General features: G+C 42.9%; 3 protein-coding genes across 4 annotated transcripts in view; 1 reads left to right on the top strand and 2 right to left on the bottom strand.

Annotated features, from left to right (window-relative positions):
- Window positions 1-19,229: 19,229 nt before the first annotated feature.
- Window positions 19,230-29,671, bottom strand: SDR42E1 (short chain dehydrogenase/reductase family 42E, member 1). 2 transcript variants are annotated; one of them, XM_004280105.3, is made up of 3 exons: window positions 29,533-29,671; window positions 21,312-21,404; window positions 19,230-20,741 (listed from the first exon to the last, which is right to left on the bottom strand). In XM_004280105.3, exons 2-3 carry the CDS (start codon window positions 21,377-21,379, stop codon window positions 19,628-19,630), a joined length of 1,182 nt encoding a protein of 393 aa, XP_004280153.2. In that variant the 5' UTR covers window positions 21,380-21,404; window positions 29,533-29,671; the 3' UTR covers window positions 19,230-19,627. The 2 variants fall into 2 exon arrangements, with proteins under 2 accessions (XP_004280153.2, XP_049559824.1); XM_049703867.1 differs by lacking the exon at window positions 29,533-29,671 and adding an exon at window positions 25,590-28,987.
- Window positions 29,672-51,530: 21,859 nt separating this feature from the next.
- HSD17B2 (hydroxysteroid 17-beta dehydrogenase 2) lies at window positions 51,531-113,782 on the top strand. The gene is made up of 5 exons (XM_004280104.3): window positions 51,531-52,000; window positions 88,171-88,383; window positions 93,852-94,037; window positions 108,483-108,620; window positions 113,338-113,782. The coding sequence occupies exons 1-5, from the start codon at window positions 51,589-51,591 to the stop codon at window positions 113,697-113,699; spliced, it is 1,311 nt and encodes a 436-aa protein (XP_004280152.1). The 5' UTR covers window positions 51,531-51,588; the 3' UTR covers window positions 113,700-113,782.
- A 25,444-nt stretch (window positions 113,783-139,226) lies between these two features.
- The window catches only part of MPHOSPH6 (M-phase phosphoprotein 6), a 13,838-nt gene continuing 8,885 nt past the window's right edge, over window positions 139,227-144,179 (bottom strand). Inside the window, exons 3-5 of the mRNA XM_004280103.3 lie at window positions 142,558-142,648; window positions 140,378-140,472; window positions 139,227-139,928 (exon numbers count right to left, since the gene is read on the bottom strand). Of these exons, the coding sequence (XP_004280151.1) occupies window positions 139,796-139,928; window positions 140,378-140,472; window positions 142,558-142,648 (319 nt within the window). The 3' untranslated portion in view covers window positions 139,227-139,795. The remainder of the gene's footprint in view (window positions 139,929-140,377; window positions 140,473-142,557; window positions 142,649-144,179) is intronic.

The raw sequence follows: 144,179 nt of genomic DNA, 5'->3' as shown, positions 1-144,179 counted from the left end.
CTACCTCAAGAAACAAGAAACATCTCAAATAAACAACCTAACCTTACACCTAAAGCAATTAGAGAAAGAAGAACAAAAAAAACCCCAAAGTTAGGAGAAGGAAAGAAATCATAAAGATCAGATCACAAATAAATGAAAAAGAAATGAAGGAAACGACAGCAAAGATCAATAAAACTAAAAGCTGGTTCTTTGAGAAGATAAACAAAATTGATAGACCATTAGCCAGACTCACCAAGAAAAAATGGGAGAAGACTCAAATCAATACAATTAGAAATGAAAAAGGAGAAGTAACAACTGACACTGCAGAAATACAAAGGATCACGACAGATTACTACAAGCAACTATATGCCAATAAAATAAACTGGAAGAAATGCACAAATTCTTAGAAAAGCACAACCTTCTGACTCTGAACCAGGAAGAAACAGAAAATATAAACAGGCCAGTCACAAGCATTGACATTGAGACTGTGATTAAAAATCTCCCAACAAACAAAAGCCCAGGACCAGATGGCTTCACAGGCAAATTCTATCAAACATTTAGAGAAGAGCTAACACCTATCCTTCTCACACTCTTCCAAAATATAGCAGAGGGAGGAACACTCCCAAACTCATTCTATGAGGCCACCATCACCCTGATACCAAAACCAGACAAAGATGTCACAAAGAAAGAAAACTACAGGCCAATATCACTGACGAACATAGATACCAAAATCCTCAACAAAATACTAGCAAACAGAATCCAACAGCACATTAAAAGGATCATCCACCATGATCAAGTGGGGTTTATCCCAGGAATGCAAGAATTCTTCAATATACACAAATCAATCCATGTGACAAAACATATTAATAAATTGAAGGAGAAAAACCATATGATCATCTCAATAGATGCAGAAAAAGCTTTTGACAAAATTCAACACCCATTTATGATAAAAACCCTTCAGAAAGTAGACATAGAGGGAACTTACCTCAACATAATAAAGGCCATATATGAAAAAGCCACAGCCAACATCGTTCTCAATGGTGGAAAACTGAAACCATTTCCACTAAGATCAGGAACAAGGCAAGGTTGCCCACTCTCACCACTATTATTCAACAAAGTTTTGGAAGATTTTGCCACAGCAATCAGAGAAGAAAAAGAAATAAAAGGAATCCAAATTGGAAAAGAAGTAGTAAAGCTGTCACTGTTAGCAGATGACATGATACTATACACAGAGAATCCTAAAGATGTTACCAGAAAACTACTAGAGCTAATCAATGAATTTGGAAAAGTAGCAGGGATACAAAATTAATGCACAGAAATCTCTTGCATTCCTATACACTAATGATGAAAAATCTGAAAGAGAAATTAAGGAAACACTCCCATTTACCACTGCAACACAAAGAATAAAATACCTAGGAATAAACCCACCTAAGGAGACAAGACACCTGTATGCAGAAAAGTATAAGAGACTGATGAAAGAAATTAAAGATGATACCAACAGATGGAGACATATACCATGTTCTTGGATTGGAAGAATCAACATTGTCAAAATGAATATACTACCCAAAGCAATCTACAGATTCAATGCAATCCCTATCAAACTATCAATGGCATTTTTCACAGAAGTGGATCAAAAAATTTCACAATTTGTATGGAAGTACAAAAGACCCTGAATAGCCAAAGCAATCTTGAGAATAAAAACAGAGCTGGAGGAATCAGGCTCCCTGACTTCAGACTATACTACAAAGCTACAGTAATCAAGATAGTATGGTTCTGGCACAAAAAGAGAAATATAGATCAATGGAACCGGATAGAAAGCCCAGAGATAAACCCACACACACATGGTCACCTTATTATTGATAAAGGACGCAAGAATATACAACAGAGAAGAGACAGCCTCTTCAGTAAGTGGTGCTGGGAAAACTGGATAGCTACATGTAAAAGAATGAAATTAGAACACTCCCTAACACCATACACAAAAATAAACTCAAAATGGATTAAAGACCTAAATGTAAGCCCAGACACTATAAAACTCTTAGAGGAAAACATAGGAAGAACACTCTTTGACATAAATCACAGCAAGATCCTTTTTGACCCACCCCCTAGAGAAATGGAAATAAAAACAAAAGTAAACAAATGGGACCTAATGAAACTTAAAAGCTTTTGCACAGCAAAGGAAACCATAACCAAGACGAAAAGCCAACCTCAGAATGGGAGAAAATATTTGCAAATGAAGCAACGGACAAAGGATTAATCTCCAAAATTTTCAAGCAGCTCATGCAGCTCAATATCAAAAAAACAAACCCAATCCAAAAATGGGCAAAAGACCTAAACAGACATTTCTCCAAAGAAGATGCACAGATAGCCAACAAACACATGGAAGAATTCTCGACATCAGTAATCATTAGAGAAATGCCAATCAAAACTACAATGAGGTATCACCTCACAGCAGTCTGAATGGCCATCATCAAAAAATCTACAAACAACAAATGCTGGAGAGAGTGTGGAGAAAAGGGAACCCTCTTGCACTGTTGGTGGGAATGTAAATTGGTACAGCCACTATGGAGAACAGTATGGAGGTTCCTTAAAAAGCTAAAAATAGAACTACCATATGACCCAGCAATCCCACTACAGGGCATCCACCCTGAGAAAACCATAATTCAAAAAGAGTCATGTACCACAATGTTCACTGCAGCTCTGTTTACAATAGCCAGGATATGGAAGCAACCTGAGTGTCCATCGACAGATGAATGGGTAAAGAAGATGTGGCATATATATACAATGGAATATTATTCAGCCATAAAAAGAAATGAAATTGAGGTGTTTGTAGTGAGATGGATGGACCTAGAGTCTGTCATACAGAGTGAATTAAGTCAGAAAGAGAAAAACAAATACTGTATGCTGACACATATATATGCAATCTAAAAAAAAAAAAGGTTATGAAGAACCTAGGGGCAGGACAGGAATAAAGATGCAGACGTAGAGAATGGACTTGAGGACACGGGGAGGGGGCAGGGTAAGCTGGGACGAAGTGAGAGAGTGGCATGGACTTATATAATCACTACCAAATGTAAAATAGATAGCTAGTGGGAAGCAGTCACATAGCACAGGGAGATCAGCTCGGTGCTCTGTGACCACCTAGAGGAGTGGGATAGGGAGGATGCGAGGGAGACGCAATAGGGAGGAGATATGGGGATATATGTATATGTATGGCTGATTCACTTTGTTACACAGCAGAAAGCAACACAACATGGTGAAGCAATTATACGCCAATAAAGATGTTTAAATAAATAAATAAAAATAAAATTATCCGTCACACACTCACACACACACACACACACACACACACACACACACACAAGCAGCGCTGCTCTACCAAAAGTGTATACAGGCATGCTCACTCTCTCTCGTCCACAGGTGACCACCAAAACTGAAGAATATTTAACAATGGAAAATAAAGGCAGGAGAAGGAAAGGTTCGGCGCGGGGGCGGGGTGGGGCAGGGGTGGAGATCAGAGGGAGGAAGAGAGACTGAGGGAGGCAGACTAAAAGAAACAGTTATTATTAGCAGCTAATAATTCTGGGGATTGAGAAGATGCCGTTATATTATCTTTTCATTTTTCCTATTTTTAAAGTTTTATTTTCAAAAAGAATAGAAAGAGAGGAAGAAAAAAGTTATATAAAAAGGTGAACCCGTCAAAGTTGAATAAAAACTAAGCTGGTGTAGCACTGTTAAATCAGACAAATTACAATGCAAGGTAGGTACCACTAAGGGCAACATTTTACATTGACAACAAGAACACTGCCCCAAACTGTTATCGGCACAAACGTTTATGCTTTTCACAGCATAGCTTTGAAGAGCATAAAGCAGACTGGGAGAGAAAATCAACAAGTTGCTCATTACAGTGAGGGACAGAGTTCTCTCTCAGAAATCTATAGCTTAAGGAGACAAAATAAGGACAGAACCTCTGAGTAATGCAAGTCACAGTTTGATCAAGTGCACACATATGCTTCTACAAACACACTGAACTTTGTACACAGACGATACTTGTTTCGTCCAAGCACCGCACATTTATAAATGTTCACTAGACACCAAGCCACAGGGGCTGGGGATTGGGAGAGGAAGAACTCTTTTAATAGCTCCAATACAAGTCCAAATTCACTGCCACAAGAAGTAACAAAGTAAAGATATCCCCCCAAAGTCCTTACACTTGAAAACTTTAAAACCTATTTCTAAAATATTTTTAGGTTAAAGGGAAAGGACAAAACTTCTGCTCAAAAAAAATTAAACCTTTAAGTGTGTTTATTCCAAAACAAGAGTAAGTGAAAATAAATGAGCTAAACTTTTAACTTAGAAGCTAGGAAAAAACCTCAAAAGTAAAAAATGAAATTAATATAAAAGAAATTCATGATGCAGAGAAACTACAATCTAATAAAACTGATAAAACGGACCTTTTAAAAAGACTAAAATAATAAATAAAATAGATAAATTAAGGAAAAAAGCAAAGAAAGTGCAAATGAACAGTACTAGGAGAGAAAAAAGAGCATGCATAACTATACAGATTAAAAACGAAAGGAAAAGCCTATACTCAACTCTATTAATATAATAAACATTTGGGAGCCTAGACAAACTAGACAATATTATATTAAAATAAAAATGATTAGATGTCCAAGAATCACTAGAAGCTAGACCAATCCAGTTACAATCAAAGAAAAAACAGTGGCCAAAGACCTGCCCTCCAGGGGTCATCAATTCCATATGATTTTTATGGACAACTTCTACCGAACTTTAACGCAAAAGAATATTTGAAAAACCATGTTAAACAATAGATACCATGAGGTGTACCTACTTAAATTTCTAAGTGTACACTATGTTAACAATGAGCACAGTGTTGTGCAGCACGTCCTTAGAAATTTTGCAACTTGCATGACCAACTTTTTTTTTTTTTAATTTTTTTTTGGCTGGGGTGGGTCTTTGTCCCTGCACGTGGGCCTTTTCTAGTTGTGGCTACTGGGAGCTACTCTTCGTTGTGGCGCACGGGCTTCTCATTGCGGTGGCTTCTCTTGTTGTGGAGCACAGGCTCTAGGTGCGTGGGCTTCAGTAGTTGTGGCACACAGGCTCAGTAGTTGTGGCTCACAGGCTCTAGACTGCAGGCTCAGTAGTTATGGCTCACGGGCTTAGGTGCTCCACAGCATGGGGGATCTTCCCGGACCAGGGCTCGAACCCGTGTCCCCTGCATTGGCAGGCAGATTCTTAACCACTGTGCCACCAGGGAAGCCCTGCATGACTAAAACTTTAAATCCAGTGAACAACAACTCCCCATTTTCCCCTCCTCTCAGCCCCGGGCAACCACCATTTTAATATTTTCTGTTTCAATGAGTCTGACTACCTTAGATGCTTCATGTAAGTGGAATCATGCAGTATTTGTCCTCTGTGATTGGTTTATTTAACTTAGCATAATGTCCTCAAGATTCATGCATGTTGTAACATATGACAGGATTTCCTTTTTTATGGTTGAATAATATTCCACTGTATGTATATACCATTATTTTCTTTATCCATTCATCTGTCTATGGACATTTAGGCTGTTTCCACATCTTGGCTATTGGGCATAAAGCTGCAATGAACATAGGACTGCAGATATCACTTCAAGATTGATTTTGGTTTTTGTATAAACACACACAAGTGGGAGGAAGAGGGAGAAGGAGGGGGAGGGGGGAGGAAGGGAGACATAAAGGAGGAGGTAGGGAAGGGAGAGAGAGGAGGAGAGAGGGAAGGAAGAAGGGAAGGGGATGAGGGAGAAGGGGAGGGAGACAGAGAGGAGAAGGGAGGGAGAGAGGGAAGGAGGGGAGGGGGGGAGGAGAGGGAGACAGAGGAAGGGAGGGGGGTGAGAGACAGAGAAGGGGAGGGAGAGAACAAATTTGAATTTAGTAGAAGGATGAGTAATCCAATTATACTGAGCCAGGTGACTGTTCATTTAGAAGACACCAAGTTAGGAACTTACTTCCCATTGTCTATACAACTAAATACAAGATAAAGGTAACAGGGTAAAAAAACAGAACTTTAAAATTATTATAAGAAATATTCGATATTTTTTCTTCTGAATGGGAAAGACTTTCACAAATAAATATCAAAAGAAAAACAGGGGGCTTCCCTGGAGGCGCAGTGGTTGAGAACCTGCCTGCCAATGCAGGGGACACGGGTTCGAGCCCTGGTCTGGGACGATCCCACATGCCGTGGAGCAACTAAGCCCGTGAGCCACAACTACTGAGCCTGCGCGTCTGGAGCCTGGGCTCCACAACAAGAGAGGACGCGATAGTGAGAGGTCCGCGTGCCGTGATGAAGAGTGGCCCCTGCTTGCCACAACTAGAGAAAGCTCTCACACAGAAAACGAAGACCCAACACAGCAAAAATAAATTAATTAATTAATAAACTCCTACCCCCAACATCTTCTTAAAAAAAAAAAAGAAAACCCAAAAAGATGCATTAATTTGATGTCAAAATTAGAAGTACTATATAATTTAAAAGACAACTGAAACAAGGTTAAAAGGCAAGTGGAGATAGATACTGTCCATGCTTTCTTTTTCTTCCAATTTTACGGAGATACGGTTAACATACAGCATAATGATGTGATTTACATACACCATGAAGTGATTATCACTAGTTTAGTGAACATTTATCATGTCATATAGGTACAAAATTAAAGAAACAGAAAAAAATTTCCTCTGGGATGAGAACTCTTAGGGTTTGCTCACTTAACAACTGTCGTATACAACGTCCAGCAGCGTGAATTCTATGTATCATGCTGTACATTACATCCCTAGTAATTCTTTACCTTATAACTGGACGTTTGTATGTTTTGACCACGTTCATCCAATTAGTCCTCCCCTGACCCTATCCATGTCTTATGTGATAAAAGACATGACCCTGAATATATCCTACAAACCCATACAAAGAGGATGAGAGAAAAATGTGACCATGCAATTCAAAAGAGAGAAAACCCAAAGGTCTCCCAAGTATTTGACGAGGTACTATCTTCAGTAGTAATCACAGAAGTGTAAATTGTTTAAAATGACAAATCATTTTTTACTCATCAGATTGGCAAAAATTTAAATGTGAGAAAACTAGGGTGAGGGACTAGCAGGTCTGGGGGGAGGGTAAACTTGTGCAGTCACTTCAGAGGCAGACGAACACTGTGGCCAACCCAATCCAACCCAAGCCCCACCCAGACCCCATCTCCCTCACTACCTTCCAGTGCTGGTCTAGGGGTCGCTTTGTGTCTCAGTTCTGGACAATGGGTGTGAGAAGAAACCACTGATACTAAGCAGCTGTTAAAAGAATTAGGTATGACTACCTTATGGTGGTCATAAATATGACATGTTCTATAACATCATCATATCACAAAGTGTCACACATGTTGTGGTCCAGTATCACAAAGGCAAGATCTACACTGGGGGCCACCAAACTCACACTCCTAGTCTACTCCTTCAAGCCAAGTTGCAGCCCAGCATCGTGCCCAGGGTGGGAAGCAGAAAAGCACCCTAGGAGTTGGACCTCCCTGCACTCAGACTTCACCCTTGAGGGCAGGTGAGTCACGCTGATGACGCTGGGAGACCAGCAGGGAGGTGGGAGATTAGATGGAGCACAACCAGAGGTACGTGGCGACACGAGTTAGGGAAGTCCTGGTGTGCACATAGAACAGGAGCTTTTCCCACACGTGGGGAGCCACAGGCTGGCAGCTCCACCTGAGCACCTGTTCCCATAGGGCTGGCCCAGGCTTTCCCAAGTTTGATGCAGCAATGTGATTACTAGAATAGTAACCATAATATTGAGAATGACAATGCATTGTTTGAGGCTATTATTGACTCAACTACTAGCACGGTGATGGCCAATCATAAGGAGAATTACTGGTGCTCAGGCAGTGCAGATGGCTTTTAAAATTTTGCAAAAATGAAAAGTAAAACATTTATAATGCATTTTACAAATACTTTTGGACTCAGGTTGCTGTATTTACTGAAATAGCAAGCTCTACTTGAATTGAAGTGTTTTTCTTGTTGCTTGAATACTATGGTATCCTGAGAAATAGTTTATTTTACTTCAATCAAAAGGTTGGTATTGGAATTCTTTCAAGTGTATTCATTGTCCTGCATAATTTGTACCAATACTGACTGAAATACTTTTTTACATGCACAATGGCTACTGGCAGAGGAATTTATTCAAATGTACTATAGTTTGATACATGGCTTTGTCCATTTTTATTTGCTTTATTCTGCACGCATGGTAGAAGCATTCCTTCAAATATGTTTTACATCATGACTTTTTCTAGTTACCAGCATTCAGTGTAGTACAGTGCCAGTGTCTGCTCTCACACTCTCGGATGTGAGATTACCTTCTCTTCCACCAGTAAATTTGTTTTGCTGCCAGTTACATTAAAGGATTGCCGATAAACACATACATAAAATTCTGTTTAGCTAGGTAATTTTATAACGATATTTCAGTGTGGGTAGAATATTGCTGCATACTCAGAATTTAGCATTTCCTACTAGATTCTACTGTACACATTCAAAGTGATTATTTTTCCCTCAAAACCACTTCACTACAACTTGTAATACAGATATTATGGGAAAATATGTAATCTTTTCTATTATAACTGTAGTATCTTATATAGAGAGTGACCATGTAATTCCTTATACAAAATGGGACACGTTTGAGAGTGAAAAGGGGCAGTATTAAAAATTCGGATGGGACTACAGGCATAAAATCACAACTGTCCTGGGCATACAGTCAGACCTGGGGCATACAGTCACCATATTCATATACCTGCACACCTCCTACATCAGCGAACAAGGTATATATACTATTATCAGTAGATCATCAAGATGCACAATTCAGTGAGAAACACAAGTAGCAGAAGAAAATGTGAGGTAGAATACAATAGGATGGAAATGGTAATGAACACTACAGCCTAATTTGCTATACAATACCTACATGTACATAATTTGGGACACATTGGTAAAAGGGTTCTTCAGCCTCGCCTGCAGTGTTTTAACTTCTTATAAGGAAAATTCATTTATGAATTATTTATAGTTACTTTAAAACTGAAAAGAAGTATTCTGCATACAGAATTAAGAGCTTGACCCTTTCAGCTTTAAAACCAAGACACAGTGATAGGGATAGAGTATGATAGTTACACAGGTAGTTTTAGAAATCCCACTGGAGGATTATAGATAGAGAAGGAGCTTTAGGGAATTTTGGGAGACCACTGTGAGCTAATGATAGCTCAGGAAAACTATCAGAACACCGCGAAAAGCAGCAGGCTTGCTGAACTATAAGACCCTAAATAAAAAGACAAGATATGCCCTAGGTCATTAAGCGAGAAAAACGAGGCCTGCATCCTGCTGGTCGACTTCAGCAAGATGATCCTTCGGACCAAGGACAGGAATATAAGGGAAAGGTGACATCCCGAAGCAGAAGACCCTCGTTATACTGAGACCTGAGATGATTTAACATATGTTAGTGTATGTTACCACCCTTCTGCTGATTTGAATAGCGCCATGACAGTCCTATTTGGCCTTACAGGGTCAAACACCCTCCTGCCTGATGTGAAGGAGGAGCTAGTGATGTAAGCCTGACATCTACTCAAAGAATGAGGAAGAAGGTGGTCTTCTCTCCTTCCCCGCTTTCCTTTAATTATAAAAATGTAGCCCACTTAATTCTCGGGGCAGAGCCCTTTCACCTGCCCTTTTGTATCCCTCACAAACGTCCTATATTAATAATCTACTTGCCTATCACTTTTCCTCTCACTGAATTCCTTCTGCACTGAGAGATAAAGAACCTGAGCTTCATTAAGTCCTGTGACCAGGTGTGCAGTTTTTGCTGGGAGATTGTGAGTTCAAGTCGCACCTGAAGTGTGGCTGGGTTCCAGTCCCATGCAAAGGAGTGTGGTTCAGAGATTGTGGGTTCGAGTCCCAATCTGAACTGTGCAGTTTCAACAACAATTGTAAGTGTTTAAATATACCAAAATTTAAAGCAAAGAGGCATAGGTTACCATTTTTTCTCTAGCATGGTATCATCTATCTGAAACTTAAAAAATACCATCTCATTAATCTCCAAAATATACAAACAGCTCATGCAGCTCAACATCAAAAAACAAACAACCCAATCAAAAAAATGGGCAGAAGACCCACATAGACATTTCTCCAAAGATGACATACAGATGGCCAAGAGGCACATGAAAAGATGCTCAGCATCACTAATTATCAGAGAAATGCAAATCAAAATTACCATGAGGTATCACCTCACATGGTCAGAATGGCCATCATCAAAAAAATCTACAAACAATAGATGCTGGAGGGGGTGTAGAGAAAAGGGAACCCTCTTGCACTGTTGGTGGGAATGTAAACTGATACAGCCACTATGGAGAACAGTATGGAGGTTCCTTAAAAAAATAAAAATAGAATTACCATATGATCCAGCAGTCCCGCTACCGGGCATATACCCCGAGAAAACCATAATTCAAAAAGACACATGCACCCCAATGTTCACTGCAGCACTATTTACAATAGCCAGGACATGGAAGCATCTGTCCACTGACAGATGAATGGATAAAGATGTGGTACATATACACAGTGGAATATTACTCAGCTGTGAAAAAGAATGAAATAATGCCATTGGCAGCAACATGGATCATACTGAGTGAAGTCAGAGAGACAAATACCATATGATATCACATATCTAAAACATGACACAAATGAACTTATCTATGAAACAGACTCACAGACAGAGAAACTTGTGGTTGCCAAGGGGAAGGGGAGTTGGGGGAGGGATAGAGTGGGAGTTTGGGGTTAGCAGATGCAAACTATTAATATACAACATGGATAAACAACAACGTCCTACTGTATAGCACAGGGAACTATATTCAATATCCTGTGATAAACTATAATGGAAAAGAATATGAAAAAGAATGTATATATATGTATAACTCAATCACTTTGCTGTACAGCAGAAATTAACACAACATTGTAAATCAACTATATTGCAATTAAAACAAAAAGAGTTGGTGTCTGGATTAAGCTTTGCCACTTCCCAGCCAAGTGACTTTGGGTGACCTTGGGCAAGAACACTCCAACTCCCTAGAGCTCCATTTCCTCACATGTACACTGGAGATGATAAAAAGTGCCCACTTTTAAAGCATTGAGAGAATTAAATGAGCTTAAGAAATATAGAGTCTTACACATAGTCATAGCTCAACAAATAGTAGCAATTAACTAGTAAGGATGACCTTCTTTGAATAATTTCGTTAATGAGAGTGATGGATTACATCCATCATTATCCCAGTGATAAACATGCCCAGAGGCAAAAATCCCCTGAAGAAGTTGCATGACCCCAACTCAATGAGAGTGTTGTAACTGCCCTAGCAACACAGCAAATAATTTCTCTTCAAAGCTGGGCAGCATTTCATACTAGCTATTCAGGACACTAGCTCCTAGAGGTGGTTAGGAGCGCATGGCAACTCATTCTAATAACAAAATCTAAAAATATGTATTGGTAAGAAAGTATTTTACTTTTAGATCTGTAATAAGGCTCCCCTGGAGGACCGGAGAAAAACAATACATCTAGAATATTTGCCAGGATTAAAATTCGACATATTAGTAATGAAGAATTTTTTAATTACTTGCATGCTTCAACCAGCTGTTAAAAATAAACATTGCAAATTTCTGCAGATCAACCCCTGTTGGCTGAAAGACACTTGCCCAGGTCGTTTTGTTATACGTGATTTCTTGGTAGTAAGCTAGATTTTGCCTCCGTCATAATTACTTGAGTTCAATAGCAGAAGTATCTTCCCTGGTGTGCATGGAGTTCTAAAATACAGAAGGGTAACGTCGTATGGATTTGCATAGCTTAGAGATGCTGTGGTCTGGTTGACTCCATTTCGTGTTAGATTTTCAATAGCAAATGGCTCCTTTGTGCCCAAAAGATCAGGTAACCAGGCCCAACCGGATGGGTTGCTAAAGGAGCCTTTTGGCCAAGGGAAGCAGGTTCCAGGTGGCCTGGAGGAGTCAGCACTGAGAAGTAGCGTGCTTGTCAGTCAACAAACAACTGGGCCTACTGTTGAAAAGAGGACGCAGGAGGCCACCTGAGTCTAAGGTCCTTTGGTGAGCCCCATCTCCCCCTCCATTCATTCAGCAAAGGTGTGCTGAGCACTTGCTGTAGCAAAGCACTGGAAGGGGAAGAGCAATGAGAATTCAGGAGCCGCTCACTTGGCGTCTTGCAAAGGGAGCACGTGTTTGTTATCCGGCAGCATTTTCCACCTCCTTGTTGGAAGATAAGAAACACCTGGAGTGCAGATTCCCAACACACACAGACCTGAACCAGAACCGCCAGGGGAAGAGTTCAGACTTTGCATATATTTACGCATATATATATTTTCTTGTGTGTGTTAAAGTATACATAAGCGTTCTGCAATTGTTGGTTCAATTTCCTCCCAGTTTAGTGGTTGTTTTGGCAAAGGACTGACCCTAGAGCTTCCCGCTCTCCTATTCTGCATGACATCACTCCTCTGGAACCTGTATTTTCTTTTCTTTTTTTTAATCAAAACTGTATATATTTAAGGTGCAAAACATGATGACTTGATATACATAGACAAAGTGAAATGATTACTACAGTCAAGCTAATTAACATTTCTCCTGGCATAGTTAGCTTTTTTTGTCACGAGAGCCTCAGAAATAAATCTAGAGACTTATATTTAATATACAGCATGATGACTGTGGTTAATAATACTGTATGGAATACTGTCTTTTTAAATACTATATTTTTAAACTCGGGCCTCCAGTGTTCTCTTTTTCAGGTAGGGGTGGGAGCTACAGGTTTAAAGGAAGGAATAACTGGGATATCAGAGTCGTAATCTCAGGTGAGGTCACTTGGCTGATAAATGCATTCAGCCAATCAACAAGCATTTATTGGATCGATGAAGGAACATGTTCTCTGAATAAAGAACTCAACAAAACAGACATGGTCCCTGCGCTCACAGGACGCCAAAATTCCGAGGAACAAACTACTTGGTCAAATAATTTTCTTATCATAGAACAAGAGAGGTTGAACAAGACTGCTTCAACACGGGCCCAGCCCAAACATACACGACTCTAGAAAAGGAAATTAGTCCATTCTGGAAGAACTCCAGCAAATGTTCAGTTCCCCAGGAGCTAAAAGAGGCCCCCTTTTTAAGGAAGAGGGCACACAGGAGAATGGAGTGTCTTTGGAAACCACAGAGTATGTTCACCTGTGCCCAGGAGTGGGCTGTGGAGACTATAAGCCAAGACCTTTGCCAATTCATGGAGAAAAACCCAACTCAAAAGACTAAGCAGAAAATAAAATATACCGAGACTCACATGACAGCATGATCCAGGATGAAGTTAGCCGTGGGCACGGGTGGGTGGCAGAGCCGCAGTGAGGTCTTCAAGGAACTCCTCTCTCCATTTCTTGGTCCGGCTGTACTTAATTCACAGCTGGGAGCCAGGAGCCCAAACATTATCGGAATTCAGTCTCTCCTTCGGGGTAGGCCAGTCCACGGTAGCCCCAAAGCCTATCCACCCCACAGAAGCAACCTCCGCAAAAAGACGTTCCCTCCAGGGCTTTCGGAGAAAAGTTGAGAGGAGGACGCTCATTGGCTCACTTTGGCCCAATGACTGCGGTCAGAAGGATGACAGCCTTCTGATTGGTCAGGCCTTGCAAGTGGAGGTCAGCCCTACCGAAGGGCTGGGAATGGGTTTCTGGCTTCGAAAAGGGGAGTGGAGTGTCATCTGCCACAGCAAGGGATGCTAGCAAACAGTGGCAGTTTTAATAAGCCACGAACTGCTGGTGTGAGCTGCCACTGCCGGCTAACGGGGGCCGTTAGCTCCAGGGTGCACAGCTGGGTTGAGAGTGGGTGCAAGGAGGGGGGTAGAATTCTGCAGGCTCTTTCTTCTAACGTGTCTGTAAGGCTAGGGGAACTGCTGGAGATTTGGAAGGAATACAAGGTAGAAGTTGCCCCAAGAATTGTTAGTAAACCAATTAAATCTATGACAAAGCAATACTGGCTTTCTTACAGTCACCATGTTAAGTGATTTAGGAAAATTAAACCTCTTGAAAAGAATCCCTGGGCCTACTCTGTAGGCTTGAGAAATACTATAGCCTAGGTAATTTGGTGTCAGAATTAGTCATTTGGCCCTCGGGTAACTGCTACAATTCGTAACAGGGCACCCTCTGCCACCCATGACGGGAGCAGCACGAAGGACATCAGGGACTTGAACAGGCGTACTAGGCCCCTCTTCCTTTTTGCAGACATGGGCAGCTTTGGCATTACCTTTGGGTTCCATGACAGGAGTCTTTGTCACATGGTGTGATCCCCCAACAGGCTTACGATAACTGCCCACCTACTCCTTGGAAGCAGAGGTTGGGGTGGCAGTACTGGGTGGCTTATGCCCAGGCATCTAGGAGAGCCTCCATACCCACAGTGTGGCCATCATTTCATGGCTCTGTGCAAGTTTAGGGATTCCACCCACGGCTGAGGAAAGGGGAGGAAAGTTGGGAACCGTAGAATAATGGAATTCCTCAACTGCAGTATCTCCTGACCTTAGAAAGGAAAGCAGTTGCCTTTCAGATAATAGATTGAGTTCTTTAAAGTGGTCAGTTTCGGCTCAGATATGGAGGGAGTGCCACCACATCATATGGAGAATAACATTACTTATTTATTAGACTTCATCTAGTCTTGACTTAGTCAACACACAATTCTAATAGGTTGGATATTTTCCCACTCTTCAAGAGATTAGAAACAGTAAGTTATATACGCGACAGAAAGGGGTAGTCACCCTTAGAAAGAAAAATAGCATTAATTCAACAAATACTTACTGAATTCCTGTATTGTACTAGGCATTAGGGGTACAATAGCAAGCAATATGAAGTTCCTGCCCTCGTGGAGTTTACAGGCATTCCACAAATGATTACTCAAACTATTACAGTTGTGATAAAGGCTATAAAAGCAGGGCGTTATGAGGGCTTGTAGCAGGAGGACCAAGCCTAAATTGTTAGGATCATAGAATGCCTCTGGATGAAAATTAAGCTGAGATATGAAATAAACATTATAAGGTCAATAAGTGGGGCAGGAGGTGTGAGAAGCTTGGAACTTAGGAACCTGCAAGACGCCAGTGTAGCTGGGCAGAGAAGGCAGCATAGTGTGAGATGAGCAGGGAGCAGTAGGTGGGGCTCAGATCAGGCAGAGTCTCGGGTTACAGTGAGGATTCTCAACCTAAACCTACAGAATTTCGAGCAGGGAAGTGAGGTAGATTTACATCTTTATAGGACCACTCTGCTTGGTATGTGGAGAATGGATCCAGGGATGGAGGGATGCAGAAGTGGATGCAGATGGAAGAGAAAAGAGGCTATTGTTGGAGCCTAAGGGGAGAGAAGTAACACCTGTACACTGGGCGTGAGCAGAAGGTAAGATCAAGGGCTAAAGGTGGATTAGGTGTGTCAAGTTAACGGGAGGCAGGGGTCAAAGATTATCCCAGATTTCTGGCATGAGAAATTCAACCCTGGTGACATCTGTTAAGGAAAGGAACCCTGTAAGAATTTGGAGGGATTGTGAATTCCATTTTGGATACGTTGACTGAAAGGTGCTTGTGAAATATCCAGGCGGAGATGCAGAGGTGGCTGGCTGGGTGGGTCTGGAGCTGAGAAGAATGGTCTGGGCCGGAACTATAAACGTAGTAGTACGTATTCAGAATAGAGATGGAAATTAACACCAGGGGCTTGAACTAGATCACTTAGGGAGAAACTTTGGTGTTAGCAGAGGGCCTAGCACTGAGCACTGAAGAAATCTACCATGTAAAACTGGTGTGGAGGAGATGGGAAAACTGGTGAGATGCAGAAATGTGGTAGCAGTCTCCCACATGGCCTCCAACAATCCCCACCTCCCGGTATTCATGTCCTTGAGTCTCCTCCCATGTGGAGTAGGGCTAACCTGTGTAGCCCATATATCATGGAAATGACAGTGCACGACCAAGGTTGTAGCTAAAATCTTTTAAGACCCAGGAGAGACCTAAAGGGGTGCCTCAGAGGGCTGTTCAAACAGCAAGGCTTCTAGGAAGCTTAAGGGCACTTGTCCCTCAGCAGTCTGAGCAGAAACCCCAAGTAGAGAAGAATGTATCTCAAAGAAATTTGTGGGTGTGGCTTTTGCCTAATGGAGTGAACTGCAGTGAAGACTCAGAGGAGACACATAGTGTTCAGAATAATTAGGACTGACAGGGATACGGTACAAAAGGCAAAGAGGCTTTGGACACCCCAAATTCTACTGGGTGGAAGCAGGCTGAGAAAACTGTGTAGCTGTATATGAGCTACCTTTCCTGGAAAAGGAAGGATGAGTCAGAGGGTGCAGGCCAGCCTCCAAGATGGCCCCCAACACTCCCCTTCCTTCTGGTACTCATACCTTCGGGTAGCTCCCTCCCACACTGAAGAGGATTGACCTGTGGGAACTGTGTATATTGTGGAGTGCAGTGTGTGACTTCTGAGGGTAAGTCATGAAAGACACTGCAGCTTCCACCTTGCATTCTTGAGTCACCTGCTCTGGGGGAAGACAGCTGCTGTGTCGTGAGGACATTCAAGCAGTCCAACAGAGATGCTCACGTGGTGAGGAACTGAGGTCTCCTGCCCACAGTCACGGGGATGATCCTGGAAGTGGATCCTCTAGCTTCAGTCAAGCACCAGCTGACATCATGAGATGACCCTCATGAGACCATAAGGAAAAGCTTACCCAGGTAGGCCACACGCAAATACCTGACCCACAGAAACTACAAGGTAATGTTTGTTATTTTAAGATATGTCTTGAGGTGACTTGTTATGGAGCAATAAATAATTAACACAAGGAGAAAGACCAAAAGAGTTCAAGTGCATGAAAAGTAAAGGAACTGTGTTTCAAGGAGAGGGCGGACAACTGTGTCAAATGTTGCAGAAAGGCCAAATGTCTCATACCTGGATAACAATAAGGCCCACTCATCAATCCTGAATTTCATTTAGACACCTTGATTGTGTAAAACAAGAACAAAACAAGAAACACACCCCCCTCCCCGTGCTCAGTATACCTAGTTTAAGAAAACTGAGAAATGTCTATCATTCTTTTGAAGGACTTCATTAAAAACATGTTTTGAAAGTCTGTGAGACCTCTCAGTAACAACGGATCAATGTTTTCCTGTACTTACCTGGTTTCTCAGTCACCTTTGCGTACGGACACACCATGCCATTACTGGACTGTAAGTCTGTAAAGGGCAGAGAAACCTGCCCTTTAGCACCTGGAGTGTTACATATGCTGTAGGTACTCAGACAACTTCACTTCAGACTAAAAAGCAAAAGCATCTCATGATATAAAAGACTCACAGTTACTTTACTAAAAACAATCACTACCACCACCTCATATTCACATTGCAATTTATATATTAGAAGTACTTTCGCTGCGTCTTATTTTACGCACACAACCAACCCTGTGTAGAAAGGGCAAATACAGTCATTCCTATTTCCCAAAGGAGGCAAATGAGGCCCTACAGAGGCTTCAGCTACTTGGTTAGGGCCACACAAGATATTCATGGTTACAGGTCTTCTGGTATCAAGATGAGCGCTTTTCCCAAAACAGCCAGGTGGCAGGTGCCAGGGCCTATTTCTCCAGCATCCTCCTCCTACAAATACTCTCAGGACAACTCTAACATGACTTTCCACAGCCATCTGTCCTTCTTAAGATGTGTGAATACTGTCCTTTCTATAGCTGGAAACATGGATTGGGTAAAGACTCTGGGTCTTCTTTCCACTTTCGTTCCCATGCAACAGTGCAACCTGAACGTGTGCCACAGCAGTCACCGGGGTGGCCAGACGATGCTGCCATCGTTCAGAACATTCCTCACTGGAAGTGGCCTTCAGAGAACCGAAATTCTTCCCAGTAAGAAAACCAGTCTATCGCTTGAGAGTTATGCTTTATTTTTTAATTGCAAATGGCATCATTAGCTTGAACATCCTCATGAATCATCAGCTTTTTAGCTGTTTCCTAGACTTCGATCTCTCCTCAGAGACCACAACTTTACAAACACTGAATATATTTAAACACGCTCGTTACAGACTCTGAGGACACACCACAAAGGCATTCCAGAAAGGTCAGTCACATCAGCACCCTCTAAACAGAATACCCTGAGGAAGAAAACCCTCATAAGGAATGCATAATAACAATATTGATAAAAATAATGGCTTAGGGCTTCCCTGGTGGTGCAGTGGTTGAGCGCCCTCCTGCCGATGCGGGGGACGCGGGTTCGTGCCCCGGTCCGGGAGGATCCCACATGCCGCAGAGTGGCTGGGCCCGTGAGCCGTGGCCGCTGAGCCTGCGCGTCCGGAGCCTGTGCTCCGCAACGGGAGAGGCCACGGCAGTGAGAGGCCCGTGTACACCAAAAAACAAAAAAAATGGCTTAAGCGTGTTGAGTGGCACTTTATATGCCTTGTCTAATTTAACCCTCAAAAGAATCCTGCGAGGCAAGAGAAAGGTCTATTTGTGATTTGTGTCAACATCAACATTACCATGTGGTCACACAGGCATAACACCCTTATATCACAAAGGGCAAAAGCTAATTCCCAAAACGCACGCCGTGAACAGCAAATACCTCCTCTGTGACGGCCACCATCTCCTCAGAGGCTTGGGCTGTAGCCCAGTTGGTGTTTTTCACACATTTTCAAGCCTGTTAGCATCCTGCCGTTCCCGTATCAGTGTGTGTTTTAGCCCGCGTGAAGCAGATACCGAGTGTACGGAATGGAAGTAAGTATATTTTTGGCTTCTGAGAAATTCAAGCAAGACATTTCCCATCTAAGCAAGTTTAGCTCTATGGCTCCAGAGTGACTTGTACTGTACTGATCGAAAGAAGGACCCAAGGAACCAAATCTCAAACTTATCTTTTTTTTTTAAACATCTTTATTGGAGTATAATTGCTTTACAATGGTGTGTTAGTTTCTGCTTTATAACAAAGTGAATCAGTTATACATATACATATATCCCCATATCTCTTCCCTCTTTCCCTTCTATTTCTCCCTTCATGATTTGTGCAAGGAGGTAGGAAATGAAGACTTAATCCAAGAATCTATTCTTAAGCAGCGATTTGGAGATCCAAAATCTGACACCAGGTCTATCTGTCTGTCTATCTGTCTGTCTATCTATTTTTCAAACCTGTGTGGGTTTTTTTTCCTATAAATTTATTTATTTATTTTTGCTGCGTTGGGTCTTCATTGCTGTGCACAGGCTTTCTCTAGTTGCGGCGAGCGGGGGCTGCTCTTTGTTGCAGTGTGTGGGCTTCTCACTGTGGTGGCTTCTCTTGATGCGGAGCATGGGCTCTAGGCGCACGGGCTTCAGTAGTTGTGGCATGCGGGCTCAGCAGTTGTGGCTCGAGGGCTCTAGAGCGAAGGCTCAGTAGTTGTGGCGCACGGGCTTAGTTGCTCCGCGGCACGTGGGATATTCCTGGACCAGGGCTTGAACCCATGTCCCCTGCATTGGAAGGCGGATTCTTTACCACTGTGCCACCAAGTCCAAAACCTGTGTTTCTTGAAAACCATCTCAGCAAGTGTGATCAGCTCCTTATTTCTAGCTCCTCCTTCACACTGACAGAATCACAGAAGGCGGCAGCCATGCGAGAACCGCTATAACCAAGAGTACGACCAACAGCCCATCCCAAACAAGACACTCAGAGTCACGACTTCCAGGACTTCTGCCATGACCATGGGCTTTAAACCATTCTACTACTTCCTGGAGGTCAAATGGCTGAGCCTCATAACCTAGCTCCTTCTTGGCTTTCTCTAGGCTAAAGTAATGCGTGACGCCGGTTTTGTAAACTTCAGTGCGGGTGAGGAAGGGCTGGAAGTTGTACAGTCGACCCAGAATGAAGTGGGCCGTCTCGGTTAGGAAAGCAAAGTAGTAGATGAGAGTCAAGGGCAGGCGGATGGATGGGAACTTGTAGCCCAGGCCCTCAACCAAAGGCCGGAAGAACTCAAAGTTGTTCACAGGTCTGCCATCTGAGATGAAGTAGGGCTGCCCAGAGGCAATGTGGCCCTTGTCAGCTTTCAGGGCCACTGAAGCCAGAATGTGAGCCTGCACCAAGTTATCCACATGGACAAATTCAACCAGACTCTTGGGGTCTCCGTACACAAACTTGAACAGGCCCTTCTCAATGTAGCTTACTATCCTGGGGAGGTGCCTCTGTTCTCCAGGCCCATAGATGCCAGCCGGCCTCAGAGCACAGGTTCTCAAGACCCCATCACTCCTTTCCAGGGCTGTACCATTGGCCTCCAGCACCTTCTTCTCTGCAACAGATTTGGTCCGAGAGTAGTGATCAGGATGGAGGTGAAGAGGTAGGTAAGGCAGAGATTCATCTCCATTTCTGATAACTTGACCTCCGAAGATGACATTGAAGGTGCTCGTATAAACTAACCTTGGCACCCCTCGCCTCCTGCAAGCCTGGAGGATGTTGTCTGTGCCCCCCACGTTCACTTCTTCAATCAGGTTTCGATTCAGTTGCTCGCGCCCTGACATACCGTAAGAGGCAATATGGAACACACAAGCGACATCCACATCCTGGAAGGCTTTCTCTATGTCAGAGAGGTGGCGGATGTCTCCGTGGATAAACTTGATTCCTTCTGGAATGGTTTGAGCAGGGCTGCTGATGTCAAACAGAATCACACGGACTCCCCTCTGGTTCAGAGCACAGCCTAGGCTGAAACAAGCAAGAGTAAAAGTCAGATCAAATCACTTTTAAGCTGTGCCTAGGAGAAGTGTGTAAAATAATTTTCCCAGTCTTCTTGGCTTATCCTGAGCTCCTCACTTTACATGTTCACTGGTACAAGTCTTACTTATGCAAATATTCAAAAATGAGAATCTTCACATTCACCTAAATTAAAATGAGAGAGGCTTTATCTTCAAAGACGGTGATGTCTACATGTTACATTCCCCCACCCCCCATTCTAGGACCCACCATCTATTCTTCAGAATATTTATGAATGATAAGGTAATTGTGAAAAAACAGCGATTATGTTAAATTGTTTTCAGTGGTGTGCATATCTCCCCTCCCGCATTCAATGGCTTTATAAAGAATTTTTCTTAAAGCAGCATGTACCTGTAGTTCTCCATTTCAGTATCTGAGCCGTGGGCAACACGGTTCATTCCTGGTTTAACACTATATAAACAAGTAAAAGTCTACACTGCATTAGTGTGAGCTGAAAGCTATACTTTTCCCAGCAACTACCAATAAAATAATTCCATGGACATATTTTGCAGATGCACTGACCGGAAGCCAAAATAGCCACCTCCTCCCGTAACGAGGACTGTTTCCATCAGAGAGTTTTGGGAATCCATATATGGCAGTCAAGGATAACTGGACCTATAAGAAAGTAGTACGCATCACTGTTACTGATCCAGACGCAAATGTGATTGTCCCTCATTTGGAGTTAACAAAAACAAAAAGGCAATACGCTCGAGTAGAAAGAAAAGCTAAGACCTGGGTTCCCGTCATGGCTTTGTGACATTAACCAACTCTTCCCCACACCCCTCCTTTCTCTTCTTGGGCTTCACATTTCTACCTATGAATCATGGGAACAGTAATATCTGCCCTGACTGCCTGGCAAGGTCAATGTGAAGGTTAAATAAGATAATGTACATGGGAGTGCTTTGAAAACCACAAAGCACTCTCCAAATGTAAGGCATTTATTCTGAATCCTCAGAAAATTAGAGCCTTTTGGAAAAGAAGTCGTTCACATTTGGTAGAGAGAGGCATCTTCCCCACACACCAGAAGAAACTCCAGGACAGAACTTTAAAGCAATTTCCGACATCTTTGTTTTTAAACAGCACACTACAGCACAGTTTAATACTGGTGTTTTGGGACTTCCCTTGTGGTGCCATGGTTAAGAATCCTCCTGCCAATGCAGGGGACACGGGTTCAAGCCCTGGCCCGGGAAGATTGCACATGCCACGGAGCAACTAAGCCCGTGCGCCACAACTACTGAGCCCGTGTGCCACAACAACTGAGCCCATGAGCCACAACTACTGAGCCTGCGAGCCACAACTACTGAAGCCCGTGCGCCTAGAGCCCGTGCTCTGCAACAAGAGAAGCCACCGCAATGAGAAGCCCGCGCACCGCAAGAGTAGCCCCCGCTTGCCGCAACTAGAGAAAGCCTGCGTGCAGCAACGAAGACCCAATGCAGCCAAAAATAAATAAATAAATTTATTTATTTATTTTTTTTAAAAAATACTGGTGTTTTATTAACCCTATATGTAAAAAAAAAAAAAAAGGTGGGGGGGGACAAAAACATCCTTTGGGTAGCAAACCATGTTTCCCCACCCAGGAAATCTTCTAAGTACAGCATGTGCTCAATACCTATGGGGATCTTGCTTCTCCCTCCCTCCGCTTCTATGCTAAAATAATAATTATTTTTATATTTTTATTATTTTCTCAAGGCTCCAAGAGCCCTTTCTCTCAAAAACAAGACAGAACAAGCAAAAAGTGGGCCACTCAACTCTTTCCACTTAAGAAGAAATGGAACAGGAGGCATGCGGGTCCTCAAATGTGTTGGGAATACACACATACACACACACACACACACACACACACACACTCACTCACTCAAGTCACTGGAGACACTCAGCGGTGCGGTTAGACAGGGAGACTGCAAGCAACCAAGAGCCCTATCACTTGGACAAGCTCGTCCCTCTGTGCCTGTTGCTGCATCTAAAAAGCGGAGCTAACGATAAGCTCACAGGCTTATGGAGACCGAATGGGACAGTGTATGAAAAATGCCTGACATAGTGCAGGTGCTCCACGGATGTCACTTCTTGAATTTCCTTTTCTTCAGGCTCTAGAGTCTGGGGATTTGATTTTTCTCTTACATTCCCACATACCATGATTAGGTCTCTCAAAAGCACAGGGTTACAAAAAGTTTGTTGGGTTCTTCTAGAAAACTCTACTAAGGAGATGTGAGTGCCGGGAAAGCCAATCAGATCATTCATGCAGAAAGCAGTTGGTGTGACAGCTGAAGACAAGATTCAGCAAGTGACTGTCTCAGTGGCTTGAGGGTATGCAGAAGACTGAGAAATATTAGGAAAACTGAGCAAAATGATGTGGAGGATGGCTGATGGAGTCCCAAGGTTTGACAAAGCAATTGCCGCTGCCACTGTGCTTACAAGAAAATCCGTAAAGAATGAACATCCCGGCGTCCCTTTAATATACCCAACAGTGACCTTATGTTTCTATTATTTTCGGAGTGCAGAACACTCCCACTTGGATTTGGAGTAGGCATAAAACTTGCTGTAGCCAATTCTATCATTTAACGTAATCACGTGACTTTGTTAACAGATGCTGCTTCCAAACACAAAAGATGTCAGTCACTGACATTTCAACCCAGACTTCTTACTGTCACCATCACGACCTGGTGGCAACCTCCTTCTCTGACTTCAGCTCACTCTTCCACCACTGGTACTCTACCCTCCAGCCACCTGAACTTTTCCCCTTTTTTGAAGATGCCAAGCTCATCTGTGCCCTGAGGTCTACACACACTTCTTCTTCTTTTTTTTTTTTTTTTTGTGGTGCGTGGGCCTCTCACTGCTGTGGCCTCTCCCGTTGTGGAGCACAGGCTCCGGACGCGCAGGCTCAGCAGCCATGGCTCACGGGCCCAGCCGCTCCGCGGCATGTGGGATCTTCCCGGACCGGGGCACGAACCCATGTCCCCTGCATCGGCAGGCGGACTCTCAACCACTAAGCCACCAGGGAAGTCCCTACACACACTTCTTGCTTCACCTCTGGTGAACCACCTCTGCACCAGATCTTCGCCTGGCTGCATCCTTCTCAATATTTAGGTCTGCTCAAGGGCCACTTACTCAACGCAAAGAGGTGTTTCTGATCACCCCTTCTCGAAGAGCTCTCCCTTATCTAAACGCTGCTCTGTTTTCTCCATCGCACATTTCACTATCTAAATTTATGTTTCCTTTTTGACTCCCGATCTCCTTCCAACAGAACGTAGGTGCCATGAGAACCGAAACCTTCAGCCTTTCTCACTGGCGTGTTCCCACCAGAACCTCAGAGACAGTAGATACTCACAAGCATTTGTTGCTTACGGATGATTTTGAACACTGTGAAATAATACATGCAATTTAGTAAAATGATGATGGGCACAAATTATGCAGGGCACTGCAGTGTCTAAGAGTCGTTATTATGTATGCCAATCAATGTTGCCATTTTAATTTAACATCTCTTAAAAATAAAAGTTCTGGCGTGAAAATGACATAAAGCAAAATGAGACAGAATTCCTGCATTCTGGAGCTTATGCTGGAGGAGAGAAGCGTCTACAAATACCTAAAGTACATGGCAAAAAGGAGAAACCAAGATTACTGCAATGTTGGTATAAACCAGGTGCCGTGGGGGCACCGAGGTCGAAGGGAGATGGGATAAGTTGATTCTGAAGGGCAGGTCCGAGAAGACCTCACTGAAGAGTAAGCACTAGAGCGGACCGGGGACAATGGGAGGACGGAGGCAGGCTGAGGCTAGGCAGAGGGCTACTACAGGCTGAGGGGGCAAAACACATGAACAGAAGAGCAACAGGGTGGGCTTGTGTTGGGCAGCCGATACGGGGCGTGCAAACTGAAGCCGAAGTGTGTGGCTGGTGATTTAGGGCGGAAAGATGGCTGGAGTCGGCTTGGAGACAGCTTGGCATCCCCTTTGGGGGAGCCTGAACTCTATTCTATAGACCAGGGGTTCCCAACCCCTGGACTGCCGACCAGTACCGGTCCATGGCCTGTTAGGAACCGGGCCGCACTGCAGGAGGTGAGCGGCGGGTGGGAGGGCGAAGCTTCATCTGCAGTTCCCTGTCGCTCGCGTTACTGCCTGAACCATCGCCCCCGCCCCCGGCCCCCAGTCCGCGGAAGAATGGTCTTCCACGAAACCGGTCCCTGGTGCCAAAAAGGTTGAGGACCGCTGCTCTAGACAACAGAGGGTCTTTGTACGTTTACGGAACATCGGGCTCACTTTGGTCCTTGTGAAAGATTAAGCTTTCCCTGGAGGAGGAAAGAGTCTAGGCAAGGGCCGATGAGGGTGAAATGCCAGGGTGCTCAACTGAAATTAGGATGAGGTGGCGGCAACAGGCGGGGCCCGGGTGAAGTGTGAGGAAGGTGATGTCATTAACTGAAACAGCCCACACGGGTTTTAAAAGTGCTCTGTTTGGTTAACAGGGTTTTCATTAAGAGGATGCCAGATAAAAAAGGTTAACATATTCTTAGCATCTCCACAAGAATTCCTCTGTAAGGAAATCAGAAAATGGACAAGGCCTCAAAGGTCCAGTTAAAAATTTTCCAACAGAAATTCTTCCTAATCTTTCATTGTCCTTTGTTTTTTAAAACTGCACATTCCAGTCCAGTCATAAGACCACAGGTCAGTCATGGCTCATGTGCACATTAATCACGCCAGGAATGTACAAGTTCAAATTATCAATGCTTCAGGGTACCTGTCAGGCCTATTCATGCTACTCCTCATTACCTTCCAACTCGTCCAGAATGATCTGGGGCAAGAACTGGTGTAACTGACCTGGCAGGGTCAGACGCGTGGTGACGAGTAAGGAAAACGTAATCATTTCACAAGATAAACAGTAATGAAGGAAGCCTGCAACCTTCGCAGATGACCAGCCATTAACAAACGGTATCACCCAGAGGCCACCTCCTCCTTTCCTGGTTCCCTGCGTCAACGAGCACAGAAAAATCGCTGCAAACACATTTTGCAGGCAACCAAAAGAAATTCCCACGAACACTAAGCCAGCGGGGAGAAAGAGTGTACACAGTTTTCTCTCAATCAGCTGCCTGATTTTTCATATTTCATGGCTTCTGTTTTATTAGTTTCCACCTGATTCCTTCTAGGGCTGGGTACTCAGACCAGTGTTTATAATCTCAGTTTCTTTAAGGCTCTTCCAAAACGTGGCTTTGTTCAGTAGTTGCTTCCCTCTGGGTGGGGAGGAGGGTCACATGTGATCTGAGCCATCATTTTAGCAGATACAGGTTAAGGTTAAGTACACGATCCAAAAAAAGGAATCTTAATTACAAACAAGAAAAAATGAAATTTAAAATCTGCCTGACCCCCTGATAATACTAAGATAGAACGAGGGTAATAAAATTGACATCTCACAGGGAAATTATGAGAAGAAACTCATAAAAATGACTGGGAGTACTTTAGATTTACAAAGACCTAATTAACTGCGAAGGATCAGTAATAAGAACCTTAACTTATGCACACAGTTCCTTCATCTCCAGGGTTCAACAGGACGATGCCAGTAACTCTCTGGTATTATAATGCAATATACAAACCTAGGTGCCACTAGAGTACGGAACAGAGAGCAGAATTGAAGATGGCTTTCATAAAAACAAAAATTTACCGTATTTACTTTAAGGGAGATAAAAATATCTCCAGGTAGTTTAACCCTTTGATGGTGTGTTTTAAATTACTGCCCAAGTACTGACCAGAGGCAAAAGGTAACTGTGTTCTTACTGTATTGAGACCAGGAAAGTATATTGAGACTAGAGGGCTTAGAAATGGTGCTGTTGAAATTCCATATGTGACCTGAAAGTTATTGGTGTTCAATACAAAGCAGTCAAGGCCATAAAGATGAAGAAGTTAGAAACAATAAGGAGAGTCACCCTGATACAGGTAAAAGGATGTGAGGTGCAAAACCTAAAAGGCCAAACGCATTTGGGAAGAAAACTAAGGGCACAGCATTAAGTGGAAAGTTGATATACTCATGACAAACAGTGGTATTTGCACACACAGTTTTGAATACAACTGACGGTGGGCAGGGAAGCTAATTCTCATCACCTTATCTTCTCATCCAGCTACCCACTCAAACTCCTTTTGCCTAGATATTTGTTGCACAAAATATCCTTGCAGTTATTCATGATGCTTATGATAAAAGTAATTACATAATTTTATAATCGGTATTGCCCACCTGCTTCCCAAACTACCACATAAACTCCATACAGGCCTAGGCCACTTCCCCAGGAACGTCTGCAGGAACGAGGAGTATTTGGTGGATCACACACCTGGTAAATCCAAATGCAGGGAATGCTCTGCAAACTTTTCAAATGCCCTTTTCTACTGTACCTGCAAGTACTAACTACACTTGTGCTTCCTCCCCTCTAGGTCAGCATGCCTGCCACTTCAACATATCAAAGTACTGTCATCTGGCATTTATTAAGCACTGACTGTGTGCCAGGCATCATGCTAGGCCTTCTCCACAAATCATTTCCCTTGACGCTCCTAACAACCCTCTGAGGCGAGTACTAATTGCTTAATCCCATTTACTGCAGCTAGTAGATGGGGGAGCAGGGAGCTGTACCTACTGGAACCCAGGTGCGTCTGACTCCACAGCTTACGCCTCAACCACAACAAGCTCTCGGGGCTGTGCAGAGTCCCTGACCTGAAGCAGCCAAGTCAGTGCTGACCAGAGTCCTGTAGGGGCTTTAACAGCTAACATATTCTGCAACCTGATAGGAGTCCTTCCAATTTCCAGCGGGGAGGCAGGAGGCGCCCCATCCCCTCCCATGAGGTAGAGTTTGGAGGCAGGGTTAAGCTTCCAAGGTTAGATATCAGAAAATCTGGGTCCTAGACTTGGTTCTCCCACCAATGCCCTGTGTGACCCTGGCAAAGTCACTGAACCTCTCTGATCCTGTTTCCTCCTTGCTAAAATGAAAATAACAACTATGGCTATATTTATTAGTTATTATGGGCTAGGTGCTTTAAGGTTTACCACTGAAGCCTCAGGACAATCTTTTGAGGTAGTTATTATCCTCAGCTTTTCAGATATGAGGAAAAGGCTTAGAGGTTAAGAACCTTGCCTACGCATAAATATATCCAAAGTAAATGAAATCACTATCTGGAAAAGGTACCTGCACCCCCATATTCATTGCAGCATTATTCACAATTGCTAAGTCACAGAAACAACCTAAGTGCCCATTAATGGATGAATGGATAAAGGAAATGTGGGGTGTGTGTGTGTGTGTGTGTGTGTATATATATATATATATATATACACACACACACACACAATGAAATATTATTCAGCCATTGAAAAGGGAAGGAAATCCTACCATTAGTGACAACACAAATGGACCTTGAGGGCACTGTGCTAAGTGAAATAAGTCAAAGACAAACACTGCATGATATCATTTATACAAAGAACCTTAAAAAAGCTGAACTCTAGAGACAGAGAGCAGCCAGGGGCTTCGGGATGGGGGAAATGAGGAAATGTTGGTCAAAGGGTCTAAGAATTAAGTTCTGGGGATCTAACATACAGCATGGGGACCATATTTAATGATACTGTATTACATGCTTGAAAGTTGCTAAAGGAGTACATCTTTAAAGTTTTCACCATACACACAAAAAAACTGTAATTCTGTGAGGTGATGGAGATGTTAACTAACCTTATTGTGGTTATTATTTCACGATATATAGGCGTAACAAGTCATCACACTGTACACCTTAAAATTACACAATGTTATACGTCAATTATATCCTAGTAAAGTTGGAAAAAAATCTTTTAAAAACAAACAAACAAACAAAGTGGTCCACAAATTATGCAGGTGTCAGTGGCTGAGCTGGACCTAGGACTTGAAGCCAGGTCTGTAGAAGTCCCCAGCTGGCTTGGGACAATGCAGTGTTGTGCACTTCCCACGTTCATAATTTGTCACACCTGGTATCTCTGGTACTATGTCTTCCCTATTGTGTTTCATTTAAAACTACTTATCTTTTAACAATAAATACGTTCATTTTAAATGGTAACCTTACATGGCCACTTAAATGGAAAACCAGAATCATTTGTCATCAAGAGAAGGTAATCTTTACCCCCAAAGTGCGATGAAAATTAAAAATGTGAATCAAGTCTAGCTCGATACAGATGCTTGTTGAAAGCTCTGAGCTTGGGGCCCAGATATCTTTAAAAAAAAAAAAAAAGAAAGAAAGAAAGAAAACGAGGGCTTCCTTGGTGGCGCAGTGGTTGAGAGTCCGTCTGCCGATGCAGAGGACACGGGTTCGTGCCCCGGTCCGGGAAGATCCCACATGCCGCGGAGCGGCTGGGCCCGTGAGCCATGTCCGCTGAGCCTGCGCGTCCGGAGCCTGTGCTCCGCAACGGGAGAGGCCACAACAGTGAGAGGCCCGCGTACCGCAAAAAAAAAAAAAAAAAAGAAAGAAAAAGAAAACGAGAAAAAGAAGCTAGCCTGTGCTTGAGACCTTTGCGACATTCTAGAAAGCCACGCTGAGCCCCACTCCTTGGAATCCAAGAGAAGTAAAAAGGGGAGGACTTCGGTCATCATCACTCACGACCGCGCCCCGTACCAGAAGCCAGTGGGCTCGTCCCACCTGGGCTGCCACCCGGCGCAGGTACGGGCTGGGTCGCCCTCCGCGGGCCCTGACGCCCGTGCGAGCCCCCGCCAGCCGAGCCCAGGTCCCCGCGGAGGAGCGGCCCCCCTTCCCAGGCCCACTCACAGTAGCAGAAAACGACAGCGACGCCGGGTCTGCTCGAGAACTTGCAAGCCAGGCCTATCACGATCGCCACCGCCCGCGCTCGGCGCCGGAGCCGTCAGACCGGCCACCTGGCTCCACTTCCGGGCCTCTCTAGGAAGCGCGGAGGTCTTGGCATCTCTATGATGTGCAGGTTGCTCGTCCACCGTCACCTATGCATCATGCTCACTACATGAGTCTCCCCGACGTGTCCAACCCATGTGTTCCAGCTTCGCGGGAGCCCTTTCAGGGCACATCTACTGCTGTAACTACCTCCAATTTCTGCCTTTAGACTTGCACCTCCGTCTTTGTGCACCCCCAACGCTGAGCACAGGCAGTGCCTGATAAATAGGAGGGGCTCAGCTCAATCAGTTATTGCTTGTATGGATGAATGGATGGGTGGATGGATGAGGCTCTCCAGACTCCTGAATATTCACTCTGCATGTATCTTTTAAAATCTCTATCTCTGAGTTTCCATGTTTTCCCTATTTTTACAGTTCCATTTCTGATCACTGAGCAGGCAATGATGCTAAGACTAACCTTTGCTGCTGAAGGAACCAAAGACTTAAAAACCATGTAAAGGAACGTTGGCATCCACCTTCAGAGGTCTCCCGGACAGGCCAATATTTTGTCTCCTCGTCAGGAGTCTGGTTCTATGGAAAGTTGCAGGTGCTGTGTACACACACACACACACACACACACACACACACACACACACACACACACATGAATTGACCCCTGGCTGGGAAGGATTTCATTTTGGTGGCTCAAAGGATGGGAGTTTGACTTCATACGCTTCTCTTGCCACATGCAGGCTCAAAGAAGCTCATATGAAGTAAGTCATTTACTGCTAAATATTCACTGGGACCACAAAGTCACAAGGAAAACCTCAAGCCCTGGAACATAAAAACTGATGAAGGCCATGTGAAGAAAGCTAAGTCCCCAGCATCGGCATCTCTAATCTTTCCTCTCTGATCTTGTCTGTCTGTCTGTCTTGTCCTCAACTGGGGTTCAGCCATAAGTCTTAGGAGACTGAGATATGGTTGTACCAAGTAGTCCTAAGGAACAGCTTTTCTCTGGCTGCCCTGGATGTACAAAGATTAGAAGAGGAGAAGAGGAAGGCTAGTGAGGGGGCTAGGTGACCAGCAACATGCTCTTCAGACCAGTAGCCAAGGAAGAAAAGATTCCTCCAAGGATGCAGTATGTAAGACAGATTTCCTTTGGGGAATTTCAGGGTCCTCTAAGGGTTGCCCAGATTTACTGCATGTTGATGGCCCATAAGAAGAATTGTGGCAAATTTAAATGTTAATATTATTATGCCACCAAGGACTCTTTTAAAATCTAAGCACTTATGTTTTAAGGGAAAATTATAAACTTTATAATTACTTCCTTAGTTTCCACTGCAATTTAGTGAGTTGATTTTGTAAAGGTCTGAATAAGAACTCTAAGATAGAAATGACCAGAGAAAGAAACTGACCTCAGTATGAGTTTATATGTCAATGCTTTTTTAGTTTTTTCCCCTAATAATATATCCAGAAAGTGGATACATTTCAGAAACATCAGTTTACTGTTATAATTCCTCACAGATGGCCAACACTTTATACTTTACTATACCTATTAGCTCATCAGGTTCTCGCAGAAAGTGTATCCATTAAGGTTCTTTGGGTTTCAAGTAGTAGCGAATAGCTCTAGCTAATTTAAGTGAAAAAGGGCAACTTTTAGAATCTCAGAAAGAGTTTAACAATTTGTGTATTCATGGTAAACAGTTCTAGTTTTTGTAATAAATAAACCCTGAAATCTCAGTGGTTTAATGAAAAAACGTTTATTTCTCACTCTCATCACAGTCCAATTAGCCTTCAGAGAAGGGGTGAGTGGCTCCCCTGCACACAATCACAAGGGACCCAGCCTTCTTTCATTTGTTACGCCATTGTATTCAACATGTGGTCTCCAGGGTCACTGTAGAAAGGGAAGGCAGAGCTTGGCTTTCCCCAACACACCTGTTTAAAGTAGGTCTCCTGCAGCCCTTGAAATTCGCCAATCACGTCAAAGCACTTAGCTTATCTGAAATTATCTTGTATGTTACTAGAGTGAATGCTCTATGAGGACAGAGACCCACTTGATTGACTGGTATATCCCCACTGCTCATTATAGTATCTGGAACAGAGAGAATTTGAAAAGAACTGCCGAATGAACGAGCAAGTGAATGAATGTCCCAGCTCTGGTTGTCTCTGTTCAAAACCGGATTTGCAGGTGAGAACTTCTTTTGGCCGAGGTTGGGTCAGAAATCACCTCTACTGTAGTCAGCTTTGGCAAGGGGGTACAAGAACAACTATTAATAGCCCACCACTAAAAGCTGAGGCAGTTTCTAGAGAAGGAAAATCATTGTGAGGCTGGAAGGCACCCTAAACCTTGTTACCCCAAAGTGTGAAGCAGCAACATCAACATCACCTGGGAGCTTATTCAAAATGCAGATCTTGGGTCCCACTCCAAATGTAACAAGAATCCACAAAAGTCTTTCAAAATTTGGAAGCCCCCAGGGAATTCCTATGCACAGTAAAGACTGAGAGATACTGCTCTAAAAGGTGTTTATCACTACAACTCTCAGATATGCGTAAGAGATTCCTGACAGTAGTCTCATGCTACACCTGGAACCCAAGTGAGATTCAGCAACTTACCCAAGGTCACAGATCTGGTAATTGGCAAAGCTGGGGTTAAAAGCCAAGGCTTCGGACCCCAAATCCCTCTCCACTCCATGCTCATTCTACTATGCTGCTCTATCTCCTGGATAAACCTATTTTCTTCCACTAATGAAAAAGATTCAAAAGGGAGAAATAAATAGGAAAAAAAAGAGTTACATTTAAATGGTGGTTAATGGTTTCAAGAATTGATGAAAAGGAAACAAGCATTTATCACTTGCAGGGCATTTCATACACTGTTTTTCCCCATTACATATTAAAGAACTCTCCAAGTAACAAAATGAATGTTTATATTTCATTTATTCAGCAATTAGGCATCTTAACCTTCTCTTATAAGCATTTACAGCACTTATTCAGAATTATCAAGCATCCTATTTGGGTCAATGGTTTTTCTTTCTCCTTCTCTGATTAAACTAAGAGTTTAAATAGTGCTAATTAAAACTACATGTTATTTTGAGCATCTTGGCCAAGGGTTCTCTGCTCAGGGCTCAGGTATTTGGAGCTTTCTTAGTAGGTCACAAAAGACCCCCGGAGATAGCAAAGCTTACCTCTGCCACTTTTGTTCTTTACTGTTTTCAGAGATTGAAGAATGTAGATACCAACCATGTTAATCAGGTCTATTTGGGTTGCAAATCACAGAAATCCATCCCAGTATAGGTAAATCAAAGGCAGAAATGATTGGCTCCTATAACTGGAAGCTCAAAAGTTGGATCTAGCTTCAGGGCCTCAAACATCATCAGAGTTCTATCTCCCCATCTCTCAGCTCCCCTTGTTACTGTTTGAGTGGTTCTCTTCCTAGGGCAACAAGATGGGATTTATTGGCAACCAAAGCCAACAACTTCCTTATCCTTGGATCCTTGAGAAAGACGATTTCTTCTGTTACATTTAGCAAAAGTCCCAGGGAAGACTGTGATTGGACAGTCATGGGTCATGTGATTATCTCTTAACCAAACACTGGAGATAATATATTCTGATTGACTGAAACTGGATTATCATCTGCCTTGAGATAGTATATTTGTTTCCTATGGCTACTGTAACAAATTACCATGAACTTGGTGACTTAAAACTGTACACATTTATTCCCTTACAGTTCTGGAGGCTGTAAATCTGAAATTAATTTCACTGGGCTAAAGTCAAGGTGTTGGCAGTTCTGACTCCTTCTGGAGGGTCTAGAGGAGAATTTGTTGCCTTGTCTTTTGCAGTTTACAGAGCCATATTCTTTGCATTCCTTGGCTCCTGGCACCTTCCTCCATCTTCAAAGTCAGGAACATAGGGCTTCAAATCTCTCTTTGCTCCCCTTGTTGTCACATGGCCTTCTCTCTCTTCTATAGTTTAGTCTTCCTTTGCCTTGCTCTTATAAAGATACTTATAATTACATTTAGGGTCCACCAAGAAAATCTAGGATAATCTCTCCGTCTCAAAATCCTTAACTCAAGCACACCTTTTGCCATGGAAGGTAATATTCACAGGTTCCAGGGATTAGGACTTGGATATGTGTAGGAGCCTTTATTCTGCCTACCACAGATGGGAATCAGTCCCACCCAAGCACTGGACAGAGAAAGATTATTATAGAACATGTCAGACGTGGCTTTCTAAAGAGAAGGGATTCTTGGCATATAACCAAAGAACATACTACACCAACCAACAAAACCAACGTGTGCTTTGTGGAAGACTGCTAGTTGTTACCCAAAATATACCTTTCCCTTCTTCTGTAATAATAGGGTTTTGTTAGCACATGATAATCCAGAATAAAGACAACATTTACCAGCCTCCCCTGAAGCTAGATGTGTGCATGTGGCTAAGTTTTTGCCAATACAATGTGAGTGGAAGTTATGTGTGCAATTTCTACATCGCACGCTTAAAAAAGAAATTGCTTGCCCTCTTTCTTCCCTTCTTGTGGACTGGAACTCAGCTTGGTCTGCAAAGAATATCTTTATTAAATGAGAGCATGTGTTGGGCACCTGCTGTGTTCTACGCATCATGCCAAGCATGGGACAATGCAGTGAGAGGTAAGACAATCCTAGGGATGGCAACCACAGCAGTTAGGTTTGCCATTCAGCTGCCCATTCCCCACTGCTGTGCAATAAGCCGGTTATACAAGACGCTCATCCCCACAATGACCAGGGATTGTCCTCCAGGAGACATCTGCTCCAGACCTGCTTCTTTTGAATTCCTTTCAGGAAATGAAGAACAAACCCCATCAATATTTCCTTCTTGTATATGGGGAGTCCTCTTAGGAGGGGGTGATGTATCTCAGGCTTTGCAAGGAATTCTGGCAATTGGATTGTGGGAGAAAACCACCGTGTCCTAGTTTGAGCTTCCCCAGAAGCAGACCTTGAGGCAAGGATTCAAGTGCAAGTAGTTTATTTGGAAACTGATCCCAGGAAATACCAGTACGTATTTCGGGGGTGATGAAATGTGGTGATGGTTGCATAACTCTGGGAATACTAAAAACCACTGATTTGTATACTTTAAATGGGTGAATTGTGTGATTTGTGGATTATAGCTCAATAAAACTGTTACTTAAAAAAGATTACAACTATAATAATGCCAGTTTCATAATTTCAACGTTGTTTGAGTGGGAGAGGACAGGATGGCCTGTTACCCCAGATATGCCCATGAAAGTGTGTCATGGGTGGCAAAATCAATACATGTAAAAGTTTAGGAGCCATTGCCGTAGAAAAAAAAAAACATAATTCTCCTGCTCCACCATCTAGATAGGATGGCTTTTCCACTGGGACGTTCCTGTCCCCTCCTTTCTTCTTAGGGCAAGGAGAAAAAAGCACAAAGCAGGAGGGAAAGTGAGGTTTGAATAGTAAGGGGTTTTCATTTAGCTGCATTGAAAACCAAGGGTTGACATGTATTAATTTTCATGATCAAATTACTTCATTTTGTCTCTCCTCCAACCATGAGGGTAATTTTGTGCCAGGATTATTTTAGTCATTTTAATTATGCATGCATCAATATTTAGCGAGTGTTTACCTAACCCACAGCACACCCGAATGTTTTCCTCCCTCAGAGACCATGGCAGTACAATATAATGTAACTAGGTGGTGCACAGTACAGAGATGAAGTTCCTTTTACTTTTCCATCTTTGTTTGTAAGGAACATTCAGGTGGCATTTCTTGAAAATCAACATATGTACTATTCAGATGCATCCGTAAAACCAAAGGCGGTGTTGTGAATGCTATGAGTTCACTACATGATACTAAATGTAATTCTTGCACAGATGTTTCATTAGGGATTCAGTTATGTAAGACAAATTAAAATTTACCATTTGTTTAGATTTTCCTTCTTTGCAAAGAACCTTCCCTCCCTTTTTGTCATGCATTGTCACAGACGATATTGCTTATCCTAAACTTTTCCTATAGAATCCCTTCTCCTTTAACTATTTATGTTCTTCTCTGTTCTTCTCTGTCTCCTCCCCCTCCCCTCCTCCTCCTTCATCCTGTCCTCTCCATTTTCTTTCTTTGGCTCCTTTGTATTTTCTTCCCAGCTCCTAACTGTGTAAAACCTAAGACTGAACCTTGAGCCTTTTATTCTTTTATGTTTACATCCTTCACTTAAAGGAACATTGCATTTCTCTTCGTCTCAACTCTGAACCCCAAGCTGATGAATCCCAAATACGTAAGAATTTGGCACTAGGATGTATTTATGGGGATGGTCCATTTATCTTCACCTGATGTCCAGAAGTGGATCGCTTATCTCCAGCAATAGCTGTCATTGGCCGTACCGTTTTTTTCTTTTTTTTTGGCCGTGCCATGCAGCACGCGGGATCTTAGCTCTCCAACCAGGGGTCGAACTTGTGCCCCCTTCAGTGGAAGCACAGAGTCTTAACCACTGGACCACCAGGGAAGTCCTGGGCCGTACCATTTTGATACCTCCCTTCTTTTCCTTCATTTGCATATTAGTTTAATTTTGCCTCGCACAGTCTCTTGGAGTCATTCTGTCTTTCCATCCCTTCTGCTTCCACTGTGTTTTCCTGATGGTTTCCTAACTAGAGGAACACCCCAGAGTGTCAGGAAGTTAATCTTGGTGGTCTGCAAGGTTTGATCATCTCTTAGACAATCCAACCTGAAGCTGGACCACAGAGTTGCCTTCTTTCTCTATTCTTCCACTACCAGGATCGAAAGACACCTGGCCCCTGCACCATTCCCCAAAGTCCTGTGGAACAAGATAAAGCTGAGAGAGAGCCTTAGGTAAGAGAGTAGGATGAAATGGGGCAACACAGGGGAGGGTGTTGGGGACCAAAGGCACAACATGGACCACAGGGTGTTGAGAATGTGGAAGGAGAGAGAAAATACCAGGGGAAAGGCTTCCTGCCTATTAGTGGGATATCCCTGTGGAATGGATGTTATTCTTCCATTCAAAAGAATCTTGTTTAACTAGGTGTCCTCACAATTGGGTAAATCAAAACAGTGTTCATTTCAACACAAATGCAATCTTGTGAACACAATATTTTTGATGAAATACTTTAACCTTATCATGTGTCTTAAACATATTTTAAAGCAACTCTGTAATTCAAGATTTACCTCATTCAATTTAGAAAATATTCATCATATAGTTGGCAAAGCCATTCCACATTGTGCAGTCAATTAGGCACATCAAAGTATTTGAATTCTTTTTGAGTTGTATGCCCCAAATTATATTTAATGATCATGTTAGAAAAAATGACTTCATATTTCAGTTTGAATGAACATAACAACATTCTCATGACAACTGTTTCATTTTTGGCAGATAGATAGATAGACTGTAGCCTTTGTTGTTGCCATGAGTTTGTTACTTAGGTTGAGGGGAAGGCTGTGGGGGCAGGGTGCCTTGAGCAGAAGGCCTTGAAGAAGGAATCAGAGAAGGTGAGAGAATTAAGCAAGTAGACAGGAGTATTCCAGGCAGAGGGAAGAGCTGGAGGGAGACTCCAAGGCAGAAGGTCCTGCCCGTGTGTTTGAGGAGCGGCAAGGAGGACCTTGTGACTAGGATGGAATGAATAACAGGATAGAAGTCATAGATCGAGAGCAACAGGGGCCAGATTATCTAGCCCTGGAGCCACTTGAGGATTTTGGCTTTTACTCTGGGTGAGATGGGGAGACCTTGCCAGGTTTTTAGCAGATGAGTGATGCGATAGCACTAAGGTTATGAAAGGATTTCTCCAGTGCTGGGTTGAGAATGGACTGGAGGGAGACAAGGATGGAATCAGAGGGACCCACTGGGAGGCTGTCGCTGTCATCCAGGCAGGAGGTGATGGTAGCCTGGACCAGGTTAGTAGCAGTGGAGTCGTCAGGTAGTGGATATGTTCTGAAGGTAGAACCAGCAAGATTTCTTGATGGATTAGTTGGGGGTTGAGTCCAAGATCAGAGTCAAGGGGAGTCCAGTGCTTGTATGCTGTGCTACTAGAAGGATGACCTTGCCTTCACTGAGGTGGGGAAGGATGCAGGTGAAGCAAGATTGGAACATATAAATTGGGGCATTAGAGTGAGCTGTGAGCTGAGAAATCTGCAGGATAGAAGGAGAAGTTAAAGTCCATGGGATAATAAGGGAAGGAGGAAGGGGAGGGGGTTAAAAAGACAGTGAGAGAAGCACAAAGAAGCATCTATGAGGTCGGTGACACTCCACAGTGCTGATGGTGGGAGGACACGTAGGCCCTTGTTAAAGCTCCCGGTACTATTACGTGCACTTCGGTGATTGTGTTAGTTTCCTAGGATTGCCATAACAAACTACCACAAACTTGGTGGCTTAACCAACGGAAACTTGCTCTGACAGTTCAGAAGACTAGAAGTCCAAAGTCAAGGTGTCGGCAGGGCCATCCTCCTTCTGAAGGCTCTAAGATACTTCCTTGTCTCTCCCAGCTTCTGGTGGCTCCAGGTGTTCCTTGGTTGTGGCACCATAATTCCAACTTCTCCCTCCATCTTCACGGGGTCTTCACCCCGTCTCCCTCTGTTCATGGGAATTAGGGTCCATCCTAATCCAAGATGATCTTATCTAGAGAGCCTTATGTTAATTACATCTGCAAAGATCCCTTCTCCCCCAGATAGTGTCACCTTCACAATTTCATGGATTTAGGACCTGCACATATCCTAGTGGGGCCACTGCATGCAACTACAGTGATGCTCCCGCATCCCCTCCATCCCTCCCACCTGAACTTCCAAGCCTCTAAAAGTAGGAGGAACTTCAGTAAAGTTGACTTTACTGCTTTAAGTTTTGTTTTACAAATAAAAAAGAGAGGTTGGGTTTCACACTGAGCTCAGAATGGTAGTGAGAAGCAGTGACTTACAAGAAGCAGAAGGAGCTGTGAGAAGGTAGATCCCTAGGATCTTGAAGAAATCTTAGTAAGGCTTTGACACCCCCAGCCTGTGGGATTGGGAATTTGAGCCAGTCTTACCTGGATCCCAGAGTTTAGGAAGTTCCTACTGATATCTGGGTTATGAGGACATAAAATATGATCATATTATATATTCTACTTTAGAATCTGCTCTCCTTGCTCAAAAAATATTGCAAAAGTTTTCTCAAGTCATTAAATATTCTCCAACAACATGATTTTTAACGGCTGCATAGCAGTCCATCATATGAAAGTACTGTAATTTATACAACAAATCCTTTATGGTAAGCCATTTAGGATGTTTCTGTGTTTAACATATGAAAAATAACACTGAAATGAACAACTTTCTCTATAAATCATTGTGTACATCTTTGATTATTTTCAAATGGTCTCATTTTAAATAACCATGAACAATTTTGTGATAGCAATTTCTGCTCATTGTTTTCATTATGAACTAAAACTTTTCCTTCAGGCAAAAAAAAAAAAAATGGAAAAGAAGTTCCTGGAACATCTGTCTTATGGTATAATTTACTTTTGGTATTCAGCTGTGTTTCCAAATTTTGAAATGCCTTCTTTCTAATAGATTCATCCTAGATTTAGTCTCCCTTCTGGAGATACAGATGCCAGCACGTTTCTTTCTGTGGACCTTCAGCCTGGGAGCCATGGCCGCAGGAGAGAAGCCACGTCAAACTGTGCATTGGTTGCCTGCAGCTCCTATTTCTCAATTTGTAAATCCCAAGAAGGGACGGAAACTGACAGAATTATACTGCTGGAGTTTTTGTTGAGGCTGAAAAGATTCCTGTGATAATGGCTGCCATGGAAAACGCTGATATGCCAGGCCGTTTACATAGATTATCTTTATAACCAATACGAGGTACAAATTATTATCCCACCATTGGTGAACAGCCTGCAGCTCAGAGAAGAGAGGGCAGTTCATACAGTCAAGTAAGTAGCAGAGTTGGATTTCTACCCAAGATTTATCTTACTCAGATCCACCATGTTGTATGTTAGAGGGACTCCCACGTTTTTGAATTTTGAACACTGGTAAGATTTCAGATCAAAATCTGGGAGACACACAGTTTCGCCAACTTTTAGTTTTGCCAAGTAAGGGCATCAAAACAGAAACAACAACCAAACTGTGATATCCTATCACCACCATTTCATACACGAAAAGATAGTTTAATGCCTAAAAGAGAGGAAGGCTATACTCTCCAAAGATAATCCTTTAAACTAAATGAATTCAATCGTATGCAGACTCAATACACTGTCCGTACTGATGACCTTCATGTCGCCATGGATCAGTGAAAGGCGAGTGCTATCTCTAGACCCCATTCAAGAACTGCTTTCAGAGGTTCTGTTGTCATCACTGCCTCGATGGATTGGTTTCTCTGCCTTGGCTGCCCAACATGGAAGGGGACGCATGGCCTCCCTTCTGCTGCAGGAAGGAGCCGGCAAAGCATTCAGACTAGTGAGAGTGGGGCATTCATGTCATCACCATCCCCCACTTTCAGGGGAGAATTCTTACACTCCAGTCCTTTCCAAGAGTGAGGAAAGGAAGTGGAGACCGGGGTGTAGACTAATTTCAAGACATTTAAGAGGGAGAATAAGAAGAGAGAGAGAGGGCTTCCCTGGTGGCGCAGTGGTTGAGAGTCTGCCTACCGACGCAGGGGACACGGGTTCGTGCCCCGGTCCGGGAAGATCCCACATGCCGCGGAACGGCTGGGCCCGTGAGCCATGGCCGCTGAGCCTGCGAGTCCGGAGCCTGTGCTCCACAACGGGAGAGGCCACAACAGTGAGAGGCCCGGGTACTGCAAAAAAAAAAAAAAAAAAAAAAGAAGAGAGAAATATTTGGATACATGGGCAGAAATATTTGGGGGCTGATTCCTTAATGTATTCATAAGAAGTAGAGCTATGTGGATGGAGAACCCCTGTCAGTCTCCAAGTGGATAAATCAAAACAGAACTCATGGATCTTTAAAGCTGGCCCTTTACTAATATGGTTGTTCTGATATACAATGTACAGGAGGGAAGGACGATGGATCACGAGCCCAGCTTTCCACTCCTTTGCTCACACTGGGTCCCTCAAGGACTACGAGGGGTCTTGGCACTGAATGGACACTAGGTAAGTAATTGATGAACCATGAAATAAGCAAAAACCAGTTATTACGTCAATCTCTTACTGTTTAATTTTAGTAGCTCACTCCACCCCATCCACCCTCATTGCTTCATTATTGGATTTATGGTCATAAGTGGCTAATAAAGGCAAAGTTGGCTTGTGGATGGTCTCCACGGTTGGAAATGTCAGCAAAAAGGTCACGAAAATGAAGGTCAGGATGGTCTCCTGACTCAGGAGTAAGGTCGGCGTTCCTGAAGTCAGCCGTTATTGAATGATCACCTTGAACCTGACATCGTACTAACCGCTTAACTGGCCCTGAGCTCACAAGATCCTGCTAAGAACACAGTGAGGGAAATGCTATTATCTCCAGTTTACAGACTGCAGAGACCACGGAGGTGCTTAGTGGCTGGGCTAGAGAGCTGTAATGGAACAAGGATGGAAGCCACATCAGCCTTGCACACACACAACGCAGGCACACATACATACACTCACACACAGACACACCCCCACCCACACACATACACACTCCCACAAATACCCACACACCCACACAAATGTGAACATACACATAATCGCACACCTACACATATATGCACACACATACCCGCAGACACCCACACACATACACAGTCATATATATTCACAACTACACACATATAGTCATATAGACACACGCACACGCACACACACACACACACACACACATACACACACGGCCCTGGTTATATAACAAATTCTGATGCTCATTGTATGACTCTAGTTGAATGTTATCCCCTCTCTGTTCCTCAGGTTCCTCACTGCAAGTCTAGATTAAATCAGAGATCATCTGGTCATGTGTCCAGGAGCCCTTGGGTCCTGTGGCGGGGCCTTGGGGCTGCCTCAGGGGTGAGAGAAAAGCCCAGCAGGACAGCTGCCTGTACCTCACCTCGGCTTCAACCAGGACAGCTAAACTTTCCTTTGTTTCACCCGTTGCTATTCCACTTAATTATTTCATTAGCACAAAAGTACTGGAAGCAAGCAGGGTAGAGTCCCGGGGAGAGGATCAGCCTGAGAAAATGCTCCAGGCCAGGCAGGGCCAAGGGGTTTCACTGAGCAGTGATGGTAAGCAATTAATGCTCGGGTAGTCCTCGTGCAGCCCCCTAGTGGCCATCTCCCACCCTGCAGCTTCCAGGGAAAGTCTGTCAGACAGGAGAGCCTTGTCCTACTGACGCCGCAGGAGATTGTGTGAAAGGGTATTGAACAGAAGTGCAGCCTGTCTCAACTCACCCTTATGCTGAGGACAAACACGGTGATCATTCTGCCGTGTGAAGAGAAGGCTCTGGGCTCGGAGTCCCACGCAGCCGCCTGAAGGGAATCACTGGGGTCCAAGGGAACTGAATTGCTGGTAGGAGCCAGACCCGGACCTGGACCTGCTGGTGGCAGGAAATGCTTTATGAGAAATGTAACTCCCCCCAAATCCTCAGGGATAATGTCGAGTTCTGTATGAGGCATTAGGACTCCAGCCTTATGAGAGAGAAGGAAGGTCCCAGAAAGCCAAAGACTTCGGAATATTCAGGTTTTATATCTATGTGTACCTAAAGCCAAAATTACCATCAGGTTGGCAGAGGAATGTTTAAATCTTTTTTTAAAATCGAGATTACAAACCTACTTGGCAGGAGGAGGACTATCTTGTAATCCGTGCTTACACATACTTATTGAACTTAAAGGGTGTGTGTTTGTGATCCTGTGTGTGCGTTTGTACTTGGCTTTTCCATTTTGGTGCTTGTTGTTTATTACCCCTTGCTGTGGTCAGTGCTAAGAGTCAAGAAGGGGATGGGCCCCCAAACAAGAGCAGAGATAAAAGTATTGGGATTTCACATGCTGCTTCCTATCCACAGAATCCATAACTTGTTCCCTACGCCTCTTGAGCATGAAATTCTGTCGTCTTAAGAACAAGACCTTTTCCATTCTTACACCTCACATTTTGGTTCCCAAGTGGCAATCCATTGCCTGCTGCCAGTTTGGTGACAAAGTTTTTCTTTTCTGGGGTGATACCTGGAAAAGGAGGACAACATAGAAAGTTTCTTATAAAGTTAAAATTAATCAGTATGAGACCACATTTTATTCTGAGACTGTGTCCATCTTTTCAGTTTTAAAATATCTTTTCTTGTGTAGACTGTCGGTAGTTGATTTCTTAATGCATTTTCATTTGGCAAAGCTAAATATTTGTGACTCCATGTGCATCTGTCTCATTTTGAAAATAGTTTACTGGTCTGTGAAGCGAAAAATTTGGGAACTACTGATCTAGGCAATTTTTTTATTAAGTTGTAGTTCAATTATTTAGTTACAGTCCCAGGAAAATTATCAGCCAGAATCACAGCAAAGATTTTCTAAGAAAATTACACAGGAAGAGTTTTGCAGCCTACAAACTAAAAATATAAAATGTTACTACACTTAAAGATAGGATACCTTCCTCTGTGAAGCTGAGATCCAGATTTGGATTTTACCTACAAACAACCATGATGCAATGGGCATAGTCATAGATTAAAATTTTTTCTTCCAGTTTTATTGAGATATAATTGACATACAGCACTATATAAGTTTAAGGTACACAGCATAATGATTTGACTTACAGAAAGAGAAAGACAAATACCATATGATATCACTTCTATGTGGAATCTAAAATATGACACAAATGAACCTATCTATGAAACAGAAACAGACTCATGGACATAGAGAACAGACTTGTGGTGAGGGGGCTGGGGGAGGGATGGAGTAGGAGGTTGGGGTGAGCAGATGTGAGCTTTTATATACAGAATGGATAAACAACAAGGTCCTACTGTACAGCACAGATAACTATATTCAATATCCTATGATAAACCATACTGGAAAAGAATATTAAAAAAAGTATACATATATATATATAACTGAATCACTTTGCTGTACAGCAGAATTTAGCACATTGTAAATCAACTATGCTTCAATAAAAAATAATAAATTGACTTACATACCTCATGAAATGATTATCACAATAAGTTTAGTGAACATCCGTCATCTTGTATAGATCAAAATTAAAGAAACAGAAAAGAATTTTTTGTGTGTGATGAGAACTATTAGGACTTAGTCTCTTAACAATCTTCACATATAACATACACAACAGTGTTAATTATATTTACTATGTTGTACTAGTACTTATTTATCTTGTAACTGGAAGTTTTTACCTTTTGACTGCCTTCATCTAATTTGCCCTCCCCTCCACAACCCACCTCTGGAAACCACAAATCTGATCTCTTTTTCTATGAGTTTTTTTGTTTTTGAAGTATAATTGGCCCATAACACTATGTTCGTTCCTGTTATACATAATGATTTGGTCTATCCATGTTCTTTTTTTTAATAAATTTATTTATTTATTTATTGGCTGCATTGGGTCTTCGTTGCTGCACGTGGGCTTCCTCTAGTTGCGGCGAGCGGGGTCTACTCTTTGTTGCGGTGCATAGGCTTCTCATTGCAGTGGCTTCTCTTGTTGCAGAGATGGGCTCTAGGTGTGCAGGCTTCAGTAGTTGTGGCACACGGGCTCAGTAGTTGTGGCTCACAGGCTCTAGAGCGCAGGCTCAGTAGTTGTGGCACACGGGCTTAGTTGCTCTGCAGCATGTGGGATCTTCCCAGACCAGGGCTCGAACCCGTGTCCCCTGCATTGGCAGGCGGATTCTTAACCACTGCGCCATCAGGGAAGTCCCATGACAATGTTCTTCTTGACCAAGAAGGTGTTATAATTTATTTTCATTTGTTGGAATATATATATATATATAATATAATGTGTAAAATTATATATTATCTCAAATACATAAAACTATATATTATATAATACTTGTTATATTTATATATAATATATAATAGATCACTATGTATGCATATATATGTACCATACATGTATATGTATATATAAATAAAATTCTGTACTATCTTCATAATTCCCTATAAATTTATTAAGATAAAAACTTACTTAGATATATTTATATCTATTGCTTCATTTATGATTTATTATAATATATTGTATATAATATGTACCATTATATTTATTATAAAATTAATAGTTTTATATTTATATATTACTATATATTGAAGTAAACTTTTTATTTTAGAATAGTTTTAGATTTATAGAAACATGTGAAGGTAGTATGGAGTTCTGTATACTCACACCCACTTTCCCCTACTGTCAACATCTTCTGTTACTGTGGGGCATCTGTCCCAACTAATGAGCCAGTAGTAATACATTATTATTAACTAATGTCCATACTTTTTACCTGATGTCCTTGTTGTGTTTCTGTTCCAGGATCCCATCTAAGATGCCACATTACATTTACTCATCATGTGTCCTTAGGCTCCTCTAAGCTGTGACCATTTCTCAGAAGTTCCTTGTTTTTGAGGACCTTGACAGCTTTGAAGAGTGCTGGTCAGGTGTTTTGTAGAATGTCCTGCAATGATAATGGCGGCATTTTCATCACATGACTTATCACTGGTCATGTTGACCTTGATCACCTGGCTGAGATGGAGTTTGTCGAGTTTCTCCATGTCAGGTTCCTCTCTTTCTCAGTTTCCAGGCTGTGTGTTTTGGAAGGAAGTCACTATGTGCAGCCCACACTCAAGTGTGAGGTCTGTTTCACCTCCTTGAGTGGGTATATCTACATAAATTATTTGGGAATTTTCTGCATGGGAGATTTGTCTTTTCTCCATTTATTTACTTTTTCAATCATTTATCTATATCAGTATGGACTAATGGATATTTACTTACATTTATATTTTGGGTAGTTTCTCCACATTTTATTTTACAACAAAGTAATTTTAATGACAAGAAAACTACAAAGATTGGAATCTTACTTGATAGCAAACACAATGGAAGTAAATCATAGGGCACTACTGTCAAAAAAGCAAACAAGTCTTTGGACATATAAGTAAAGATATAACTTCAGGGATAGGGGAGGTGATAATCTTGCTCTATTCTGTGCTGCTTGCACTGTACTGAAAGTATTGTACAGTTGTATTCGTATCTTCTGGGCTTAACCTTTTGGAGGAGAAGTAAATACTTGGATTCCATTCTAAGAAAGGCCCCGCTGCTAAGGATCCTTGAAACCCTATACAATAAATTGAGATCTGACCTATTTGGAATTAATGATTTAGACATCTTCACCATAGTTCAGTGACAGGAAAAAGACTCGATCCAACACCACCATCTGGTTGTCTTTTCCGCCTCCCAATGTGAAATAGAGAATAGATATATATTTGCACAATTACTGCTCAACACTTAAAATGTTAGTTATCATCCAAACGCTTGAAAATCATAACAAAACTTGTGCTACCAGCAAGACCACCTTGATGTCCATGAGATGATCTGTTATGACGTGTACCACCACATCTATATCTTGACGTTTGGGTCATGGTGACATCAACACATGGTCATTCTCTGCTTGGTGAATCACGTTGTCACCATGCTACATTCATCATAACAACATATTCTTCAATTATTGCAACAACATGATTTTTTAAATGTTTGAACTCTTAAAAATGTGGCTGCTTCAGGCACTAAGCACCAGATAAAACATTTTCTACCATATATAAGGGGCAATTGAGAGAACTGAGCACCATCCACCTGGAGAAGGTAAGACACGATAGTAGTCTCCAAATATCTGAACGAAACAGGGACTGAATTGGCCTGTGTGACTCCAAGTGGAAAGGAAGGACAAGTGACATGATCAAGCTCAGTCTAGAGGAGATCTTTTTTTTTTTTAACATCTTTATTGGAGTATAATTGCTTTACAACGTTGTGTTAGTTTCTGCTTTATAACAAAGTGAATCAGCTATACATATACATATATCCCCATATCTCCTCCCTCATGCATCTCCCTACCACCATCCCTAACCCACCCCTCTAAATGGTCACAAAGCACCAAGCTGATCACCCTGTGCTATGCGGTTGCTTCCCACTAGCTATCTATTTTACATTTGGTAGTATATATAAGTCCACATCACTCTCTCACTTCGTCCCAGGTTACCCTTCCCCTTCACCCTGTCCTCAAGTCCATTCTTTACATCTGCATCTTTATTCCTGTCCTGCCCCTAGGTTCCTCAGAACCTTTTTTTTTTTAAGATTCCATATATATGTGTTAGCATACGGTATTTATTTTTCTCTTTCTGACTTACCTCACTCCGTATGACAGTCTCTAAGTCCCTCCACCTCACTACAAATAACTCAATTTCGTTTCTTTTGGTGGCTGAGTAATATTCCATTGGCTATATGTGCCACAGCTTCTTTATCCATTCATCTATCGATGGACACTTAGGTTGCTTCCATGTCCTGGCTATTGTAAACAGAGCTGCAATGAACATTGCTGTACATGACTCCTTTTGAATTATGGTTTTCTCAGGGTATATGTCCAGTAGTGGGACTGCTGGGTCATATGATAGTTCTATTTTTAGTCTTTTAAGGAACCTCCATACTGTTCTCCATAGTGGCTGTATCAATTTACATTCCCACCAACAGTGCAAGAGGGTTCCCTTTCCTCCACACCCGCTCCAGCATTTATTGTTTGTAGATTTTTGATGATGGCCATTCTGACTGGTGTGAGGTAATACCTCATTGTAGTTTTGATTGGCATTTCTCTAATGATTAGTGATGTTGAGCATCCTTTTGTGTGTTTGTTGGCAATCTGTATATGCTCTTTGGAGAAATGTCTATTTAGGTCTTCTGCCCATTTTTGGATTGGGTTGTTGGTTTTTTTGATATTGAGCTGCATGAGCTGCTTGAAAATTTTGGAAATTAATCCTTTCCCAGTTGCTTCATTTGCAAATATTTTCTCCCATTCTGAGGGTTGGCTTTTCGTCTTGGTTATGGTTTCCTTTGTTATGCAAAAGCTTTTAAGTTTCATTAGGTCACATTTACTTACTTTTGTTTTTATTTCCATTTCTCTAGGAGGTGGGTCAAAAAGGATCTTACTGTGATTTATGTCATAGAGTGTTCTGCCTATGTTTTCCTCTAAGAGTTTTAGAGTGTCTGGGCTTACATTTAGGTCTTTAATCCATTTTGAGTTTATTTTTGTGTATGGTGTTAAGGAGTGTTCTAATTTCATTCTTTTATATGTAGCTGTCCAGTTTTCCCAGCACCACTTATTGAAGAGGCTGTCTTTTCTCCACTGTATATTCTTGCCTCCTTTATCAAAAATAAGGTGACCATATGTGCGTGGGTTTATCTCTGGGCTTTCTATCCTGTTCCATTTATCTATATTTCTGTTTTTGTACCAGTACCATACTGTCTTGATTACTGTAGCATTGTAGTATAGTCTGAAGTCAGGGAGCCTGATTCCTCCAGCTCCGTTTTTCGTTCTCAAGATTGCTTTGGCTATTCGGGGTCTTTTGTATTTCCATACAAATTTTGAAATTTTTTGTTCTAGTTCTGTGAAAAATGTCACTGGTATTTTGATAGGGATTGCATTGAACCTGTAGATTGTTTTGGGTAGTACAGTCATTTTCACAATGTTGATTCTTCCAATCCAAGAACGTGGTATATGTCTCCATCTGTTGGTATCATCTTTAATTTCTTTCATCAGTGTCTCATAGTTTTCTGCATACAGGTGTCTTGTCTCCTTAGGTAGGTTTATTCCTAGGTATTTTATTCCTTTTGTTGCAGTGATAAATGGGAGTGTTTCCTTAATTTCTCTTTCATATTTTTCATCATTAGTGTATAGGAATGCAAGAGATTTCTGTGCATTAACTTTGTATCCTGCTACTTTACCAAATTCATTGATTAGCTCTAGTAGTTTTCTGGTGGCATCTTTAGGATTCTCTATGTCTAGTATCATGTCATCTGCAAACAGTGACAGCTTTACGTCTTCTTTTCCAAATGGATTCCTTTTATTTCTTTTTCTTCTCTGATTGCTGTGGCTAAAACTTCCAAAACTATGTTAAATAATAGTGGTGAGAGTGGACAACCTTGTCTTGTTTCTGATCTTAGAGGAAATGGTTTCAGTTTTTCACCATTTAGGACGATGTTGGCTGTGGGTTTGTCATATATGGCCTTTATTATGTGAAGTAAGGTCCCTCTATGCCTACTTTCTGGAGGGTTTTTATCATAAATGGGTGTTGAATTTTGTCAAAGGCTTTTTTTGCATCTTTTGAGATAATCATATGGTTTTTCTCCTTCAATTTGTTAATATGGTGTATCACATTGATTGATTTGCATATATTGAAGAATCCTTGCATTCCTGGAATAAACCGCACTTGATCATGGTGTGTGATCCTTTTAATGTGCTGTTGGATTTTGTTTGCTAGTATTTTGTTGAGGATTTTTGCATCTATGCTCATCAGTGATATTGGCCTGTAATTTTCTTTCTTTGTGACATCTTTGTCTGGTTTTGGTATCAGGGTGATGGTGGCCTCATAGAATGAGTTTGGGAGTGTTCCTCCCTCTGCTATATTGTGGAAGAGTTTGAGAAGGATAGGTGTTAGCTCTTCTCTAAATGCTTTATAGAATTCGCCTGCGAAGCCATCTGGTCCTGGGCTTTTGTTTGTTGGAAGATTTTTAATCACAGTCTCAGTGTCAGTGCTTGTGATTGGTCTGTTTATATTTTCTATTTCTTCCTGGTTCAGTCTCGGAAGGTTGTACTTTTCTAAGAATTTGTCCATTTCTTCCAGGTTGTCCATTTTATTGGTATATAGTTACCTGTATTAATCTCTCATGATCCTTTGTATTTCTGTAGTGTCAGTTGTTACTTCTCAAGAGGAGATCTTTCTAATACTCCAAGCTGTCCTGAACTGGAAAGTCACCTTTAAAGGCTTTGCAGTGCCTGTTATGAGAGACGTACTGGCAGTAGACAAAATGACCACTTGGTGGGGATGTTACAGAGAGAATCCCTTTTTTAGATGGGACGTTACTTCTTCAAATTCCCGTTTCATCTCAAGAGCCATAGATTCTAAGAAAATATACATTCCAGGATTCTCAGCATTCCCCCCGCCCCCCGCCTCCCCGGGTTGAGAAATCCTCCATTTTGGGTAAGATACGTTGTCTTCAGAAGGCGCCTTCAAAAAGGCACCTCCACTGGCAGAAGGAAGCAACACATTGACTCATTTGGCATCATTAATAAGAATGAGTTGATCCAATTGGCTCCTTCCCCCTGTAAAACTAAGTGCAAGTTTGCCAGAAATGGAACATTGGCCAAGCAAGGATGATCTCAAGGAAAGCTCTAAGACAGAATGATGGGGATGAAAAGGAGACCCAATTCAACTCAATCAGATGGAAGTAAGTCAGAAAAAGAAAGACAAATACCATATGATATCACTTATATGTGGAATCTAAAATATGACACAAATGAACATATTTATGAAACTGACTTACGGACATAGAGAACAAACTTGTGGTTGACAAGGGGGAGAGGGTTAGGGGAGGGATGGAGTGGGAAGCTAGGGTTAGCAGATGTAAGCTATTATATATAGAATGGATAAACAATAGGTCCTACTGTAGAGCACAGAGTACTGTATTCAATAACCTATGATAAACCATAACGGAAAATAATATTTAAAAAGAATGTATATGTATGTATGTATAACTAAATCACTTTGCTGAACAGCAGAAATTAACACAGCATTGTAAATCAACTATATTCAATGAAAAGATAAATTAAAAAAATAAAGCTCATATTCTTAATGTAGCATACCACCTTCCCCGTCAGAAGGCAAGGAGAATTCTTACCTAGACTTCTACATCACGGCAGGGTTTGCCTTCTCCGTGGGAGCCCCAGGACTGAGCAGCTGGGAAGCCACATAGGCTGCCACCAGGAGATTTGCTTCATCCTTGGTGGGCGTGCACCATCAGGAAACCCACATGGGTGTTTGGCCCCAGCCCCAGCATGGGAGCCACTGACAAAGTGCTGAGGCACCCAGCAAAGAGCCATAACTATCCCGCATCCAGTTAAGTCATGGGTGTGGGTCTGGACCCACTACTGTCACTTAAGTAACTTATCCTCTTCCAGCCTCAGTTTTCCTCTCTGTAAAATGTGCATAATAACATCCACCTTGAAATATTTCGTGGTTCAACTGAGGCTAAAGGGAAGAAGGGCGAGTACATAATGTACAAACTGTCTTTTGCCTTTTTCCTAAGGCAGGCCGTAGAGTGGTTAGAGCATAAAGCTCTGAAACAAGGCTGCTTGTTTCCACTTCTGTGTGATCTTGGGCAAGTCTCTTAACCTCTCTGTGCCTCAGGGTGCTCACCCATAAAATTACTACAGTAATAGAACTTACTTCATAGAGACATAGCGTTCAAAGAGACTGAGCGTATTGACTGTTGAGTGCCAGTGCCTGGAGCAGAGCCTGGCAGAGAATAGGGTCTCAGCTGAACATGGCCCCTGGCGCAAATAAGTACCAATAGGTATTGACCATTATTTATATTGTTATTATTGTGTTATCTCTCCCTGGCCTATCTTTCCTCTGGTGAGACCAAAGCACTTGTCATCTGCCAAGAATCTCTTCCTCTACTTCTCTATTCTCTTTCCATCTAACCCTTCAGTCTGACTCTAGTGGGGGATGGCAGGAGTCCTGCTGATGTGGGCAAAATCACTGATGCACACACGCACCCTTGAGTCAGGAAAAGGGCTCCACAGACGGACCCACCACAGGCTCCTAAAGCAGAAGAGACTTCCTGCGAGCTAGAGGTTTTGTTATTCACTGTTCAGACAGATTGAATTCTGTCAATTATTACCCAACTGGTTATCTCTCCAGGGGTCATTAAAAAAAATGCGTGTGTTTGTTGTGGGTGAGTATGCATCTGTGTTGTGTGTGAAGTGGGCGTGCGGGGAACAGTCAAATAGGAAGTGCTCTAGTATTTACATTAAACTGCAGACTGGTTTAAATTACCCACCAGGAAATATGTGGCCGTATGAGTATGCTTAATTCATGCTCATTCAAGGTGTTCCGGGGCTGTTTTCTCCCCCTCCCTTCTTGCCTCTCCGTTCAAATAACCCAGGCTGCCTGCAGCCTGTCTTTGCCCATTTGACTCAACAGGCCCTGAGCACGGAAAGGAGAAGAGAGTCTCTGAGAATGGGCACTTTCTTCTCTGAGCCAGGATGGCTTTGCCTGACTGTCACCGCAGTGCTGGGAGGAACAATTTTTTGCAAACTCAAGAAGAACCAAGGGCAGGTGGGGAGAAAGGTGGTCTGCCTGGCGGGCCTCTGGGGAGGGGCTTGCCTGCTCAGCCTGTCCCTCTTCTGGGGCTTGATCCTCTTCTCCCTGTCATGTTTCCTCGTATATACTTACTTTTCTGGCCAAGAGTTGTTACCTGCGGATCAAAAGGCGGTGCTGATCACAGGTAAGCGGAAGGCACTGCGATTCCCCCTCAGGGCGGGAACTGACACTTGCTTTGCCTTAGGGGGACTCTTTCGGATTTGTTTTAAAAAGAAAATACTTGGCATGGAGTAAATGAAAGCACATCCCCAGTGTCTTTCACTACACTGTTTCGGTTTGCTTTCTTTAGGAGGTGCACTTGAGGGGCTGATGGTGAGAGGGACTGGGAAAGGGAGGTGCACCTAAGCCACGAGTTTGTTAATTTCCCAGCATATGTAAGAGTAAGCAAACGCCGTTTGTTTGTTTCATTGTAGCCAGGATTGTCGCCTCGGTTTTTTGAAGCTTAAACCAAATTTCGTTCTGAGATGAATGTTCAGCTGCGTTCTAGACTTGGCCTCTTATTCCCTAGGTGCGCAAAAAAGCTGTCAAATTTAGGTTATCCTTGTACTTTGCTTCGTTTTTTAAAGATCGAAGAGACTTACCTGGGCTGGAAATTTTGCGGTTTTCCCCGACTGCTGTCAAGAACCTTGTGTCTCATCTGAACCTTTGTCTTCAGATCTGTCATTGGACCGCTAATATTTACTAATTGGATCAAGCCGGCAGCGTGTCCAGGAGGCGGCTGCTTGTTGGCTGAGCTGCCAGCTTTTTCCTTCTTTTGTGTTTCTTTTTCCGCTGCAAGTGTGAGGCCAGATTAAATTCCTGGGTGTTGTAAAACTGGTTTGTTTGGTTGTGAAGTTTGATTTTGGATTGGGCTTTAATTAGGATCACCACAGTGTTATCCTAACCTAGAAAGCCCAGCCAAGGTGAGGATACCAGCTGCAGAATCATTTGCCGGGAGGTCATCACCCCACCCCACCCCGCCCCGCCCCCCACCCCCAGGCTGTGACCTGCGGGAGTGAAGGCAAACGGAGTGTGAACAGAAGCAAATCAGGCAGGTTGCCCAGTTCAATGAGAAATGGACTAGAAAGTGACTTGTCTATCTTGCCTTTGACTTTAACTCAATAGTGAAATTCTTTCTTAAAATGAGACACAAGTTGGCCCTTGCTGGAGTTGTGAAGCGCTGCAGAAATAAAGCTTCTGCGATGAAAAAAAAAATAACCAAAACAGTTCAAAGGCAGAAAATTCAGCTGATCCGTGGGATGCTTATCTCTGTGAATGTCTGGTATCACCTGGAATCATGCACCCAGAAGACTGGCTGTGTTTTCCACTCTTCCACTTGAATTCTCTGGGGCTGGCTGGGTGAAAAGCTATAATAGCAGTATAAATTTTTCTGTTCTGTGTGTAGTAGCAAGTACCCATGGTCTTCAGGGTAATTCTAGGTCAAATTTATTTTTTGTACTTTTCCACTTGTACGAAAGAAGACAGAACAATTAAGCATGTTAAAAAAAATGATAGCGATGCTGTGGTTGACACTAATGGAACATGATCTCCTGGAGGTCCAAATATTCCTGGGAAATCAATTTCAGGGAGCAGCGTTTCTAAGGCTCATAGATAAGAATACTAAAGCTTAGGATAAACAGAGGCAAACTTCAAGGTAACCGAGAAAATAGGAATTATCTCTGGCTTGTTTGTCTTGTCAATGTTCTTTATCCTCTGCTTTTGAAGATGTAGGCATGCAGAAACGCACCAAATACACACCCAGTTCAGTTAGTTCACATCATCCATTGAAATGTCCTGACTTGTGTTCAGTGTCATGGAAAATGACTGATTCAATTAGGCAATTTGAGCCCAATGACTAATCCCTCAATGAAATGCTTAACAATTAGAAAGCTTAGAATTAAGAAAGGAAAGACGTACATTAAGGCAAACTGAAATGTGCCTCTCAGGTTCTTTGTCATTTTCATGAAGAATGTCATAGATTCCACATAATTCTAGAGACCCTTTCAAGACCTTTGTACTAAGTAGGGAAATTTTAAATGACTTCATTTAGTTAGACCAAAACTCATTAAAAAATAAGTCATCGTGACTTGGAATAACCTTTGTTTCAGGTTGGCTTATGTTACAAATTGGTACACATTTTAGTGTCGGGGAATACAGAGAGAAATGTCTCAGTATATATCAAAACCATAAATATTATTCCTTTATCTGATAATTCAAGATTTGGACATTTCTCTTAAAGAAATAATCTGAAATGTAAAAAAAGGGTAGATGCAAACCAAAATGGCACATTCACAAAGTTGTTCAACACAACCTCATTTAAAATTGTGAAATATCAGAAGCAATCAAAATGGTGACAACATTGTAAAATTAGAAAGAAAACAATAAATGTCATTAAAAATGAAAAAAACAAACAAACCCGAAATGGTGACAAATTATGGTATATCCTCTGGATGTAACAATAGGCAACAATTAAAAATGACAACCACAGGACTGCGTTATAACATGGAAACTGAACTAAGAGAAAACACTCCGGGGATCTAGGTGTTTGGAAAAGACTGCCTCTATGTCACATGAAGAGGAAAAAGCACTGGAATGAAACAGTCTGTGAATGGTTGGATCAGAGTACCTGGATTTGTTTTTCCCTTAGAATTACTCTGATATAGTTATATTACTTATATAACAAAAATATTTAACAAAGAGGTTATGTTAAGAGGGTGAAGTCCATCTTAGTGCCTAGTTAATTATGGACCCAGGTGTAAGACAATGACAAGAACAATTTCAAAAAAATCTTTTTCTTTGAGTCCCCTGCTTCACTTTGCTGAGATAAAGGTCTTTCGTCTCCGAGACATATACTCATAGCAAGAAGAAGAAATAAGCAAGCACTGGGCATTTGAATGCACATTTGTCCTCAAGGCCCCTGAAGCCATAGCAGCCATTCAATTTTTTAAATAACTCTAAGATTAGTGAAGAGCAGGTCCACAAGATTGCAATAGCATCTCAAGCACAATACAGTGAAAAGAATGTTGAAGTGTGACAGGCTTGGCTTTGAATCTTGCATTTGCTTTGCCTTAGGGTAGGTTCTCCAGGGGCAGGGCTTGAGATGAAGATTTGTGTGAAAGGGATTTATTAGGAAGTTCTCCAAGGAACAGAGGTCCCAGAGTAAGGAAGATGGACAGGGAAGGGGAGGAGGCCAAGCCCGGGGTTCAGCATCAAGAGAAGCCTGCTGAGGGTCCCATGTTGGCTTAATCCCCCGGGGCAGATCTGGAGGCACTGGTGGGTCACAGGTGAGAGCCATCCCCATTGTGGGCCAGGGAGCTGTACTCCTTATACCCTCACACCTCAATCATTAGTTAAGGGCTGTCACCCTCATCCTCTTTGGTGGTAGGAGGGGAGGCTTAAACTCCAAGCACTTCTGGCTCTCCATGCTCACTGGCTAAAAGGACCCCAGCATCCTGGGCAGTGCTTGGACAAAGTCGCAGGTGGCTGGGAGTGAAGGTGGTAAGGATTAGAGCACCAAAAAAATGGTCAAGGGATCTGGGGCAGCATGACATCTGCTACATACCTCTTACTAGAAGTGTGATCCCTGAAAGTATCCAGTTTTAGGCTTTTGAACTTCTGTTTTCTCCTCTGTAAACTGGAAATGATACACACACACACACACACACACACACACACACACACACACACTGTCTCATAGATGGAGTTAGTAGATGAGAGGGAGAGGAAGGGAGGAAGATAGGAGATTCTGTGTGTTGACCAGGTGGGGTTGGGGTTAGGGAGAATAAGAAGAGAACAAAATGAAAAAAGAATAGCTGACAAAGAAATAGAAAGAAGAAACATCCATTTATTCATTCAACTATTGATTGAGTCCTTGGTATGTGCCATGTATTGTCCAGAAGCAGTGGAGGAAGAAAGTTAAAAACCATGCAGTTGTTATGTTGTTAGGTAATGGGATCTGAGTTCCCAGTTGTCCTTAACCTTGGACCCACATCCCCTGGGGGTTCCTTCCTCTTCTTCCGAGGTTGTGCATTGTCATTCTCAGCCTACCCTTTGAATTTCGTAGAAGTTACACAAGTAACTTTGATCTTCCACCCTCAGGGCTTTCATCCTGGTCCCTCCAGTGTTTCTTGCCCATCTCGAAAGTTAACTACTGATTTGGCGTCTGCTGTGTGCAAGGCAGACACCTGGAGGCTTTCCTAGTCTACTGGGACAGATACGGCCGCAGCTCACTATAGCCATGAGGTGGGGTACAGAGGGTGCCTTCAGGAGGGTTCCCAGAGTGCCATGGGTCCCAGTGTTGGGTGCAGGAGGGGCCTCATTAGGAACTGAAAAGTAGCTTTCCACAGAGAAAATGAGGTCTTCCAGGCTAACTGGTTAATCGGGTATGACACACATCCAGCCCTCATTAAAATTTGTTGAGTTGGAGAATTTTAATTGGAATTTTCAAAATTGGGTACAATGGAAGAGAGATCAGGGAGGGGAAGAAAGATATGTTTGATGTGGAAGTCTTTATCTTATGCTCCAAACAAAGTGCCTAGGTCGATGGTGACCCCCTTCTAGGACTTATTAGGTAGTCTAATTAAGGTTCTAAAATGGAATACTGTTGGCATCAGCTTGGGGTTTGGGCTCCTTTGACTTTAGTGGTAGACTATTGTAATGGATAAACATTGACAGTGGACTAGGGACTAAAGCAAATAACATCTCTGCACTCAGAGCTTTACATGCCTTTTATATTTGATTCCCATAACCCTAATAACTAACATGAATGCGGAAACGGTGTCCAAAGTCCCTGAACTACTAAGCAGCAGACATGGGACTAAACCCAGATCAGACCCATTTGCCATCCAAAGCCTTTTTCTTAACCACAGTTATTATCAGTGTTATAGCTACAGTTACTAGTAGCCTATAAAGGTTTCCAGGATATAAAATGTGTCCATTCATCTGCAAGTGAGTGTTGAACATCTTTTATGTGCACAAGGCTCTGCTTGATACAGAACTTGGCAATTGATTGGATGCAAGATATGCCCATGAGAGAAGATAAAATGAAGGCACCATGGATGGGGATACCTTTGAAAAGGGTGATAACTGAGAGATGACATATGGTGAATTTGACTTTAGGTTTGAGTTTGAGGGCAGTGAGGGGGCAGTGCAGGTAAAGAGTCATTGGCAGTTGGAAATACAGACCTAGACCTTGATTAGGTTTGCAGAAGGAGGATGGAGAAACACAAGCAATATAGTGATGGTTAATACTACAAAGGAAGAGGTCATTGGTATATATTGTATGAATCAATACTGTCCTCAGTGAGTCTATAATTCAGTCGGTCTGTCAGATTTTTTGTTTTTATGAGCACATATCCTCTTTTATCATTCAGTTTGAGCTTAACCTTAGCCCTCTACAGAGAGGCATAAAAAAGGTATTGCTAACTTGGGTAATTTCATAAAGGTTTGAACGGTGACTTTATTAGGCATTTTAGATGGCATGTTTAGGTTGGTGGATACTCTCATGGAATGAAGTCCCCCAAATGTATCGTAAGCTGTTTGATGGCAGGGACCAGATCTTTTTTTATAACCAAGTCCCTCCTCAGTCTCTGAGCACGTTAGATCCAATACAATGTTAATGAGTGAGTGAGCCCTGAGTGAACGAACCAAGCTGGTGAAATGTCCTCCCCTTTTTGTGGTCATTGGTTAGACACAATGGGTTTGTGCCAATCTGCCCACCTGCTTAGGTACTTATCTCTGCCAGTTCTTTTTGCTGGGGTCACCTGTGTAGAAAGGGCAGAGTGACATGGCTGAGCTCTGAAGGCCCCATTGTTCTGCAGTGAATTCATTGTTGGCTTGCTCTGGACAGGGCTTTGTGATGACTTGGTTCTAAGCATCTCACCCAGGATGTGGCACGAACAGACTATCCTCTGGTCACACCCCCAGCCCCTCCCACCAGGCTGCTGAAGCTGCTCTCCCAAGGGTCACTGGTGCCCTCCTAGTTCCCAGAGCTTGGTTTCTACTCCAGCACCGCTGAACATATTTTCCTTCTTGACACGGCCTCCTTTGCCTGCTGGGATACTACATTTCCATGCTTCTCCCCCACGTCTCCATCCTTTGACCCCTCCGGGTCCTTCTTCCTACCCCTCCCACTAGGTGGCCTCTACAGCTCTGTCCTTAGCCCTCTTCAGAAGGGTTCATGGTACAAACAAGTTCTTATCTCTGAAAGTGATCAAAGATTATCCTTGCTTACCCCCTCATGGCCAAAGCTGCCTTTTCCATTTGTTTATGTCAGTCTGTGAACCTTGATTACCCCACAGATTTTGGCATCCCCTATTTATGCTCCTAAAGATGAACCCTTCCCAGATGCTATTCCTTTGCTTATACCTTCCAGCATTGGGGTTCAATGCTGAGCCTCAGAGTTGGGGATTACACTAGATCGTAGGGTGTCAATATGTATCTGCTAGGACATGGTGTGGGCAAAGGTTCTGAAGCAAGACCGGAGATATCAGGTTAATGGGTAGATGGTTCAGATAGTTCCATTTTGCTGAAACAAATGGAGATAAACAGACACCTGGGGATGACACACGTCAGTAAATCCAGGGGCCAAAGAGGACAAGACGGGGGCAAGGTAAGCAGGGAGCATGAGGAACTCTTGGGCAGAGACAGAGTGGAATGGAGAAACATGTCTATCTTGGATGATACAGGGACCCCTGGGTCTGTCCCATTCACCACTGTCACAAAGTGGCATCTCCTCTTTAACATGGAATTCACTACATGCAGCACCCTGTGTTCCCTGACCCCCAACCCCTTGCCCACTAGTCTGCATCATGAGATCCTTCCTCTGTGCTCAGAACTGCCATCTCCCATGGGTTTCATGCCATAAACAGGACATTGAAAATATACATATACTGCTCGCCAGGCAGAGTCTGGTCACATGCAAGGGGTCTCCCTTGGCCTGACTCATTTGTAACAAGCCCGTTGTGATACTGGGTGGAAAAAGTAATGAGGAGGAAAGAACATCTCATCTGCCACTTTGGCATTTACACAAGCTACGGATAAACCTCATCTCCACCATGAAAAGGTACTGAAAAACAATTCTAAAATTCAAAAACAGAAGCCATTAGGAGCCTTGAATGCCCTTTGTGTGCAGAGGACTCAAGGTCCAGGAACTGGGCCAGATGAATTTTAATTTGAAACAGTCAGTGGCCAGCATGGTCTTAGGTTGACTAGAACCCAAATTCCACTTTTATGGATCAAAGGCTTTGATAGGGCAGTTGAAACACTGGAAAGGGATCTGGATTTCATTGAATTCTATTTTCTAAAGACTCACATCTACCGAGGTCCTGTGGCCTGTAGAGTCAAACCAAACCTGGGCATCATTAAGGAGAGGAATAGAAACAAAACCAAAACTATGTTCCTCTCTTGAAACAACACATGTGCATCTAAGTGCAGGTCTGGTCACTGTCATTCAGGGTGGGCAGTAGGTTGCAGTGGTTAACACCAGACACTTAGGACAATGACAGATATGGCTACCAGCTCCTGCCTTGCCACTTACTAGCTTTCTGACCTAGGGCAAATTAATTAACCTGTCTGAACCTCAGTTTCCTTATCTGTAAAATGGAGATAATCATAGTAGTGATCTCACTGGGATTGTTGCCAGTATGGAAAGAAATAACACCCATAAAGGGCTATGTGTAGATGGTAACTCTCATTCTTAGCCAAACAGGGCAGCATGAGGGTGGTGACCACATAGTCAAAGGATGAGGTTGCTGAAAGAGTCCTCCAACTCTGGAAAGAGAAGAATGAGCATGATTGCAATAGGCTCTGGAATATGAGATGGAGGGAATCACCTCCTTAGGATCCTCCCACCCAATACCAACACCTTTTCCCACTTAAAGTTTGAGAGAAGATTCTAGAAGCCACAGAAAGTGGGTGTTCACATACAGATAGCAAACTGATAAGTCATCCTAGGGAAATATCATTGTAGGGACAATGGTGTAGGGGCTGGGGTTCCACTGCACCCTGTTCCCCAGGGAGGGTCTGGTCACATGCAAGGGGCCCCTGGCCTGACTCATTTGTATCAAGCCCGTTGTGATACTGGGTGGAAAAAATCATGAGGAGGAAAGAACATCTCATTCTGCCACTTTGGCATTTACACAAGCTATGGATAAATTTTATTTCCACCAGCCATCTCCCAATGCCTGAATGACCTTTTCAGGATCACCCATTTAATCCAGTGGGGTTACCCCTGTAATGGAAAACTCATTACCTTCTCAGGAAAATCATTTCACTTTTATCCAATGCTAATCATTGTAAATATTTTCTTTATAATGAGCCAAAATACGCCTCCCTGAAATATCCAACAGTGCACTCAGTTTTGCCCTTGGAAGTCACATAATCTAATTAAACCACTCTTTTGCACGGTAGCCCTTGAAAAATGCGAAGACTGCATCATATCATAGCCAAATCTGCTTTGAACTAAATCTTCTCATTCGTTTTATCATTCCTCCCATGACCTGGTTTCCAGAACTTTCACCATTCTACTAAGTCTCCTCTGGACCATTTCCAATTTCTTGACATTCCTTTGAGATGTCAACTCATTTTTAACATCAGGTACCATCTCGGTATGAGCAATACACACCAGACTGGAACTAATGCGGTGAAATTAAATCAGTATACATGCAAGGTTCTTCTTGGACGTTGTTGCTTTGTTTGGTGGGGTCAATCCACAACTCCCTTTTTAATATCCCCAGCTGAGTTCTGAACTAATAGACGTAGGCAAGTGGAAATCAAGATGTCAGCTTTATTCCCGATAGAAGCCTTGGAGAAGGTGTCTTAGATGTGTAGGACTAATGGTGCACCCAGTCAAGGCAGGTTGAAAAGACTCAAGCCTTGCCCACAAGGTAGGGCTTGGGTTGGACAGCTAGGCTATCACAGCCTAATTGCACAGGTGTTTTGCAGGCAGGGCGATGCCGAGGAGGAGAGGAGAGTTTCCATGTGACACTGTGCCCTCTTGAGTTTTCTGCTCTATTTCTCAGTCCTGATCATTTGCCCTGAACTGTCCTTTTGGTTCTTCTGTTAGAGAGAGAAAAGACCTTTGCATCCAGTGAAACGGTCTTGTACAGTTCTTTCTGTCAAAATCACCAATCAGATGCTTTGCTGCACCTCCCGGGGGGGAGGGAGGAGTGAGAGACAGAGGAGGTCCAGTGTCACACTGATAGACATCCCTCTATACTGAAGGAAGCATAGGCAGTGAGGAAGAAGTGTTCGCCCTAATATTAGGCTCAGAAAGCGGCTCTCTGGATGGAGGATGCTGTGTCTGAACTGTGGCTTATGTGATAGAGGTCCAGGGAGGTTTGACTACAAACTTAAATGGGATCAACAGTGGGCAGTTTGCCCACAACCTACCGCCCCCACCCATCCCAACACACACCCACATACACACACAATATCTAAAAGAAGGTATTAGACCACCGGCTAGCTCTGGGCCCTTGAACAAGTTGCTTCACCTCTCTGAGGTTAGTTTTCGTCCTGTGGAAAAAGGGAATCATGATGGATACCTCTTCTCAGGATTACATAAGATTACAAATATATATGTATGCTACATGGCACATAGTAGATGCTTCCTGAAATATAATAACTTTTACCCTTCCCCATCTTGTCCCGTTTAGTAATCCCCTTGGCAAAGGAGATATAAGCGAAATAGGAGTTTGGTAATTCTGCCTCCTGTACCACTCATGAACACCACCTCATTGGCCTCCATTCTGCTTGCTCCTTTGTTCTTGTGCTTTATGACCATCACTTGAAAGACAAGCCTTCTTTCTGTGGTTAACTCATTTCTGCAGCCCTCAGACTCATCTAGGTTTTCACTTACAGATGCTTTTCTGACATGGGTAGGGCTTCTCCCGTGTCAGGACCCTTAGTTCTGTGCTGTACCTACCTATGGCTCTTGCCCTTTTAAGCCCTGGCATCATCTGAGAGCTCCCTATGGGGTCACTCTAGCCTCTTGAGTTTTCTCCCATGATTCTTCCCAGTCTTGATCCTTTTCTCTGCGTTGTCTTTCTGCTTCTCCTCTTAGAGAGAGAGTCTTTGGAGGGCATTGGATCAGGAGCCCTTGCTCTGGGTATAGTGCTCAGCTGCTGTCTCTCCTCCTGAGTCTCCACCTCTATATGAGAATCCTAGGCTGGGAGTGAGGGGTGCCGAGAGTGAAGAGGATGTGGGATTGACTTGAGCTGCAATGGGAAACACAACTGGTCATTGTCTTCACGTTTCCAATCACCACTTGTCAACGGTCCCCTGAGCACACTTGACATACAACGGGGAGCAAAGACAGACAAGGTCTCTGCCCTCATGAAGCTTAATTCCAGTGGAGAAAAACATAATACAAACCAACCAATAAATAGATAAAATAATCCCAGCATGGCAAGACTTTGATGGCATGGGTAGTGACTTCACTGTACTGCTCAGAACCACCTGGTATTGGAGGCTTCCTGTGTGTTAGAAACTGCGTCAGGCACTGTGATTAGCATTCTCCATGCCTAATTTCAGTCAGTTTTCACAATGCCTCATAAGATAATTTTTTTAATATATGCAAAGCTTTAAATATATGAAAGTAGGGTAAATATTCACAACATGCCCAATACCCATATTCTAAAATCATGATGGAGAGATCGATGAGATAATATCTATCATTAATCCCATTCAAAAATGAAGAAATTGAGGCTTTCAAGGGATTATACAACTTAGGTCATATAACAAAATAAGTAAGTGGCAGTGTTAGAATTTAAATGCAAGTATTCTATCCTTCTTTTAGTTCAAGCAGATGATAGAGTAGTGCAGACAGGGGAATGGCAGATGTGCCTCTTCTGGGGGAAAGGGATAAGGATGGTCAAATGTTTCAGACCTGCTAAGCTGTCTCAAGCATCTCTGGCTTCCACATTCAGGCCTAGGGTGTGATGGTAAAGCAGACGCTCAGCAATGGAAGGAGAGGTCTATCACCCAGCAAGGCTCACCTGAGCAGCTCCAGAAAACCTTGAGGACTGAACAAGCAGGGACTTCCCTGGGGTTTCTCTCCAACAGTAGGGTTGTTATGTTTCCCATGAGAAGCCGTTAATGCCCCCTGCAAGGTGACTTCTCATAGGGAGTCAGTTCCTATTTTCCAAATATTCCCAGCTGTGCCCTGGGGCTGTCACTTGGCTACCTCTAGGTTATTACTTCAAACCTACCTTGGGTACTGTTGAGTTTTGTGAAGTTTTCGGTAGTGTGCAAAGGGGATTAGAATCTATTCATTCATTATTTCACCAATAATTATTGGGCACTCTGTGCTGGGTACTGGGAATACAGGGACAAATAGCATGCATTCATTACACTGAATAAACTTACAGTGTAGTTGGGGGGATATAGATAAGAAACAGGACATTACAAGGCAACGCAACATGTGAGTGTTCAGAGAAGGGAGAAGAAGTAAGAGAAGATAAGACCCCCTAGGAGTCTGGGTCAGAGGCCAGGAGTTTGGAGAGCAGCAGCTGATTGGAGGGACCTTATGATGGGAGAATCAGAGGACTTGCTAGCTCATTGGGTCTAGGTAGAGAAGAGGAGACAGCCACTGCACATTAGACTTTCCCTACTATAACCCTCAGCAAAGCTCTTGGTGATTTCTTTGGACAGTCTATCTTGCTAGACGGACGGTGAGCTCCACGAGGGCAGGCAATATGTAAAGCGTGGTGGCCACGACAAGCTCAAGGAATGAATTCATGAACAAATGAATGTAGACCATGATTCTGAGGCACTGAGAATGATTCTTCCTCCTAAGAGAAACAATAGATTTTGAGAGGCTGAGGGGAAAGAACTGACTTTGAAGACAAGATAAAGCCTTTTGTTTGAGACACTTCAAATCTGAGGTGCCAAGGTTGTATCCAGGTGCAGTGTCCAGATGAATTCGAAAAGTGAGGCTAAAATCCAGAAGGAGCCCAAGACTGGAGATACAATCAGGTTAGTCTTCCACATGGGTAGGATAAATAAAGCTCTGAAAGCTAAAACAATGCCTGAGAGAAGAGTGTAGATAGAGATTAGAACAGGGAACTGGGCAGTGAAGGCCACCCAAATCTATAGAAAAGGAGGTAGAAGGTAGATCTGAATGGTGTAGGAGGCAGATACAAGGAAGAGGAAAGTTCCAATGAGGAAAGTTATAAACAACTTCTGGTATGGAGGACAGATTGAGTGGGATGACAAGATACCTCTGGATTCAGTTCTCTGGGGAAACTGATTAGAGAGATTTCAGGAAAGGGTATAAGAAGGAGCCCCAATGCAAGGACAGTGAGGGGATGGTGTTGGTGAGCAACTCTGAAGTTTTGAGAACACTGGTGGAAAAAGGAAGGAGCAAGATGGGAGATTAGCTCTAGGGAATAGTAAGATCAAAAGAACTTTTGGAGAGGGAGAAATTTGGGGCAGTGGTTTTGGAGCCCCAAAAGAAAGGACTCAATGAAGAAGACATTGAAAGTGCAACAAAGATTGTGATAATTGATGAAGTGGGAGGCTCTTGCCCAGGGGATGAAGAAGAAGTACAAGCAGTCACTGTCTCAGCTTTCCTTCAATTTACTTTATTTCAATTCACTTATGGAGTGAATCGTCAATGGTTTGTGGTGCCAGTTATGGTTATAGGGTAGTTACGAGAATAAAATCATATAAGTCAAGCCAGATGCTTAGTACTATGCCTGCCGCATAGTACAAAATCAGTGAATGCTACGGCAGGAAACTAGAGAAGACAAAAGACAATAAAGCAATCAGAGAAAGCCTCATGTTGGAAGTAATACCAGCTATTTTTCTGGGCTGGAACAGGTAGTCTCCACGTTGGACTCTTATCTCTCTGTTCCTGCCAAGTTAAACAGAATGTCTCCTGTCATCACATTTGCCAACCTTTATGAGTATTTGTTTGATGTCTTCTTCCTTCTAGAGCAATAGCTCTTGACTGGAGCAATTTTGCTTCCCAGAGGACATTTTAGCAATGACTGAAGATATTTTTGGTTGTCACAACTTGGGGGCATGGGAACAGTCCATTGGCATCTAATGGGTAGAAGCCAGGGATGCTGCTAAACATTGTACAATGCACAGGATGGTCCCCATAACAAAGAATTACTTGATGTCAGATGTCAATAGTGCTGAGGTTGAGACACCCTGTCCTAAGGTGTGAGCTCCCTAGATCACGGACCATATCACTTTTATTGATCATGGTGTCCCCAACTGCCAGGTACAGAGCAAGTCACATGATGGGTACCCAATAATAATAAAAGGAAATGAAAGGAAGTGGATAAAGAAGATGTGAGATACACACACACACACACACACACACACACACACACACACACACAAAGGAATATTACTCAGCCATAAAGAAAGAATAAAATATTGCCATTTGTGATATGATGGATGGACCTAGAGGGTACCAGGCTAAGTGAAATAAATCAGACACAGAAAGACAAATACTGTATGATTTCACTTATATGTGGAATCTAAAAACCAAAACAAACGAACATGATAAAAGAGAAGCAGAGTTATAGATACAGAGGACAAATAGAGGGGGGCGGCCGATGAGAGAAATAGGTGAGGGAGGTTACAAGGTACAAACTCCCAGTTGCAAAATAAATGCATCACGGATATGAAATGTACAGTGTGGGGAACGTAACTATGTAATATCTTTCTATGGTGACATATTATAACTAGACTTGTGGTGATCATTTTGAAATGTATAGAAAGACCAAATCACTACGTTGTGTAACAGGAACTAACATAGTCTTGTAGATCAATTATACTTCAAAAACAAACAAACAAACAAATTCATAGAGAAAGAGATCAGATTTGCCAGAGGTGGGGAAGGGGGAATTGGATAAAGGCAATCAAAAGGAAGGAAAAAAAAAAAAGGAAATTGGGGATTGAACTGGAGCTTGAAGAATAGGCCAGGTCTCAATGTATTTTTCTCTGCTTTGAGTACACAGTGGCAGAGGGTGCTGGGAGTTGTTTGGAAAAGAAGTTCACAAAGGAGACTGAATATTCTATCCCCAATGGAATGGAAGAGATGAAGCAGCCCTGGGGCTTTACCAGGAGACTGACACTGCTATAAACGAGAGAGTCTCAGAACAAAGGGTTTGGAACTGAAGGTAACACAAGAATATCCCAGACTGAGCACTTCATTGTTTTGACAGATAGAATTCAGCCAGCCTCAGAAGCAGCAGAGATAGAATTTTTTTTTTTTTTTTTTTTTTTTTTGCGGTACGCGGGCCTCTCACTGTTGTGGCCTCTCCCGTTGCGGAGTACAGGCTCCGGACGCGCAGGCAGCCATGGCTCACGGGCCCAGCGGCTCCGCGGCATGTGGGATCCTCCCGGACCGGGGCACAAACCCGTGTCCCCTGCATCGGCAGGCGGACTCTCAAACACTGCGCTACCAGGGAAGCCCAATCTACCGTTATTTCTTGATTAAATAAACACTTTGCTAAATGACATCTCTTGGTCACGACTTCCGGTTCTCCTTGTTTCTTTGATCCTTCATCTAATCATAACTCATTAACTAAAGTGCTTCCTAAGAACTTTTCCTAGCAGCACAGGCTTTGGCTGCACTGAAGGTGCAGAAACATAAGGATCCACAGCTCCCGTGCAGATCAGAACCCGTGCAGATCAGGGAGTTAGTGACTTGGACCACAGAGAAAAGAAGGCAAGCCAAAAAGCACTAAGAGCAGGGGAGATTTGGAAGAGGCACGCATTCCAAACAGGCGAAGATTAACATGCCCCTTGTGCAGAGTCTACAGAGGAGACAGAGATCCTTGAAATCGTCACCATTTTTCATTCTCCTGAGTTAAAAACAATGACAGGGATTGCAAACTAAGACAGCAAATACCAACATAACCAATGATAAATTTAGCAGGAATAGGAAAAGTCCATAGTGCCAGCCATGGACTCTGAGTTTCCCACCAGACGGTAAGCCCCTTGAGGGCAGTGACTGGGTCAATCTCGGTCAGCATTCAACCCCCAGCGTTCAGCCCAGTGTGAGGCAGAGAGAAGCTGAGTGAATTAATGAGTGAGACTCTTTGGTTGGGGCTAGCTTCTAAAGGTGTTATAAATCAACTCTGAGACTATGCACAGAGAAGACTTGACTGTGTGTGTTTTTGTCTGAGGGAAGCTTCATCTCTGGTTGCTGCTGGGAACCAACAAAAGGCTGGACGTGGAGAGTCGCCCATGGGCAGGGTATCCCCTTGGCACTATGCAAGGAGGTTCTAACCTAGAATATATAACCATAGATAGAAGTTCACGTTTTGGTTTAATCAAGCAAATAATCAAAGTGACTCAGATATCAGGGAGGGTCACCCTGCCCCATTAAGTCAAGATATCATCTGCTTGAGTCCCTATATGAGGGGCTCATATACCCTGTGAGAGGTCTATCCATGCTAAAACATGTTTGCAAATCCCCAATCTTTCTCCAAGTCAGCTCTGACTCTCATTTCCAGTGAAGGTGAACTCCTGTTCTCCACACTGCTTTCCATCAAACCATTTAAGAGCCCTTTTTCCTTTAATACTCACCCTCAAACCACCTACCAAAAAAAAAAAAAAAAAAAAGCCACACACACCACACACACAAATCAGCTGAAAGTAGTAAGCTTTCCAGAAAATTCAAGGCTCTTCTGTCATAGCAGACACGGTAGATATTAGACTGCCCTATTCTTCTATTATTTTTTATATCTTACTTTTTATTGACTTATAATTCACATACCATAAAATTCACCATTTAAAGTGTACAAGGCAGTGGTTTTTAGTATATTCATAAGGTTATCCAACTGTCACCACTAACTAATCCCAAATTTTCATCACCCCCAAAAGAAACCTGGAACCATTAGCAGACTGTTCTGTTCTGAAAATGTCACTTAGTCATTTCTGCCTATTCGACTTCTCAACCTCCCGACATGTTGCTTTCCATCCCCACCACCTCCACTTCATCTCTTTGGGGTGTCACTCATTCTCCCTTTCTATTAGTGTTTTTAGCTGGAAGGGAATAGTACATGGCACTGCTGTCCAGTGGAAATATAATGCAAGCCACATAAGTAATTTAGATGTTTCTAGTAGTCACATTTTTAAAAAATGAAACAGGTAAAATTAATGTTAATCATATATTTTACTTAATGCAATATATCCAAAATGTTATCACTGCAGTATGTAATCGGTGTAAAAGTTATTAATGAGGTATTTTTCCTTGTACTAAATTTTTGGTGATTTGCTCGTATGTTACTTCCTTGGAGAAGTCTTCCACGATCTGCCTCCTCAAGGCTGGTCCCGTCTGCCTCAGTTATTCATCATAGCACTCATTTAGTTCCTCTGTAACACTCAACACAATTCATCATTTTCTTTTTTATATCATACAGGTAATGTCTGTATCCCACACTGGACTGTAAACTTTGTGAAGACGGTGCTATAGTCTGAATTACGTTCTCCCCAGGAATTCCCTGGTGGTCCAGTAGTTAAGACTTCATGCTTCCACTGCAGGGGGCACGGGTTCGACCCCTGATCGGGGAACTAAGATCTCACAAGCTGCGTACGCAGCCAAAAGAAAAAAGAATTACATTCTCCCAAAATTCATATATTGAAGTCCTAGCCCTACCACTACCCCAAAGTGATGGTATTCAGAGATGGGGCCTTTGGAAGGTGACTGGGTTTAGATGAGCTCATGAGGGTGGGGCCCCCATGATGGGGTCAGCATCCTTACAAAAAGAGATACCTCTCTGTCATGTGAGGAGGCCTGCAGTGAGCTTTCTTCGTGCAGGCCAGGAAGATAGCTCTCACCAGAACCTGATCATGCTGGCACCCTGGTCTCTGATTTCTGGCCTCCAGAACTGTGGGAGAATGGATTTCTGTTGTCGAAGCCATCCAGTCTATGGTATTTTGTTATGGCAGCCTGAGCTGACTAATACAGATGGGGATAACATTTATCTTCCTCATCAATATATCCCAAGTGTCTACCACAGTGCCTGGCACACAGTATGATCTCAGTAAAAACTTGGCAAATGAATGAATAAGTAGATATGGATGTCAAAAATTATTAAGGTGTAGCAATAGCTACTTAGGCAAGTCACCTAGAATAGTATCCATTGGGAACTTTTCTTTCTGGGAATTGTCACCAAACTTAGAGATTGTCCTCCTGGGAATGGGCCACACAACGCAAATGAGATTTACTCATAGCTGTGGTCCAGGCAACAAATGTTGAAACTCAGTTCTCTTGTCTGTGAAATGGGGATACGCAGATTGACCCTATGAGCCATTTATTCACTCAACAAACACAGAGTTCTCAGTGTACTCCAGGCACTGTGCTAGGTGCTAGAGATTCAACAGGTCACAAAGCAAAGTTCTTGCCCTCATCAAGTCTGCATTCTACTGGGAGAGACAAATATTTAAAAATTAACGTACCGGGACTTCCCTGGTTGTGCAGTGGTTAAGAATCCGCCTGCCAATGCAGGGGACACAGGTTCCATCCCTGGTCCGGGAAGATCCCACATGCCACAGAGCAACTATGCCCATGCACCACAACTACTGAGCCTGCGCTCTAGAGCCCATGTGCCACAACTACTGAGCCCACATGCCACAACTACTGAAGCCTGCGCTCCTAGAGCCCGTGCTCCGCAACAAGAGAAGCCACTGCAGTGAGAAGCCTGTGCACAGAATATCTCCCACTCTCCACAACTAGAGGAAGCCCGTGAGCAGCAACGAAGACCCAACACAGCCATAAATAAATAAATAAATAAATTTATATTAAAAAAATTAACATACCAATATGTCATACAATGTCAGGTAGTGGTAGGAACAATGAATAAAAATACTAAGATCTCCTAGGTAAGGTGTGTAGTACAGTGTCTCAAATATAAGAAGGGGCCAATAAATAGTAGCCTTTATATCTTACTATTCAAGTTATGATTTACTATACAGTATCTAAAGAGATACTTTTAAAATAAAAGTCAGCTCATGTCACTCCTTTGTTCAAAACTTTCTGATGCCATCTCATCACACTTAGAATAAAAGCTGTAGTCATCACCATGGTTGAAAGCAGGGTTTCTCTATCTTGGCACCACCGACATCGGGGCTGGATACTTCCTTGTTGTAGGGCTGCCCTGTGCATCGTAGGATATTAAGCAGCATCCTTAGACTCTACACACTAGATGCCAGTAGCACCACTCAACTGTGACAACTAACAATGCCTCCAAGTATTTTTGGATGTCCCCTGGGGTGGGGGCCAAATCGCCCCAGTTGAGAACCATTGGCTTAATGGCCCCACTTGACCTGGCCTTGAACCACTGCTCTGATTTACCTATTATTCCCTTCCTCATCTACTCTGCTCTGGTCAAAATGGCCTCCTTGTTCTTCCTCTAATAATTATGTCCTAAGAGCTCTTCCCTGTGCCTATTCAGCCTTCCCTGGGTTATCGGTTCAACTGCTCCTGCACAGAGGTGCCTGCCCTGACCTCCATACAGAATCTGGCATCCTCCTCCCCAGTCGCAGCACTCATCACCTCTTAATATCATATGCATTTGTTTGTGTGTTTATTGGATGTATCCCATCTCCTTCTACCATGTAAGTTCCATGGGACAGGGACTTGGATGGTTTTATGTACTTCTGTACCCCCATGATCTACTATGTGCATAGCACATAGTAGGTACTTAATAAATAGCTGTTGAGATGGCCAGTAGGCACATGAAAAGATGCTCAGCATCACTAATCATTAGAGAAATCAAAACTACAATGAAGTACCACCTCACGCCAGTCAGAATGGCCATCATTAAAAAGTCTACAAATAACAAATGCTGGAATGGGTGTGGAGAAGATGGAACCTTCCTACACCGTTGGTGGAAATGTAAGTTGGTGCAGCCACTGTGGAAAACAGTATGGAGGTTCCTCAGAAAATTAAAAATAGAATTACCATATGATCCAGCAATCCCACTCCTGGGCATATACCCAGACAAAACTATCATTCAAAAAGATACATGCACCCCTGTGTTCATAGCAGCACTATTCACAATAGCCAAGACATGGAAACAACCTAAATGTCCATTGACAAAGAATGGATAAAGAAGATGTGGTACCTATATACAATGGAATATTACTCAGCCATAAAAAAGAATGAAATAATGCCATTTGCAGCAACATAGATGGAACTAGAGATTATCATACTAAGTGAAGTAAGTCAGAAAGAGAAAGACAAATACCATATGATATCACTCATATGTGGAATCTAACATGTGACACAATGAACCTATCTATGAAATAGAAACAGAATCACGGACATAGAGAACAGACTGCTGGTTGCCAAGAGGCAGTGGCATGGGAGAGGGATGGATTGGGAATTTGGGATTAGCAGATGCAAACTGGTATGTATAGAATGGATAAACAACAATGGAATGAAAGCCTGGATCCAACTAGAAAATAACACAATGTTTTATGTGTGAGTAGGGATGGCAAATAGCTTCCTCTCTTTGCTGTCTCTGGTTGGTTAGGTGTATGTGGGGGAGTGGGTTCTAAGGGAGAGAGGGCTTTGATTGAACAACGTCCATGGTGGCATCAGAGGGGTGTGGTGGCAGGGACATCCCAACCCTGTTGGAAGGAACTAAGTCATTGACGGTGATGGCTAATGAAACAGAAAGTAGAGAACTTCTGTAAATCGGAGATCTCTTGGATTTCTGGGCAGGATTTTAGTCAATTTTGGCAGGTAGCATCTTGCACCATTATATGTTAGAAGCAGCCAAGTGAGTTTTTGGCTACATGTTGGCAAGAAGGACATCCTGTCAGTCAGGAAACACCTTTCCTGTGCAAAAGATACACAGAGACATTATTAAGGCAGTCCTTTGCAGATGAAACTATAGATAATCATAGGGAGGAGGAACTAAGCCACCCTGGGATAATGCGGGAATTTAACGACATGTCCAGGTAGTTTTCCCTTCTTTGTGTTATGTTAATCTTAAGTGAATTTACTTTTTATGTAGTAGTGTGCTATTTTTTTACGGAGTTGCTTAACCTGTTTTTACAGGTGTTACTTTGCTTGTAAAGTTTCTTGTGAAATACGGGGTTGGGACCTTTTGAAAAAAAATTCCACTAACCAAACCACGTGAAAACAAAGCATCCTGCAACATACTTGACCAGTACTCTTTAAAACCATCAAAGATATCAAACACAAGGAAAAGTCTAAGAAAATGTCACAGCTGAGAGGAGCCTGAGGAGATAGGATGAATAAATATACTATGGGATCCTGGATGGGATCCTGGAACAGAAAAAGGACATTAAGTAAAAAGTAAGGAAATCTGAATAAAGTACGGAATTTAGTTCATAATAATGATTCAGTGTTGGTTCATTAATTATAGAAAACGTAGCATACTAATGTAAGATGTTAATAATAGGGGAAACTACCTGCAGGGCGTATGGGAACTCTCTATACTCTCTTCCCAATTTTTCTATAAATCTAAAACTGCTTAAAAAATTAAAATCTATTTTTTTAAAAAAGACCCACTTTACCTTGAGATCTTGGGCATGAAATAAGGTAACATATATAAACATAAGGCTCTCAGACTTTTGGGACCTAGATCCCAGCACTGTTTTAGGCACAGAGGACTGAACAGTGAAGTAGATAACCCAGTAGATTCCTGCCCTGTTGGAGGTGACCTAGTTCTTTCTCTTTCCTACCTGTATTCTTCTCCAATGGGGTGTTCACTAAAGAAGGGACTTTAAGTTCTCTGTAAACAAAAACTATGGCCTGTACTTCCCAGGACTTTTCTACTTATAACATTCATTACTCTCTGTTGTAATGATTTACCTAATGTCTGTCTTCCCCCAAACCAGGGGTTCTTCACCTCAGCGCTATTGCCGTTTGGATCATTCCTTGTAGTGGGGTCTGCTCTGAGTGCTGTGGGCTGTTGAGCAGCATCCCTGGCTTCTACTACTGGAGGCCAACAACACTCTCAGAGTTATGACAACCAGAAATGTCTCCAAACGTTGCCATGCATCCAGGGGGACAAATTCACCCGTGACTGAGATCCCTGCCTTAGGTGATTCTCGACCCTGGCTGTACACTGAAATCACCTGGAGAGCTTTAGAAGCTATTGCCAATACTAAGCCCCATCCCAGGCCAGCTAATTAAGACTCTCTGGGGATGGGGTCTGGGCACTGACGTTTTTTAGAGTATCTCAGTGATTCTAGTGGGACTCACGATTGAGAACTGCTGTTCTAGGCAGTGAGCTTCATGAAGGCAGGGACATGTCTTTCTTTTATGGTGGTATTTCTAGGACCTAACACAGTGATCCCTTAGTGAATGAAAAATGAATAAATGAATGAATGAATAAAGGTGGAGAGAGGCAGGAAGACGTGTCAGAAGTTAAATGTGGCATTTAGGGAAAGCCAGAGCACCACTTTTTTTTTTATGGTCATGGACACCAACAGTTGAATAGATTCTTCCTACTTCTTTTTGAGGAGATGGGCATTTAATAGATTTTTAAAAAGTATTCTCTGAGTCTCTACAAAGGCACCCTAAGTGGAAATGGTCTGGGGAGGTTTGGCTGAGGCCCCTAGTACTGCCAAGAAGTTTTCACACTCTTGTCTAGATACTTAACTCACCTCTTTCTAATGGCTTCTGGTCTTGGCTCAGGATTTCTGAAATTCTGGCCATCTCAGCTGACTGAACATCATGCCCATCAGCATCAATTTCCGGGATGTCAGTATTGAGTCTCATGTCTAGTGTTTCTTAACTGGCATACTCTTAACACATGTAATATGAAATCTTGGACAATTATGATGTTATCTTCTGTGGCATTTGAGGATGTATATCCCTAACTTGGTGGCAATCTGATGGGAGGCTGAGCTGAGTTGGCTTTTTTTTGTCATGAAATGCAGAAAAGGAGCTATAGATAGATGTCAATGTCTTAGGATGAAAGGCATGGGAACTGAATGGAGGTGAGGATTGGGAGAGAAGGTTTTGGTCCTAAGTAACTGGAAGGAGGGTGATGCCATTTAGGAGAATAAGAAGTTCCAGAAGGTGAAGCAACTGGGGGCAATTGGTGATGAATTCTGTTTGAATTTGGAATGGCAACAGGTAGAGCTCAGGAGAGGTTTCAGGACTGGACTGTGGTCTGGAAATCCAACCACTTGCTCAAACCCAGCAGGGCTACTTTTTTTTTTTTTATCTTACCCACAGGATATAATCATTATTTCTTTTTCCTCTAACAATACATTTTATTTATTTATTTTTAACACCTTTATTGGAGTATAATTGCTTCACCATATTGTGTTGGTTTCTGCTTTATAACAAAGTGAATCAACTATACGTATACATATATCCCCATATGTCCTCCCTCTTGTGCCTCCCTCCCACCCTCCCTATCCCACCCCTCTAGGTGGTCACAAAGCACCGAGCTGATCTCCCTGTGCTATGTGGCTGCTTCCCACTAGCTATCTATTTTACATTTGGTAGTGTATATATGTCCATGCCACTCTCTCACTTTGTCCCAGCTTATCCTTCCCCCTCCCCATGTCCTCAAGTCCTTTCTCTACGTCCAGCAGAGCTACTTTGATTGGTTGCTTATTTTGCTGCACGGCTAGGAGTGGCTCCCTCATGCACCACTGAGAACAAACCCATTGCATTTTTCCTTCTGGAAGAGCCGTTGTAAGTCATTTGCACTGTTGCATGGATGATGGGACTCCATCCTCTGTGAAGGGAGCTGGGACCAGTGATGGGGACCCCTCTCAGGCAGAGAGCTTTCATTTTTGGTGTCCCCACTTTGTGCACCCCCCACCCCCACCAAGTGCTCAAGGAGACGATGAATGAATCATAGCAGTAAAAGAACGTGAAAGAGCAAGGGTGGGTTTGAGAGCCAACTCTAGTACATCCCAGCTGTGTAGCCTTGAATGAGTATATAAACTCGTGGCATCTCAGTTACCCATCTTAACACAGGAATATCAATAGTATAGAAGAATTATTCATAAAGGTTACATTCCAGGAAAATTGCATCTATTTTCATTAAAAAATTTACGTGAGAGAGACCTTCAAGATGGCGGAGGAGTAAGACGTGGAGATCACCTTCCTCCCCACAAATACATCAGAAATACATCTACATGAGGAACAACTCCTACAGAACACCTACTGAACGGTGGCAGAAGACCTCAGACCTCCCAAAAGGCAAGGAACTCCCCATGTACCTGGGTAGGGCAAAAGAAACAAGAAAAAACAGAGACAAAAGAATAGGGACGGGACCTGCACCAGTGGGAGGGAGCTGTGAAGGAGGAAAAGTGTCCACACACTAGAAGCCCCTTTGTGGGCGGAGACTGCGGTTGGCGGAGGGGGAAGCTTCGGAGCCACGGAGGAGAGCGCAGCCACAGGTGTGTGGAGGGCAAAGCAGAGAGATTTCCGCACAGAGGATCGGTGCCGACCAGCATTCACCAGCCCGAGAGGCTTGTCTGCTCACCTGCCGGGGTGCGCGGGGGCTGGGAGCTGAGGCTCGGGCTTTGGTCGGAGCGCAGGGAGAGGACTGGGGTTGGCGGTGTGAACACAGCCTGAAGGGGGTTAGTATGCCACGGCTATACGGGAGGGAGTCCAGGAAAAGGTCTGGACCTGCCTAAGAGGCAAGAGACCATTGTTTCGGGGTGCACGAGGAGAGGGGGTTCAGAGCACCGCCTAAACAAGCTCCAGAGACCGGCTCGAGCCGCGACTATCAGCGCGGACCCCACAGACAGGCATGAGACGCTAAGGCCGCTGCTGCCGCCGCCAAGAAGCCTGTGTGCGAGCACAGGTCAGTATCCACACCTCCCCTCCCAGGAGCCTGTGCAGCCCGCCACTGCCAGTGTCCCGTGATCCGGGGGCAACTTCCCCAGGGAGAACACATAGCACACCTCAGGCTGATGCAACGTCATGCCGGCCTCTGCCGCCGCAGCCCCGCCCTGCACACCGTACCCCCTCTCCTCCCAGCCTGAGTGAGCCAGAGCCCCCGAATCAGCTGCTCCTTTAACCCCGTCCTGTCTGAGGGAAGAACAGACTCCCTCAGGCAACCTACACGCAGAGGCAGGGACAAATCCAAAGCTGAACCCCAGGAGCTGTGCAAACAAAGAAGAGAAAGGGAAATCTCTCCCAGCAGCCTCAGGAGCAGCGGATTAAATCACCACAACCAACTTGATGTACCTGCATCTGTGGAATACCTGAACAGACAAGGAATCATCCCAAAATTGAGGCGGTGGACTTTGGGAGCAAGGATATATATATATATATATTTTTTTTTTTTTTTTTTTCTTTTTCTCTTTTTGTGAGAGTGTATGTGTATGCTTCTTTGTGTGATTTTGTCTGTATAGCTTTGCTTTTACCATTTGTCCTAGGGTTTGTCTGTCCGTTTTTATTTTTCTTTTTTGTTTTTGTTGAGTATGGTTTTTAGCGCTTGTTATCATTGGTGGATTTGTTTTTTGGTTTGCTCTCTTCTATCCTTTTTTCTTTTTTAATTTCTTTTTAATTTTTAATAATTATATTTTAATAACTTTATTTTATTTTATTTTTTCTTTCTTTCTTTCTTTTTTTCTCCCTTTTCTTCTGAGCCATGAGGCTGACAGAGTCTTGGTGCTCCGGCCAGGTGTCAGGCCTGTGCCTCTGAGGTGGGAGAGCCGAATTCAGGACATTGGTCCACCAGAGACCTCCCGGCTACACATTATATCAAACAGCGAAAACTCTCCCAGAGATCTCTATCTCAGCGATAAGACCCAGCTCCACTCAATGACCAGCAAGCTACAGGGGTGGACACCCTATGCCAAACAGCTAGCAAGACAGGAACACACGCCACCCATTAGCAGAGAGGCTGCCTAAAATCATAATGAGGTCACTGACACCCCAAAACACACCACCGGACGTGGTCCTGCCCATCAGAAAAACCTCACCCACCAGAACACAGGCACCAGTACCCTCCACCAAGAAGCCTACACAACCCACTGAACCAACCTCAGCCACTAGGGGCAGACACCAAAAACAACGGGAACTACGAACCTGCACCTGTGAAAAGGAGACCCCAAACACAATAAGTTAAGCAAAATGAGAAGACAGAGAAACACACAGCAGATGAAGGAGCAAGGTAAAAACCCACCAGACCAAACAAATGAAGAGGAAATTGGCAGACTACCTGAAAAAGAATTCAGAGTAATGATAGTAAAGATGATCCAAAATCTTGGAAATAGAATGGAGAAAATACAAGAAACATTTAACAAGGACCTAGAAGAACTAAAGAGCAAACAAACAATGATGAACAACACAATGAATGAAATTAAAAATTCTCTAGAAGGAATCAATAGCAGAATAACTGAGGCAGAAAAATGAATGTGACCTGGAAGATAAAATAGTAGAAATAACTACCACAGAGCAGAATAAAGTAAAAAGAATGAAAAGAATGAAAAGAATTGAGGACAGTCTCAGAGACCTCTGGGACAACATTAAATGCACCAACATTCAAATTATAGGGGTCCCAGAAGAAGAAGAGAAAAAGAAAGCAATTTAGAAAACATTTGAAGAGATTATAGTTGAAAACTTCCCTAATATGGGAAATAGTTAATCAAGTCCAAAAAGTGCAGAGAGCCCCATACCAGACAAATCCAAGGAGAAACACGCCAAGACACATATTAATCAAACTATCAAAAATTAAATACAAAGAAAAAATATTAAAAGCAGCAAGGGAAAAACAACAAATAACATACAAGGGAATCCCCATAAGGTTAACAGCTGATCTTTCAGCAGAAACTTTGCAAGCCAGAAGGGAATGGCAGGACATATTCAAAGTGATGAAACGGAAAAAGCTACAACAAAGATTACGCTACCCAGCAAAGATCTCATTCAGATTCTATGCAGAAATTAAAACCCTTACAGACAAGCTAAGAGAATTCAGCACCATCAAACCCTCTTTACAACAAATGCTAAAGGAACTTCTGTAGGCAGGAAACACAAGAGAAGGAAAAAACCTACAATAACAAACCCAAAACAATTAAGAAAATGGTAATAGAAACATACATATCTATAATTACCTTAATGTAAATGGATTAAATGCTCCAACCAAAAGACATGGACTGCCTGAATGGATACAAAAACAAGACCCATATATATACTGTCTACAAGAGACCCACTTCAGACCTAGGGACACATACAGACTGAAAGTGAGGGGATGGAAAAACATATTCCGTGCAAATGGAAATCAAAAGAAAGCTGGAGTAGCAATTCTCATATCAGACAAAATAGACTTTAAAATAAAGACTATTACAAGAGACAAAGAAGGACACTACATAATGATCACGGGATCAATCCAGTAAGAAGATATAACAGTTGTATATATTTATGCACCCAACACAGGAGCACCTCAATACATAAGGCAAATGCTAACATACATAAAAGGGGAAATTGACAGTAACACAATCATAGGAGGGGACTTTAACATCCCACTTTCACCAGTGGACAAATCATCCAAAATGAAAATAAATAAGGAGACACAAGCTTTAAATGATACATTAAACAAGATGGACTTAATTGATATTTATAGGACATTCCATCCAAAAACAACAGAATATACTTTCTTCTCAAGTGCTCATGGAACATTCTCCAGGATAGATCATATCTTGGGTCACAAATCAGCCTTGGTAAATTTAAGAAAATTGAAATCGTATCAAGTATCTTTTCCGACCACAACGCTATGAGACTACACATCAATTACAGGAAAAAATCTGTAAAAAATACAAACACATGGAGGCTACACAATACACTACTTAATAACCAAGAGATCACTGAAGAAATCACATAGGAAATCAAAAAATACCTAGAAACAAACGATAATGAAAACACGACTACCCAAAACCTATGGGATGCAGCAAAAGCAGTTCTAAGACAGAAGTTTATAGCAATACAATCCTACCTCAAGAAACAAGAAACATCTCAAATAAACAACCTAACCTTACAGCTAAAGCAATTAGAGAAAGAAGAACAAAAAACCCCAAAAGTTAGGAGAAGGAAAGAAATAATAAAGATCAGATCAGAAATAAATGAAAAAGAAATGAAGGAAACAATAGCAATGATCAATAAAACTAAAAGCCGGTTCTGTGAGAAGATAAACAAAATTGATAAACCATTAGCCAGACTCATCCAGGAAAAAAGGGAGAAGACTCAAATCAATAGAATTAGAAATGAAAATGGAGAAGTAACAACTGACATTGCCGAAATACAAAGGATCGTGAGAGATTACTACAAGCAACTCTATGCCAATAAAATGGACAATCTGGAAGAAATGGACAAATTCTTAGAAAAGCACAGCCTTCTGAGACTGAACCAGGAAGAAATAGAAAATATAAACAGACCAATCACAAGCACTGACATTGAGACTGTGATTAAAAATCTCCCAACAAACAAAAGCCCAGGACCAGATGGCTTCACAGGCGAATTCTATCAAACATTTAGAGAAGAGCTAACACCTATCCTTCTCAAACTCTTCCAAAATATAGCAGAGGGAGGAACACTCCCAAACTCATTCTATGAGGCCACCATCACCCTGATACCAAAACCAGACAAAGATGTCACGGAGAAAGAAAACTACAGGCCAATATCACTGATGAACATAGATGAAAAAATCCTCAACAAAATACTAGCAAACAGAATTCAACAGCACATTAAAAGGATCATACATTATGATCAAGTGGGGTTTATCCCAGGAATGCAGGGATTCTTCAATATACACAAATCAATCAACGTGATACACCATATTAACAAATTGAAGGAGAAAAACCATATTATCATCTCAATAGATGCAGAAAAAGCTTTTGACAAAATTCAACACCCATTTATAATAAAAACCCTCCAGAAAGTGGGCAGAGAGGGAACTTACCGCAACATAATAAAGGCCATATATGACAAACCCACAGCCAACATCATTCTCAATGGTGAAAAACTGAAACCATTTCCACTAAGATCAGGAAGAAGACAAGGTTGCCCACTCTCACCACTATTATTCAACATAGCTTTGGAAGTTTTACCCACAGCAATCAGGGAAGAAAAAGAAATAAAAGGAATCCAAATCGGAAAAGAAGTAAAGCTGTCACTGATTTGCAGATGACATGATACTAGACATAGAGAATCCTAAAGATGCCACCAGAAAACTACTAGAGCTAATCAATGAATTTGGTAAAGTTGCAAGATACAAAATTAATGCACAGAAATCTCTGGCATTCCTATACACTAATGATGAAAAATATGAAAGAGAAATTAAGGAAACACTCCCATTTACCACTGCAACACAAAGAATAAAATACCTAGGAATAAACCTACCTAAGAAGACAAAAGACCTGTATGCAGAAAACTATAAGACACTGATGAAAGAAATTAAAGATGATACAAACAGATGGGGACATATACCATGTTCTTGGATTGGAAGAATCAACATTGTGAAAATGACTGTACTACCCAAAGCAATCTACAGATTCAATGCACTCCCTATCAAACTACCAATGGTATTTTTCACAGAACTAGAACAAAAATATTGCACAGTTTGTATGGAAACACAAAAGGTGTCAGTAGTACAACTGTCAAGTATTTTCTCTTCCTGGATTAGGAGCTGAGCCTTGTATGGCTCTCAGGGAAGTCTTAAGTGCACTAGAGTTTTATTCTATTTATCTACCATTTAATTATACCTCAATCTATTTTATAGGGAACAGGCTGTGTCAACATGAGGGTGGCAATCTGATGGATTGCTTAAATCTTAAACAAGGGAGGGGAAAGTCCTTTCCTCCTTAGTTTTCCCCAGGTTTCCAGATAAACAGGGCTAGCCCCAGATGACCTTTGTTAAGTGGGACAAAGAATTGCCTGTGTGCTGGGCTGCGGGCAGGGGGGTGGGTGGTGGGGTGGGTGGTGGCGAGTCCCAGTGGTGAGGATGTTGCCCATAGAAATGCGCATGCGCATTAGGAAGTGGTGAGTCCTGATCTGAGAGAATGACCCGTGGGAAGGGGCAGCTTTGGGATCCTCAGCTTGAGCTCCTGAGTTCATCGTGGGAACGCAGGCCCGGAGTTGGCCCGTCTCCTGGTTAATCAAGAGAAACCATCGATCTGGCTTTTCAGGTGAAATAGCTGGACTCTAAGTGTTTACTTAAATTTTTTACGAAACACAGTGTGTGGGCCAAGCAAAACACATATTCAGACGGTGTCCTCTTATTTGGTATCGATACATAGCAGGTCCTCAATTTGTGTTTGTCTATTCCACTGACAGAACTGAAATTCCACTATGAGAATGGGCCTTGATACCTCTGAAGACGCTCATCCACTGAGAAGCTCCGCTTTAAGCTGCTGTTGTTCAAAGATATGGACAAAGGGGAGACTTGGAGGAGCTTTAGGGACAGGGTCTGGGAGAGACAGGACCACTGGCAGAAAGCAGAGGGTAGTCCTTGGCCAATTCATCACTGTGGTTAGAATAGCTATGATGACCTTCTGAGATAAGAACTGAACTGAAAATCCTTTTGGTTCCAGGAACTAGAAGTAGCCAATGAAAGGAGTAGCATGGATTAAAAATTTAAAAAATACCCAGTTGCCATTTATTTAACTAACACCTGGATGGTAACTGCCATGTGCCAGGCTGTGGTCCAATTACTTTAGTATATATAATCATTTAATCCTTCTAACGATCTTATGAGGCAGGTCCTAGTATCACCTCACTTTATAGATGAGGAAACTGAGGCACAGAGGTTAACTGGCCAAGGTCACACAGCTGGTAAGTAGCAGAGCGAGGATTTGAACCCAGGTATCCTGGCTCAAGAATCCAGGCTCTCATCATTTCTCTCTCTACTGCATTTTGACAGGGAGAATTTTATCCAATAGTGAAAAATGATGATTTATGGTTTCGTAGACTATGTAGAAATAGCGAAAACTGGTTTATGTAATATTAATTAAAAAATTAGTTGTCAAATCATATGTGTGCTATAACTGTAATTGTTAAAGAACACTGTATAGGAAAAAAAGACTAGAAGAAAAAGTACGAAAGTTATGAAAGTTATGTTAGATTGGTGAGGTTATGGATGGTTTCTTCTTCTTTTATCTTTTTGTTCTTAAAGTTTTATTACTTATATGATGTTTTACTAATGTCTAGAAATTGTTTACAGGCTTGCAAATTCTTCCCCCTTCATCTCTCTTTCTGAATGCAGCTTCCAAGGGACCAGCTTGTGTCCAAGAGCACATGCAGTCTGTCTTTACAGGGTGGGTGTGTTTCATTCAAGGGACCTAGCCCTGAAGAACTTCGGAAGTTGAATTATTCACATCTTGCCTAATTTAAGACTTGACCCAACAAATGATGGGATGTGTTTCTGTTCAACAGCTAATCCGGCGCCCCCATGTGGTAATAGCGTAAATCCACTTACAATTAGCCCACCGGCTCTGAAACTATACAATTCTTAATTCTTCTGAATTAAAGTGATTCACGTCTTCGTTTTTCACACAAATTGACTTTATTAATATTTTAGAATAAATCACTATTTCACATTCACTCCTATTTTGCAAAAATGGGACTCTAGTACTCGTTGCTTGCTCCAAGCTGATGGATTTCCAGGCCACTAGAGATAGAATGATCTCAAAGGGCATAGCTTAAAACCACCCCCAGCATTTTCCCCACCCTCTCTTGGGGTAGACATCCAACTCAATATGTTTTCTGGGACTTATTTTTGAGTCAGGAGCCCTAGTGCCATAGGACTCTCTCTCTCTGCATTTTTAAGGCATTAAGGCCAATGTCCTTTTTCTTTTTCTTTTTTTTTTAACATTTATTTATTTTGGCTGCACCGGGTCTTAGTTGCAGCATGCAGGATCTTTGTTGTGGCATGCGGGATCTATAGTTGCGGCATGCAGGCTTCTTAGCTGCAGCCTGTGGACTCTTAGTTGTGGCATGCGTGTGGGATCTAGTTCCCTGACCAGGGATCAAACTCGGGCCCCCTACATTGGGAGCGCAGAGTCTTACCCACTGGACCACCAGGGAAGTCCCAAGGCCAACGCCCTCTTAAATGCCCATTTAGCCAACTCATGCTTTTTTTTGATCACCTACTATATGCTAAGCCCTGTGCTCTGGAAACTTTGAATATTTTATACTCCAGATGTTTATATGCCAAACCCTGCCTGGGTTCCAACCTACCTCTGCCACGTGCAGCTGAATGACTTAACCCTTCTGTGTTTCAGTTTCCTCCTCTGTAAAGCGATGATAGTAAAATGACTTATCTCCCAGGGTGGTTGGAGTTAATATGTGTGAGGCTGGCATTAGAGTCATACTAGGTATGATACTTTTCAGAGGTTACTATTGGGTAAATTATGAAACACTTTGCCTTTTCACAAAGGCCCCCACCTTGTCTTTGGGTTTCTGGAGTGCACAAGGGCTACTCTATCTAGACAGGGAGCGGCTCCCCAGCCACATACTTTCCCAAGGCCCTCTTAACCCTGCACAGCCCTAAGAAAACCAGGGCTAGCATAGCCTGATCTCTAACAGGAGATCAGAAGTGATGTCTGGGTTAGAGCCACGCTACTGATAACAAGTCACATATGACAGGCGGGGCCTTGTGCAGAACATCCTCTGTCTTATTGACTTCCAAGGTCAGCCTAGGAGGGAGGTACTGGTATAACCCCACTTTCCAGATAAGGAAGTGGAGGATCCACATGACTATATGTAACATTTCCCAAGGCTCAGACATGGGAGAGGCAGAATCAAGCAGTCTGAGTCTTAACCAAGATGTTTAGCTGACTGTCAGTAGAGGCAAACTCCCCATCTACCAATATCATGAATGTAAAGGCCTGTCAGTCAAGAAGGATGTCATGTGCCTAGTATTATTTTAAAAAAAAATCTATTATAGTAATTACAGGGACTGTTAAGCACATCACAAATATCAACTGGTGTAGGCACCATTATCAAGCCTATTTTACAGATGAGGAAGCTGAGGCACAGAGAGGTTAAATAACCTGACCAGGGTTGCACAGGTAGGGATGGTGGGGCCAGGCTCAAAACCAGGCCTCTATGCTACCTTTTCTCACTGGTAAGGACAAACGGATGGCCTCCCGTGAACTTTGGCTTTCTTAATTCACTGTCAAATAAAAAAAACAAATCCAGATTTTGTATGGAAAGACTTTATTCTACAGGATTACTATGGGGCCAGGGGCAGGACTGTTGCAGTGAAGGGAACACTTTGACCACAGGTCTGCAAGTATCTCAAGGGTTAGACAAAAAAGAGTTTTGCTTTCATGGGGAGGGTGAACAAGTCTGAAAAGAACCAGCTGAGGGGAATGGGGATAGGCCAGGAGTGATCAGACGGCAGAGGAGGGACCATCTTCTCTGAGGCCAGCCTGTTCTCAGGAGGGGCTATCTGCTGCCTCAGGCTGACAGTGGTCCAGGACCTGGGGGAAGGAAAGAATCTATACCAAAGTTTGGTTAACAAGCATTTTGTTCCAGTGACTCTCTGTGGACAAACAGTTTAGCTTGTCATTTATGAAGCAAAGGGTTGGAATTTGGAGGGCCTGGGTCTGGCCTTGTCATTGGTAAACAAGGAGGGCATCCCTGAATCCTCTCTAATTCACGTGGAGAAGGTGACTCCTTTGCAGGAAACTATTTCCCAGAACACAAAGAGTGGAAGTGTTTTTTTGTTTTTTTTGCGGTACGCGGGCCTCTCACTGCTGTGGCCCCTCCTGCCGTGGAGCACAGGCTCCAGACGCGCAGGCTCAGCGGCCATGGCTCACGAGTCCAGCTGCTCCGCGGCATGTGGGATCTTCCCGGACCAGGGCACGAACCCACGCCCCCTGCATCGGTAGGCGCACTCTCAACCACTGCGCCACCAGGGAAGCCCTGGAAGTGTTTTTTAACTTTTGCTGTTTTCCAGGACCACAGGGCTCGGTAAAGTTCAATATGTCATCTCTCATTTTGTGGCTAGCATCTCCCGTAGGCCAGGCTCTTCCTAGGAACTCTCCGAAGAGAGTTAGATCCTGGATTCACAAAGCTGCCTAAGCTGGTCTAAGGCATTACCTTGGATACTGTCTTTGGATCATTCTCTACTCAGAGAAAATGGGGTCAGGATCAAAGTGTCTCTTCCTTCTTTAACTTAGCATAATGTTTTCAAGATTCATCCTTGTTGTAGTGTGTATCAAAACTCCATTCCCTTCTATTGCTGAATAATATTCCATTGTATGGCTAGACCACGTTTTGTTTATCCACTCGGCCCCTGATAGATGACCCTTTCTCACCTTCCTTGGTAGGCACCCTGGCTGAGTTTATTTGCTGCGTGGAGGTGAAGGTCACAGCCTGCATCTCTGCACCACAGGATGATTCTCTCTGCACAGAGGCAACATGCTGGCATCCTGATATGACACAAACCTTTCAGGGGAACTGGGAGCTTTAAAACCCATGGCCCCAGTATGCCCAGCCACACCACCCCGGAGGCAGAAGCACAGGCTGTGGTGCCTCGCAAATGGGAGGGGCCTTCTGTGAACAGCTGCTCTCACCCAGCAGAGTGTGTTTCATCTGGCTCCAGGGTCACGCTTCGCTCCAGTCTGGTTCTGAGTTAGTTATTTCCAGGTTAATTTCTATCCTTCCTTGCTGGGCCACAAAAGGCTCATTCAGAGGCTGGCTTCCCCAGACCTTCCTTCTCTGCTTTCACAGATAAAGGAGAAGGTGGTCCAGGATGACGAATAGTCAGGCACTCGGATTCAGGTCCATCCCTTCTATCTCTGTGACCTTGGCCTCTCCCATTTTCACTTTCCCCATCTGTAAAATGGGAATGATAATCTCTACTGGAGACATGGGGAAAATAATTTTACAAGACAGATTTGACCACCAGTGACATTTGGTGGTTTCCAGGGAGAGGCCACATGCATTGCAGCTACCACCTGGTGAACTTGCCACTGTCAAAGATCTGGCCTCAGATCTTTTTTTTTTTCCCTCTAAAATACTTAGCTTTATTAGAGAATTGGTACTAAAAATAACAAAGATTCAAACAACATTTGCTCTATTCTACTTACATATCATAAATAAGAAGCTTTGATGCAAGACACACACTCCTTCACAACCTTTCCATGCAGACCCTGAAGCTGGATTTGTCCAACGTCAGGTCCATTTCTACAGGGCAAACCTACATTTGCAGGGCTCGCAAAATTGTTAGACGCATGTAGTATTATATTTTAAAACCAGAATTCTAATGTGCTAATTTACAGCACAGCAGAGATCTGTCACGTGGCCCAGACGCTTAGGTCTGCCTCAGTTGGTACGGTCTCCTCCTCTGACCAGGACCAGGCAGGAAACCATGCACACACAGGTAGATGTGGACATACAAGAAACAAAGTAAAGTGCAATCAACTATGGTAACCAGACGCCTTCATCTTGTGTTAGGAGGGGCAGGAGTGCCCACATCTTCTGTCTGAGGGGCAGAAGCGCCCGCACCTCTTCCTAAGGCTGCACTCTCTTGGGCAGTGTTTGCAGACACCACCTACAATGGCCTCTTGGTAATACCTTTTCCTATACTTACAGGGCCCATCTTCATTCTAATTGGCATGACCTTTAAAAGAAGAGAAATTACACAAGAAAAATCAGTACTCTCTTGCAGCAAAAAGGGAAAACATTGTAAAACAAAGCTCTGTCCACTCTGCCTCTCCTCCTAGAGGCAACTACTATTACCATCTTGGTGTCTCTCCTTCCAAATCTTTCCTTTTATATTTGCATGCATGGGTAGGTAGAGAATTAGTTTCTTCCACCCCTGTTTTGGGTCATAAATTGGATTCTTTATAATAATTGCTGCACTATAACATTTTATTTCACTTAACAAAGTATCTTGGAGCAGTATCTATTCCAGTTTATATAGTTCTACCCTATCTTTTAAAATCACTGTGTCATATTCCATCATGGGCACCATAATTTATGCAACCATTCTCCAATTCATGGATGTTAAGGTTAATTCCTTCTTTTGCTATTATATACAGTCCTGTAAAGAACATCCTTTGTCTCTGAATATATGTGAGTTTTTCCTCTAGGATAGATACTGAGACTTTTTGGGTCTCAGTATCTAAAATGGTCATAGATTTCACCCCTTCACATTTATCAGCAATATCTGTGAATGCCTGTTTCTCTGTCCTTTTGCCTTTTGATAGTGATTATCTTCTCTTTGGAAACTGTAACACTTCTGGTCAGATTCCAGGCAGGTCTTGTTAGCTTCGAAGTCAGACATCTTTTCTGATCACTGACATACTGAATCTTGAGTTGACTGTCAGCATGCTGATTTCCTGAATTTTCTGATTCTTAGGGGGATGCCTGACTGTAGCCCCCAACTGCTGACAAGACAGATTCCCTCCAGGTTTACAGGAAAGACTGCCTGACACAGCCGATGTGAAGATGATCTCTCGTCTTTAGAGCTGTAGAAACATATTAATTGTTACACGTTTATTCTGGTATGGCTCAAAGGGTAATTTTATGTCCACGTTGTCTTCATCTTCGGAATTTCAGGTATCTACGTTTGTACTTGTGGATGTGAAACAATTTCTCTAGGGTCCGTAATATCCTCCAGAGTGGGTTGGGTAAACTCCCATCTCAAATTCTGATAGGCTTGACATGTATTTTACATATAATCTTATCCTTTGGTTTCACAAAGCAGTGCACTTAGGGATTTCTATCTGGTTTCTGTTGCAGGTGTCTTCCTAGGATTGATGTCTATTCAGTGGTTTGGGAGAAGGCCATGGCTAGGGAAAAAGTTCTGAAGAGGTGAGAAGAGCAGGTGGCTATGAGCCTTCATCTTTCATAATCCAGAAGGAGTTGGCCCCTGTGGGCAGCCTCTGCTATTGTCCTGGGTCCACTATGAAGCAGGACACGACACTTTGCTACATCTTTAAAATGAAGAAACCAACTCCAAAGTACTAGTTTGTAATGAATGTTTTACCGAAGATTTTATGCAGTGATGGAGGTTATTACATAAAATACTACATGCGGAGATTAATAAAAAAGCTTCCATTAGATGTCTTAGTTTTCCCTCCTACGTTCTTTGGCCACCAGCCACTCCTGGACCCCTCCCCCTCATCAGCATTTCTCCTCCCACTTATGCCCCCACCTCAAATTCTACCTCACCTCCTTTCTTTTTCATACAGAGAACTTTGTCTCTTGTGGCTTCTCTGCCCATTTTCTCACTTAGCAAAAATAAATAAATAAATAAAACTTCCTCAAGACCCACTCTCTCCAGAGAACATGGACCATCATAAATAGCATGCAGTGATTTTTTTCTTCAATGATTTTTCCTGCCATTGTGGTTTGAGCCCATTTTGTATTGCCTTGACCCCTTGCAGGTGGTGATTCTGGGATTGGCCATGCTTTGTCCAAGTATCTGGACGAGTTGGGCTTCACAGTATTTGCTGGAGTTCTGGATGAAAAGGGATCTGGAGCAGAGGAATTACGAAGAACCTGCTCCAAGCGTCTCTCCGTGCTCCAGCTGGACGTTACCGACCCGCAACAGATAAAAGATGCCCACAGCAAAGTGAAGGAAAAGCTGCAGAACAGAGGTACTGCCTTCAGCCACCCGCGCCCTCGAGTGCCCTCCACCCTCCTTGCAGACGCCCAACACTGGTTCCAGCCTCTAATTACCATTGTCCTCTAGTCTGTTCTGGCAGCTGGAGACCCCTGTACTGAGCACCTGCCACACGCTGGCACCTTTTGCAGACATGAAGATATTAGGAATGAGTCAGGTGTGGTCCGTCCTCAGAACTTACAGAATTCTCCATCCCATTCCCTCCAGAATCTGCTTGGTCACTCTCCCATTAATTACTGCCCCTCCTCATTTCTTTCCTCTCACCGATATTAACTTGTATTAGACTTAAGAAAATAGCTTCATAACCACGGCCTTCCCTTAGCCACTGCCTTTCTCTTCCTCTTCCTTTGCAGGCAAGCTCCTTGGAACCCTGCCACCCTGTTTCCACTTCTCACCATGCCTCCCTAAGTGGTCTAGCCAAGCGAATCAGTATTACCCTAAACACCAAGCTCTTAATTTCTCTGCTGTGTTTCAGTGTGTTGATTATCCTCCCCTGCTTGGGCTTTGGGGTCTCTAGCCCCCTCTTGCCCTCCTAGTTCTCTGCTCATTCTTTCTGCTTCTCCTGTATGAACCTCTTCCTCCGCCCCTCCCCCCATTCCCCTAAATGTTAATGTTACTGAGGGCTCCATCCCCAAACTTCCCACTCCATGTTTCCCGGGCTGTACTGTTCTCTCCTTATACCAGGAATTCTCACCTGGGAAGTGTTTTAAAATACCTGTGCTTGGGCCCAGGATGGGCTATGTAACTTGGGGGGGGGGGGGCAGGGCAAAATGCAAATTATGTGGCGCTCCTTGTTTACAAAATGTTTAAGATGTTTAGGTGGTGCCGGCAGAAAATGAACCAAACATGAGGCCTTTCTGAAACACAGGTCACACACCCGTGATACCCACGCAACCCGGGACCTTCCCCCAACAGATTAAATCAGTACCTACAGACAATAACTCAGCTAATACTTCCACAGTGAGGCCAGTACTGTTGCCCTCCTTTTGCTGAGAATGTCCACTGTAAAGAAGATCTCATTTGGGGGTCCCAGGCATCAGTACATTTGAAAGCTCCCCAGGTGATGCTAATATTCTGCCAGAGTTGCGATTTAATACGATAACTTCTGAATGTGTGTTACCGACCTAGCTCTCCTCTAAACGTCAGGACCTATAGGCATATAAAATTGGTTAGCAGACATCCCACCTCAATTTGTCAAAAACTGACCTCATTATCTTTTTCTCTGCTGCCGGTCTGCAAATCAGTTTACCCTCCTGCATCCGACGACTCAGACACTGGCTCAAACGCCAGCACTGCCACCTAATCTGTCATTCAAGTCAGCAACCTGGGGGGGTCACTTAGACCTGCCGCTTCCCCTCGATTTCTGCATCCTATTGGTCCGGAGTCCTGTCAATTCTACGTCCTAGATCTTTGTCATCCCACCCCTTCCTATCATCCCCAGGGAGCTGTGGCTTAACTGGGGCCCTCATCTCCCACCTGAGCTCCCACAATGGCCTCCTTGCAACAAGGCTTTCCTTCCCCATTGCTTTCCAAATGGAAAGTGGTCTTTACAATGTGCACATCTTATAGTGTCATCCATTTCCTGAAAACCTTTTTTTTTTTTTTTTTTTGCGGTACGCGGGCCTCTCACTGTTGTGGCCTCTCCCGTTGCGGAGCACAGGCTCCGGAAGCGCAGGCTCAGCGGCCACGGCCCATGGGCCCAGCCGCTCCACGGCACGCAGGACTCCCCTGGACCGGGGCACAAACCCACGTCCCCCGCATCAGCAGGCGGACTCCCAACCACTGCGCCACCAGGGAAGCCCATCCTGAAAACCTTTTGATAATCAGAGCCTCCATGTCTTGCATTCCTCCCAGGAGCAAGGCCTATGCTTTGCCTCATTGAATGGTTCTGTGGTTCTCCATCCACCACCAAACACCTTAACAAGGATTCGAAGGCCCTTCAGGAAAATGGCCCTTGCCAAACCCTTAATCTGCAATACCTGCTGGTCCACTCAGTAAATTCTGGAATGGTTTCCAGAACAGAATGTACTAGTTTACATCTTTGCATGTCCAGCTTCCTCTTACCCAAATTCCCCTCTTGCCTCACTCCATTCCTCTAGACTCTTGCTTCTGTCCAGCTGCAGACTCTACTCTCAAAGGAGACCTAGCTCAAACGTCTCTTGCATGACCCTCCTCGTAATCCAGGTAACATCATTCACTTCCTGTTCTGGACCTTCACCTGATATCCGTTGCACACACTGGTCTTACCAATTATACAAATCTGTCCATCTCTCATTCCTCACCACAAGGTTCCTTGAGAACCAGAACCATGTCTCCAACAGGATCCTTTCAGACGCAAGTGATACAACCCAATTCAAAATTGCTAAAGCATAAAGGGAATGTATTTTGCTTATATAACTAAAAAGGCCCGTTGATTTCAGGCATGTCTGGATCCAGGCACTTAAGCAACGTCATCAGCACCCAGTCTCCGTTTCTTAGCTCTGCTTTCTCCTGTTCTGCCTTCACTTGGGGGTTTTCCGTGGAGACCTCAAGCACTTCCTGCTTACATCCTCTTTACAGCTGACCTTCCCAGCAAAAAGAGAGTAATATTATCTGCTTCATTTGGTAGTTGAAGGAGTAGTTATTAGATACGGAGCACTTACAAGAGTCCCTGACATGAGGCAAGCAGTCAGTAAGAACTCCTATTTTCCATTCATTCAACATTAAGCACAGCCCCTGGCATATAGTAAGTGCTCAATATACATCTGAGAAATGAGATGTATATCACTCAAGATACAGAACTGTTCCATCACCACCAGGCTTTCTCATGCTACCTTTTTAGAGCCCTATTCTCATCCTTAACCTGTTCTCTATCTCTTTAACTTTGTCATTTAAAGAATATTCTATAGATCTGCCACCTGTTTTTGTGTAGCCTGTGAGCTCAGGATGGTTTTTACATTTTTAAATGGTTAAAAGAAATCAGAAGATTTTTTTGACGCATGAAAATTATGTGGAATACAAATGTCAATGTCCATAATGTTTTATTGGAACACAGCCACTCCCATTCATTTACAGATTGTCTGTAATGGCAGAGTTGAGTGAGTAGGACATGCAGTGCTAAAATATTTACTATCCACCATTTTATAGAAAATGTTTGCTGGCCCCTGTTTTAGGGCATCCTCAGGCTGCCACCTGCATGTGGACTGGTCAGAGGTGTGCATCAGGCTGAGTGAATTAAAACCATCATTTGGAGGTGGGAGTAGAGGCATCCTCTCCTCCCATCACCATCCTTGTAATAGCTGTTGAGCTCTTACTACATGCCAGGCATCATCTCACTTAATGCTCCCAATCATTATTGCATGTAAATGTCAGACCACCAACTCAGGTGTGCAAGAAATGTAATTTTATTTTCTATAAGTCAGTGCAGTTTCTATTTTGAGCCATCTTTCTGCCACGTGGCGAAAACTGTTTCAGTCATTTTGAGCTTTATCCCATCTCCCCAGGGTAGCATCTTAAATTCCTGGGGATGGGACATTTCATCTTCAATGGTCAGTGCCTCATGCTGGACTCTGCTGAGATGTCCAGTGCTCTGTCCAGTCCTCATGCAGGTTGGCTGCTACCTACCTCTTGGAAGCCATCAGAAAGGCACTGTTAGGGTTGGTGCCTCCTGCCATTTCTGTGCTTTTGCTAGCACTGAGGCTCGTTCTGCTCCTCTGCGTAGCCCCCTGGTTCTCACACTTGGGTGTGCATCAGGATTACCTCGAGGGCACGTTATATCACAGTGCTGAGCTTCAACAACAGTTTCTGATCATCAGTTTCTGATCCAGCTGGTCTGAGGTGGGGCTCCAGAAATTGCATTTCTAACAAGTTCCCAATTGATGCTGATGCTGCTGGTTGTGGACCACACCTTGAGAAACAGCTGGTCTAAACCATGCCGAGGCTCAGGGAACTCAGAAAATCTGCTTCAGGTCTATCTAGCTGAACATACCCCGGATGTTGCTCCTCTGTAAAGAGGACCCAGGGACTTCGCTGGTGGCGCAGTGGTTAAGAATCCGCCTGCCAATGCAGGGGACGCAGGTTCAAGCCCCAGTCCGGGAAGATCCCACATGCTGCGGAGCAACTAAGCCCGCATGCCACAACTACTGAAGCCTACGTGCCTAGAGCCCATGCTCTGCAACAAGAGAAGCCACCGCAATGAGAAGCCGGCGCACCGCAACGATGAGTAGCCCCCACTTGCCGCAACTAGAGAAAGCCCGTGCACAGCAATGAAGACCCAAAGCAGCCAAAAATATATAAATTAATTTTTTTGAAAAGCCCAGAAATTAGAAAATAAAGAGGACCCAGGTCACTCACTTCTGCTCCAGATCCCCCTCCCCCAAAACATCTGCAGTTTTTGTATTACCTGTCTGCTACCGTTTAGGGCGATGATTCCAAAGCTTGGTTGTACGTTGGAATCACCTAGGTAGGGACAGGCTCCAGACCCCCAGGCTCAGCGGCCATGGCTCACGGGCCCAGCCGCTCCGCGGCACGTGGGATCTTCCCGGACCGGGGCACAAACCTGTGTCCCCTGCATCGGCAGGCAGACTCTCAACCACTGCGCCACCAGGGAAGCCCCTTGGTAGGGACTTTTAAAAACTACTAATGCCAAGGTGCCCTTTCTTCACCACCCCACAATTTCTGATCTAATTGGCTCGGGTGTGGCCTGGGCATTGGGGTTTTAAAAAGCTCCCCAGGTGATTTTAATGTGAAGTCAAAGATGAAAAATCACTAGTTGTGGACAGTGGTTCTCCAAGTGTGGTCCAGGCCTGCAGCATCAGCATCACGTGGGAACTTGTTAGAGATGCAGATTCTCAGGCCCTACCCCAGACACCCCCAATCAGATTCTCTGGAGGTGGGGCCTGGCGACCTGTGTGTGAACAAGCCCTCTGGGTGATCCTGGTCAGTCAAGGGGATCAGGCTGGCTGGGGAAGGGCCTAGAGCTCAGGGACTCTGCAATCTTTTTAGCTCTTGGCAATTCTGCTCTAGTTTTCCCAGACTAAGGAATCTTTTCTAGTCGAAGGAAAAGGGAAGACAGGATCTTATACCATTGCACTGCATATAAGATATATCGTCTTATATCTGCATGTCCGAAAGGTATCATTCTGTCTCCACACACTCCTTTGAGGGAGAAACATGAGGTAGACTTTGATTAAATCTCCTCCTTGCTGTGTCATTCCTCCACAGGTATAACAAATATCTAGCTGCCGGCTGTAGGAAAGGGCTTTGAGGCAAAAGAATATTCCTGCAAAAAACCATTGCTTAATATTTCACAAGTAATCAAGGAGACTACGGTTTGAGAGTTGAAGTGATCTGCCTAGATCCTAAATCTCAAAGGGGCCCTTTTGACTTCAGAGCTTGAAGGGTTAAAAATCTTCCCGTTCTCCCATCTTGCCTGACCTCAGAGTTGTTCCCTTCTGTCCTCAGGACTGTGGGCTGTGGTCAACAATGCTGGGATCCTTGGCCTCCCAACTGACGGGGAGCTCATTCCCATGACCGAATACAAACGATGCATGGCCGTGAACTTCTTCGGGGCCGTGGAAGTCACAAAGGCATTTTTGCCCCTTCTTAGGAAATCCAAGGGGAGGCTGGTGAACATCAGCAGCATGGCAGGTGAGTTGACCTTTCCCCACAAGGTCATGGGTGCTGGTCATGCAAGATGTGACCCTCAGTGCTCCATGGGGGCTGAACGAGAAAGCAGGGCACTCTCACGCAGGGCTGGGTGAAGAATAGTCAAATCGTGTGTTTACCGTTGATCTGAGTACAATAAAACCTTTCTTTCCTTTCAAATCCTTGCATGTACTGACTCTTACCTACCTTCTAACTCATCTATTCATCACTGGGGATTTAGGGCTCTCACACATCTTCACAGTGTGACCGCTAATGCACAAGCTTCCTAGATTTGGAAAGGAAATCCTGCATACACTTCACGTCATCGTGACAGGGAACCTGTTTTCAACCCTCCCTGAATGCTGCACACTCTGTTGTTTCCTGTGAGATGAACAGCAAATGTCTTCACTCTGTTGGCACTGTCAGAGCCCTGTGTCTCAGTTGGCTGCCTGCTAGGATTTTCCATAAGACAATTCCCATCGTTCTGCAATCTCAAGGCAGTTGGGGCAGGGTGTGACATTTGATAACTCATCTCTCTCCATTTCAGAGAACAGATAGTCAACAAGTCAAGGGTTTAACGATCTCCCTTCCATAAAAAATGCCCATGCATGTGATGTCTGATTGTTTCTTCTAGAACAGATATTTCCAAACTTGGGTTCCTCAGAGCCTTACTCAGCTTTGAGTTGTGTCCATGGGGTTGTCTTTTGGGCCACTGCACGGGTGAGAGAGAAGCCAAGAGGGTGGGCTCTGGACTCCAGGATCCTGCCTTCACATTGAGGAATACCACTCTTCACTGTTGGATCAGTTGGTTCTGAGTGATATATTTTTTTTAAAATAAAGGATCCAACTATTTGGTTGGTTGGTTTTGGTTTCTTTGTTGTTTTTTTTATGGGAGTCATTTTTGTGTATTTTCTAGACAATCATTGTTGTCCCTCATATTTTCTTCCCTGGTTCTAACTTAGCAACTTCTTCTAACTTACTAGCTATGTGAGTGTGTCACTAGCATTGCTGGTTGGCCTGAGGAAGGAAGGAAGGAAAGAAGGAAGGGAGGAAGGGAGGGAGGGAGGGAGGGAGGGAGGGAGGGAGGGAAGGAGGAAGGAAGGGAAGGGAAGGGAAGGAAAAGAGGGAGGGAGGAGGAGAAAGGATGGAGAGAGAGACGTCTAAGATGGTTAAGAGCAATGAGTACTGTGTTTCAAATTTTATGAGAACCCCAAAATATTTCCAATTATTTTGCTACCTTGCTAAAGCAAACAAATCCTGAGAAAATACATTTGCAATATTTTACCCTTAACTTTCTTCTGAACTTAGCCTTTACAGTTTTGACCTCTGTAGAAAGCTCACTTTTCTCAGTTCCCTGGTACAATCTGGTACATCTGGAAAAGTCTCACATGCTCCTTTGCCTCACTCATTCAACAAATATTTACTGAAAAGACTTATCATTGCCTTCTCCTTGACACAGTGACAAGGAAGTTTTTTCTCTTCCTCTCTTGGTTCTCAACTTTGAGCATAAGATTCATTCATAAGATTTTACTTATGTATCACTGATATGCACACTACCTGCTATAGGCCCAGTGTCTGGCGTGAAGTAGAAGCTCAATTAATAAATGAAAAAATGCAAATGTGCAGATGAATGAATGGGCAAGTGACGAATTTACGCTACAGAGGATGCCCATTCATACACCTTCAACTTGACCTCTAAAACTTCTTCTAAGCCAAGACTTTGAATGGACTTGTCACATATTTCCACTGGAGGAAAATGTTTGAGCGTTAAAATAAATCACACATCTCACTCCTATTCTCACCACTGGACATGCATAATCTTTTATACCCAGGCTTACTAGTTCCATTCCAGTATCTTACCATCGTCACCAAGTCAACATGTCTGAAGCTAAACTTTCTATCAGCCATTCAGAGCTTCCTCTCTTGACTTCTTTCTGTTCATCTCCTAGTCTTTTAGGTTTCAGAGCTTTGAGCCTTCCTGGATTTGTTTCTCCCTGTGCCTTTCTCTCCTTTTCTCCCACCCAGTCAGTCACCAAGATGTATGGAGTCTTCCTTCATCACATCCAGCTTTGAATCCTTATGTTTCAAGGAAACTCTAGAAATAGGTTCATTTGCAGGACTCAAAAACCACCCAGGGAATTTTATAAAGTTGTTAAAACAATAGCATGAAAGCAGAACAGAAAGGAAGCGTATGTACTCGACAGGGCAGGTGTTTGTAAGAGGACAGGAGCCAAAGATCTTAAATCATGCTTATAGTTTCCCTCATTGATGAGGGGCAGAGGAGTTCAGCAGAATCCCTAGCATTTTGCTGATGAGTGTTTTGCAAAACAATGGAAAAGATTTTTGAGCAAGGGGATAAGAAGCTAGACTGTAACACAAGAATCAGAAAAGTCATGGCATGTGTAAAAGACACTATATAACCAACCACCAATCCACAAAATTCACATCCAATGTGATGCCAACTTGATGATGTGTCTCTTGGCGAAGCTAATGTAATAGTAATTTTGGAAAACGTACTTATTTGGGAGTTCACCCTGGTCTTTTTCTAATTTTGAAGATGGAGGTATGGAGAGAGAGGGAGACAGCCAGTAAGTGTTCTCCAAAAGGAGTTCATGGTTGCCCTGACCCACAGGTTGTCTTGAGTCTGGCACCTCGGCCACCCTCTGCACGACAAGAATTTCAATGGTGTAGATTTATCATGGAAGTTTGCATGAGCCAGGAGGAGCTGAGATGGAACTGATGACTCTGTTCAAGTTATCCACTGCTGCGTAGTAAATAACCCCAAAGCACGTGTCTCAGGATACTGTGAGTAGGCAACTGGTCTGGTAGAATAGTGGTTTCTCAAATACATGCATGACTTAAAACCTGGAACCTGGAATATGTGACCTTACTTGGCAAAAGGGACTTTGCAGGTATGACTGAGTTAAGGATCTGAAAGGCAGAGATGATCCTAGATTATCTAGGTGGGTCTGATGCGGTTACAAGAATCCTTGTAAGAGGGAGGCAGGAAGGTCAGACTCAAAGAGAGGTTGGAAGATGGAGGAAGGAGCCATGAGCCAAAGAATGCAGGTAACTTCCAGAAGCTGGAAAATTCAGGGGGGATAAACTGCCTAGGTTTTGATCCTGTCTTTACCACTGACAACGGAGTGACCTAGGACAAAGTCCTGAACTTCTGAGTTGCAGCTTCTGCATTTTCCGATGGGGATAATAATGATCGTTTCTTCTTAGGGCCGTGGTGAGATGAGACGAAATGACACAGTTTTAAGCATCAGCCTTGCACCTGGCATGTGGTAGAGTTAGAGACCCAAAAGCCATCTGCCATGAAGAGGCTGGCTCTGTGTGCACCTGTGGCTTTTTATCCTGCCAACTGCTGGCATTGCCACCTGGGACTGTTCCATCCTGCTGCTGTCACACACTAGCTCCTGGGCAAATAAGCCCAACAGGTCACTACTTCCACATTTGACCACATCTTCTCTGGGAGGATTTTCCACCCCCCTGTAATCATGTTTATCATCCCTCCCACAGAAATAGAATAGCTCTTTAACCCAAATCCTGGCAAGGAAGTTTGATAAATATTTAACCAAGGATTGTAGGAAGTGGGAGATGACTCTTTGATTGATTGTACGAAGGGCACTTGAAAAATCTTTATGTTTGACAGGTCTAAAAGTCTTTTCTGGCCAGTTTTCCTCTTAAGAAATTGCAGAGTAAATACCCATGTTATGTCATAAGCTGTGATTGAACGAGAACAGCTGAAAGCAAACCTTATAAAACGACTAAGGCCTCAGGGATTTTGAGCCCGTTGTGCTTTGAATCGTGCTCCTGTATTACTAGCTGGGTGAACTGGGGCAAGTAGCCCCACTTGTCTCTGTCCATTTCATCTTCTGTCGTGATAGGGTGGCACAACTCCTGAGTCTAAGGCAGCATTTCTCAACCTGAACATTATCGATATCTGGGGGAGACTAATTCTTTCTGTGGGGGGCTGTCCGATGCATTCTAGGATGTTTAGCAACATCTGTGTTCTTGACCCATTAGATGCAAGTAGCACCCAGTGCTGACCTTCAGGTATTACCACGTGTCCACTGGGGTGGGGGTGGGATGCAAAATCAGCCCCAGTTGAGAACTTCTGGTCTCAACTGTAGATCTAAATGCATTGTGGATTCTGACTGTTTAGCACAGTTACTGGTACACAGAAAGTACCCTAGTAACAGGGACCTCTCTACTGAGAGATAGTAATGGTTGCCCATCACTTTGAGCTATTTAAAATGCATGAAAATTACTTGACACCAAAGTAAGTGGCCTCAGAGAGTCTTACAAGTCTACAGATTTTAGGCATCCAACAGATTTCACAGTTCCAAACTTGAGCCTGGTCTTACTTAGTCCGGAAGAGTTGACAAGGGGATCATTCCTGGATTTTTTTTCTTGCCGAGTTGGCTGCCTTAAGGGAATCATCTGGCAAATCATTCAGCCAGTCTCAGCTGCTCAGTGACATGAGAGGAAGCCAAAGCTGAGATTTGTTTCCTTAAAACTCTCACGCTAGCCAGGGCTTAGCGTAGGGTAAGGGGGAGAGGGGAGAGCAAGATGGAGTGAACGTCTTCATGCTGAGTTGAATTCGACGCTTACACCCCTGAAGTCATTCAGTTCTAACATGTGCAGGGTGCAGATACTGATTCCTTTTTAGATCAAGCACACTCTAGCCCAGGATCATCCAACTGGTAAACAATGAAGTCAGTGCTGGTAACTGGGTCTATTTAACTCCAAATTCTGGGTTCCTCTCACTTTTCCAGATTACCAAGCAAGAACACACCAGGGAAACGGGGGGCGGCGGGGGAGGGCAAAAAAAACACAGACCCTAATGCGTTTAAGCAATGATTAGGAAGTGTAAGCAATTTAGGGCTGCCTCCTACACCAGTGCTTCAAACATTAATGTGTACAGTGATCAGCTGGGGGTCTTGTTAAAATGCAGAATTTGACTGAGTTGGTCTGAGGGGGGCCCAAGACTCTGTATTTCTATAACTAGTTCCTAAGTGACTGCTACTGGTCCCTGGACAATTTTTTCAAACTTCAGATGCATTTGATACACCAGGAGGCTACTTAATAACGACTGCAGGAAGTCAAAACTTCAATGAGATAATATTTCACACCCACGAGGATGGCTATAATCAAAAAACCAGAAAACAGCACTTGTTGGCAAGGGTCTGGAGAAACTGGAACTCTCCTGAGTTGCTGGTGGGAACGTAAAATGGTGCAACCTCTGTGGAAAACACTTGGCAGTTCCTCAATAAATTAAACACAGAGTTACGACTCAGCAATTCTACTCCTAAGTGTATGCTCAAGAGAACAGAAAACAGGTGCTCCAACAAACGCTTGTACATAGGTATTCATAGCATTATTTATAACAGCCAGAGATGGAAACAACCCAAATGTCCATCAACTGATGAATTAATAAACAAAATGTGGTCTATCCATACAATGGAATATTATTAATCCATAAAAAGGAATGAGGCACTGATACTCTGAAGGGTGTATCTTGAAAAGATTGTGCTAAGTGACAGAAGCCAGACACAAAAGGCCATATCTTGGGACAATCCTATTTATGCGAAATGTCCAAAACAGGCAAACCCATAGAGACAGAGAGCATTTTAGTGGTTGTCAGGGGCTGGGGTATGGGGGTTCCTTTCGGGGCAATGAAGATACAGAACTAGATAGTGCTATTGGTTGTACAACATTGTAAACGTACTAAAAGCCACTGAATTGTACACCTTAAAAGGGTTAAATGGTGAATTTTATGTTTTATGTATTTTACCACAATAAGAAAAAAATTCTGCCCCACCCCCAGAATTTCTGATTTAGGAGGTCTGGAGTGCCACCTGAGGGCTTGCACTTCTAACAGATTCCCAGCTGCTGCTTCTCAATCACACTTTGAACAAGGTCCCAGACATTGATCTTGATACCAAACAGTTGTCGAATCCCCAGAGATTGTCAAATTACAAGGAAACAACCAGATGCTATTAGTCTCCAATTTCTGCTAACCAAGCCTAAAGTTTTTGGTTTTTTTTTTTTGGCTGCACCACGCGGCATGTGGAACTTCCCCAACCAGGGATCAAACCCACGCCCCCTGAAGTGAAAGCGCGGAATCTTAACCACCTGACCACCAGGTGGTGGTTACTTTGTTTTCCTTTTTTTTTTTTTTTTTTTTGGCCGCGCTGCATGGCTTGTGGGATCTTAGTTCCCCGACCAGGGATTGAACCCGGGTCTTCGGCAGGGAAAGCTCGGAGTCCTAACCACTGGACCGCCAGGGAATTCCCGGGACGTTGTTACTTGAGTTGAGTCCAGTTGACCTTGGAGGAGGCAGAAACCAGCTGGGAGCCCTCATTACTTTCTCCTGAGACAAGGTCATGGGTGTTCTGGCTTGCGAAGGTATTAGAAAATGAGAAAGCTGCTGTGGGCATGGGACCCTGGTACCCCTATAAAAGTGTCCTGCACCTGGTTCCATATTGGAGACAGGAGTTACCCCAACACCAACAAGCAATGCTCAGATACCAGCAGGGTCTCCTACAATTCAACTCAATTCTGAAGCTCTCTACCTCTCTACCTGGAGATAGCATCAGATCCCACAGGTTAGGGCTCAGTCCTACAAGACTGCCCCCCAACCCCACTTTGGATGCCAGTGGCAAGCTCAGGTTATCACCTATGCTGACCGATTTGCTATAGATCAGAGGTACCAATTACCCCCTCCTTGGGTTCGCTTAATTTGCTAGAGCAGCTCACAGAACTCAGGAAACCTGCTTACTCACTGGATTACTCACTGGTTTATTACAAAGGATATAAAGGATACAAATCAACAGCCAGATGAAGAGATACACAGGGCAAGGCACAGGGAAAAGGTGTGATGCTTCCACACTCTCTGAACTCACTACGCTCCCCAAATCTCCCTGCTCACCAACCTGGAAGCTCTCCCAACCCCCTCCTTTGGGGTTTTTATGGAGGCTTCCTTATAGCATGTGATTGACTAAATCATTAGTCATTGGTGATTGATCTCAATCTTTCTCCCCTCCGGGGGGAGAGACTGAAAGTTCTACCCCTCTAATTGGATCCACTTGCAACCAGCCCTCCGCCCATCCTTAGGAGAGGTTCTGGTACCATTAACATAACAAAAGTCCTTGTTAACCTTTGCCACTCTCATCACTTAGGAAATTCCCAGGGTTTTAGAAGCCCTGTGCCAGAAACAGCAACCATGACCAAATACATATTTATTATAAATCAAAAAATCACACCTTACCTATACAGCCTCAGGCTGAAAAGCTGCAATATTTCTGTCCTGTTAATAGAGCACTCGCTTGGAAAGCCCTTTCTTTTCCGTAATTCCTATATGGTCATATGTTAGCTTTAGGTCAGGAACAAGAGGATCTCCTGGTAGGTGCTGATCATTATGGCTAGGAGGAGTGTTTTGAGGCCCTGTGTTACCTCAGAGGACATCAAGAACATTTGAATGCTAGAACCTTGGGAAATGTTACTAACTTGTTGCTTATGTCACACCAAAGGAGTCAGGCAAAGACCAGGACCGAGCCCCCTGAGGGGGCTGTGGGGAAAGGGCCTCACAATTCTGTAGCTCCAGGATTGTAATTTCAAGTTTCCCTCCGTGTTAGCCACGGCCAACAGTATGCCATAAGGTCAAAACAAGGACCACCAGAAAGACAAGGACCACCAGAGTGATCAGAAACATGAATGCTGAGTTTATTCCTGCCAGGGAACAGATTCACTGAGTAGTTCCCCGAGGCAGAAAAGCTGGGTTGGGTGGGGGGGACTGGTATGTTCTAGAAGACAGGGGGATGCTGCCTTCATGGTAGCTACACCAAGTAGGGCTAGATGATTTGCAGTTATGAAGGATGGAAAGAGTCCACAGGTCTGTAGGTGGTTGGTTAAAACACGTCCCATTGTTGACTAGGTGTTCCATTAAGTCGCTGAATAACAAGGTCACCCCATATTCTGAGCCATTTACCAGCACCGGCTACTTAGAAACGATTGCGGGGAACCCCAGCATTCAGTTTTTGTACCTCCTAAGCGAGTACTGCTCTAAGGGCAAAGTTTTGCCTTTGCATTAGCCACGTCCATCAGTGATGGGGGTGAGCGTGGAACGGAGTGAGGAAGAAGTATATTGTCACTTTAAATTTGGTTGCAGCCTTGGCAGAAAACGTTTCAAAAGCTCTAGCTTGCTTAGGGCGCTTCTCTCATGTTTTAACCTTTCAAATTAGCCAGGCCTTGATTTTTGGGCCTCCCATGCCAAACTTCAATAAACTTAATTTTTTAGTTTTATTTACCAAAATGTTAGGAGACTTTATGATCTTGGTATGGCCGAAGACCTACATGGGAGCTAGGCAGTTCTCCTGACCTAAGCGTGTCTTTTAATTTTTCTTTTAAAAAAAATTTTTGGCTGCATTGGTGCTGCACGCGGGCTTTCTCTAGTTGCGGCAAGTGGGGGCGACTCTTCGTTGCAGTGCGTAGGCTTCTCATTGCGGTGGCTTCTCTTGTTGCGGAGTACGGGCTCTAGGTGCGTGGGCTCAGTAGTTGTGGCTCACGGGCTTAGTTGCTCCGCGGCATGTGGGATCTTCCTGGACCAGGGCTTGAACCCATGTCCCCTGCGTTGGCAGGCGGATTCTTAACCACTGCACCACCAGGGAAGCCACCTAAGCGTGTCTTAAACGGAGTATGCATTTTAAAACTTTTTATTTGGAAATAATTAGACTCACAGGAAGCTGAAAGGAAATGTACAGGGAAGTCCCGTTTGCCCTTCTTCCAGACTCCCCTAATGATAACATTTTACATAACTACAGTACGATGTCAAAGCCATTGGTACCATGCACAGAACTTATTCAGATTTCACCAGTTATATCTGCACCCATTTACGTGTGTGTGTGTTTATAGGTCTGTGCAGTTTTATCCTACGTATAGCTTCCTGTAACTATGAACACAATCAAATACAGAATGGTTCCAGCACCATAACGATCCTGAGATACCCTTTTTATGGCCACATCCACACACTCACCCCATCCCCAACTCCTGGCAACCACGAATCTGTTCTCCATCTCTGTAATTTTCTTTCAAGAATATTATATAAATGGAATCATACAGTATGCAACCTTTTGAAACCGGCTTTCGCTCAACATAATTTAAAGGAAATATATTTTGACCAAGGCATATGTAGCTCAAAAACAAACAAGCAAAACCAAACATATAAGCAGAAGAACTTTCTTCCAGCATAGCACTAGAAAGTCTCTTTTAATTTCAGTCTCTTGAAACACAACATACCTTATGCCCCACATCTGTGAGACTTGGATCAAGGATCAAACAGCACTGCCAGGTTACTATCCAACTTCTGAGATCACAACTTCCACAACCAAAACAGAGATCTCAGTTTTTCCAGAGCCCAAGCTGTATTAATATTTACATGTCCAGAGGACAGAAATAAATGGAAAAAAATCATAGATGTTCTCTAGAAGTGTTTAACAACCCTATCTGCCCGTTGGAATCACCTGGGGGAGCTTTTAAAAATCCCAGTGCCTTGGCAAATAATAGGAAGGCCTAATAGGGAGCTTATTTTGTGCCAAACACTGTTCTAATATATTAATTCACTTAACTTTCACAACAACCCCGTGATACATGTATTATCATTATTCTTAATTTACAGATTAAAAGACAGGCACATAAACATAAACTGGTTTTCCTAACTTTAACTGCCTTTCCTAATCAATGGCAGAGCTGGGATTTGAACACAGGCAGTGTTGGCTCCAGAAGCTGGCTCTTTACCTGCTGCCCTCTGCTAACCTTCCTTCCAACTGGCCAAGCTCACCTCACCTCTAAAAACCGTAGAGAAATGAGCATAGTCTAACCGCACAGACTGGGTTGAAACTTTGAACAAGTTGCTTTAACTTCTTTGGCCGTCCTCCCCAGTCAAAGGAAGGAACTGGATTTTGAACTAAGGTTTGGTGAAACTAAAAATCACTTAAACAAGCATCAGCTGGTCATACGTGACAAGATGGGAACCAGAGCTGAATGTTTGATGGCAGATACTATACTGAAATTTCAGCAGTTAAGCCTCAGGACTCTTCCTTTTAAGTGACAGGGCCAAACCTCAGACTGACTTAAAGAAGGGAGAAGGAGTTGATTAGCTCACCGACTGTTTGGAACCAAGTTTCGAGTCATCGTAACTCTCCCCCACCTCCACTCCCTGTTTCCGTCCTCAACCCCTACCTCCAGCTTTCTGAACTCCCTTCTCGCTCCTCTGCTTCCCTTTGCTTCCCTTCTCCTGTGTGGGGGCAGAAACGGCCCCTGGGAGTGCCGGTGTTGCACCATTATCACACTTAAGTAGCCAGGAATAAACCATAAAAGGATCTCCTTTCCACGATCTAGATCAGGACTCTGGCTCAGCTGAGGTCACGTGCCCAGCCCCAAACCAATCTCCGGGTCCAGGGGATGGGGTATTATGATCGGTCAGGCTGCCTCTCTGAATGAGGACAGAACCGTTGACTGACAGCCTTCCTACAAAGACAGGGAGGTAAGGATGAGTTTTTCTCAAAAGGAAGTTACGTGAGCCAGACCAAAGCTTTTTTTTTCATTTTGTGAGATCTTAGTTCCCCCACCAGGGATGAAACCCGCGCCCACTGCATTGGACTGCCAGGGAAGTCCCAGACCAAAGCTTTAATAATAATGTAAGAATAAGGATGATAATTGACATTAGCTATTCTAGGTATCTCTACTTCAATGCCTATATTCCCTTCCCCCAGTTTTATTGGGCTATAATTGGCATATAACACTGTATTAGTTTCAGGTGTACCGCATGATTTGCTATATGTATACGTTGTGAAATGATTACCACAATAAGGTTAACATCCATCACCTCACAGTTACAATTTTTTTCTTGGGATAAGAGCTTTTAAGATTTACTATCTTGGACTTCCCTGGTGGCACAGTGGTTAAGAATCCGCCTGCCAATGCAGGAGACACGGGGTTCAAGCCCTGGTCCGGGAAGATCCCACATGCCACGGTGCCCATGCGCCACAGCTACTGAGCCTGGCGCTAGAGCCCGCGAGCCACAGCTACTGAAGCCCGTGCACCCAGAGCCCGTGCTCCTCAGCGACAGAAGCCACCACAATGAGAAGCCCGCACACCACAATAAAGAGTAGCCCCCGCTCGCCGCAACTAGAGAAAGCCCACGCACAGCAAGAAAGACCCAACACAGTCAAAAATAAAAAATATAAATAAATAAATTTATATAAAAAAAATTACTGTTAACAGCTTTCAAATATACAACACAGTACTGTTAACTATTGTCAGTATGTTGTACATTACATCCCCAGAATGTATTTATGTTATAACTGGACATTTGTACGTTTTGACCTCCTTCATGCATTTCCCCAGCACCCCACCCCTCACCTCTGGTAATCACCAATCTGTTCTCTGTATCCATGAATTAGCGTTTTTTGTAGTTTTTTTGTTTTAAAGATTCCACATATAAGGTCTTTCTCTGTCTGACTTACTTTACTTAGCATAATGCCCTCAAGGCCCATAGATATGTACCTAGGAATCCATCACCACAATCAAGATAGTGAACATGACCTTCATTCCCCAGACTTCCTTGTCCCCCATTCTAACCCATACCCTGGCCCCCCAGCAGATAACCACTGATCCATTCTATCACTATAGATTTGTTTGCATTTTCTAGAATTATAAATAAATTGAATCATACAATACATACTGTTTTTCTGTCCGGCTCTTTCTTTCACCATAATTATTTTGAGACTCATCCATGCTGTTGTGCGTATCAAGTTCATTCCTTCTAGTGACTGAGTTGTATTCCATTGTATGGCTGTATCACAGTTTATTCATCAATTCAGCCAGTGGATGCTTCTTTGACCAGGGAAATCTTTGCCAAACCTGGGACCCTTAATGTCATGGGCTCAGTCATCCTGGGTTCCCCATGAGGTCTCCTGGGTGCTCTGAACCCCTTCATAATCTCATGTCTTCCAGTGAAAGAACACTAGGAACACACCCGTATTCATTTCCTAGGGCCGCCGTAACAAATTAGTGGCTTAAAACAACAGGAATCTATACTGTCACAGTTCTGGTGGCCCGAAGTTCTGAAATCAAAGTGCTGGCAAGGCCACCTCCCTCTGAAGGCTGTAAGGGAGAATGCCTCCTTGCCTGTCCCAGCTTCTGTAGTCCCAGGCATTCCTAGGTCTGTGGCAGCATCACTCAAATCTGTCTCCATCTTGACATGGTCTGCTCCCTTGTTTCTCTGTGTCTTCTCTTTCTCTGTCTCTTACAAGGACAGCCATCATTGGATTTAGGACCCATCCTAATCCAGGATGGTCTCATCTTGAGATTTGCACCTTAATTACATCTGCAGAGAACCTTATTCCAAGTAAGGTCACACCACTTTTCTGGCTTCCTTTGCTTCTGCCTTCCATAGCTCATCCGTCACAGCTGGTCCAATGAGAGACGCAGTTTAAGGCTCAATCTCTTTCAACTTCTAAAAGAAATGTGATTCAAGTGGATTAAAGAGCATCTGTCCCCAGCCCTAGCCAGCCCTCCTAGAATAAGTCCTTTCTCACACCCTCTTTTTTTTTAACCCCCAATTTATTATTTTACAGTTCTACAGGCCAGAAGTCTGAAATGAGTCTCATTGGGCTAAAACCAATGTTTTGGCAGGGCTGAATTCCTTCTGGAGGCTCTACGAGCAAATCCATTTCCTTGTCTTTTCTAGGTTCTAGAGGCTGCCTGCATTCTTGGCTCATGGTCCCATTTCTCTGTCTTTAAAGCAGCAACATCGGGCCATCTCTCTCATTCCAATGCCCTTCTCTCCTCTCTTTCACTTATAAGGACTCTTGTGATTACATTGGGCCCACCTGGATAATCCAGGCTAAGCTCATGATCTCAAGGTTGATTAGCAACCTCAGTTCCCCCTTTTCCATATAATCTAACATATTCATAGGTTCCAGAGACATCTCTGGACATCTTTGAGGGACCATTATTCTGCCTACCATACCTCTCTTCCCTATTTTCCACTTTCTCTGTATCCCTAGTGATTTGCTCAGATCTAGCTTTTAGGTAACAAATTCTCAACTGTGTTTGAACTACGATCTAATTTGTCTACTGAGGTTTTTTTTTTTAAGTTTAGTTGATTTACAATATTGTGTTAGTTTCAGGTATACAGCAAAGTAATTCATATATATATTTCAGATTATTTTTCATTATAGGTTATTACAAGATATTGAATATAGTTCTCTGTGCTATACAATAAACCCTTGTTGCTTATCTAGTTTATGTATAGTAGCTTGTAACTGTTAATCCCATACTTCTAATTTATTCTCCCCCCGCTTTCCCCTTTGATAACCATGTTAGTTTTCTATGTCTGTGAGTCTGTTTCTGTTTTGTATATCGATTCATTTGTAGTATTTTTTAGATCCCACATAAAAGTGATATCATAATTTTGTCTTTGTCTGACTTACTTCACTAATAGTCTCAGGTCCATCCATACTGCTGCAAATGGCAATATTTCATTACTTTTTATGGCTGAGTACTATTCCATTTCTTATATATGGTATATGTATATACCACAGCTTCTTAAGCCAACTCTCTGTTGATGGGCACTTGGGTTGTTTCCATGTCTTGGCTATTGTAAATAGTGCTACTATGAACATTGGGGTGTATGATGTATCTTTTCAAAGTAGAGATTTCATCTTTTCTGGATACACATGCAGGAGTGGGATACCTGGATCGTATGGTAGCTCTATTTTTAGTTTTTAAAGTAATCTCCATACTGTTTTCTATAGCGGCTGCACCAATTTACATTCCCATCAACAGTGTAATAGGGTTCCCTTTTTGCCACACTCTCTCCAGCGTTTATCACTTATAGACTTTTTGATGACGGCCATTCTGACTGCTCATACCCTCTTACAGAGATGCCCCACAGTTCCCTATGGCATGTGTTACTCCTCGTTGCAACAAGTATTAAACCCAATTTGTTCAACTACAAGTTCTGTAATGGAAAGAACGGTGCCCACTCTGCCCCCACTTCCCCAAAGATATGTCCACCCAGAATCTCAGAATGTAGGTTGGCCAAACTGGAAGGTCAGAGGCTGGGGCAGATGCTCTTTATCCTGCCTAAGCCACATTTAGCTTAGAAGCTGGGAGAGATTGAGCCTTATGCTTGGTTTGCCATTGGACCAGCTGTGATGAAGCCGGCATGGAAGGCGAAAGCAAAGGAAGCCAGACAATGATGTGACCAAGAATATGCGTTCACCTGCATACAGAGGGCGTTTGTCTTTCTTCCTCTGCCTTAGTCACCACTGATACCAGTTCCTGGAATGATGTAGGTGCCATCTAAATACTTAGAGGATGAACAAATGAAAACATCAGACCTGATTTTTTTTTCTCCCATTGTTCCCATAGGAGGGGTTCCAATGGAGAAGTTGGCAGCCTATAGCTCATCCAAGGCAGCTCTGACCATGTTTTCAGCAGTCATGAGACAAGAGCTATCCAAATGGGGAGTTAAAGTCTCTGTCATCCAGCCTGGAGGCTTCCGAACAAGTAGGTGTCTGAGGCCAAGAGCCCTGCAATATTCATTCTGGAAGGGATGCTGAAGGTCCTTTGTTTTGACAGAGTTCAAGACAAACCCCTCAGTGGTGGACCAAAGAGGGGTTGGGATGGGTGGGCTTCTTCTAAGTATAGAGGGGCAGGTGCCAGGTTTTGCAGTGTACGGTTGCTCCCCTGCCGCCTTTCACCAAGGAATTAAGTTTTGATGTTATATATTTTTCAAACACAACCTCCTCCCCTCTGAAGGACATGACCCACATCCTTCTACCCCGGGAGGAGATGGCCATCCTCTCCTCTCCGCTCCCTGAATTTCTGGACTCTGAGCAGATGTAGATGACCCCCATGGCTCAGTCCTTAGTTCTGGGTCATCAACCATGTAATCGGTGATCTAAATGAAGGTGTAAAAGAGCATATCTAATAAAAGGCCACACACTGGGAGGGATGCCTAACACACTAAAGAACAAACCCTAGAGGTCTGAATATTAACCCAAATGCACCAGATAAAAATCTAAAAGAAAAGCAGAACTTTGTCTTGAAGCATTTAGCAGCCAGGATCTCCCAGAGTTGTCCAGGAGGAGCACGAAGACTCGGTGAACGGGCTCATCTGGGAAGGAAACTGAGGGAACGAGACCTGGGCCACTCAGGTTGAGAGGCGGGACCAGGGCAGCAGGAATGGAGGGAAGGTGAAGTCTTGAGAGGGGTTTCCAACTTGGGGACTCCCTGGGCAGGTGGGAGAGTTGAGGGGAGTTGATGGAGAAGAAGGGTGGGTCCAAGATGATGCCGAATATGGCAGCCTGAGAGAGCACAAAAAGCTGCCTGACAGCTAGTGGAAGGGGAGAATGATGAATTTGAATTTGAACCTGGCAGGAGGATTGAGAGTTTGGTGACACAGCCAACGAAAACTTCCAACACACAGATGCAAGATTCCCTTTGGACCAGAGAGCAACCCTGCAGTTAAGTTACAGTTTCAAGGACTCACTGAAGTTGTCATAGCTAGCATTTTGGGCAGCTGTTCTTATCAGGCACTAGCCATTTTCCATACATTCTTTCCTGATATTGTTGATCTTATTTTTTTAATTGAGAAATATATCATATATACACATAGTTTAATAAATTATCAATATTATAAAAATTCATGTACTTAACATCAAGATCAAAAAATAAAACATTGCCAACTCTCAGAAGCCCTCACATGGTCCTCTCCAGTTTTAGCCCTCTCCTCCCTGCAGTAGGTAACCTGTCATACTTTTTGTAACATTCGTTTATTTGCTGTTCTTGACAATGTTCCGTGCATACAGGCATCCCCAAACAATAGTTGAACTTTAAATGGAATCGATGTGTATGGTTTTTTTTTGCATCTGGCTTCTTTCACCAAACATTATGTTTTCACAATTCATTTATATTGTGTGTAGCTGTAGTTCATTCATTTTCATTGCTAGTATTCTGTGAATATGCCACAATTTTTCTACTATCGATGGGATATTTGGATCACTTTTGGACAACTGTGAACAATTCAGCTGTGGACCTTCTGGTACACCTACCGTGGCGTATGTGTGTGTGATTTTTCCTATGACATATACCCAGGAATGGGATGACTGGATCATAGATTTTAATTATCTTCAACTTTATTGGATAATTCCAAATTGTTTCCTTAATTATCATTCCAATTTTACTCCCATCCTTTCCATATATGTCTTAATCTGCATCACAGCCCTGAGGAGTAGGTTTAATTGACATCATTCACCAGGTGAGGACACTGAAGTAGGATGGGTAATATATAGCTCAGCATGGACATCTGTGACACCACGATGGTGGGGAATTTGAAACCAGATCCCTAGGTGCAGAGCCTGGTTCTTTCTTTTATATCAGGATGTCCTCAGTTTAAAGCTGATATTTGATGGTCTCTCTAAAGGCAACAGGCCAGACAGTGGAGGGCTGAGGACTTAAGTTTGGAGAATGACATTTGAAGTGGGGGATGAGGAAAGGAATCTTTAGGGACACAAAGAGCTCCTGAAGACATTCAGGGAAACATATCAGATTTTTTTGGGTACCCTGCAATAAAAACTAGCTCAAGCATGTTGCACGCTTCACAGATTTTAAGACTTTATGTGTACAATCTCATTTAATCCTCACCTATGAGGTAGGCATCATAATATTCCCATCATATGGGTAGAAAACAAAGGCTCAGAGAAGTTAAGGAATTTCTCAAGCCACAGTGCTGATAAGAGGCAGAGATGGGATTTGGATCCACGTCATGTTACTAGTTTTATTGTGTGTAGCCCCAAAGTGGCAGGGGATGGGCAAGTGTGTGTCAAAAGTGGCAGATGGGGCTTCCCTGGTGGCGCAGTGGTTGAGAGTCTGCCTGCCGATGCAGGGGGCACTGGTTCGTGCCCCGGTCCGGGAGGATCCCACATGCCGTGGAGTGGCTGGGCCCGTGAGCCACGGCCGCTGAGCCTGCATGTCCGGAGCCTGTGCTCCGCAATGGGAGAGGCCACAACAGTGAGAGGCCTGCCTACCACAAAAAAAAAAAAAAAAAAAAAAAAAGTGGCAGATGAAGGTTGACAAAAGGGTGGTGGCTTTGTCATCAATAAAGAGAGTTTTGGGGATTTTGGACAGGGTAGGCACAAGAGTGATTAGAAAGTCCATGAGGTGTTTAAAGAGGGAGGAAGTGGAGAGGAAAAGGAATCCCCTGTGAGAGTAGAGACTGGGGCAGAAGTAGCTGGAGGAACAATAGTACATGCGAACATGTTTTTTAAGATGCAGAAGCCTCTGGAGTAGTAACTGTCAGGGTAATCATTTCTTTGAGTATGGTTGTGCCTTCATGAAGAGAAATGAGCAATTGAAACTCCGTTTGCATTTCCATGAGTATAATTGGATTTCACTGGCTTACATTTCATAGTGAGGCTCCCCTGTAGTCCTGGTATCCAGGAGTCACCCAAGCTAGCAAAGATTCATCCCCACAGCAATCACACACTTTGTGGGAGGGAGTGTGGGTTGCTGCAACCTTTCTGGAAAGTAATCTGGCACTAGCTGTTAAAATTCAAAATGAATGTGTTTTTTGACCAGACAGCCACCCTTTGGGGACTGTAGCCTAAAGAAGTGAATGCCGAAAAACAAAAGGATACATTGTGCAAAGCTGGTGACAGCAGCGTTCCCTGAAATGGTGAAACCTAGGAACGACTGGCAAGTCCTTTGATAGAGAAATGGTGACTAAAAGCTGCTCAATGGAAAATTCTGCTGCTCTGGTTTCAAACTATAGCCATTGACCAGGAGGCAGGTCTGTGATTCATTACTTAGCAAACAAACAAAAATCAAAACCCACAAACAAACAAAAAAGCAAATTCCTGGAAAATACGTATAGTATGATCCTTTTTGTGTTTTGTTTGTTCCTGGTAAAATAAAATTAAGCCAAAGCCAAACATATCTATATGTTTGTACGAGCAAGAAGGGAGTGTAGAATGACACACAATACTGTAAGTTTCCTCAGAGTAGATTAATTTTAAAAACATATGCATCTACTTACTATTCATTATTTATATAATGAGCAGCCATTGCTACTATATTTTAAAGTAACTATATAGATACTATTAGATTTTATATAATAAGCAAGAATTTACTTCTATATTAAATATATGGTTATATATTTAATCACATATAATTTATGTTAAAATTTAATGTATTATTTAAAATGAAATTAAAATTATATTTATTAAATAGATAACATGAGGGACTTCCCTGGTGGTCCAGTGGTTAAGACTTCGCCTTCCAGTGCCGGGGCGGGGTTGGGGGGGATGGGAGGGGTGGGGTATGGGTTCGATCCCTGGTCAGGGAGTTAGGATCCCACATACCTTGGGGCCAAAAAACCAAAAACATAAAATACAAGTAACACTGTAACAAATTCAAGAAAGACTTTAAAAAAAATAGATAGCATGATGCTCAACATTACATATTTTTTAACCTTTTTTTTTTTTTTTTTGCCCGCATGGCTTGCGGGAACTTCCCTGACCAGGGATTGAACCCAGGCCACGGCAGTGGAAACCCGGAATCCCGACCACTAGGCCACCAGGGAACTCCCAACATTATATATTTAATTTTATACACCGAAGCAGGCGTTACTGCTATATTTAAAAAAATTATATGTGTACATATATATGTAGGTATATACATATTGTATAGATAATATATATTATATACATTATATTTTATATTGTATATAATAGTCATGAAAAGATATGTACTAGAATGTTTGTGGCAGCACTATTCGTAAAAGCCTCAACTTGAAAACAACCCAAACACCCATCATAGTATAATAGATAAATAATTTATGGCATATTTACAGAATGGAAAGCTACTGACTACACAATACATGCATCCACGTATGCATATGTCTAAAGTCAGGCAAAGCTACTCTGCTCTGTTCATCTGACAGTGGCTCCTGGAAAGGTGGCCGAGGCTGGTTTGTCCTTTTCTTGGTCTGGTTGCTGGTTACATGAGCTATTCGGTTTGTGGAAACCTATTCATCTGTGCACTGTTCTGTATGCATGTTTAAAAGAATAGAATTGCCATTATAAAGCACATACTTTAAAAGGCATTTGGGAATATCCTTCCCAACAGAAGCCAATTCACAAGGGCCTTCTTCCCAATTAGGGGTAGGACATGCCTGTTTTAGCCTTCCCAGCATCAGAGCCTCTCTTTTTTTCTTGCATCTCAGACATCGCAGGCACGAGTGACATGTGGGACAAGCTGGAGAAAAACATCCTGGACCACCTCACCCCTGACGTGCAAGAGGACTACGGCCAGGACTATATCCTTAGGGAACGCAATTTTCTCATGTTCATGCAAACCTACTCTGTAATGGACGTCTCCCCAGTCCTCTTGGACGTCCAGCATGCCATCTCTGCTAAGAGCCCCTTTGCATTTTATGCACCGGGGAAAATGTCTTATCTGTGGCTCTGCTTTGTTTCCTTTAGCCCTACTGGCATATTTGATTATTTTAGCAAAAAAATGCACAGCCATAGAAAGAGCATGCCCAGAGCGTTAAGCATGCCTAACTGGAAGAATGAGGCCATGTAGGCAAATCAGTGGGAAATGTTAAGAGTCTTGGAATGAAAGGGAATCTCGAGCTTCCCATTAAAGTTGTGGTTTCCTACCTTGCAGCCCCTGTGAACTCTGTTGGTTGAACAGTGAGACAGCAGGGAAGGGGGCAGGGCACAAACTTGAAAAGAATGACATAGACATTGAGCATATGACATAACTGGTTAGAACCGACTAGGCCCAAGATGGCAGAAGATTCAACTTCCAGTAGACCTTCAGCCTCATTATACGCTCACTGTAATACATTAGCTAAATGACACACCCATTGGCGCCATAATAGTTCTGAGGCAGACCATAAAAAGCCAAAAAGTGGGCGGTGGCCCAATTCCTGGAAATCCCCACCCCTTCCCTGAAATAGTTGGAATAATCCTCCCACTCGTTAGCCTATGAAATCACCCAGCCCATAAAAACTAACCACCCCATATTTTGGGGTGCTCTCAAGCCTTTTGAGATGGACCAAATTCTGTCTATGGGGTGTGTATCTCTCTCAGTAGATCTACTTCTTACCTATCACTTTGTCTCTCACTGAATTCCTTCTGTGATGAGACATAAAGAACCTGAGCTTCATTAAGTCGTGAGACCAGGTGTGTGATTTCAGTTAAAAGACGGCGGGTTTGAGTCTCAGTCAGGGTTGTGAGGTTTCAGTAGGACTTACTGCAGGGTGGAAATGATCACCATGGAGAGCATTAATTGGGTGTTTACACTGAATACATTTCAGATATTCTCTCATCTAGTTCTCATTTGAGAATGGAGGTAGGAATCTTCACCCCTACTTCATAGGTAAGGGAATTAAGGATCAGAGAAGTTAAGTTCCTAGTTCATTGTCACACAGCTAACAAAAGGCAGAGCTAGAATTGAAATCCAGGTTGGACTCCACTGCTTGCCAGGAGAGGCAGAAGAGAAAGAGAGATGAAGAGGGAAAAGAGAGAGGAAAGGGAGAAAAGGAGGAGGAAATGGTAAGGACCACAGTCAAATCGAGTCTTTCTCACTGTGCATTGATATCCTCTTGCAACTACTGCTTCCAAGGTATTGGATTCATTGTATGTAACCAGCGCTCCATGCCCCTCTTCTCCCTTCCTCTACCAGGAGCCCTGGGGATAACAGTATGAGGTCTCCCATCTCAAGCAGTGCCCCTGAGGTCTTTTGGCAGACACGGGGCATGTGACTCTCTGGGTTTGGTGTCCATAGTAACCATCCCTGTGGCCTCCATCTGAGCATCCAGGATGGAAAAGGCAGCATTATCACTTGGAGAAGGCTAGCTGAAAGGAGCAACGTCAGATACTAAGGGAGGTGTAGCCAAGTTCACCTGGTAGAGGCAAAAGGGGAGGAGCTGGTGAACAGAGGGGCCATGAAAGTAACCAGAAAAAAACCCAGCTTGACATGAGGGAAGCAGAGGTCCAGATATCTTGCTCATTGCAAACCTCCTTTTGTCCCATATCCTTTCTAGAATGTGCAGGTTTTCTATTTTCCAACCCCATGGAGGTTTGGGTAGATAAACTGACAGTAGATAAACTGACAATGCTCTGTGATTTTACCCCAAAGAAAATAATAAAAAAAGATATAGTGAGATAAATAGTTATAAAATACTAATATGATACTTTTTTTTTCTTTTTCTCCTGCGGTACACGGGCCTCTCACCGCTGCGGCCTCTCCCACTGTGGAGCACAGGCTCCGGACGCGCAGGCTCAGCGGCCATGGCTCACGGGACCAGCCGCTCCGCGGCATGTGGGATCTTCCCGGGCCGGGGCAGGAACACACGTCCCCTGCATCGGCAGGCGGACTCTCAACCACTGCGCCACCAGGGAAGCCCTATGATACATTTTTAATGGCTGGTCATGCTGACTGTCCATTGGTTCTACACCATTGTTTTAGGGTAGAACAGAAAAAAAAAGAAAAAAATCAAGTGTTAAGTGTTGATTTCCAAAATAGGCACTTTCTGTAGATAAGAGTTATGAAGCCCAAGGCTTCCATCTGCATGATTTGGATGTTGAGAGAACAAAGTTTTTATACAACCTGCTGTCCAAGGTTTGGAGCACTGAGGATTGTGTGCTTCACTCTAAGCCAGTGGTTCTCAGAGTGTGGTCCTTGGACCTGCAGCGTCAGCATCACCTGAGAACAGTTGACCTAAAATAATAAAACAGCCAGTTATTATTTTACCAGCAAAATGAGTTTATTCGAAACAGCAAAGAATTGCAACTTGGGACAGGCAATCTATGGCAAACCACAGGCAAGTCTAGAGAACAGAGAGGTCTTTTATAGAGGAGAAGGGGGAGTTGGGAGGAGCTGTTATAAACAGAGTCCATTGGAGGAAACTGGGAGTTCAAAGTGTAGTGGCTTTTCATTGGCTGAGCTGTGACAGTCTCTCATTGGCTGGAATGTTGCCCAGCAAGGAGTTCTTCCTCCTGCTGGGTAATAAAGTAATAACCTTCTTCCTATTGGAGATGCAAAGTACCTCTCTTTCTGATGGGTCTGCAATTCCTCTAGTGGTCGGGCATGAGAGCATCCCCTTCTGGCCTCCTGACTCCATTTAAAATGAGGTTTCTCTTTATTAATTTCCAGAGAACCTATTAGAAATGCAGGTTCTCAGGAGCCAACCCAATCGTACTTTAGGTTCCTATGGCTGCCGTAACAAATCACAAAAAAACTTAGCAGCTTAAGACAACAGACATTTATTATTTTATGGTTCTGGAGGTCAGAATTCTGAAACGGGTCATACAAGGGTAAAGTCAGCAGAGCTGTGTTCCTTCTGGAGTCTCAAGGGGAGAATTCATTTCCTGCCTTTTCCAGCTTCCAAAGGTCTTCTGTATTTCTTTGCTTGTGGCTGCATCACTCTGACCTCTGCCTCCTTCATCTCATCTCCTTTGACTCTTACCCTCCTGACTCACTGTTTTAAGGAACTTGTGATGACATTGGACAGGATCATCCAGGTAATCCAGGATCATCTCCCATCTCAAGATCCTTAACTTAATCATGTCTGCAAGGTCCCTTTTGCCATGTGAGGGTCACATATTCACAGGCTCCAGGAATTCTTGTGCCATTATCATTAGCCATACATCAGACCATTATTCTACCGACCATACCTACTAAATCAGAAATTCTGGGGGTGGGCCCAGCAACTTGTGTTGTAATGAGCCCTCCAGGAGATGCACACCTGAGTTTGAGAACCACTGCTCTAAGCCATAGAGTAAGCAAGCTGCGGGATTTGCGGTCAGGTCACAGAAGGAGAGGGAATCTCTTTGAGGACAGTGGGAGAGAGCTGGAGACATCAAACAGGGTCTACTTTCTGTTCCGCAGCCTCCCAGGGGTTGAAATCACTGTGAGGCATGGGGAGAAGGTGCTGAATACTGACCCAGGGGGGTCTGAGAATCCTGGATCAGAGAAGCTACTAGCTGGTTTCCCATAGGAGTGCTTCCACACTATCTTCGGGTTACCTTGATAGAGAGAGAGAGTAGTGAAGAGAGTACTACTGGAGGGAGTAGTAAAGAGCTCCAGAATGAAGACCCAGTGCACCTGTGGGGTGGTTCGGGGAATACTGTAGCAGAGGCCACTTGAGCTAGGGGCTAAAGCGAGGATGAGAAATGCAACCAGAGACCAATGAAGATGAGACAATGCTGCTTTCCTGGTGCCAGGAAAATACACCAGCTCCTACGAACCCAGATTCTTAAGATTAGGGCAAGGAAAAGCAGAGATGGCAGGGGAGGGGATCTTGAATTCCACTGCACATTCATCTGGAAGACCCTGTTTTAAACCAGAAGAGACTAAGTTACCTGAAAGTATTAATAAGCATTAAAATATATTTCAGTTTTAGCACAATACCTATAGGTTCTCAGAAAACAAGAGACAAGTATTACATATGAAATCCAGGCCCTGACCACGTCTGCACAGTAAATGATGTCCCTGGTTTACTGTAAGAAACCAGTAAGAGCTAATGGCAGAGGGAAGCCCCCAATATATCCACAATTCATCGTATTCTTGGCAGAAGGCATGATGAACAGGTAATTCAACAACAGGACTCCTGGCAAAAAGTATTTTATCTTCCCCAGTCCTGCTTTCTGCTCAAGGGCAGGATATAAGGTACATTTAATACCTGGCCACACAGCATCATATGCAAATTGCATGCAAACCCTCACCCACTCCCCTTTATCTCTTCCCTTTCTGTATTTTCCCAATGCTGGCAGAGGCAAGTGGGTCATCCTCACAACCCAGGATAAGAGGAAGGAATTAGAAAAAAGCATCCAGGGAAAATATGATTTCTTTTATTACATAGGGAGCTGATAAAGGCCTACAAATAAACTTTACTATACTATTGAATGGAACATTAAATTTCATCAGTTTCATTACACTGGTGATAAAGACCATGTTTTGGAATGCCATTCTGGATGGTGTAATTCTGAGGAAGAGTAATTCCATGCAAACAGCTCTGACGAGGTGCTGGTATCTCCTGCCCAGTAAAATTTCCCAGTCCAACTCACACATAGTCGTCCACTCAGGGACCTAGGACCCCTGAACACCTGCTCTGGAGTGGCTCCAAATAATGTTTCTCTACTGATTTGTCTTATAAGCCAATATTTCCCTCTGGGATCTCACGTGTAGTGGTGTCCATGGCAGGACTAGGTGGGTGTTTCAGAGTCTCAGCTTAATACCCAGCTCAGAATTCCACAGCAAGAAATAAGAAGCAAAAGGAAGGGAGAGAGTTTGGGAACTATGTAAAGGTTGAAGATATGTTTGTAGTCTGAAGTTGCTTACTCTTGCCTGCCCAGCATTCCTTTGGGGGAGGATTTTAGTGAGACTGTCACTCAATGGACTCTACATTCCCATCATAGGGGTGGGCATGTGACCCAGGCTGGCCAATCAACTCATACCCTTGGCTCCAGTGACTGGTTCGGGGCGGGGGGGCACATGACCCAAGAAGAACCAGTCATGGCTCCCGATGGTGGGAGGATTGCTAATGGGCTCTGGGAGAAAAAGGGTATCCTTTTCCATTATAATGTCCATGTTAAACTGAAGCCTCTAGAGCCCACAAAGAGGAGAGCCTGGTAGAGAATGAAGCCAGGATAGAGGAAAGTGGGCCAGAATGATGAGGAAAAACCAAAGCTTGATGAAAAAGTTTGAGTCCCTTGATCTAGCAGCTATACCTGCTGATCTACTGTTTGAACTGATTTCCAAATTGTGTGAGCGGATACATTTCCTTTAAACTATTTTGAGTTGGGTTTCTATCTTTTGCAACAGAATTAATTTCTGACAAATATACACTTTAGGGAAGGATTCAGTGAAGAATGAAAACTAAAATAATGCTTGATGGAGAAAATAGGCAATGCCACAATATCCTAGGAGAGGAAGAAAGATGAGACTAAAGAAAAAAATAAAGGAGGTTAGGGTGGGTGGTATTACTGTTTAGTGGCCCTCTTCCATAGAAAAGCAACTTTTCTGTTAAAATTTCCTTTGGGGTTTTATCTCCAAAGTCTGTGAGTATGGTCCCTCTGGAAAAAGGTGACACAAAATCCTTGCTGAGCCCCATGGTGGAAATCAAAGATTTCAGCTGATCACTGGCAATTCTAGACTATTGAAATCGCACTTAGCTAAAAGAACAGTGGTAGGTACAGTGCGTCTAGTGTGGTAAGACACCCTGACCTGGATCATCACAAAACTTATTTACCATATTGCAAAACATGAAGATGACGAAAGTGAGAATCCCAGCTTACCATGGGAAGCAGGAAGATCAACAAAGAAACTCAAGACTTTTGTTCTAAATTATTTGTTCTTCTCAGGTTATTCCATCCACGTGAGAGTGTTCTGGCCACCAGGTAATTGCCCTGGGGATTTTACCAGAGAGATAATTTTGTTTAGCTCTACTTTCTGTTCTTCCTCCTATTTTGATAATAGGTAATGATTCACTGCTGTGTATCATGTAACCTCTTTCTTTGACTTTGTCCTGTGCTCTCTCTCCTAACTATCCAAGATGAACTCATTCCATACACAGAAGGTCTTAACTGGAAACATGTTATTTTTTAGACTGGGTATGATTTTTAGGTAAGACAAATGTTTGCGCAAGACATTTTCATTGATGATCACAAAAGTTACACTTTCGTCTTGAATATTCATGGTATTCAAGCAAACTGGGACTGGAAAAGATCCTAAAAGGGCTACTGATACTAATACATGTCATTGCTATTGCAATGGCTGGAATTTTTTGGCTGGAGTGGGGGTAAGGGGGATGTTCTGTGGTTCAGCATCCACTTACCTTCCTATTTGGAAGTCATTCCCCAGGTGTGAGATCTTGGTGGAAAGCAATGCTTTTCCTCCAACTACGGAAGCCAGAGATCTAAAGCCTGCCTCTCCCAGAATCTTAACCTTTAGGACTTGGGCATCGTGAACAAATGTATGACCTTCCTAGGATATGGAATGTCGACTGAGGGATATGAAGAGTGATGACGGAAGTCTCCCACAAATGATAGTTGTTGCGTTTCCTGTTTCTTGACCCTTTGGAGGCACTTGGTCCCATCAATTCTATTTTTCAAACCTAGTCTTCCAGACTTGCCTTCATTAAGTGAATCTCATTATATATATATATATATATATATATATATATATGAGATTGCACAAATTGCACAAATTTAACTTACAAAGCTCAACTCTTGAATAAGAGTTGAATAAGTTGCACAAATTCAACTTAAAAAGCTCAACTCTTGGGATGATGAAAAAGTTCCAGAGATGGATAGTCGTTATAGTTGCATAGCACTGTGAATGTACCTTTTATGCCACTGCGTTACATACTTAAAAGTGGTTAAAATGATAAATTCGTATGGTATGTATATTTTACCACAATTTTTAAAGAACTCAGTTCTACTACATACTAGCTGTGTGCCTTTGGGCAAATTTACCTTCTAAGCCTGATTTCTTATCTAAAAAGGGAGATGATAACAGTACCAGCGTCATGGGGTTGCTGTAAGGATCAAATTCATTAATTCAAGTAAATTGCCCAACAGAGTTCCTGGCACATAGGAGGACAGAAATGATTGTTAGCTTAATAAATAAATAAATAAAGGCAGTAAAGATTCTTATCAGGAAGAATAGGAGGTGTGAACTTCATTGTTTGTCCATGAAAGACGACCTTGTACTCTTGTGGGAGGAAGAAGCATTAGCCAATCATCAGCCGTCCCACCAACCAGCCTCAACCTAGAAAGGACATACCAAGGACACACTTCAACAACAAACATTTATTTCTCACAGTTCTGGAGTGTGGCAAGTCCAAGATCAATGTGCCAGCAGATATGGTGTCTGGAGAAGACCCACTTCCTCGTTTGCAGATGGCCATCTTCTTGCATCTTCATGTGGCAGAGAGAGAGAAAAGCAAGCTCTTTCCTTTCTCGTCTTCTAAGGGCACTAATCCCATCATGAGGGCTCTACCCTCATGAACTAATTACCTCCCAAAAGTTCCACTCCTAATACCGTCACATTGTGGGGTAGGTTTTCAACATATGAATTTGGAGGGGATGCATTCAGCTCATAACACTCTCTAAAAATAATTCCAAAATACCCATATTATACCACCATGCTGCTTTGCTACCAAGAGTGTGACGTGTTTGGAGCAATATTAACCAGAATTCAAAACACAAAACAAAACGAACCACTGTGCAGGAGGAGGAGAGAGTTCTCCTTTGACCTTAAAATGGGAGAGACTAGTAGAGTCTCCCCAGCTCTTCTTATAAGCTTCCCTGGAAAACTGTTCCCTCAAACACCAGTCTCCCTTTCCTCTCCCAACATGCCCAGGTCAAATCTTAGTCTCACCCCTTACATTATAGCCTGAAGCCTTCCGTCCAGGGGAGGCCACCTAATGACTTGGGATTATGAAGTTGTTTCTCAGTAGAAACCAAAAAAGGAGAGATGGGCATCCAGGGCCTGTCTGGGTCCCCATGCTACTGCATCCCTGCAGGTGAGGCAGAGTCTTGGACAGAGCGAGAGGAGGAGTGGGCTTTTGGGATGGTACACTCTGTCCCTCATTGTAGAGGTGCATCCTTCTGGAGCCATTCACCCTGAGGACCCATGAAAATGTGGGGCTGTGTTTTGGGAATGGGCCTTTGAAAACACTGTGGCGATGAGGAGGAGATAATTAAAATACTTGTGGTTGTAAGCAATGGAAACTGAGTTCTGACTCTGAACAAAATGGGAGTTGTTTATATATATATAAAATCTCAAACAAATGCAGAGTGAGCATGCCCCAAAGTTTTATTTAACTCATAATGAGAGAACCAGTGGGATGGCAGAGCTGGCTTCAAAGAGGATATGAGAACTGATATATAAAATATAGCGCTCTTAAAATAATAGAAGGATGCTAGAATTAGATTGCTAAATGCAATACAAAACTGCAAGACTGGTTAAGGTTCTACAAACAATATGTTCATACTGTTTGGGTCTATATTCTCGGCTGATCAGAAATCATCTGCATCTCTACTGCATAAAAATATTGTAATTTGCACCCTCCAAGTTTTTTCCAAGTTACTATCTACCATTGCAGAACTGGGTCCCTGGTCAATATGTAAGTTCACATTTCCTTGGAGGGTCAGGTGGTTCTTAGAGGGCTTTTAGACAATGCTCTGGCCTGATACTAGAAAGATCACAGATGTCGTTGTGCCTTATTTCCAAGTTTTGGGTGACATTTTCATAATAATAACCAAGGTAGGGATTGATGAGCAATCAGAAATTGTTTTCCACCAAGCCTTAGATAAGGCCTCAGATGCTTCTCCAGAACTGTGCTCCATGCAGCCACTACCAGTTGATGGGAACTAGTGCAAGGGACGAAATTGATTTGCCATCCACCTTGGCTTGGTTTAGAAGTTCCAGATAGCTTCTCCCACAGCTGGCTGAGGCTATTCCAATGACTCAGTCAAAGCTCTGGCTTAGCCACGAGGAAAGACCTAAACAAGCATCATCTCTCAGTGAAAGAAGGTGAGAGGCCAAAGGAAGTGGGAGGTCAAAGGAAACTATTTTTTTTCATCCTAGATGAATGTTCACTTGCTCTTCCTAAAGTCAGGATTTCATAGATAAGCTACATGGCTTCAGAGCCATTTATGTCAGGCTGATGGGATGCTTTGATTGTTCCTAGTGTAGAGTTGTGTGTTAATGGGTGAGGAGCTTGGAAGGGGATGGGAGATTTGCTCTTAGTTACACTGGGTGCTGCTAATGACCTTACAGAGCATATGGTCCATCCATCCAGTCAACGGACTTGTTGTAATCAAGAGAAATGGGAAGATTAGGCCCCTGAGGAGAAGCAATCATCCTTCATTCATTCCAAGGCATCCCCTGGCACCTACTATGTGCCAAGCTTTATTGAAGTCCATTGGAAGCTGTCAGTGAGTCTCTCCCCTAGAAAGACCATGAGATGCTACCATAGAACAAGTTTCCTTTGTGAGCTACACCAAGGCCCACGTGCTTCTGGTCTATTTGCAGCTAGAGGGAAGACTTAAGTACTGTGTCAGTGTCCTTCCTTGGAGTGTTCTTTCTTATAATGACACAGTGTTTAAATTGTCAACAAAAACTCCTGCTTGAAAATTACACTTGACATTTATATTTCTATGCAAAATTGGGAAGAAGTTGGTTCATCAATGTTTCAAATAAGGTAAGAGAACACTAATTCAGTGTCATCATAGGTCTTTCATTTCTGTCCTGAGTGAAATGATAAAAAGGGACAGGAAATTTCCCCTCCCAGGACAGCTGTGAACGGTCAGGTGAAGAACAGCACAAGGAGGCAGAGGCTGGAAGCTGAGCAGGTGATACCTGGCATTGTGATTTTTATGCAGTAAAGGGAAAGTGGAAGATGTGACCCATCTCTGTGTCTTGGTGTCCTGTGACTTCTGCTTCACTGTTCATTACGAGTGAAATTCCTACCCTGTTGAGAGATGGGAGACAGCCCCACTTTGGTAGACCATGAAGCAACTGCACTGGGTGAGAAGCTATGGGAGGGTGGGGTGGGTCCAAAGCAAAGAAGACAGCCCCGGCCCTCCCAGAACTCACCATGTAGGAGACAGGAATATACCAAGACTATCAGCCTTCTCAGGGTCAACGTCCACAAGGACATTGAAACTAGAGGGGGTCAATAAGAGAAACATCCTAAGATCGTATGTAAGAAGATTAATTACACCATGTAAATACTAATCAAAAAAAATTGGCATAGCTATACCAATGCCAGACAAAGTAGACTCTAAGGGAAAGAGTGTTTCATACATTTTATATCCTGCACACCCCAACTGGAGCCGAAATGTTTCTGCTCTGTGACTCCTGGCCACTCTGCCTTCTCTGATCTGCCCTGGGGTGTGAATGTCAAGCCAGATCATGGCTGTCTGCTTTGCCCATCCGTCCTACACTGTTAAAAGGAGGGAGTTCTGCCTCAACCCTGAACATTAGGCTTTCGCTTTCATCTCTCACCCACTGCATTACCAACTCCTTCTCCTGCTCAACAAGTTTTTCTTGAGTTCCCACGCTGTTCCAGGTACATCTGGGAACGAGATAGATGTATCCCTGCTCTCCTGGGAATTGACAGTATAATGAGGAAGAGAAACAAGCAGCGACTAAAGAGTCTGAGGTAAACGTGTGGTCATTGCTATTGCTTTTGAGTGCACAGGGAGCTCTACTGACCTATGACAAGGGGTTCCTGATTTTAGCTGTTTCCCACCAGGGCTCCAACCACCAAGCCAATTACCACTGGCTCTTCTGAAAAGATGCCAGTAGAGGATGAAACCCTTGACAATCAGCCCCAGGAGGTGAAAGAAGGATAACAACCCTCTCTTGAATAACTGCTTGATGTTTCAGGCTGCTCAAGTCAACTCTAACTCAGATGTCTGCTGCTCCTAGACTCTTGAGAAGTGACTACCACCCCCACCCGACACCTCTGGGGAACGCTTGGCTCTGCTCAGGGGGCTGATTGTAAAGTCAGCCCCAATGTGGGGCCTCAGCACCCAGGTCTGCAGGCCCTGGGCCACAAGGAGGAAACTGTGTTCTGGCTTGAGGTGACAAACTGCAGAACCAGTGTGATCTGGTAATTGATTTTGAAACACCTGGGTACAGGCCAGGTGGCGGAGTCCCATGAGGGAGTAAGGGCCTCTCTAGCCAGAGCTGAGTGGATGGATGGAAATTGTCGGGCAGCGGTTGTGGCTGATTTTACATCATGTAACTTGCTGAACATCAGATAACAGGCCTCATTGAAAACTGGCTCATGCCTTTAGGCGGCTCCTTTCATACCTTCTCAGAAAATCCTGTAAATCAGGGCCCTGAATGGCTGCAGGGCTTCTGAATTCAGCCAAAGTCAGTTCCCTTCCTGTCTTCCCCAGGCTAGGTTTCAGGGTGGATGCTAGACTCTTTAGTACCTTTTGCAAATTAGTACACAATTTTACTAATTGTCCACTAGACAGACACAGTCCCAAGGATGTATGGCTTGTTAAGGGGAGTGAAGGCTGGGTTTCAGGTCCCTCTTACTGCCTTAGCAGGATGTGCTGTGAAATGTACAACCTGTGTAACCGTGCATGTCAGCCTTGCTGAGCTTTATGATGTCCAAGGACAGTTTCTATCATCCCTCCTTAAAATATGCACCTTGGGGGCTTCCCTGGTGGCGCAGTGGTTGAGAGTCCGCCTGCCGATGCAGGGGACACGGGTTCATGCCCCGGTCCGGGAAGATCCCACATGCTGCGGAGCGGCTGGGCCCGTGAGCCATGGCCGCTGAGCCTGCGCGTCCGGAGCCTGTGCTCCTCAACGGGAGAGGCCACAGCAGTGAGAGGCCCGCATACCGCAAAAAAAAAAAAAAAAAAAAAAAAAAAAAAGCACCTTGCAAGGACAGTTAGCATCAGACCCAAGGGGATGAGCAAGTAGCAATCAGAGAACAAAAGGTAGTAATCCAGCTTCAATTCCACTTCCCTGGCGAAGCCTTCAGTTTTTGGGGCACCAGAAATGATTCTGGATCCTGAACAGGTACCGAAAAACCACAGAGACTCTGATAGGACACCCAGAAGGCAGGGCAAGTTTGGGGTTTCAAAGTCCAAACTAACAATCAGGTGTGTTGTTATTACCTCTTACTTTGTTATCCTCAACATCTTGGAGGAGGCAGCCTGGAAAGCATTTCTAGGGGAAGAAGATGAGGAGACTGGGATGGGAAAGCAAGGAGATGATGGGTGGAGCAGAGGCTGGAGGTGGTGGGAGGGAATGGGGCAAACATATAGGGGAAGGGGCACAACAAGAAAAAGAAGACAGGGTAAGCGGGGGGTGGGGGGGACGGAGGTCGGTTGTAGAGCAGGGGGATGAGGAATCTTGGCTGGATAACATTCTATCTTTCTCAGGTTGAAGTCAGTACAATCCAGAATGCTGAAGGGGCTGAAGGTCTAGAGTGGTAATGGAGGACCTCTCTGAGGAGGTTACATTTAGGCTAAGAGCAAAGGTTGAGAGGAATTAGTGGACATAATCATTTCAAACAGAGATTTTTAAAATTGAGTATTATTTCATGTATGAGAGACACACACACACACACACACACCCCTTAAGCACATGGCTCAAAGAGTTTTGAGAAATGAATAGAGCTGTGTAGCCCACGCTGGTGGGAGTAGAGATCAAGGTTCACTTTTTTCCATACAGACATCCAGGTGTTCCTGAACCATTTGTTGAAAAGACTTTACCTTCCTCACTGAGTTGCTGTCATACTTCGTAAAAAATTTACCGGTCATACAGTTACGGGTCTATTTCTGGATTCTCCTCTATTCCATTGATATATTTGTCTATCTTATGCCAATACCATGTGCTTTTTCTTTTTTCCCCCTCTTTTTCTGTCTTTTATTTTTGACCTCCTTTTTTCAACTTGACTATATTCTACTTCAATTCCTTTGGTGGTTACTCAAAATTTTAACAGGTACACTTAAGGGTTTTTTCTTTTTTTAATAAATTTATTTATTTATTTTTGGCTGCATTGGGTCTTTGTTGCTGCGCACGGTCTTTCTCTAGTTGCGGTGAGTGGGGGCTACTCTTCGTTGCGGTGCACGGGCTTCTCACTGCCGTGGCTTCTCTTGTTGCGGAGCACAGGCTCTAGGTGTGCGGGCTTCAGCAGTTGTGGCACGTGGGCTTAGTAGTTGTCGCTTGTGGGCTCTAGAGCACAGGCTCAGTAGTTGTGGCACATGGGCTTAGTTGCTCCACGGCATATGGAATCTTCCAGGACCAGGGATTGAACCCGTGTCCCCTGCATTGGCAGGCGGATTCTTAACCACTGTGCCACCAGGGAAGCCCCTGGTGTTATTTTTTAAACCAGATAATTAGACTATTTACAATCAATGCATATTTAAAAATTTTAAATAATTACACAACTTACAATCAATGCACACGTAGACTGTCCAATCAATTTTTGCTGATTTCTGTCCTCACTAATTCTTCTTACATGACACAACATATGTCTTTGTTTTCCTAGTTCCATTTTTTAATACTTTTTTCAGGGAGGGTCTGTGAAGAATAACAGCTCTTGATCTCTGGGTTTCTGAAAATGAATTTCAATCCAGAGTTCTATGCTCAAATGAGCTATCATCACGAGTGATTCCATTTCTGGGCATGAGTTCAAGGTCTAGTTCCCAAAGAATTTATCTTATAGACAGCCTCACATGAGTCACACAGCTGTTTTCTTCTTCTTTTTTTTAAGACAATTTTTTAGAAAGAAGTTTTAGGTTCATAGCAAAGTTCAGGGGAGAGTACAGAGATTTGTAATATAACCACTGTCCCCACACATACATAGCCTCCCCCACTATCCATATGCCCCACCACAGTGGTACATTTGTTACAAATGATGAACCTACATTGACTCGTCATAATCACCCGAAGTACAGAATTTGCCTCAGGTTTTACTGATGTCATACATTCTACGGGTTTGGATAAGTGTGTAATGACATGTATCCACCACTGTAGTATCGTACAGATAGTTTCACGGTCCTAAAAATCCTCTGTGCCCTGCCTATTCATCTGCCCTTCCTCCTTCCCCTGGCAACCACTGATCTTTTGACTGTCTCCATAGTTTTGCCTTTCCCAGAATGTCACAGAATTGGAATCATCCAGTATGTAGCCTTTTCAGATTGATTTCTTTCACACAGTAACGTACATTTACGTTTCCTCCCTATCTCTTCATGGCTTGATAGCTCATTTCTTCTTAGCACTGAATAACATTCCATTGTCTGGATGGACCAGTTTATTTATCCCTTCACCTACTGAAGGACATCTTGGTTGCTGCCAAGTTTGGGGAATCATGAATAAAGCTGCCGTAAACATCTGTGTGCAGGTTTTTGTGTGGACATATTTTCAACACCCTTGGGTAAATACCAAGGAGCGTGATTGCTGGATCAGATGGTAAGAATGTATTTTAGTTTTGTAAGAAACTGCCGAATTGTTTTCCGAAGTGGCTGCACCACTTTGCATTCCCGGGCCACACAGTTCTGATTTCTGCTTGTTGCTGGGGCTAAGTTCCCCTGGTGGCCACGGGAACATTTTGTCTTTTGTTTTCAGGTTTGGTTATATGTTTTTAAACTTGGGACGTAGTCGTCTGTATCTGTTTAGTCCTCCATCTTGGGCAGACTTGTTTACACTCAGGAACAAGCACTACCGAGACAGAGGACAAAGCAAGTGTACAAACCCTACTGAGGAGAGAGGTTTGGAGAGAAGGCCGTCTGATTGTATGGTCATAAGAGACTGAGAGCTAATAAGGTGAGATTACAAAGGCAGGTCTGAACCACACAGGGCCAGGGTAAGGAGTTTTGAGTTTATTCCCAGTGTGGTGGAAAACCATAGAAACATTTTAAGTAGAGAAAGTGACATGATTGATTTCGAGATTTAAAAAGTAATTTGGCATTTATTGCTGGCTTTCTCATTCTCTTTACTTATCTAGCTTCTGAGAGCTCCTGATTTTACTTTCATATACATATGGCTGTTTCCACAGCCTCCAAGCATTTACATTTTGAGAATGCCTTCCAAAATATAAATAAAAGTTTCCAACATTAGTCTGCAGAAAAGAAGAAATCATGGTAAAGAACTGGACTAATACTGGGTTATAAATTGCATGACTCAAAGGAAGCAAAAATGTAATTTGCATTAGTTTTAGCCAAATCTTAGTAAATTAAAATATATCAAGTAATTATTTAATAAATGCAGTGCAAGAAAAAGAGTGAGATGGAGTAGGGAAACTATAGATTAAAAGACACTTGCGAGAAATATCAATGAGTGATTATGTGGAGAACTTATTTGGATCTTGAATTAAGCAAACCGTAAAAAAAAAATATGACATTTGTTAGATAGTTGAATTGGATATTTTATGATATTAAGAAAATGTTACTTTACATGTGATAATAGTTATTTTAAAAGCCCTTATCTTTTAGACATATATACTAAAATATTTTCAGATGAAATGGTATGACATGGTATTTCATTCAAAATAATATAGAGTGGGGTAAGTGGATGGAAGTAAAAATGTAACAAGATGGCTGTAAGTAAGTTGTTGAAGCTGGAAAATGGGTACATGGAAACTTATGATACTATTCAGTCTACTTTTTTGTATAGATTTGAAATTCCGCAATAAAAATCTTTGAAAGAAATTTGCCATCTTTAAACATTCAGTAAGAAATATGAATGTAATCAATACAAATTTTCTAGATAAAAGTCTGTGATCCTTCTCCTTTCCAATCATTCTTTTCTTGATTTTATGTATTATCTATCTATCTATCTATCTACCTATCTATCATCTATCTGTCTGCCTGCCAATCTACCCATACATTGTCAATAACAATTGTTCCAAAGTCTGACTCAGAGTTGCTGTCTCAATTTGGGTTCCCCCAGAAGCAGACCCTGAAATGAAGGTTCAAGTGCAAGCAGTTTATTTTGGAAGTGCAGGAAACGTGCAAACAACATGGATAAATCTCAAAACATTATGCTGAGCAAAAGAACCTGGGTACAAAAAAATATGTACTATAAGATTCCACTTATATGAAATTTTAGAACAGGCAAAACTAACATAATGTGGCAGAAACAGATCAGTGGTTGCCTAAGACAGGAGATCAGGAATTGACCACAGGGAGGAATGAGGGAATTTCTAGGGTGGATGGAAGCAGTCTACATCTCCATTGTGGTGATGGTTACCCAGGTGAATACTTTTGTCAAAAGTCATCAAACCATAGATTTAAAATGGTTGTATCTTATCAAATACACATTATACCTCAATGTTGACTAAAAACAGAAATTCCCTTTACCAGTTGACAGAGTGTCAAAATAAAAGAGACATATAAAATGACCTGACCTTTTAAAAGAGTTACTTTTAAAATCTTCAGCTTGAAGCCAATCTCTTCCTTGGCCCCTTCTCAGGGAAGTTCAGTGAAGAAACAGCTTTCCATACTTCCTCCACCTCTTCATTTTCTTCCTAAGGAAGAAAGCATTTATTCCTCATCAAGGAAATGAAGAGTGAATTTATATTCGATTTTTTACATTCAGAGTTGATTTAATACGAATTAGAATTTTTGGAATAAGACAGTACTAATTCTAACACTTTTAAGTATTAAAGCCAATAAGCTTCCAACACGCATAATTCACATTCACGAGACGGCTTTTCTTAGCTTCATAATTATTACTTCCTCACACCTTTGGAATCACTGGCATCTATTTCTCATTTTTTTGTAATCTCTTCATCTGGGAGAAGTAAGCTCAGGGAGACTTCAGGCATTTCTTAGTTTTGCTCTTCTGCTCCCAGCTATGAACACTTGGAAACATACAGTTTCTGATTTGAAAATTACTGACTGCCAATCCATGGATGCTGGAGGGTGTTTTGAAACCCTCTGCCGCCACCCAGCTGTCTGCCTCGTCATGAGGACACGTGTTTCAGCCTCACTTTCTTTCACCAGCGAGCCTTCTGGCCCAGTGGTTTCCTACTCGATTCCTGCTGGAAGCTCTAGGGCTTCTGCTACTTTTGCTACAGAGGATAGAATTCACCTCAGAATTGTACATTTGGCCATATGGATTGTAATGTCTAAGAATCCAGATGCCAGCTTTCCCAGAATCAAGGGCATAGAGGCCATAATCTGTTGAACAGTTCTGAAATCAGCTACAGTCTTACCACAAGCTTGTGCAATAACTACCATCCTGCGTAATAACTGGCCAGCCAGCAATCTAACATTCTGGGATTATTTGCTTCCCTTCAAATTTCTCTCCAGCAATATCTGCTCTGCAGTTTATCCCACAGAGTTGATTTCTCCTGGCTAATTCGGAGAAACATGTTTTTTCCCTTCCCAAACCTTATTATCCAATTTACAGCGGTAGGAGGTATTCACAGGGATTCAAGAAAAGATTCCCAACCCTCTCACACTGTTGGTGGGAATGTAAATTGATACAGCCACTATTAGGAACAGTGTGGAGGTTCCTTAAAAAACTAAAAATAGAATTACCATATGATTCAGCAATCCCACTCCTGGGCATATATCCAGAAAACATGAAAACTCTAATTTGAAAAGATACATGCACCCCAATGCATGTATGGCAGCACTATTTACAATAGCCAAGATAGAGAAGCAACCTAAATGTCCATCGACAAATGAATGGATAAAGAAGATATGGTACCTATATACAATGGAATACTACCCAGCCGTAAAAAAGAATGAACTAATGCCATTTGCAGCAACATGGATGGACCTAGAGCAGGGGTCCCCAATCCCTAGGCCGAGGACCGGTATTGGTCCACGGCCTGTTAGGAACAGGGCCACACAGCAGGAGGTGAGCCGCAGGCGAGTGACGCTTCATCTGCTCCCCATCGTTCCTGATCACTCGCATTACTGCCTGAACCATCGCTCCTATTACTGCCTGAACCATCCCCCCTCCCATCCCTGGAAAAACTGTCTTCCACACAACCAGTCCCTGGTACCAGAAAGGTTTGGGACCGCTGACCTAGAGATTATCATACTAAGTGAAGTAAGTCAGACAGAGAAAGACAAATAACATATGATAACACTTACACGTGGAATCTAAAAAAACGATACAAATGAACTTATTTACAAAACAGAAATAGACTCACAGACATAGGAAAAATACTTATGGCTACCAAAGGGGAAAGGGGTGGGGGGAAGGATAAATTAGGAGTTAGGGATTAGCAGATGCATACTACTATATATAAAACAGATAAACAACAAGAACCTACCATATAGCACAGGGAACTACATTCAATATCTTGTAATAACCTATAATGAAAAAGAATATATATATTGAAATATATAAAATATATATAATTGAATCACTTTTCTCTACACCTGAAACTAACACAACGTTGTAAATCAACTGTAATTCAATTTAAAAAAAAAACACAAGATTCCCGGGACTTCCCTGGTGGTCCAGTGGGTAAGACTCCGCGCTCCCAATGCAGGAGGCCCGGGTTCGATCCCTGGTCAGGGAACTAGATCCTGCATGCATGCAGCAACTAAGAGTCCGCATGCCTCAATTAACGATCCTGCATGCCACAACTAAAACCCGGAGCAGCCTAAATAAATAAATAATAAATAATTTAAAAAAAAATTCCCGAACTTACTGGCAGCCGGGGAAATGCAGATGAAAGAAACAAAGTGCCACACCTTGTACAGGTAAGATTGGCAAACGTTTTAAAGTTGGTATTTTCATTAGGTATTGCTGCATAACAAAGTGCCCCCCTTAAGATTCTTGGAATCTCTCTTACATAACAAAGAAGATCTAGGAGACATACCTTTAAATCTGACATCTCAAAATCAGAAAATGGTCTACAGCTGCATCCTTGACTTTTGACGATTTACCTGAAAATTATTCTAAGACCAAATTTTATTGACAACACTCCAGATTTGATCTTTGCGTTTTCTTACTTTGAGGACCTTTTGCTTGCTAGAAAGACCACCCTTGTCCCTCACATTTCCTCTAAATTCTGCTACAAAACTAAACAGTTCCTTCTGTAGTTCATCTCTCTGGCTTTTTAAAACCATATTTACCTATTTTACCATAGGCAGCCAGAAGAAGCCATTTGTTGCTTTTAACTTTCTACCTGGGAATTTCCCCAGCCAGATCTTACCAGATGGGGTGGGCCCTGGAGTTAATTTCTGGGAAGAATCAGCCTCAGATGCCTTGCATATTCTGTTTGACAGAGAGAGTATAATCTGGTGCCTGGAATAAATCAGAAGGGAGAAGTAAATCCCAAACTAAGAATTTTATAATTCTAACCTCCTGGGGAAGGTACTGAAATTCTACTCCATTACTCTTGAAACTTCAACTAAAGACTTTGAATTTGTGAATATATGCCTGCAGATAGAATTATCTCACAAAACAGTGAAGTATGCAAAATCTCTGAGGAGCCAATATTTATTAAATAAATTCACAGAGAGTCACTAAAAACATTTATGTGAGGCTAGGTAAACAGAAAAAAAATTTTTTTTTCCATTCAATTCACTATTATCTTTAAATACCTACTTCTTTACAAAGCCCTACATGAGGGACTTGGTTTGCAACCAAAGAACAGTGAGGCATAATCCCTGCTTTGAAATTAGGTAATATATCATAGAATATGACCTAAATGAATATGTGATGACACAGTTATACTCCAAGTGAGCACTCATCAAATAATTGCTTTTCCAATTTTTTTGTTACCATAGATTGACATGTGAAATCTTTCTTAATACGGGATCACTAATATAGAGAATACCCTATTTATGAAATTAATCGTTTATGTTGAAAACAGATTATTAATGTGAATTTAATCCATACCATCTGGAAAAAGTAAATTTAGAAAAAAGGAAATATTAAAAAAATACCAGGTAGTACAATATAATTCTGTGAGATTCTGTTTGGGAACAATTAGGGTCTTATCGGGCTAGGTTGTTTTATGCCTGTTTCCCAATTCTAGTCTTTTGCTTTCCCCTGTAGTGTGACACGAGAGACAGAGTGTGGGCTTTGAGTTCAGAAAATCTGGGCTCATATACTGCTCTATCACTTAAAAGCTGTGTGACATCAGGTGAGTTACAGAATGTCTTTGTACCTCAGTTTCTTCATGGATAAAATGGAGGCAATAAATTATATCTCCAGTCCACAAGTCAGTGGCTGGCTGAGCGTCAGAACTCAACATTTGTTTAACAAATAAACAGTCGAATAATATCAGAAATGTTCCCGGCACTTGGTTGGCATTTAATGACAAATCTTCGCATGCCTGTTGCAGTGGTATGAGTAACTGCTTCTACCTTGCTTCATTTTCCTCCAGGTAACATCTGGGTCCTCCATTACCAGCTCCCTTCTTGGTTAAATACCTGCTAGGGTTTCTGATGATCAAGTGTGGGTTTCTGCTTTGTACTCCTGAGGTAGCTCAGGTTTTCTGTTACCATGGACTCCAGAATCTGGTCTATGGCTCAAACAGCACACTTGTTATTATCCATTTTTAAGTTGTTCCCATCCCAATGAGGTTAAATGAGAATCTGAGGTGGGGGTAGCAAAGGTTCAAGGACCCATCCACTTGACGTGGGTGTCATATGTGGTAAAGCGACATCAGGAACAATGATCAGAGCAGAGGTCGGAGATGGGGACGTGGGTGTGAGAGCTTGCCATGAGTGGGAGAGGAGGAAGACAAGTCGCCGGGAATCATAATCTGCCAATATTTGTCAGGTTGTCATCTTCATTACCTGATGGTCTTGTTTGATCCTGCTGCAATTTTGCAACAACACACGATTACCCCTGCTACTCATGGGCAGACAGGCTTTTCTCCCATCCAGACAATGCAGATGGAAGAGAAATCAGCAAGAGATAGCAACCAGATTAAATACGCCTTACGGAGAACAGTGTGATTTTGCATCGTTTTTTCCTGGGGCAAGTAAAAACACAGGCCACATGGAAAACAAGCTAAATATGTTGGAGGGAAACTCCAGGATATAAAATTGAGCTGCTGGCTTGGAAAGTAGTATCCTCTCTGTGTAAATAGTTTCTTTGTCCAAAGAGGGCTAAACAGGGCCCATTTATGGATTAATGACTTTCATAATGATTAAAATTAAAATTAGAACTTACCGTGTAGTGAGAAGCTTATAGCTCTATAAAAACTTACAGAGACACCAAATAATTTTAGTAAACTGCTTATGGAAGGCTATGCCTACAGGGAGAGGGGAAGTCAGACCACAGACTCTCTTTTAAGAAGCTGCCAATACACCTTGGACTCAAATGATAAGACACCTATGTGTTCTCTGAAGCCAGGATTGGGAAAATGTAAGAGTGTTTTGGTAGGCAAGTGGAGACACTGGTATCTTCATAAAAGACATTATACACGGGAAGTTCTCTGGAGATTTTCTTGCAATTACTATTATAGCTATATCTTCTCTCCCTCCCCAAATAGCCCACTTTGATAAAGTTCGTCAACCAACTTGAATGTCGGCGAATGGCTGGTTGTATATGAGTGAAATGATGATTATCTTTTAAATTGAATTTTGTATCCATTAGCCAGTGGTATTCAGTTTTCTTCCCCAAGATCTGGGAGGGCAAAAAGTTTCAGTCGCCTGATTGGGTGGCTTTGTCTCTGTGGCATTAACCACTGAAGGGTCTGCTTCCAGCACAGACAGCTCCCTTAATGGCTGGAGCACAAACATCCCTGATCCCACTGGTGGCATCCTCTTCTTAAATTGGGTGCAGGCTTCCTCAGAGACATGATCAAATGGTTGTATTTTATAGTACGATTAGAAATAAACCTGAGCATTGTGAGACTAAATACACAAATGGACAATGGCCAGACCACATATAAAAACAGAATTTTGATTAATAAGCTGCAGCAACCTGCCCAAGAAATCAAACCTTTATAATAAACAACTCAGGAAGCCAGCCTGCTACAAGCCAGACTTGGCAGGAAGTCAGATGGCTATCTCCAGGGACAATCCAGGAAGCTAAAAAATAACTTTGTAAAAATCAGCCCCAAATGGTCAGGACTTGGTTAATAACTGACAACTTGCTTAATTTTTCTCCCTATTTCCAATTTGGGACCAACTAGAGAAAGTAAAATACAAGACCCTAACCAATGACTTAGGATGCCCTGCTGCTAGTTGGCCGCCTATAACTTTCCCATGCCAACAGCCTCCAATCAAGGCACGCCTAACCCTTCCCTTTTTCCCACTGTAAAGCTTTCCCACTGTCTGTCTGCCTGCCTGAGTCTGCTAAGGCACAAGTGATGGTGGCTGACTCCCTAGCTATACAGCAAGCTCAGAAAAAAGTCTTTGTTTTTTCTCATTTGGTTGGTCATTACTTCCATAGCAGTGTGGTTTAAACATGCTCTGTAGGCCAACTGGTTCCCAAATCCATTCACTTAAGAAACATTTATCAAAGCCTTTAATATGAGCCATATCCCTTGCTAGGTGCAGGAGTAAATAAAAAAAAGGTAAGATATAGTTCCTGCCCTAGAGGACAGTAAGTAGCTTGACAACTAAGGGGATGAACATGAATGACTCAGCAACCAAGCCGATGGGCATTACTGTGCTGGGCAGTGTTCTCCAAAAAGTGGTCTGCTAACTTCTGGTTACACGAGATAACTTCCAGGAAGTGGAAAGGTTGAACGTCTTTACTTTAATAGTTGTAAACTTGAATGCAGATTAGAAAAAGCAGGGTTTCAAGCCGTACCGAGCCCATGATTTCAGATATTACTGCTGTAGGATGAGTCTGTATCTGTCAAAATCTAGTCAGGAGATAAAAGCCATCCTTATTTTAACAGGGGAAATCTAATATAAATAATTGTTAATGGGGTACTAAAAAGCTAAAAAGGCAAAAAGAGAACGCTTAAGGTTATCATGCAGGAAGCTGCCACTCTTAGGGAAGAGGCTGAAATTGTTCAATTTTAGAAGCTTGGAGGGCCCTGGAGAGCTGAAATTCAAGACCTCTGACAAGAAGTTGCTGCTCAGGGTCTCGCCTGGCGGTCCAGTGGTTAAGACTCCGCCTTCCAGTTCAGGGGGTGCGGGTTTGATCCCTAGTGGGGAGCTGAGATCCCACATGCCTCGAGGCCAAAAAACCAAAACATAAAAGCAACACTGTAATAAATTCAATAAAGGCTTCAAAATGGTCCACATTAAAAAAAAAAAAAAAACAACTTAAAAAAGCTGCTGCTCACGTAAAACCAGTGTCTCTGAGCTGAGTGGGGGGCCCTGTGGGCCAGGGTACCAGGCAGACATCTGAGGGGCACCAAGTGTTATCAACAACTGTGACTGGAACGCCATCCTTTGCTGGGGTGAAGAGGTATTGTTTGGGGGGGTGGGGGGTGGGCAAAGGAAGAGGAAGCAAAGAGGAAGCAGACAGGAAGGGCCAAGCCCTTTCTTCCCCCTCTAGCTTTGCTGTCTCCTTCTGGGCTCCATCGGCTGATCCTAGTAAGGAGGCAGCTGGCGAATGAGAAATGGGGTTTGCCTAGTGCCAGCCCAGCATCAGAAGCTGAGTATAGAGGAGTGTTTGAATCTGAGAAACAACAGGTTAATATTTGCAAGTCTGTCCCTTGGGCCATTCAGCATACACGTGCGTGTGAACACATGCACGCACACGCACACTTCTAAACGTGATTAAACTTCCCAGAAGAAAAACTCCATTTCTACCTAACAAATTGCAAACATCCTTTGTACAAAAGATGTTCTCACTCGTTCTCCAAAATCCCAGCAGACATTGTATCCGTTTCTGGGAAACAGTTACACTATTCATCTTATCTCCTGTCAGTTACACCTGGACTTTAGTCATAGACCCATCTGAATATTCTATTATCTCAAGGCTAGGAGCAAAGTTAACCCTCTTTAAAACAATGTACACAATAATAAGAGGACGGAGGAGAAAGAAGTTAGTACACACACACACACCAAGGAAGAAAAGATGTGAAGCTGCTCCGTAATTTGTTCCTGTAATTGGTCGCAAGGCTGTAAGGGTCGCAAGTTAATAAACTTCATTCTTTCCCTACACACTCCATGTTTCCTCTTTCCTCAGCCAGCATCTCAACTGCTCAGGGTTGACACCTGCTAGGGTGACCCAAGACTTCATAACCTAAAGGGTTGAAATCGTTCCCACCTCTGAGGTTGTAGTTTTTCATTAAAATTTGTCATTGGACAGGGAAGTGCTAAGAAAGATGCCCTGCAGAATGCTCTGGGTTTGACATCCTTCTTCATCACCCATTGTGTAGGAACAAAACACATGTCCCTTTGTTCCCAAGATCACATGCACCAGCCAGGAGAGTAAACTTCCTTGCCCACTGATTTACTGGTAAAATGACCAGATTGTTTCAATTTCTGTCTTAATGGGACCACTGTTGTCCTCCCTGGTGGGAGCACACCTTCCTTGGGAACCCAGATCTCCAAACAATGGAGGTCAAAATTGAGGGACAGGAAGCAAAATGCCTAAGTGGGTTATTGGGTGTAACAGTGAGAGGACCCACTCCCTCTGCCTCTGTTGATTCCAGACCATACATTCCGACCATGATGAGAGCAACAGCCCCATCTGAGAGGTCAGTGGTTCAAAACATAAATTACATTTTGTAAGATGGAGTGTTGTACCCCACCTAGGGCCATGACTGAATCTTCAGTAGACCATTCCACCATCCTATTACACCCACTGCTCCTGGGTGTTGGGGTATGTGCTAAGACCAGTGAATTCCAGAGGCACAAGCCCACTGCTCCACTTCTCCTATTGGGAAATGGGTTCAGCTATTGGAAGTAAGGCTGTGCAGAATATCATGAGGGATTCCACAAATCCACGATTGTGGTGCCAGTGAAGCACTGTGAAAAACTTCAAGCTTCTGCCCGAGGATGTAGAGAGCCAGAAGGTGCACTGTCCTCACCTTCACAATGAATTAGAGTCAGATTAACTTCAAAGTCACAACCTTTTCATAACTCAGAACTGAGGTCACAGAGCAATCTGAATCTAAGGAGATTCAGAGAGAGAGGAGAAATGCACCTCATTTAATTGCTGGGAACATAATTACATGAAATCAGTATTTCTTAGATGTCCTAGGTACATATCTCCAGACGGAGAGACACACCTACACACTTAATTCCATGGGCTTCTGTATTTACTACTTGGAATAAGGTTCAGATTAGGATATGGTCTGCTTGGCAGTAAATTCTACTGGGCTGAACTATCAAAAATAGATAATTGTTTTTGACCCATGAAAGGCAATTTCTTTTTTTTTTTTTTTTTTCGGTACACGGGCCTCTCACTGTTGTGGCTTCTCCCGTTACGGAGCACAGGCTCCGGATGCACAGGCTCAGCGGCCATGGCTCACAGGCCTAGCCACTCCGCGGCATGTGGGATCTTCCCGGACCGGGGCACGAACCCATGTCCCCTGCATCGGCAGGCGGACTCTCAACCACTGCGCCACCAGGGAAGCCCAAGGCAATTTCTTACGGTTCAACCTAATACATCACCATATTCTAAATTAATGGCTGTTTTTTAAAAGTTACTAATTGGACAAAAGCTCCAATACTGAATTAGACTAAAATTATTATTTGAAAGTATAAGAGAATGAAAAAGTACATGAAAACAGGTATTTATTACAGAACAATCTTTTTTCTTAATTAATTAAAGGCTTTAAACAAAAAAACATAATTCCACACACTGACATTGACTTGGTAGCATGGAAATATTTCAGCCTGGAGAGGCATGTTTGTTCTTGATGAATTTACATATAATAAATTCTCATGACATTTGATTCCGAAATATATGTATGAACTGACTTGACATGATTATAAAGATAAGGGCAATTTAAACACTGGTATCAGTTTACATGAGTCAATTCAAGGTCAGTGACTGGAGAACTGTATTAAAAAAATCTGAGATAAAAAATTTTTTAGGAAGCAACCACGTACCTATGTACAGTTGAAGATCAAGGGTTAAAAATCCACTCTTGATGAATACCATTAAGCAAAGGATGTATAACATCCAACACACATCTGTTCCAAAAACAGCATGTTTCCAAAATTTTACATTTCTTTACAAATAAACATTACAGCATTAATAACTATAGAGGAACCAACAGAATGAGTTCCAAAATGTGCTAATTCTCACAAGGCATCCCTGAGCCATATCTTAAGCCATCAGTTTTAATCTTGGGGTTTTAAGAACATCTTCTTTGTTTTAATTGGTTTTATGTCTCCATTTTCATCTTCTTCATAATTGACACGGTCTCTTTTTTTGGCAAACTTTTTCCCAATTGTCCCCACCAAGGTCTCGTATCTGTTAAGATGATATACAGAACAAGTTTAGTTTCAAATAAAAAAGGTAGGAATCAAGACTTGTCAAGAATATCACACCAAGTACGTAACAAAGAATAAGAAAAATCAAAACTTTGATTAAAAGAAACCATCTGATTTAAAATTTATGAACTTCTCTATGAACGATTAAATTCTTCAGTTTTTGTTTTTCCATTATCCTAAATAAACTGAGATGTATATTTTAAAATATGTATTAGAAGCAGCACTAGAAATAAGCCCTCAATTTGCCAGGCTGTGACAGGTATAAATCCACCCCAGGCCATGTTAGAAGATGACTAAGCCAAGATGACTTTCTGCTGGGGTACTCCCTTCAAAGGTACGGTAGATCAGTCACCATGCGGAAAGAGTGCACATGTGAGAGCCAGTGAATGCTGGGCTCAGATTATAAAGCTGATCCAAGGTAACAGTTACCTTCTAGCCATTTCTTCATCTGACACATCGAGCTCCACTGTTTCCTCTTCAACTTCCTCTGCTTTGTTCTTAGCATTCATCTGAAGCATTAATTTCTGAAAAATACAACAATGGGGACTAGCAGGGCTGGAAAAAGCTTGTTAAAGGAACTGGTGTCAAATGTATTTGAAGGTAGAGACACAGAAGCCACAGAATCTACAGGACTAACCAAAATTTATAAGGGATTCTCTATAATACTTTATTCTACAATAAGCAGATAGAAGCCAGCTCTGAATTAAAATAATAATAAGACAAAGTTCCACTAGATTAGACTTACTGTTAATGAATTTAAATGTATTTTAGATCATAAATTTATTAGTTACTTGTATCTAAAGCAGGCACACTGCTGACACACTCTAGTGACTGGGGGAAAGAAGAAGTAAACTTTCAGATACCTTTTGAACTTCCCAACTTTGAGCCAAATGGGAGAAACACTACAGTCAAGAGTAATTTTAAATGTAGTTTTTGGTGGTGGTTGAGGAAGGGGAGCAGCAAACTGCTGGAAGAACTGGAAGGCTGGCTCTGGTATAATTGGGAGACCTTCCTCACCCCTGAACACGCGGGTGGATAACGCACTGATTTCCACATGATGTCCACGCGTCATGGGTCTCTCCTTCATTTCTTTTTCTCACGTTAACCTTTTCTTGATAGTTATCCTCTGACAGACTTAAAAAAAAAGTACACTACCTCTTATCACTAGAAACACATAGATATTAAAAAATGTGTTCTAAGTTCATCCTGCTTATAATAAAGTAAGTACTCTCAAGTTGGTATCATTCTTTTTATAGCCAGGTACATTGAACTTTTCTCACAATTTATGACAGCTCAGGCCTGCAAGCCAAACAGTTCAAAACCTTTCCCAGAGAGAATATATTCAGTGTTACAGAGTGCCAGTGATTAAAGTCATTTTCTAATAACTTCCCACGTCAAATTTGGAGGGCCAGATCAACTCCTTTTCCCACTGTATCAGACATACTTTGGAGTCCCTGCCTGCCCAATACCCTAGTCTCTGGGCATCATCCACTCATAATCTTTGCTATCTTTTTTTCCCTTTTACCCCATTGTCCTCTTTGTCTTCCTAATCTAAAGCTTAAGCAGGCCAAAACAAGGAAATATATTAAAAACAAACACTTTGTGTTGATTCTGTGTAAAGTAAATTTAACACCTTAATTATATCCCCTCAAAAAAGGAAGAGAAAGAAAACCAACCTACAATCTTTAAATAAACTCTGGCATTTAGTTTGGTTAACTGTGGCTCCTATAAGCATCCTGAGAGAACTGGTTTTCAACCGGGTATGATTTTGCTTGCCAAGGGACCTCTGGCAATATCTGGACACATTTTTGGGGGTCACAACTGGGGTGTATATATGTATCTAGTGGGTAGAGGGTAGAAGCTAGGGATGCTGCTCAACATCCTACAGTGCACGGAAAGCCCCCACCATAAAGAATAATCTGGCCTCAATTGTCAAAAGTGCCAGGGCTAAGAAACCGTGGCTTCAAGTGATAGTTACAAAACTAAAGCTTTATACCACAAACCTCCATTTGGTCAGTCAAGTACCTGACAGATGGCTTTCAATATATAAGCCAGAGTTCTAATAGTTATTTGTTAAATGAAGGTCTGTGCTTCTCTACAAACCCGAGGCAGGAAAATTAAAATGAACGTCTCAGTTATAAGCTGAATATTTCGTTTTCAGACAAACTTTCCAAAGATTCATTTAAAAATCTATTTACAAGCTTGGATTAAAACCTGTCCATTAAAAAGTCAAATTACTCAAATTTTAAGTAACATTTTTTCCACTAGAAAAGATACATTTATAGATGCCAGAAAATAATTTTTTGTAATAGCATCATATGAATAAAATCCTGACGTTCCTGCAAAAGAACTGAGGTAAAATTCTAACACTTAACAGTGGCACTGTCCGGGACTGTATACTGCTATATTAAATTATCTACTCAATTCTGTCATAAAACTAGACTGCAATGCCTATAATTTCTTTAAATAGCTATGGCAATAGTTCAAGATTTGTTATTTTCTATATAATGAGGAGAAATGGTATCTGGTTGGGAAAAACCTAAACCCAATTATAAGCAGAAAGAATTCAATTGGAAAAATCTTAAATGTGAAGCAATTATATTTAATACCTCAACCTCAGGATTAAATCCTCTGAATGACATTCTTCCGTAGAGAAGATCTTCACATAACGAGAAACTCTGCTCTTCTATTATGAAACTCCTAGACGAGAAAATAAACCTGTATTAATACCATGACTACTTATAACAAAGCACAGCAAATAAAAGTCAAGATCTCAAATGAAAAATACATCTTATGGTTCTCAGCGGAATCAAGAAAAAATACAGTAATATTTCTGACCTAGGATTAGAAATAAAAACTGATTAATTTGGTGAACAAAAGCATTAGGAGGCAAGAGTGGCAGGGCACCTGAATTTTCCAAAAGTGAAGCAAAGGTTCGTTGACGTTTATACCCTCCAACAAGTTTTTATTAAATCTGCAGAAATTAGTGTCCTAGGTAGCTTTAAAAGAGTGTTTTAATTGGAGCTCTTAGCTGTAAATAACGACTGGCCCTGGATGACTTAAGTAGAGAAGTAATTTATTGTAAGGATACTGGTATCTCACAGAATCAATGGGAGAGCTGGATGAGCAGAACTGGAAAATGGGCAGAAACAGGGCAGCTAGGTGGCTGACTCCAAACCAAAATCATGCTACAAAACCACCCTGGTAAAAATGACACTGCTGCTGAGAGGGCATCCAGGAGGCGCTGTTGCCCTGGAAATGTGATGCAAGTGTGAATGTTTCAGTCTCCAAAAGGGATTCTCCCGTGAGTCACCAGTTTATGACCCCAATTCCAGGTAAGCATATCCGACTACAGCCCAGCAATCAACCATAAAGCAAGCGAGGAAAGCAAATACTTGGCCTTTATGGCAGATTGTTCCTTGTCAAGGAATCCTGCCCTGCTTCTTGTCAAGATGCGCTCATTCATTCAGTCACTTGGCAAACCCTTGTTAAACCAAACTGTGTGCCAGGCACTGTTCTAGAGCTGGGGAGACAGCCATTACTGAGAGGCTCTGCTCTCATGGAGGTTACATTCTAGAGGGGGGCCAGATAATAAATAACAGACTTATACAATGGATAAACATGAAGAAGGTTATTCCACTCCTGGCCACAAGGGAGCAACTGGTACCAAACCAGCCGGCCGACTGTAACCAAAAAATTTAGGCACATGTTCTCTTGAATTTTTTGTTCAGCCTCTTCCATAATCTAGGGATTCCCTTTCAACCGATCTTGTTTCTTGTGAAGTACAGGTGATAAAACATCACGAATGTCCCCAGTAAATCATCTCCCTCAGGAAAGCACCATACATATGCATTTAAGCATTCACTTAAGTCAAGAGGTGGACCCAAAGGCCAGGAAAGGATTCATAGTAGGGCCACTGGCCCCTCAGAGGGCTTTCCCATGGGTTTCTATTGGCCCAATAACTGTAACATTAATATAGAAAGGAGCATAAGTGGTTTGTTATCTACAGGATAGTTTCAATGATGAGCGACACTAATTCAGTTAGCAAATAAGGGAAATATTCATCTATTTTTGCAGATGAGAAACTACTGCTCAGAAAAAAATAAACAAACTTGCCTCAGGCCACAAATAATATGCACGGCAAAACAGGGCAAAAACTCACTGCTGAGAAACAATTCTCTATGGGACTCTCTCATTTTAGCACACCTTGTGAGTGAGGCACTACATGCCC

Source organism: Orcinus orca, chromosome 20 (genome assembly GCF_937001465.1).
Source record: "Orcinus orca chromosome 20, mOrcOrc1.1, whole genome shotgun sequence".
Taxonomy (NCBI): Eukaryota; Metazoa; Chordata; class Mammalia; order Artiodactyla; family Delphinidae; genus Orcinus; species Orcinus orca.
The sequence above is the reverse complement of the archived record's forward strand: the minus strand, read 5'-3'. Positions and strand labels throughout refer to the sequence as shown.

Excerpts from the sequence above, each read along its gene's own strand:
- SDR42E1 (XM_004280105.3), bottom strand. The coding sequence starts at position 21,379 with ATGGATTCCCAAAACTCTCTGATGGAAACAGTCCTCGTTACGGGAGGA. Across the intron at positions 20,742-21,311 it reads GGTGGCTATTTTGGCTTCCG|CCTAGGCTGTGCTCTGAACC; the intron begins GTCAGTGCATCT and ends TGCTTGTTTCAG.
- HSD17B2 (XM_004280104.3), top strand. The coding sequence starts at position 51,589 with ATGCTCATTCAAGGTGTTCCGGGGCTGTTTTCTCCCCCTCCCTTCTTG. Across the intron at positions 52,001-88,170 it reads AAAGGCGGTGCTGATCACAG|GTGGTGATTCTGGGATTGGC; the intron begins GTAAGCGGAAGG and ends GACCCCTTGCAG. Across the intron at positions 88,384-93,851 it reads GGAAAAGCTGCAGAACAGAG|GACTGTGGGCTGTGGTCAAC; the intron begins GTACTGCCTTCA and ends TTCTGTCCTCAG.